Below are 144179 nucleotides of genomic sequence, written 5' to 3'. Positions count from 1 at the left end.
TGTACCTTTACTCAAATATATTGAAATTCGCGAGTCCACGTTATATTTTTGTTAGTTTCATAAATATTGTAATATTTGCATTTTTAAAATACTCAGTCTATTAATCAATAGAATCCCCATGCATCGACCATATATTACAATTTATATATCTAATTAGGGGGAAGATCGTTAATATAAAGGAGAGATAGTTGGAGGGAAAATGACGAAAGGTGGGCCTCACATACGGCAAGCAAACGTCCCTCGTTAACTGGTAGTGGTAACAAAACAAATACAAAGTTTGTGGTAATTGTTCGCAAAAAAAAGATAAAGGTAGTTGTTCGCAAAAGTTGGAACTTTTGCAGTACTTGTTCGCAAAATTTCCTTAATATTTTGGTATCTGGAGCCATGTTTTTCTCTGCCTTGCTTAGTTAGAATCGTCAATAATTTTTACATACTGCTTAAGTTGACGATGCGACAATCACGATGGTGTTGGGCAATTATTTCATATATGCTACTCCCTCCGTTTTATAATGTTAGTCCCATATACTATTTTGGGCGTTTTAAAATGATCTACCCATATTGAATCTATTCCTTTTTTTATTTTATTTTATTTTCCTAATTTGGTCTTATAATTTCTAATCTCATTAGTGGATTGATGACATGGCAGTAATTAAATATTCTGATTGGTCATCAATTCCATTAGTTGATTGATGACATGGCATTTGATTGATATTCCTCACGTTAAACAAGCATTGTAATTCATGCTTTTCAAAGAAAAAAAATCAGAACATTTAATAAGATAGAACTAATTAAACAATTTTTGTGCTAAAATGTAAGATTCCAAATATTATTCATTGTGTTATTTTTTGTGATTGATTCTATATGGGACTAACAAAGTGAAACGATGGGAGTACTATATAATATGTTCTTTTATATGGAGTATGAATGCTATGATGTTCATGTATCACTAATACCTGATGTTTCCGTGTATTTTGGATAATGATGATGCAATTTATGTATTTACATATCTATATAATTTTTTTTTTTTTTTTTGAAATAACATATCTATATAATTCATGCATAAATGAGTATATGTATAAAGTATGTATATACTCTGCAATTCTGGATGCATCGTTTCAATATTTGTATAATATGCTTGCATTTATCTTGCTACATTATTATTGTAGGGAAAATTTATTGAAAACCATCTTATAAAAATCAAATTTTGTTGAAAAGCATCTTATAATTTTTTTTTGTCAAATCACACCTGTTTTTAATTTTTTTTTTTTTTTTTTGTTGAATCCCACCACTTTTCGGATTTTGACTATCAATTGATATTTCCGGCATTGATTAGCATGTGCACCTCACGTGACCTACTTAACCCCACTTTTCTATTATTTTTCCCCCTTTTTCCTTCATTCATTCCCCCTTCGTCATTTACATTTCCGTACAATTATATAAAAGGCTATAAAAACCAAAGTATGATGAAGAGGATTGACGAAGAGGGGAATGAATGGAGGGAAAGGGGGGGAAACAAAATAAAAATAGAGTTAAGTGGGTCACGTGAGGTGCACATTTTAGTCAACGCCGAAAATGTAAGTAATTAGTCGGAACACGAAGAAATGGTGGGACTTAATAAAAAAAAATATTTAAAACAGGTGTGCCTTGACAAAAAAAATTTTAAAACAGGTGTGTTTTGACCAAAAAAAAAAAAAAAAAAAAAAAAAAAAAAAAAAAAAAAAAAAAATTATAAGATGATTTTCAACAAAATTTGGTTTTTATAAGATGATTTTTAATAAATTTCCTTATTGTAGTATGTGCTATTGCCGTAATGAATGTTTTTGGTATGCATTGAATTAATAGTCAAAGTGAAACTCTGAACTCTTATTAGGCTCATTAACTGAAATTTTTTGTTTTATCTCGCATAGTAATTTCATGTGATGTTAAAATTACTTAAACATTAAGTTGGTTTTCTTTGTACGAGATCTTGTGAGAGTGATAGTGATGCTCAATTATTTGCATATTTTATTAATTTTTTGTGATACATCATTGTTTAAGGATTTTACTTTAGTAGTTTGTTATACATTTTGGACCAATCGAATAATGAATTAAATTATATAAATGTCAAGTGTTTTAAAAATTTTATTATTTAGGGAGTAGCCACATCATCTCTATTTATTAAAATTTTATTTAGAAATCACATGTGGAAATTAGACATTTGTTTGTAATTAATCCTCTATGATATAATAAGACTTATCTACACGAATTTTATTATATAGGAGTGATTAATTAGAGTGAAGTATTAAACTTTGTTTCTTAAATGTCCCACAGAAAATTAAGAAATTGATACAATTTAATAGCTTCATCATATGATTATTATATTATATTTATCTAATTGAGTAGAACTTTAGCCCAAAGGCAAGTTTTATGTCACTAGATTTAAGTACTTTTTGTATGATTGACATTGGTAAAGCATGATTTTATTTTACGGTCTATATTGATATTAAGCATTTTTTTTATAAAAAGATTTTGTAGTAGTTTTACCTGGAAATATTTCTGATGTCAAATGTGACATTCCTGAACTAAGGGGTAATAACTATAAGGTGTGGAAAGAAAGAGTGCTACAACAATTAGGATGGATGGATATTGATCAGCTATTAGAAAAGATGAACCACCTGCCATAACGGAGAATAGCACTCAAGATGCAATTTGTCTTTATGAAAAGTAGGAGAGGTCTAACCGTCTCTCCGTTATGTTCATAAAGACTAAAATATGTGCTAGTATTCGTGGTTCTGTCGATAAGCATACTAATGTCAAAGAATTCATTAAGGCCATTGATGAGCAGTTTGCAACTTCTGACAAAGCCCTTGCTAGCACCTTAATCATGCAGTTTTCATCCATGAAGCTCACCGAGACAAATTGCATCATGCGCATGAGGGATATAACAGCTCAGCTTAAGGATTTGGAAGTTACCATGTCTGACTCTTTCCTAGTGCATTTTATTCCGTGCACCCTTCCTAACCAATACGACCCTTTTAAAGTCTCTTACAGCACACATAAAGATAAATGGTCAATTAATGAACTTATGACCATGTGTTCAAGAGGAGGGAAGATTGGCTATGGAAGAGGGTGAAAAGGTGAATCTCACAACTTTTGAAAAGAAGAAAAAGGATCACACTAAGGAAGAGGGAAAGGGAAAGAATCCAGCAAAGTCATCCATTAAGAAGGAGTCCACGTGTTTCTTTTGTAAAAAGAAGGGACACATGAAGAAAGAATGCACCAAGTTTAAGGAATGGCTTAAGAAGAAAAGTAATTTTCTAACATTTGTTTGTATGAATCTAATATGGTTGATATTAATTCTAATACATGGTGGATTGAGTCTGGTACTACAATCCATATTTCAAATACCTTGCAGGGTATGACAAAGCTAAGGAAACTAATGGGCAGTGAACATAACATCTATTCTGGCACAAGATGAGTTCGCATGTGGAAGCAGTTAGGACATGCAACTTAACTCTAAGTAGTGGTTATATTTTGCATTTAGAAAGGACATTTTATTTTCCAAATTACTCTAGAAATTTGATTTCAGTTCTAGAAATTTGATTTCAGTTTCAAGACTTGTACCTTTGGGATTTTCCTTTAATTTTTCAGATTCTGGTTTCAGTTTATCAAGAAATTCTGAAGTTATTGGTTATGGTATTTTGTCTTATGGTTTATGTTGTCTTAAATTTCAAAATGATATAACTTATAGTTCCTTGCATGTTAATATTGGTTTAAAAAGATGTATTATGAATGAAAAATCCTCTATGCTATGGCACCAGAGATCATGACATATCTCCATTGAGAGAGTCAAAAGGTTAGTAAAGGATGGGGTACTTGATACTCTAGACTTTGCTGATTTTGAGACATGTGTTAGTTGCATTAAAAGAAAGCAAACTAACAAATCTAAAAAGGGCGCTAAGAGGAGTTCTGACCTATTAGAAATCATACATACGGATATTTGTTGTCCGGACATGAACGCTAAAGATCCAAAATACTTCATTACCTTTATTGATGATAATTCGCGATACATGTATCTTTACTTACTTCATTCCAAGGATGAAGCTTTGAATGCCTTCAAATTGTTTAAGGCCGAAGTAGAGACACGATGTGGTAAGCACATTAAGATCGTGAGATCAGATAGAGGTGGGGAGTACTATGGTAGATACACTGAGAATGGACAAGCATGTGGTCCGTTTGCAAAATTTCTTCAAGAGCATGGGATTGTTGCCTAATACACCATTCCCGGTTCTCCGGATCAGAATGGTGTAGCATAAAGAAGAAATAGGACCTTAATAGAGATGGTGAGAAGTATGCAAAGCAATGCTACACTTCCATCATCTTTGTGGATTGAAGCTCTTAAGATGGCAGCGTAGATATTAAACCGTGTTCCTTCCAAGGCTGTCTCTAAGACGCCTTTTCAGTTGTTCAAAGGATGGACACCGAGTTTGCGCCATATGCGCATTTGGGGATGCTCGTCTGAAGTAAGAATTTACAACCCACAAGAAAAGAAGCTTAACCCAAGGACTATTAGTGGGCATTTCATTGGATATGCCGAGAAGTCTAAGGGATATAGATTCTATTGTCCATCTCACAACACCAGAATTGTGGAATCGAGAAATGCAAAATTTCTTGAGAATGACTTAGTTAGTGGAAGTGATCAATTTCGGGGCAATGTTCCTGAAAAGGATCACATTGAAGTTTCACCTTCTAATTCAAGTGATAAGATGGTTATTGTTCACGTCCCTCAAGTTCAAACGGACGTAAGACAACCAATAGCCAATGAAGTTCTACAAAATGCTGATAATAATTTAATGGATAATAATACAAATGAGGAACATTTAGATGATCAACACATTGATCGAGTTCCTTTAAAGAGATCCGTTAGAGTGAGAAGATCAACTATTTTTTATGATTTTGAGGTGTATTTACAAGAACCGGATTATAATGTTGAAGCTGACAATGATCCAATTACGTTTTCACAAGCCACAAGTTCAAAGGATTCAGACTTGCGGATAAGTGCCATGAAAGATGAGATGAATGCTATAATGTCTAATAAAGTTTGGGATCTCGTTGAGTTGTCGGATGGTGTAAAAGCCATTGGATGTAAATGGGTCTTCAAGACAAAGAAAGACTCATCAAGCAACATCGAGAGACATAAGGCTAGACTTGTTGCGCAAGGGTGCACTCAAAGAGAAGGAATCGACTACTCGGAGACCTTATCTCCTGTATCGAAAAAGGATTTTCTTCGAGCGATTATGGCATTAGTAGCTCATTTCGATTTTGAGTTACATCAAATGGATGTGAACACAACTTTTCTGAATGGTGACTTAGAGGAAGAGGTTTACATGAGACAACCTTAAGGATTCTTCTCTGAAAAGGGTGAGCATTTGGTTTGTAAGCTTAATAAATCCATATAGACTGAAATAGGCTTCTCGCCAATGGTATATGAAGTTCCATAAAGTGGTAACTTAATTTGGTTTTGAAGAAAATATCATGGATCAATGTATATACCACAAGATTAGTGGGAGTAAGATCTGTTTCCTTGTGTTATATGTGGATGATATTTTGCTAGCAACTAATGATTAAGGATTGTTGCAGGAGGTGAAACAATTTCTTTCAAGTAGTTTTGATATGAAAGATATGGGTGAGGCATCTTATGTCATTGGCATTAAGATACATAGAGATAGATCTGGATGCATTTTGGGTCTGTCTCAAGAGGCCTACATCAGCAAAATACTTGAAAGATTTAATATGAAAATTGTTCACCAAGTTTAGCACCTATTGTAAAGGGTGATCGATTCAGTTTGGACCAATATCCAAGGAGTGACCTTTAGAGGGAACAAATGAGAAATATTCCTTATGCTTCAGTTTTTGGAAGCATTATGTATGCTCAGGTTTGCAGTAGACCTGACATTGCATATGATGTTGGAGTATTGGGAAGATATTAGAGTAACCCAGGTCTTGATCACTAGAAGGCTGAGGGTCACCAAGAGCATCAATGGCAACTATGATGGTCTCGTGGAGGAAGTGACTAGGTCACTCTCCAACATGAAGATCAAGCCACCACAAGAGGGGTGCCTAGCCAAGGAGAGGCAAGAGGTATGGGGACAAGTCTACAATGCTAGACTAAGACCCAGAATGTCACTTCGAGCCCACGTGCTTCGAATGACAAGGTTATTCATTCACTTGGCGCTCATTGGCAAGGTAGTGGAGGATGAGCAAGCTGCTCTCATGCTATTGAGCTCTCTCCACTCGGGCTATATCGCGTTGAAGATGCGGCTAACTGCCAATCGTGACAAAATCAATTTGATAGAGGTTATCAATGAGCTTCAAATGGCCGACCCTTGCGGAAATGATAGACTCAAGCTTGCTCTAAAGTCAAAGAGGAAGGAGTTTAAGAACAAGGCAAGAATGCAATGCTTCTACTGTAGTACGCAGGGCCACTACAAAAAAGAATGTAGCATGTACTTGGAAGATGAGGCAAAGGGAAGAGAAATCTCCACCTCAGGTATCTTCTTTATAAACTACACTTGAATACAAGCAATTCATAAGGTATTAGATACCATTAATGACTCACTATATGTTCCTATTTTAGGAACCAAGTGAGAAGGGCTTGCCAAATGGATGTGGATATACAAGCGGAAGAAGAAGTTAATCTTTCCAGAAGGCTTGTAATCACATAGTTTGTCTTGACAATGAACTTGTTTAAGTTTTGTTATCAACCATACATTGATCTTTTGACATTGGACGTCATGGTTTAGTTTTAATCACGAGATTATTGTTTTAAAAGTCTTGATGTTTATGGTATGACATGTTTATCTAAAAAGTGTGCTTTCATTAGACAAACAAGTTTATAATGTAAATAATACCGCCAATAAAGCTAAGACCATGGAGTCGAATCAAACGTATTTGTGGCATTGTCGTCTTGGCCACATTAACATCAAACGCATCAAGAAACTTGTACAAGAAGGTGTTCTTGACTCATTCGATTTGCAATCGTTTGAGAATTGCGAAGGATGTTTATTAGGCAAGATGATTAAGCAGCCATTCTCCAAATTGGGAGAAAGGGCAAATGACTTGTTGGGCCTAATACACACCGATGTATGTGGACCAATGAGCTCCACCACAAGAAACGGGCATCGATATTTTATCACCTTCACAGACGACTATAGTAGATATGTGTAGGAAATATTTCAAGCATCCCACACTTGAGCCCCACTGTGATCATACACTTAAGCATGGTGGCGTCCAAAGGGAAGGAAGTTAGAGCAAAAGAGTCGCCAATAAGTTTTAGGAACTTTTAAACCGTTCACAGGGTGAAGGTTACACCCCTTCACGATCCATGAGATCGCTAACTCCATAGTGGTCTGGAACCATGACTGGATATTCGAGGATGAAGGTACAAATCCAACCTAAAAGAGATTGAACCTGTCCTAAAAATAGGCCTCTACTTTATTCTTCTCGTATTCATGTGCGCTTTTTGACTAACATACAATAAATATATTAACCCTAAACCTGTTTAATCTATGTTGGTTGAATATTAATGCACAAACAAACCTATTATTGGCGATCACTTGAATTATAATCATATTAACCTAAACAAGATTATTAATTATCTTATTAAGCGTGATTACAAGTACGAATTCCCTTTAAACATGCATAAAAGGCGTGATCAAGCAATAACAATATAAATCAAGCAACAATAATAAATTGACAACAATCATCATCATCATAATAATAATAATAATCTCAATCTCAAAGCAATAATAATATTAGCAAGATCCTAGGCATGATACTAACATGATTAATAACAAACCCTAGCATGTCATTAAACATTAAAGATCGAAGCTTTAGCCCTAACATGATACTAACATGATATAAGAAAGAATAGGAAGCAACCTAAACATGATACTAGAAACATACATGATATTAGAAATATTAGTTAACCCTAAACATGATACTAGGAATCATAAAGACATCCTAACATGATACTAGGAATCAAAATAATCAAAGCATGATTTCTATATCAAAAGAATAACAATTAAATTACTTACTTGGATGCCTCGTATCTCTTTCTAATAAAAAAATACACGCGTTAGTAACTTCAAGGAAAATAATAAACAATCAAAACAATTAAACTAAATAAGTAAAATAGAGATTTGGGACCAAACCCTCAGAAATTATCAACCTTTCACGTCTAGGGCGAAGGCAACTTCGAACTTGGCTAGGCGTGTCTAGAACTAATTTATGTGGAATTTTGTAAAAGGGAAATTTTAGAAAAAGAATAGAGGGAGAATAAGCTTCTAGCTTTAGAGAGAAAGAAGAGATGATAGTTGATGATTAAAAACGGGGAGATACGACCCCTATTTATAGAAAAAATAGTCCGAAAACGATAGAAAAGAGTTCGAGTCCTATTCGGAATAAAATACCTTCTGTCGCGAACGATAGAAGTTAGCGCCAGACGACAGGTATTAGCGCCAGGCGACAGACTTTGTCGTTTGGAGCTGGGACAGTTTTTTGCAGATTTTGTTTTTATCATATCTTCTGATCCAGAAGTCCAAATAAGTCATATAATATGTCGTTGGAAAGCTCTTGAAGTCTAATTTCCAACCCAATTATAATCAGATTAAAATATTTTGTAGATAAAAAGATGTGGCCCAAATAGTGGAAGGGTATCAGTTTTGGATAGTGTTTTGTATTTCTTTCATATCTTTTTCGTTATAGCTCGAAATTAATATTATAATATATAATTGGAAAGATAATTTCAAGATCTATCCAACCATATAATATTTGGATAAAAATTATGAGGCACAAAAATTATATCTGACCATCTTCCATTTCGCACAGAACAAGGACTCTCAAAAAGAGAAGTTTTATTCAATTTCGAATTCTTTGATCTTATATTTTCAAAAATGTATAATTAAGATCTTTTAGAAACTTATAGAAGCTTCTAATAAATACTAATTATTTTAGGAATTAGATTAAACATTTTGACCCACCACATGATCATTGGGTCGTAGGTAAAATCCGGTTTGGGCCCATTTTAGTATTTTGGCCATAACTTCCTCATTATTCATCGGAATTGGGCTTATAATATATCGTTGGAAAGGTCTTTTCAAGCCCCATCCAACTACACCATTATTGGACCCTTATCATGGACCAAACTTTTCACAATAGACTTTTCACACTTTCACTTCATTCGATAATCAAATGACGTGAAAAGTATTCATCACTGGGTTTGGTTTTGGGGAGATACATTTGGGTGTCTACAATATGTCTATGTCTACCTTATGTCACATTAATCTGAATCATTTGAAAAGTTCAAAGAATTTCAAAGTGAAGATGAAAATCAGCTTGGCAAGAAAATCAAAGCCCTTCGATCGGATCGAGGTGGTGAATACTTGAGCAAATGAAATAAAAAGGTATACTTTCATAATTGACACCTCCGGGAACTCCACAATGGAACGGAGTATTCGAAAGGAGAAATCGAACCTTGTTGGACATGGTACAATCAACAATGGGTCCTAGTGATCTTCCTATCTCTTTCTGGGGACACGCACTTCTAACTGCGGCACTAACATTAAACCGCGGTCCATCAAAAGCTGTAGAAAGGACTCCATACGAGCTATGGACGAAGAAACCACCTAGGTTGTCTTTTCTAAAGATATGGGGATGCGAAGCATATGTCAAGAAATTAATTTCTGACATACTTCATCCCAAATCTGACAAGGTTTACTTTGTGGGCTTCCTAAAAGAAACCAAAGGGTATTACTTCTACAATAAATCCGAGAACAAAGTGTTTGTTGCTCGTGATGGTGTCTTTTTTGGAGACGAAACACCTTTCCAAAATGACAAGTGGGAGGAAAATCGAACTCGATGAAGTTCGAGAGGACAAGCAACAAAATCAGATTGACAGTCAAACTGCTTAAACAACATCTGTTGACGCTGGTCAAAATGTGCAAAGTCAAACCGACAATGCAAATGCTCAGTCCGTTACCCTGCGTAGGTCATAGAGGCTGATGTCTCAACTTGATAGATTTCTTGGTATTGTATTAACCAAGAATCAGGACATCCTGGTAATGGATGGAGATGAACCGGCAACCTACAAGCAAGCGATGGCGAGCACCGACTCTGCTAAATGGCAAAAGGCCATGAGATCCGAAATGGATTCCATGTTTGAAAATCAAGCCTGGGACTTGGTTGACTTACCCGAGGGTTACACACCTATCGAATGTAAGTGGATTTTCAAATTGAAAACTGACAAAGATGGAAATGTATTCATTTACAAAGCTAGATTGGTAGCAAAAGGTTACAAGCAAATTCATGGTATTGATTACGATGAAACCTTTTCTCCGGTCGCAATGCTTAAATCCGTTTGGATCCTCCTAGCGATTGCTACACATTACAACTATGAAATATGGCAGATGGACGTCAAAACCGCCTTTCTCAATGGGATTTTGGAAGAAACTGTGTACATGACACAGCCTGAAGGTTTTGTCGACCAAAACAATGCTGGGAAAAAGTGTAAGCTTAAAAGTCCATCTACGGGCTAAAGCAAGCTAGCAAAAGTTGGAATCTGCGATTCGATGAAGCCATCAGTAAGTTTGGTTTTATCAAGAATCCAGATGAATCTTGTGTTTACAAGAAGGTCAGTGGGAGTGACATCGCCTTCCTAGTCTTATAGGTCGATGACATATTGCTCATTGGAAACAACATTCCGATGTTAGAGTCTATAAAGGCCTGGCTTGGAAAATGTTTTTCAATGAAAGACTTGAGAAAGGCTCAGTACATATTAGGCATCAAGATCTATAGGGATAAATCAAAAAGGATGATTGGATTGAGCCAGAGTACTTATATTGATAAGGTACTAGCACGATTTAGAATGGAAGAGGCCAAGAGAGGTCACTTACCCATGTCACATGGCATAACCTTGAGCAAGAAGCAGTGTCCAAAGACACCTGATGAGCAAGAAAGGATGAATGAGATTCCATATGCTTCGCTAATTGGATCGATCATGTATGCCATGATAAAAACTAGGCTAGATGTATCGTACGCCTTGAGTGCTACGAGCCGATACCAATCAGACCCATGAGAGGCGCATTGGACTGCGGCCAAGAATATCCTAAAGTACCTGAAAAGGAACAAGGATAAATTTCTGGTGTATGGTGGCTCAGAAGAATTAGTTGTTAAAGGTTATACCGACGCAAACTTCCAGACAGACAGAGACGATTACAAATCGCAGTCTGGATATGTGTTCTGTATAAATGGAGGATCGTTTAGTTGGAAGAGTGCCAAGTAGAGCACAACTGCAGATTCTACAACTGAAGCTGAATACTTGGCAGCTACTGAAGCGGCTAAGGAGGCTGTTTGGATTCGTAAGTTCATTGGTGAAATTGATGTTCTACCCTCTATCAAGGGTCCAATAGCCCTCTATTATGACAACAATGGAGCTATTAATCAGGCTAGAGAGCCAAGGGAACATTAGAAGGTCAAACATGTAAAGCAGCGATTTCACATGATAAGAGAATGGAAATCAGAGGGTGAAATCAGAATTTGCAAAGTTGGAACGGATGACAATGTAGCCGATCCACTCACTAAACCTTTGCCTCAAGTGAAGCACAACAAGCACGTTGAGGCAATGGGAATCAGGCACGTTGGAGATTGGCTTTGATTTTCCCGTTTAGTGTTTTAATTAATTTTGAACATTTTAATGTAAGACACTAAGATGAACCATTCAGGCTATGGAGTAATTTATTTTCATGCAATTTTATCACCCCGTTTTCTATTTAATTGTGGTTTAGGATTAAATAATGAGTCCATTCGATTATGAGAATATTCAAAATAGGGTATCAAGACTAGTCTTGATAAAGAAACACCTATTAAGTGAACATTGAATATTATAATCGAAAATTATCCCTAATCGAGGTCATTTAAACGATGGACGATTAATGACCGCTTGAGATTAGTGTGTAGTTTGATTTATAGCACCGTTTCTTGTGCTACAAGGACATGATTGTCCTAAATCATTTACATAAGTATTGGTTTAGAACCATACTGGATCGACCTATGAGAATACTTTAAGAGATTTAAAAAATCGTCATAAGTATACTTCTCATTATGGCTATCGGAACCTCTTTCCTCGACCATGAGTATTGTGAGTTCTCTTGTTTGAGTACTAGTACATTTTGATGTTAGTTAAACGTCTACCGTACATGGAGATTATAATGACAACACCTAGGCGGCTTGGTCCTCATATTAAGAGAAGCTACATTACAAGACTAGGAATGTCCCCCTACTAATACTAGGGAACATGTCTTTGTTGTTTACAAGGCCTCTCAAAGAGCGAGACTGTAAAAATGCATGGTCGTGCTCGATAGATTTTAGAAATCAACTGTTTGTTGACAGTCGGACTCGGATTTCGGGAAACACTTCTGGACGTAATAAGGATGACGAATAAATCTTACCTTATAGTTCATGAAGAGATATTAGGTGACATAGGAAAAAGGCTATACAATAAAAGTGCACTTGTCTGGATGGACAAGTGGGAGATTGATAGGAATGGTGTCCTTCGAATAAGTGTATTATTCCGGTAGAGGGTTCGGAGCTATTGAAAAGCTATTTGTTTAGTAAGTTCAAGTGATCGGAATGCCTAGGTGGAGGCCGCTTCCGATCAGTAATATTAATGCATAATTAATATTACAGCTTAATCTTGACTGAACCCTTCGGGTCACACCCAAGAAACTGACGATCCGACACGACGAATTAATTCGGAAGGATTTAATGAGTCACTCGAGTAATTAATATTTAGAAGTCGGAAATCGAGCTTAGAGCATCGAAACCAAGCGTCGTAAGTCGAGTCGAATTAATTAAAGACGAGACGGTAAAATCACTAATTATTCAACAATTTACCGAAATACCCCTTGCATCGGAATGCCCCGAGCAAACCAAAGCCTAGGGGCATTTGGTATAGCTAAGGTGGCTAGCATGCACACCAAGCCGAGCCAAGGCTGGCTGGTGCATGTTAACGCACCAAGGCTAGCATGGCACGCTTATAACAGCAGCTGCTATTGCGCGCCAGCTAGCTAGCAAGGCACGCACATAACAACAGTAGCTATGGCTTGCCAATGTGCTAACTGTGCTTGCGGGGAAGTGCGAGGCAGTGCACACCTCACCCAGCAGCATTGCGCGCATGGCGTGCTAGCATAGCAGCCATGCCACAGCAGCTAGCAGCAGGGCCAGCACGCATGGCGCGCATAGTGCTGCGCCAGCCACGCTAGCAGCAGCCAGCCGCACACCAAGTGCCAGCTAGGGGCTGCTTGGGTGCATGGCTTGTCCTGCCACGTGGCAGCTGCTTGTTGGGGCAAGTGGAGCATGAGGGCCGGTTTTCTCAAGCCTTGGGGATCAAGTTTGGTCCCCCCTCCCCCTTTCCCTTGTGGTCCTTACCTAACCCCTCCTCTAAGTGTGCCACTTGTTGATTAATTAGTTGTTGGCTATTTTCTTTTGTTTTTTATTTAAAAATAAAAGGAGAAAATTGATTTTACCAACTTTCCCACATTGATGGGAGAGTGGATTTCTCACTTGAGTTTCCCTATAAATACCCAACTTGGGATATGGGAAAACTCACTAGATTAAGAGCTCAATTAGGCATTTCCACTTGAGAGAAAACCTATAAGCTCAATAATTACTCGGGTAGTCTTTTTGGTCGGACTTGGCTAACCTCCAAGTATTGGACCGGTCGGGTCAAGTTGTGGGTGGATTTTTGTTGGAGGTCCTTGCCATTTGTGAGGCTCGACTTTTCTCAAGTAAGAGCTCCGTCCGGATGAGCAAAACACGCTACAAGGGTAATTTAGTCTTTTCTCTATTCTTGTTATTTATGCATTTTGTTATATTAATTGTTAGTTTGTTCTTGGGCTCGGGTTTTATTTTCGCGGTGAGTCGGACTCATCGAAACTCAACAATTCTAACAAAGCTTTTTGAATCAAGTGAAAGTCAAATGCATTTAACAAAAGCTAATTAAGTCAAAAGAAAGTCAAATACATTTAAACAAAACTATGTTGAATCAAGTTAAAGTCAAATGCATTTAACAAAAGCTAATTAAGTCAAAAGAAAGTCAAACACATTCAAACAAAGCTAATTGAATCAAATGAAAGTCAAATGCATTTAACAAAAGCTAATTAAGTCAAAAGAAAGTCAAAACACATTCAAACAAATCTTTTTGAATCAAATGAAAGTCGAACACATTTTAACAAAGCTTTTTGAGTCAAATGAAAGTCAAATGCATTCAGCATAGCTAATTGAATCAAATGAAATTCAAACACATTCAAGCAAAGTTTTTTTAAATCAATTGAAAGTCAAATGCATTCGACAAAGCTAATTGAGTCAAATGAAAGTCAAACACATTCAAACAATGCATTATGAATCAAATTAAAGTCAAACTCATTCAAACAAAGCTTTTTGAATCAAATGAATGTCAAATGTATTCAACAAAGCTAGTTGAATCAAATGAAAGTCAAACACATTCAAACAAAGCTTTTTTAAATCAATTGAAAGTCAAATGCATTCAACAAAGCTAGTTGAATCAAATGAAAGTCAAATGCAATAGTTGAATCAAATGAATGTCAAACACATTCAAACAAAGCTTTTTGAATCAAATGAAAATGAAATTCATTCAACAAAGCAAATTGAATTGAATCAAATGAAAGTCAAACCCATTTAAACAAAGGTTTAATTAAATGAAATTCAAACACATTCAAACAAAGCTTTTTAAATCAAATGAAAGTTTAATGCATTCAACTAAGCTAATTAAATTAAATCAAATTCCAACATATTCAAACAAAGATTTTAGAATCAAATAAAAGTCAAACACATTCAAACAAAGCTTTTTGAATCGAATAAAATTCAAATGCATTCAACAAAGCTAGTTAAATCAAATGTAAGTTAAATGCAAAGCTAGTTGAATCAAATGAACATCAAACACATTCAAACAAAGATTTTAGAATCAAATGAAAGTCAAATGCATTCAACAAAGCTAATTGAATCAAATGAAAGTCAAACACATTCAAACAAAGCTTTTTGAATTAAATGAAAGTAAAATGTATTCAACAAATCTAGTTGAATCAAATGAATGTCAAACACTATCAAATATATTTTTATTTATGAATTTTTTGATACGAAAAAAAAATAAAAAGTATTTGAAAAAATATCATAATGTCAACGAATAAAAAAAATTTGGGGGGGGGGGGGGGGAGGGAGGGGTTGGGAGGAATCGAACCCTTCACCATTGTCCTTAGGAAGTTAGTAGTGTGTTGAGAGTTGTGATGTATGTGGACCATTGGGACAGTGCTTTGACCGTGTCATAAAGGCCCAAAAAAATTTATTTATACTTATTCCCCCATGTATTTGGAAATGGGAACACATACTCAAATATATTTTTAATAAGTACGAGTATTTTTGCAAAAGTAATTACATTGTTATTATGGGCTCAAATATATTTTTATTTATTTATTTTTGATACGAAAAAAAATTATTTGAAAAATCATCGAAAAAAAAATTTGGGGGGGGGGGGGGGGTTGGGAGGAATTGAACCCTTGACCATTGTGCTTAGTAAGTGAGTACAGTGTTGAGAGTTGTGAAGTATGTGGACCATTGGGACAGTGCTTCAACCGTGTTATAATGGCCCAAAAAAATTTAGTTATACTTGTTACCAAAGCACATGTATTTGGAAATGGGGACACGTACTCAAATATATTTTTAATACGTACGAGTATATTTTCAAAAGTTATTACATACTTCCTCCGTTCTTTTATTATTGCACCACTTGCCTTTTTAGGAAGTTTCACAAATATTGCACCATTTCCTCTTGAAAAAAATTATTTGTGTTCACACTACAAATACCCAATATACCCTTGCTTTTTCACACTTACTTTTAAGTTTATCAATATTTTACATGGGCAATTTTGTATTTTTATCTTTCTCTTTCTTAATTTTTTCCACTCAAAAATATTTGTACCCAGCCTCTATGGTGCAATAATAAAAAAACGGAGGAAGTATATTTTTACAACGGTATCAAATATATTTTTATTTTTGTATTTTTGAAACGGAAAAAAAATTATTTCAAAAAAATACTTTCCTAACGTTTTCGACTAAGACAACAATGATAAAGCAAAGTTAAATCACACTCTAATTAGATGAATTATATATAGCCCACATATATCAACAAAGAATCAAAATTCATTCATCTCACTTAAACAACCATACCATAAATCAAACTTCATGCATTCCACTTTAAAACAACAAATATAATTGTTGCAACCATAGACAAAACTTAATTTAGCTAATAAGATTGCATAATTCTAAATTAAAACCAAATTACATTTTTAAATATAGTAATAGAACAAAATGTTCAATAAGTATCCACCAAATGATACACATATATACTCATCTCCAAAATGGCTGAAATCCCTAATTCAACCCCTTAAACCACTATACAATCAAGCTTAAACCACTATTCTAACAAGTACGATCAAAGTCAAGTACGATCAAAGTTGCTAGGGGATCGCCGGTAAGCATCCGAATCAATTGAAGATTCAGAGTCACCATAAACATCATCATCGGGGCCAAACTCATCTCCACTATAGGAGCCAGAAGATGAGTGCCTTCCATCGTGATAAGTGTTTTATTTGTCCACTTATCATGGCTTTCTAAACACAATTTTATACTCTTTCCCCTACTTTAATCCCTTTTTCTAACTCCTCTTGTGCTAATTTGCATCTTTTGGCTTCCCCGTTTCTTTTTATGTGTGTGCTCGTGCTTGTAGGTACGATGAAAAATGGGCTAAAAAGCATAAGCATGAAGAAATACTCTTTGGAAGCAAAGGAAAGCAGGAGCGGGCGTGCAGCCTGTTAGGAGCGGGCGCTCCTGCCTGAACTGCCACATTCTGCCTCCTCTGCACTTTTAGGAGCGGGCGTGCACCTAAATAGGAGCGGGCGCTCCTCCCTTTTTTCCTACAAACTGCCTCAAATTGCTGCAGGAGGAGAGGGCGCGCAAGAGACAGGAGAGGGCGCTCCAGCCTTAGGAGCGGGCGCTCCTCTATGTAGGAGCGGGCGCTCCTACATGCATACCCGACTTTTTGGGCGGATTTTACAATGTTATTTCGGGGTGTATAAATACGACCCTTGGCTTCAGTTTTCTAGATCTTCTTTCCCTTTAGTTTTCTTAGGCCCTTAGTTTTTCTCAACCATCATTAATTAGCTTAGATCTTCTCAAACTCAATCATTGTAATAGATTAATTGAAGATTGTTCTCTTGAATTCAACAATTTCTCAACTTTGAAGCATTTTAAGTAATTTCTTTCCTCTATCTCTTACTCTTTAATTTCAGTTTTATTTACTTTAAGTTGTTAAATTCCTCTCTTGATCTTGCTTAATTGTTGTTGCATGTCCAATCTACCTTATTCCTACTACTCCTCTCAACTTGTTAATTTAATGTTTGAATTTGAACTTGTTGTTTTGATGTCCTTCACCATGTTTAGTGAGTAGTTAATTAGCTAGAGGTTGGGTGAATACCCAACCAAGCCATGGGTTGATTGATGTTTGTGCTTGCATGTTCATTTTGGGTTGATGATTGATTGTTAAAGAATTGGTTAATTGCATGTGTAATTGGATGGCCACTTATTGCTCATCTATTCACTTCTATGCTTGCATTGAGAGATGGAGTCTAGTTGTGAGCCTTTTCTTATATGGTTATGCTAAATTCCTCTTGATTATGGTTCCTTGTTTGAATGATGTAGTAGTCTTAGTTGCAACAATTAGGTGAGAAATCTCAATTGCTTGTGCTTTAATGCTTTCTTGGACCGATCGAAAGACAAACCCGAGTTATTAGTCTACTTCTTATCGTTAAGACTTGGTTGGCCTATCTTGTTAGTTGAGTTTGGCTTAGGAATGCTTAGTGTTGTGGCTTCGAAAGAAGGCAACATTGAGTGCCCTCTCTATCACCCAATTTGTGTTCATGCTTGCCTAGTGTTTTGATCCATTGGTTTGGTTGGCGTCGATTCCCATTTCCCCCTAGTGTTTATCTCCATAGTAGTTACCTAATCAAAACCCCCAATTTGTGACCGAACTAGATTGCAACCGTTTCATACTCTCGGTGTACTTACCCATTCCCTGTGGATACGATCCTCTACTTACCCTAGACTTGTCTTAGGTTGGTTTAGGTAGAATTATTGTTTGGTTTTAGGGTGATTGTCCAACGACCGATATATCTCTACCACATCGTCTTCATCCTCATCATCTCCAGCTTCCTCTTCGAAGCCATTTCCATCAACCTCACCCCCCTCCTCATTGTCTTCATCCCCCTTTTCTTCTTCTTCTTCTTCTTCTTCTTCTTCTTCTGCTTCTTCTGGTTCCATCTGCTCCTCCTCCTCCTTCTCTTCTTCTTCTTCTTCAGCTTTGTCAGCATGAGCAATAGGCTCCTCCACTTGAACCACCACAGCAGGCTCCTCCACTTGATTCACCATTGCAGGCTCTTCTACTTGATTGGCCGCAGTAGGCTCCTCCTCATCGCTTATCTCAATAACACATTCCCCGCCTTCAACACCGCCAGCTAGAGTGCCGCTTCCATTACCACCCCCACCCATCACCTGGGATGATTCACCAACAAAACACTGCTTCTTCCTCCCCGGAGCATCATCATCACTATTACTTTCTATTTCGATAACACCTTCATAATTAGCACTTCTGGGCTGTTTGTCTTCCATGGGTCGTTTTCCCTCTTGTTTGTCTTCATCGGGCTTGTCGAAATCACCTAATCGCTTATTTATAAACCAAAGCTCCTTCAACAGAGCATCCACCTTGCGAATTGTCTGATCCCTAATTTCAAGAAGTTCAGCTAATTCGTCTTCAACCCTCGACTTCTTCAGTTCCAAAAATTCACGATTTGACTGAGGAATTGACGATCTTCCATTGTTTCCGGTTATCTTGATATTTCAGAACAAGAAATAAAGCGAAAAACTCTGTTTTTGGCAAACGAAAAGAAAGAAGGCGATTTAGACAGAAAGACAATTGGTACTATGAAATGTATAAGTACACGAACAACAATTGCAACCTTTCAACTTTATGTCTCTTCATATACTCTGCCACTCCCTTTTGCAGAAGTGCACGTTTACCAAAGAACTTCAATTTTATTTTTGAGGAAAACCAAAGAACTTTAATTTTATTTTTGAGAAAACCAAAGCACTTCAATTTTGATTGTCTAATAGCGTTTTTTTTTTTTAGAATAATTTTGTCCAATAGCTAATGCTTGTTAAATATAGTAATATACTACACAGGAACATTCTGAATTTAGAAAAAAGAGGTTTATATACTACGAGTACTTTGTAGTTTGTACTTTGAATATGGTACCGAAAAACAATCGCGCCGCAAACTCAACTACTAGGATACTATTCATTTCTTTTATTTTTTTTTAAAGAAATACCACGAAACAAAATTATTTGCAATAAAGACTGTTGTCGGTTAAAAAACAAAAAAGACACTTAAGGTCTAACCAGTTACAATCGCATGTCAATTTGAGCCGTACGAAAACAAATTAATTTGTTATCTTCCAAATCAAAAAAAGGCTTTTTAAAAAAATCATATCAGATTAATATCAACTTAGGCCGAAACACATCAAATTAAATTTTTTATTTGTTTAATAATTCTGATTGTTTTAAATAAAATGAAAGGCAATTGTTAAAGCCATTGTTTTAAATAAAATCCTTTAAATATTTGCATCAACCATATTAAAATCACAATTCAAGTCAAATCTAAAACCAAAGCGATCAAATCTCACTGAAAAGGCTTTTGAAACCAAAGCGATGAATTCAACTAGTATTTTCAAAAGTAATTACATATATTTTACAACGGGGTTAAATATATTTTTAATATGTATGAGTATTTTTGCAAAAGTAATTACATTGTTATTATAACGGGCTCAAATATATTTTTATTTATTTATTTTTGATACGGCTCAAATTATCAAAAATTATTTATATACTCGTACATATTAAAAATATATTTGAGGTTGTGTCCCCATTTCGAGTTACATGTGTGCATTGGTTAATTATGTTATATTTTTCCGTATGAAATGTTATGTTATTTTTAGTTGATTATGTTATCTTTTTCCGTATGAAATATTATGGATTTTGAAAGATGAAACTTCTGAAGTTGGACCTTCCTGGTACGACATCTTGACATCTAACTCACAGGACGGTTTGTAAAATATAAGATGTTTTTGATAAATTCTTTATACTTTACTATGTATGCAATTTGTTTTGGTTTATTTATTGTTCTTTGTTTCTTGGTTTGTGAGCTATTATATATGACTTTAGCTTGTATCATGATTTATCAGAGTTTGTGACTACGAATGAAACATTTGGCTATTAGTTAGGAATGATTGATGTTCAAGTCTATGATGAGCTATATATTCCTTGGTAATGCTTTGTGTAATGCTAATTAAGGAAAATCGTACAATCTAACTGCAAAGTCTGATATTAAGCAAAGCATACTAAATCCAAATCTACAAGTCTGATGGTTCCATAAGTCTGATGGTATTACATAAACAACCAAAATAAAGTTGCGATAAAGTGGAAGTTACAATATTTAAAATTCGATCCATACATCAACAAACTACTTGAATTTAAGTGCGTCTTTTCTTTGCTCCATCACTTGAAGGACGACCAATGTTCATCTCTTTTGTCCCCTTACGCTTATTCTATAAAAACAAAATTGTACGGAGTTAGTTACATTAAATGTATGGCTTTTACATAACCCATATTTTTTTTCTTATCTTACCTTTTTTGTAAGATCTACTAACGGCACCAAATCCTCAAGCAATTTAACCTTATGCACCTACAATTCAACAATCAATGTTAACGTTAACATAAATATATTGATTAATTTATTAATAATATTAAACTATCATTATAAATTGTTTATTGTTACCTTGACTCTTTTATCCTTGTCTTTGACTGTTGAGTTTCCTGTCAGCTTACACTTGGCAGACCCTTTGGAAGTGTTATCCTTGTCTTTGAATGTTGACTTTCCTGTGAGCTTACACTTGGCAGTCCCTTTGGTAGTGTTATTTTTCTTCACTTGACATTGATCCTTACTACCATATTTCTTCCCTTTGACTACTGACTCATTAGTCACCTTCCCTCTACTGTTCTTATTGTCGAGTTTGATTTTGTTCTTTGTTTTCCCTGTTCCCTCTTTGACTTTGTCACTTCTTTCCGTTGCTGCACTCTTCTTATTGTTGCCTGGTTTCTTGAAACCCATCCCTGCGAGAGTTTTATTTCTAGATCCCTTCGGCCTATCACGAGGTTTTTTGTTTAATATGGGATCTTTCACTGTCACATCACTAGGAGGAAACAAATCTGCAGTTTCCAAATCAAGATCACTTGTATTCTTCTGTGTCTGATTTGTGCTTTGCCTTCTTAAGCCAGATTCATCGGGAAATGACATGGAAATACTCTCTGCTGCTTTCCTAAACCTGCATTGTTCAATTTGAGATCTGACATGCATCATAGCATTTCTGAAAATAGCAGCTTCATCACATAACTCTTCAAAGTCATCCATCAACTTATTGTACCTTTTTACAGCGACAGATTTATTTGGGTCATGGTATGAAACCCCAACTCGAGTATGTTTCCTTAAAATATCCTTGCGCCATCGATTAACAACATATATGTCAGGTATATCAACCACATAATTGTGCTCTAGTATTTGCATCATATGGTTGCACATGATTCCATTTGTTACGAATTTATGGCATTGACAGTCAACCTCTTTGGTCACCTTGTTAAATGTTGCTGTCAAATACCTTCTTCGACTGCTTAAGACTTCTTGACTCTTTCCTTTAGGAACAATCCAAAGACGGTCTTCAACTGCATACTCAATTGTATTTTCATCCAACATTTGATTCTCTTTACAGTTACAGTACATCATTCGAGTACATTCTGTTTGCACCTCTTGAAACTTGTTGTCTGTGTACTTAGTTTGAAAAAACTTCTCAAGAGTGAAACCAGTTACTATCCTCCTTACATATTTTGCACGATTTGCATCAGCAGTTGTCTCGTCTCTCAGACGCTTATCCATGGCCTTCGCATACTTCTTAGGAAATTCAAATAGTTTAGTTTTTTTATTCACATAACCGTCAAAGAAACTGTTTATACTCTCAACCCGCTGAGTTGTCTTCATCCCAGCCCAAAAATAGTCCTTCATGAATGCCGGAACCCACATATGTCGCTCCTCATATAGGCCAGACAACCAATCGTTGTTTTCCAATTTAAATTCAGTTATTAGCGAAGCCCACCTTGTCTTGAACTCACTAACAGCCAAACTTTCATATACTTTCGCCTTCAAAACTCCCTTGAAATCTTTGTACCTGAACATATTCATAGAGCATAAATTATTCCACAAACTAATTTATAATTTAGCTAACAAGTAAGAGGTAAATTATAGTTCATGTAAGTTCAATCATATACAATCATTTAACTCAAATATCTATAGTTTCCTATCTTATGCCAACTATTCAAATAATAGGAAATCATATCTTAACATAAAAATGGACGCACTCAAGACCATTGCCCACATTCATTCATGTAATCAACATAAGCTTATTTACTTAAGACCCTCCCCGGTGAAATTGTACAAATAATTCCATGATTGGCGACAAATTTTTTATACAAATCAATAATCCTAACAAAAAAATAACTTTTACCAATACTTTAGTATCTAGTCAAATCAAATGGTAACTATAGAGTAACATAATATAAATATAAACCTTTGGCATTTCCCCAATTTCTCTTGAATTTTCCTCATAATGTGCCAAATGCACCATCTATGTCGCGTCAAAGGCATGACCTCCTCTAAGGGCTTCCTCATGGCCACAACCTGGTTAGTAAAAATTGCACCCAGAGCTTGGTTGTTCATACATAACAACCACTGTTCAAATATCCATCTAAATGTATCACAATCCTCGTGGGAAACCAATGCACATTCCAACAGTATATTTTATCCATGGTGGTTTACGCCTACAAAATTAACAAATGGTAACTCATACTCATTTGTCAAATAAGTAGCATCGAAGCATACAACATCACCAAATTCTTCATATGCAGCCCGACTATGCACATCAACCCAAATAACATCTTTCAACTGGCCTTCTAGGTCTAAGCGTTCAGAATGAAAAAAATTGTTGTTACCTTCTTGCATTTTTCTAAAATAACTCATCAATGCTGCTGCATCACCCCCAACCATTTTCAACCTTCTTGCCTTGTATACCACATGCGATAAGTCTTTCACAGTAAATTGGAGGTTATCTAGCCCTTTCACTTCAGTCGCAAAGCACCCATGAATTTGTGAAATGGGCACACCTTCTTCGAAAAAGTCTAGCAACCTCCTCTTAACCTTCGGTGTTATGCCCTTTATTCTATACTCCTTAACAAGCTTTGCCTTACGTGGTGTAGGGTTGTGCGTATGTTCCAAATGCACCTTCTTTATCTCCCACTCTCCATCACGATTAAGACTAGCATATACCTTTGTTGGACACTCACATTTTTTAGACTTTCGCTTACATTGTCTTAACTCATCCACACACACGACACCCCCAACTACTCCACCTGAACTAGATACATCCATAGCCTTTGCCCTCTTCTTGGCATCCCTTATTGCTCTCATGTCTGGTCTGCCCCAGCATTCACACCTCTATGTAGTTGTAATACGATCTCTCCCCTCACCTTTTGAATACACACCATGTGCCCTAGTCACCCCAAATCCCTACTGCTCGGCATATTCTTTATAATATGACTCGACATCTTGCCAACTCTTAAAAATCATTCCAACCTTAGGAGGTTCAACAGAATTCACTACACTCACGTCATTACTACCAACAATTGTCTCTAATGTCTCGATTGTGTTGATGGGAGACATAAATTGATCACCATTACGGTCCCCAAAACCATCTTCACTAACAATGTCATGCTCATAATCGTATTCACTTCTTTCTTCCAATGTCTCGTTTGTGTTGATGGGAGACATATATTGATCATAAAGTTGGTCATCATCACAGCCAAGATCAATAATAGTGTGATGAACATCCCCATATTCACTTCTATCATCCATTCTTTAATCAACTCCTTATTACCAATTCATACACCTGCTCGAAATGTTTCAAAGTATTAGACCATCTTTAAAAAAAAAATAGTGCTATTTAGTCTAAGCATAAAGTACATCTTCACAGAGAATAATAAGTCAAAAATTTTAACATTTTATAATTTTAAAAGGATAAGTGAAGGTTTTTTTTTTTAAAAGGATAAGTGAAGTTTAATTTTTTTTTTTAAGGATAAGTGAAGTTTGTGAGAAAGAACATACGGGGAAACCTTATAAGGATTGCAGCACTTGATTAAATAAAAGTAATCGCATTTTACCTGTACTATCAACAAATCAATAATATAAACTTTGCTAATTTAATACTCATTATTTGCATGTTTTCAAGCTAAAATGTCTTTAGATAAGGAGTTTAAATAACCATAAACTTAAATTACAACTAAGGTTCAAAGTAATATAAATTAAGGCAGATTACAATAAAAGATCAAGCATTAAGAATTTAAGATGCTCAAAACAACCAAGAAAACAAGTCTTAGAATCCAAACAAAGCAGCAAAACATATAAACACAAGAGTGATAGAGAAGTAAATGTACAACAATTTACAAATAATATTAAAATTCAACAAATATTTATTTACATCATCTAAATACGATCTCCACCCGAAATTGTTTTCCAAACAGCAAAATATAAAACCAATTTTTCACATATTAAAAACTTCCTTGTTCACACTTTCTCAATTTCATCCATATTAATTTTTTTTTTAAATAGTAGTCCATTTAATTACAATATATAAAAACGGGTAATTTCTGTTTGCATGTACATTTCCTATCCTCTCCGAAAATTATAATATATTTTTTTATTAAAATTATATATATATTTTTTGGTGTTCATTAAAATTATATATATTTAATAATTTGAAAGGATTTAATTCCTTTTGCTTAAACAAATTAACCAATTCTTAGCTATAATAACACCAAATCAATTATATATGTGTACAAATTATTAACAATTAATATTAAAATTCAACAAATTATTAATTTAACTGGAAATTATTTAATTTGGGCTATTACATATACCATTTTTGTGATTATTTTTAATCCCATCTAAATACTATATTTAGTCGAAGTTGTTTTCTATTGAGGATATATATGAGAAAATATTTTGTTAATATCTTTTAAGGCTAGTTAATATCTTTTTGATATCTTTTCCTTATTTTCCTAGTTTCCTAATCCTATCATATTAGGGTTACCTTGTATTTTATATATTGGTGTTGAAGCCATCAATGAGAATCAAGTCATTCACTTCTATTTTCTATCTAATTTAGCATTTTCCCACAATAAAATAAATAACCATTGCCTCACATATTACAAACTTCATCGATCTCAATTTCTCAATACTGTCCGTTTTAATTATAATTGATTACAAAATATTTCAAATAATCATTTAGTATAGGTTTTTTATTCATATCACATGCAATCAAAAATACCTTTTTTAATAATACAAATTTAAACCATAACTTACAGGATGAATTTATACGATTGCACCATTAGTTCGGACCTAAGATGTTGATTTTCCTCACCATCGTTACTTTCTCAATCGCTCACTCAAGTTTTTTGTAATCAAGAAATGTTGCTTGGTTGGGAAGAAATATGAGTCAAAGCCTTATATTTTCATGGTCAATATAATACCACATACCAACAATAAATGCAACTAATGACAAAGCGAAAAAGCAAGTGACGGAGCCGTTAACCATCTCTATCCAAGTTGTATTCTTCAACATGTGACTTGGCTGCTGACTGGACTCCCTCAAATCCAGCAAGCTGACTTGGCTGCAAAGATTGACAAAAAACGTTAATCATGAAGATTAACTAGGTAGCCCTCTATATTATATGACTATGGATGCTTCTTCAGCTTGTTTATCTCTTCTCTCTCTTAGCAATTAACTATAAAAAGTTGTTACTATTAAAAAAAAAAAAAAAAAAAAAAAAAAAAAAACTATAAGAAGTTGTTATTTTCTAAATAAAATTAAGTAACAAGAACCAAAAGTCCAACTTGTCTAGAGGCTTATCTCATTGATTACCTACAATGTAACCTTCACGTGTCATTTCATAATTCATACTCCTACTTGGTTCTCATAACTAGGGGTGAACACCGGTCCAGACCTGGACCGGAACAGGTTTGGACCTAGACCGGATTGGACCGGTTTAAAGGACCGTAATGGACTTATTTCAACTGGTCCGGTTCCGGTCCAGACCTGAAAATTCAGGCTCGGTTCAGGTTTGGACCTATTTTCTTTTCTTTCTTTATAAAGGCCTATTTTGGACCTGTTTTGAACTTGTTTTTGGACCTTTTATTGGACCTATTTTTAGACCTGTTTTATGACCTTCTTTTGCACAAACTATTGACCTTTTTTTTAGTACAAAACATAGTTATCTACTTATTATATACATCAAAACATAGTATAAAACATACTTAACAAGTTACATAAAGTCCAAAATTGATTATATTAGTATGCTTGATCCCTTATCTCCCTTCAATGACACGCTTCAAACGAACGAGTTTACAAAAATAACTTCATTGTCTACATCGCCATATTGCACATCTAAATCAAAACGAAAATAGATTATATTAGATTGTATTAATAAATAAGTAATAAAAAAAAAGTAAAAGTGCTAAATAACATAACTACCTTTCTCGATTTCCTTTAACTCTTTCAAAATTTCCGCCACATAATAATTGGCAATCCCCTTGCTCTTAACCAATCTTGTGAACAAATAAGGGCTTGAACCATCTTAATACAAAGACAACATTACCAAATTTAAGGAATTTAGAAAATGTCAAGGAAATTGAATTCATTATGAGAAACCATCCATTCTGTTAACTAGATATGAACAGCAATCTTAACAAGTTAAATGCATCATATATTCACTAAGATTAAAATGTAGGCATATATTCAGCAAGCTTAAAATGCAGCATATACTCAGCAATCTATATTAATAAGATTAATATGCAGAAGCTGATACAAAAATTAATTTGTAGATATTAATAGGAAAACACAGCACAGTTAATCTGGCTTCCTCCTTACTCACAAGCTAGAAACAGTAAAAACATCCCTATTTCAAAACACAAGTTGTTTCATACATATCACCAACAGAACCTGATAACAAAACTGAGCAATCGATTTTGCAAGAATAGTCATCAACAAGGTAACAAAACATAACCTAATAATAATAACAAAACAGAATTTTACCTTAGGTGTTAGAGAGCTCCGAAATGGATCTAGAGTACAACCTCCCGTACTAAAAGCAGATTCAGACACAACTGTGGACAGTGGGACTACTAGGATATCGCGTGCCATGCACTTAAGAATCAAATAGCAATGACCATTAATACCCCACCAAGTTAATGCATCTAGTTATTCTTCCTCCGACCCTATACGTTCATGTAAGAACCTATCCAACTCGTTCATCACATACCCACTTGTCCCCTCTAATTTTTTTTGCCACTTCTCTAAGATTTTTCATGTACTCATCACCCCCTTCTATACCAAGGCAATATCATCATAAACATCAAAATCAACATCAACATCTATTGGCATTGAATCTCCTTGTTGGCTACTTTGAGAAATAGAAGAAGTGTACATGTTTCTATATTCATCAAATAAAGTGTAAGTGGAATCCTTCACCTCATTGGCAAGCTTCGAACCCTTTTCTTTTCCATGCATATTGATATGTCTATTATGTATAGTGTTTTACCCCCGTCCCTTGATCATAATTAGTAGTGTTTTTGGCTCTTTAGAGCCACTTTTATTACTTTAATTGGTGTTTTCTAGTGTTTTCGTAGTTTTGGTTGAGTTGTAGAAAATTACATCGTTGGAGCTTTTTCCCGAGATTATTGCGATACAACTACGAGCATTTGAAGGCATGACCGATTGCATTTGGACACCGAGTATTCAAGACCCAAAGTGGAGATTCGAATTGGGCCAAGAATGAAGCCCAATCCAAGTCCAGCATATAGCCGGGCCCGATCGGGCGAGCTTTAGCCCGATCAGGCGGATGCCCAGAACGAGAGGGCGAAGAAAAAGGCGGGCCCGATCAAGCAGTGCCTCACCCGATCGGGCGCGTGTTTCTGAGGAGAAGTTTAAGCGTCGTTTAAATTGTTTTAACTTAAGATTTTTGAGCTTAGTATAGATATGCTTTTGTTAAGCGAGTTTAGTATTCTTTTCTCCTTTTCCTTACTCTCTCTTTCTTTCTCTCTCTAACTTTTCTCTCTCTCCTCTTAAACTCTAGTATTATTTTCTTTCTCTACAACTCTTTGTTTAATTCCATCTCTTGTTTTCTTCAACTTTGGTAACAATTTCTTCTCCTTTAATCTTAGTTATTTATTCTCTCTCTTTCATTATGACTTGTTTAATTGCTTTGTTTAGTTTATATTTAATTACGTGTGAGTAATTTTCTTTCTAGGGTTATGGGGATCCATAAATAATATGAAGGGGTAATTTATTATTGTTAATTGTCAATGCTTGATTAATTTCCTATTGATTGATTTAATGCTATGCGGTTAGATTTGGCCAGATTTAATTCGTATGAGTTTAGCAATATTGATTCGAGATTCGAGATAATGAGAATTGATGTTTAGGCTTAGTTTCAATAGGCAGACTAATTTATAAATGGTTAGGTCGAGATTCGAGAGATGAGATTTAATACCGGTAAATTAACTCTGTGATTGTAATATGTAGTGAAAGCCCTTTATGATTTGATTAATTGATGCATTGATGATTGATTGTTATGTTTTACCCTGGAATATTATTTATTGGTGAACCTATGCCCTAGGTCTTTTATCATTTGATTTCTCCCTACTCATATTCTTCGTAGTATAGTTTCTTTAAATAAAAACTTTTGGTTACTTAATAATTTAGATTATAATAATTAATTAGGAATAGAAAGACTTGTTTCCCTGTGGATTCGACCCTACTTCCCTATCTATTATTAGTTATCGGTTTTAGAAATTACTTTTGATTAGGTGATACGACTTTACCTACTTTGTTTTTTGAATAAACCAAAATAACATCAATAAACACTACTACAAATTGGTCTAAGAATGGTTGAAACACTCGATTCATCAAGTCCATAAAAATTGCAGGTGCATTTATTAACCCAAAAAGCATTATTGTAAACTCATATATCAATCTTAGAAAATACTGCCACACCTTTAAGTTGAAACACTCGATTCATCAAGTCCTAAATGCCGTTTTTGGAATGTCCTCTTCCGCAATTCGAAGTTGATGATACCTTGATCTTAGATCAATCTTAGAAAATACTGCCGCACCTTTCAGCTAGTCGAACAAGTCATCTATCCTAGGCAAAGGGTATTTGTTCTTGATGGTTACTTTGTTCAACTCCCTATAATCGATGTATAGCCTCATGCTACTATCTTTCTTCATCACAAATAATACCGGTACTCCCCATGGTGATGCACTTGGACAAATATATCCTTTTTCCAATAGATCTTACAGTTGGTTCTTTAGTTCATTCATCTCCGCATGTGCCATCCTGTATGGTGCCTTAGAGATAGGTGTTGTTCCAGGAACGAAGTCGATGGTAAAGTCTATAATTCTCTTGGGTGACATCCCCGGGATATCTTCTAGAAACACATCTAAAAACTCCTTTACCACCATAATATCCTCAGGTTTAGACGGTTCCTCATATTCCAAGTTTCTTACACTACAGAAATAGATTGGGTTACCCTTCTTCATTAACATTGCCAATTTTAACACAGAAATGATCTTAGTAGGTCTAGGTTTACCATGTCTCCAATGAGTTACGAGCTCTCCCTGAGTCGTTTTCAAATGGATTTTCTATAACTGACATCGTATTTCAGCATTATAGCGACATACCCTATCCATTCCTAAAATTATGTCAAGGTCTCCTAATTCAAATTCAATTAGGTTGGATAAGAATTCCCTTCCCTTAATCTTTATAGGCACATCTTTATAGACCCTAGTACAATGAACTACACCCTCAGTTGGAAGTTCTATAGGAATATCTATGTCATCTATAATTTTTAGATAGTTTGATAGTTTTGGACGTATAGATCTAGAAATGAAAGAGTATGTTGCGCCAGAATCAAACAAAACTTTAACAGGAACTGAGTTTACAGAAAATGTACCTTTGATAACATCTTCCGCCGCCTCGGCCTCTCGTGAACCCGTCACATTAAGCTTTCCTGGCGTTCCACCCTTAACTTGTGTGCTACCTCCATTAGTGTTCTTATTCCCATTCTAAAACTGCGCTCCCTTGTTCATCTGATTTCCGTTGTTACCCTGACCACCTTTTTGTTGATTCTAGTTTTGTCCATTACCCCTAGGTTGATTGTTTCCTTGATTTCCCTTGTTCTTAGAAAAACACTCAAATGTCTTGTGCCCTTGCTTGTTGCACAAGTTACCCTCACAGTCTCTCCCTGGTTGTTGAAACATCTCTTACAATAATATACTCTTTTGTTACGATCTCCAAGTTGGTTCCTATTTCCCTTAGGAAAATTTCGCCCACCTTGGTTCCTATTGTTCTGGAAGTTATTACCTTGGTGGTTGTTAAACTTCTGCCTTTTAAAGTTATTCTGGTTCCCATATGGTCCAGAACTAGTCATAGGCTCCTTCCTTTTCTCCCTAGCTTCCAAGTTGGCCTTTTCAGCTTTCTCCTTCAACACTAATGCATGTAAATATGATGCCCTACCATTTAGCTCATCCAAGTTATCAAACACTTGTCTTGACAACTTCCCTTGGAGAGAAAGAGGTAATCCTCTCTCAAACCTTCTAGCTTTCTATCAGTTAGTAGCCACAGTATTCTCAGCAAATCTAGACAACTCGATAAACTTAGTGTAATACTCAGTCACCGAAATATTCCCCATCTTAAGATCCAAGAACTCATCAGCTTTCTGCTTCTGCAAGAACATAGGGTAAAACTTATCCCTCACTTTCTCCTTGAACACATTCCATCCAAAGTTAGGTAAAGCTCTCACAATTTGTTCATTCTGCTGCCACCATAAATCTGCCTCACCCCTTAGTTAGTAAGCTGCACTACTCACTTTGGACTCATTAGGACATGCTACTGCCACAAACAACTTATCAAACTCTCTCAACCAGTTCTCAAGGACAGTTGGGTCAGGTTCTCCTTGATAGGTAGGAGGTTTGCTTTGGGCTATTTTCTTAAATAACTCTCCAGTAGGGTCTGGATTATTATTGTTCCTCTCAGCTAACTATTGAGCTACAGCAGCTAATTGCCTTATCACTTCATTCAGATCATTGTTATTGTTGCTTTTTCATGCCATTCTAGATATCCTGAATAAGAAATGACTACTATTAGGTAGGTCACAACCCTCTTATAGCTAAGTAATTACTATATATATACTATTTGAATTCAAGCATACAAGTAGCCATTTTGAATCATAGTAGAAGCAACTGCTCAATTCTCCTACTAATAATTCAACACATTGTATTGGTTTTCATGCAACCATTTAAAAGCACACCACAAAATATTTTTGAGTCATTTCCCTTGGTACCATTTACAGAAAACAATAAATAAAAATTTAATGTTTGATAAGCTTATATAAAGAGAAAGGATTGATTGAAAAGAAATCATAATACTTTTATTGAAATATAAAAAAAAAATGTTTGAAACATCCCAATTATAGCTTTGCTACTTATTACTTCACATAACTTTATTAAACTATAACTATGAATAAAGAATAAATCTCAAAACTCTAAAGAAAAGTTAATCTATAATCCTCAAATATTGACATTGTCAATCTTGACTTTGATCTCTCTGTACTGCTTTGGATTATACTCAGGGTCACTTTCATTGTCACCATCATTGCCATCATCATCATCATCTTCATCTTCCTCAAGGTCTTCCTCAGACTCATCGGTTTATAAGTTGACAATCACTGGAGGACTTGGAGGATTTGGATCAAAAATAATTTCACAAGAAGAATCTCCATACTCACTGTCCTGCTCCATAAGTTCACCTTGGTTCTCATAACTCTGCTCATGTTTTGACTCAGACATGGGATCATCATTTTCTGAAGAGTAATAGGGCGCATATTAGTGTGGAATTGGATCACCAAAGTTATGGAATGGAGGAGGTTGAGAAGTATATTGAGGGTTAAGATGGATAAATTCCTTGTGAGCAATGTAATGGTATAAATATCTCCAATCTGCTCCCCACTGACCATTAGAATCCTTATACTTGGTATAGTTAGCTACACCATTAGGCAAGTGGAAATCACAAAATCGACTCTTAATAGCCTCATAAGGTGGATAATTAGGTAAATAGTGAACAATCATGGCTGAGACATAGTGACGCTCCCAATATACATCAGATCTATATGTACAATAAAATCGAATTCTGTGAATATAATCTCAAACATGCTCATAGTCTTTCTTGACTAGAGTACCCATGGAGGAAAATCTACTAGGAAAATCAAACATCCTGCAAGGTATTTCAGGTTATGACTCAATAAAGAAAATTCTTTATTTAATCAAGTATACAGTTCTTTGCAAAAATTTAAGTTTGGTGTTCAATCATACAATTTCTGTCATCACACATAAACATGCTTTCACATAAATACATATTATCATTCAACATGCTTGAATACCTCATATGAATAAAATATGTACATAGGATGACATACAATTCTAGCCTATATGCCCATTCATTCCTGCCCAAATCTCACCACATGATTTAAAAGCGATTAACACATAATTACATATCTTGAATCCTTCGCATACCTGCACACATAATTTAATTTAAGTTCGAAAACATTTTCGAAAATCTTTATTTGAGCAAATAAAAAAAAATTCGGACCTTTTGAAAATAAAAAAAATTTTCTGCTCTCCTATAAAAAAAATAATAATAATAATTCGGACCCCCTCAATTAATTTTTTTTTTTAACTTTATAAAATAATTTCAAACTTGTTAAAATAAGTGCTTGGCCAAGCTTTTAAAAATATAGGTACCTAAAAAAAATATTATGGCTTTTGTGGTACTGGGAAATTTTCGGGCTTGGAGAATGGAATTTCCGCCATTAGTGTTTTTGCACAAACCGACTTCCTCTTTTCTCCCTTCGCTAAGCTAATGGCTAATGGCTAATGGCTAATGGCTAATGCCCTATTTTGTGGGGTCATAAACTGATAATACCCAATTTTGTGGGGTCATGTTACATGTACCGTGAGGAGCGATGTGTAGTGTGAGGTGTGACTACACCACCACTCCAAGTCGTACGGGGGCAGTGTGAAGAGTTTGTTTGTAACGCGCGTGGCGATGCCTGATTTGTGTAACCAAGTAATGTAGTGAGAGACAGATGCATTTTTGTAATACAGCACTATTCTGCCCTCTTTTGATGAATAGGGGTACAAGTCTGATACCTAATCTCGCAAAATCAAGATTCAAAAATCAGGATGTGTACTACTTTTCTTCAAATAAGCCTTCAAACATACGTAGACATGAAAGGGCAATGACAGACATATATTTTTACACAAAATTTAAAAGAATCACAAGATTAGTTCGCTTTTCATTTTTTTAAAAAAAAATATAAAATTAAAAGGGGTATTATTGTATTAATGCCTCAAGTGTACATTGTACGTACATTCACAATACTACGAAGTATATTTTTTTTAGGTACAAATTACTAATCAAAGTAGATCAAATAAATATTGTAGCAAATAATTCTCCATGATTTTTTATAACTGTGACACTGTTATACTAAAATTATTAGTAAATATTACGTGTAGATGCATTTATCAAAAGTATTAGGAATGAGAGAATAAATAGAGTTGAAAAATATGATAATGATAGAATTGAAAAATATGCGGAAACAATATCCTAAAAATTACTCCGTATAAAATTCTTCTAATACTTTCAAATTTTCGAGGAAATTTTCTTAGAAAAATCATATATATATAACAACTTTTTTGTTGAAAAAAAATCTTTTAAAAACTTTTTAGCAACAAAAAACCAGATTGTAATTTTTTTTTTTTGTTTTTTGTTTTTTTTTTCTGTTTTTGTGTTGAGGATAAGAGATCTCTAATCACTCAATTAACTAATGCTTCTAATTACTCGTAACTTTCACTAAATTATTTAATTATTAAGTTTAAGTTAATTTATAAATAAATTAAAAAAAAAAAAACCACCCTCACCACCACCAGCCAGCCACGCACCCCTCTCCTTCTCCTCCCTCCCATGAAAGCAGTCCCCCCCCCCCCACCATCCCCAGCCGCCGTCTAGAATAGGGGTGAAACTAATGCGGTTTAAAACCGAAACAAACAACAAACCAAACCGAATTAGAAATGTGGTGCGATTTTTTTTCGAATATGGTTCGGTGCGGTTTGAGAAATCCCAAAACCAAATTAATATGGTTTGGTTTTGGTTTTAAGATTTGAAAAACCAAAAACCGAAATCCAAACCGAATTATGGCCCTTATCCAAATTATAGCCTAGCCCAATACTAAATTCTACCCTACATATATAAAGCCAAAAAATAATAAACCTTGTGTTTTTTATGTCCGAGAATGTCAACTAATGTGGGAGATGTTGGAGTGAATGACCAATTAGATGGAGCAAAAATAAAAAATGATGAAAAATTTCGGTGTGGTTCGGTTTCTTATGAAAAACCTGAATTTAAAACGGTGTGGTTAGGTTCGGTTTCAATAGTAATATGGTGTGGTGTGGTTTGAAAATTTCAAAACTTAATTAATGTGGTTTGATTTCGATTTGGGCTATAAACCACGCCGCAAATCGAACTTTTACCCCTAGCCTAGAACCCCCCATCCCAGCCGACAAGCCTCCACTGTTGAACTGACCCCATCCCTTTCCCCTTTACCCTCAACCCGACCACCCTCCTACACCCTAACCCAAAAATGAATCCAATGGGGGGAGGAAAGATTGCCTCTTCAACGCTATAACATCCGATGACAATGGAGTTGATGCCAGTGCTGGTACTGGTACCTATTTCGGTGCGGCATCAGTTCGAACATATGCTGATGGCATCCAATGAATTTTCCTCGCTAACTTTATCACCAAAATAATCAACAAAAACTCAATCAATCGTCAATTCTATCAATCAAAAAGCTAATAAAACTCAACAATGCCATCACAACTACAATAAATCAACAATGAAGATTAAGAAAAGGAAAAGGAGGTAACTGAGTATAGGAGAAGAAGAAGATCCAGTGTTGGTGGTTTTTTAAGGTGGAATTCTTGGGTTAGAGTCAGTGGCGAATCCAGGATTTGGAAAATGGGGGTACGAAATGAAATTCGATAAAAAAAATTACAAAATAATATGTGGATTGCAATAATTTTTTCCTAACTAAATTTTGTGTTGATAAATCATATATCATTTTACTTTGTATTAGTATTTGCGTGTACGATACACCCCATCCTCCGACAATAAGTCCTATTATTGAGTAACTAATATGTTTGTGGGTAAAATAATAGATTATCTAAGACACTTGTTATTTGGAACAACATGTCTCTTTGATCGAAGAATACTAATCTAACGTTGCAAAATTTAAAATATCGCCTAAGCGGCTAAGAGACCAGTTTTTTAAATAGGCGGTCTATTTGAAGGTAGGACCAAAAACGTGGGCTGATTCGTTGCTTTGGCTAACTACATAACAGAAACTAAGAGACCACCTATTTGATACAAGCGGTCTCTTTTCTAACCATTTTTTTTTTGGCAGACTGGGGGTACAACTGTACCTCTCTGTACCCCCCTAGATCCGCCACTGGTTAGAGTTTAGGAGGGTGGTCGCGGCGAGGGTAAAGGGGAAAAAGAAGGGGTCGATTCGGCGGTGGAGGCTGGTCGGCAGGGGTGGGGGTTCTAGGCGATGGTTGGGGATGGGGAAGGGGGTTGCTGCTACGGGAGGGAGAGAAAGAGATGGTGGCTGACTGGTGGTGGTGAGGGTGGTTTTTGTTTTTTAAATTTATAAATTAACTTAATTATTAAATAGTTTAGTGAGAATTATAAGTAATTAGAAGAATTAAGGGGAAATTAGTGATTAATTGAGTGATTAGAGATCTCAGGTTGTTCTCAACAAAAAAAAATTTACAATTTGGTTTTTAGTTGCCAAAAAAATTTTATCAGGTTTTTTCCAACAAAAAAGTTGTTATAAATGGTTTTTTTCTGACAAAATTCTCAATTTTCAATGAAGACACAGTGGAGAAGTGAAAAATGTCAAAAGACACATAAAAACTTCAATTGAGAAATCGAACATAGCAAGGGTCTTCGATGGAAAAAGATGATACATTATGCGAATCAAACATGAGCTAAGGGGTCAGTCAAAATTGACATTGGAAATTACTTTAGTACCCCAGACATGGATCAGTCAAAATTGACGTTAGGAAATTACTTCAATACCCCAAATAGGGATCACTCAAAATTAGGGGTGAGCTAAAATTCCGTGTACCTGAAATTGGAGTCGGAATCGGTTAGGACTTGGCGGATCGGAACCGGAATTGGACCCGGTGGTTTTAATTTCGGGTAATAAATTAAGGACTCGGTTCATCAGTTTCAATTCCAATTCTAAACTTTTTGGAAACGGAACTAGTTGGGTACCCGGTTACCAGTATATGCTAAACTAAATACTCCCTTCGTTTTTTTTATTTGCATCACTTGGTGATGCGCGGAGTTTTAGGAGAGTAATATAATATTGTGAGTAGGTGAATAATTTATTATACTAAAAGTTAGATGAGGACCATGAAAGAGAAAAAATGTGAAGGAGATTAGATATTTTTATTATATAAGTGGGGACCATAGAAGAGAGAGAAATGATAAAATAATTTAAGTAGGGTTTAAAGTAAGAGAGAGAAATGATAAAATATAGTATAAAGTTACCAAATAAGGAAGTGATGCATTTAAAAAAAAACACTCATAAAAGAAAAGTGATGCATTTAAAAAAAACGGAGAGAGTAAAAATATGCTTAATGTATCTTTTTAGTAAAATAAAAATGTATTATCAATGCCTAACATAAATACCAATAGATTAATGCATATATAAACATAAGTATTAAACGTAACAAAATGAAAATAACCAAAATAAGTATTATAATTCCCTTAAAAAAAAAAGTATTTGTAGGGAATATTTTAAGCATCCCACACTTGAGCCCCACTGTGATCATAACCTTAAATATGATGGCGTCCAAAGGGAATGAAGGTAGAGCAAAAGAGTCGCCAACAACCAACAAGTTTTAGGAACTTATAAACCGTTCACAAGGTGAATGTTACACCCCTTCACGATCCATGAGATCGCTAACTCCATAATGGTCTGGAACCATGACTGGATATACAGGGATGAAGGTACAAATCCAACTTAAAAGATATTGAACCTGCCCTAAAAATAGGCCTCTACTTTATTCTTCTCATATTCATGTACGCTTTATGACTAACATACAATCAATATATTAATCCTAAGCATGTTTAATCTATGTTGGTTGAATATTAATGCACAAACAAAACTACTATTATTGGCGGTCACTTGAATTAAAATCACATTAGCCTAAATAAAATTATTAATTATCTTATTAAGCGTGATTACAAGTACAAATTCCCTTTAATCCTGCAAGAGAGGGCGTGATTAAGCAATAACAGTAATATTAAGCAACATAATAATATTAACAAATTATATATGAATTATTCGTAAATTGACAAATAACATGAAAATATTCGATGATTAACAAATTATGTAAAACAATTCGCGAATCAACAAATTACGTGAAACAATTTGTTAATTAACAAATAATATGAAAACAATTCGTTAATTAATAAATAACGTTAAAACAATTTGTTAATTTATAAAAAACGTTAAATTTATAAATAAAATAAAGGAAACCGCTGACATCATATTTTTTCTAAATTGTAAACATGTCGTACTGTGGTGCAATATTTTCTCGCCTAAATTGATCGCTGACATCATTTTTTTTTTCATCTCTGATCTTATAGTTTATTGAAAGAGGCAGACTATTCTGGTTTTTGTAACAATAATTACGTATTGTGCGATGTAAGCCAACACCTTATCCAATATCAAACTACAATACTCTGTAACAAACGAAACATATTTTACTCTCTCTATTATAAAAAAATAATCTCATCATCAAATACGATATGCTATTTAATCCATGATTTCCATGGCTCTTCTTCTCTCTCCATTATTGAAATCAATCTATTTTGTTTAGCATCGTATGACTTACCCCTTTCTCTTCCATCTTCTCATTGTGAAAATGGAAACATGATTTATTTTTTATTTTCTATAAATTCATTCTTATTTGTTTTAATATTTTGATGATTTTTTTTTACGGAGTACAAAGTATATTACACATTTTGTAGGTTGTTCATTTAATTTATAGCTTCAAGAAAATTAGTTTTGCCATTTTTATGGGTAAAACTGTCAAAGTGATGGGACGACTTTAACGATGATGATTGTTGTTGAAGGTACGGTGGAACCATGATGACAATCAAAATGTTTTGTATTAGTTACAAGTAAATAAATTGTATTTTTTAGATGATAATGATAATTGTAGATTATAGAGGAGATGAACCTTGGCCTGACCTTGAAATTGGTATCTTTCCCTTTCCTTTTTGTTTTCTTCTTCTTCTTTGCTTATTTTAATTTATCTATTTTTTTATGAATCAACATTTTATGTTGAGATTTACAACTATTTCTCAACTGGGTTTATTGGAATTTTGAAAAGTAGTTATTTACATTGCCTATTTTTTTATACTATAATTGTTTTGTTTTATAAGGAAAAACAATAATGAATGAAATCATTTTAGACATCCTGAGATGGAAAAAGTGGGAAGTAAATGAAATTTGAGATGGGGGACTAGGGGAGGGTAACCATTAGTGTATTGTGTATATGATGTTTTTAAAGCTCTAATATATTTTTAAAGCTCTATCTATTATAGAAATAAACAACATAACGAGTAGTTATACGAGTTGATTTTACGGGTTTAATAAAATATATAATCATTTTTATTTGTAGACATATCAATATTTCATCAATTTTTTGGGGGGAATAATACGAAATAATTTAATACGATTAACATTTGATATGATGATTTACTTTGTAACGAAGATAAGTAATTTTTTTCGGAATAATTGATGGTTGGGTTTGGTTCCTCGCTCAAATTGGAATTTGTTAATTCCAATTTTTTTATAAAGGTTTTATATATTGCATTAGTTGTCGGTTGTGTGTAAAAATCTTAAAATTTTGGAGGATTAAAGTTTGCATCACATTTAAGCTTCTAAGGAGTCTCCAATGAAGGATTACATCTTTACATGGATAGTTTACAATTTAAAGTCGACACTATTTTGGATTGGATTTAATACTTCACAATAATTTTTGTTATTTTTTGTATAAACTTATGATTTTTGTATACTATGATCTTTAAATTGATAGAGTTATGAGAAAGTGAATGTTGGAAAGCTTAATTATATTGATGTGATTCCACGATTATATATTACATGAGTAAGCAATATAATACAACTAGATACATTAGAGTACTTGTTTGGATACATTAGCTAAGAATAGGGGATATCTTTGACTATCAACCTAAAGAGTAAATCAAGGGATTTCTAACTATAAACAATATCAATAAATATGATTTGATCAAATCCTTTACATAAATATTTATTTTTTTATACGAAAATCTTTATATATGTATTTAAAATCTTTCATTTTGGTCCATACTTAATACAATGATAATGCAATTAAATCTATTGTTATTACCGTGCATCTCACGGGGATAATTTAGTTATATATAATTTGACACAACAATCATCATCATCATCATCATAATTTCATTAAAGCATAATAATATTAGCAAGATACTAGGCATGATACTATAAGATTAATAACAAATCCTAGCATGTCACTACACAATAAAGATCAAATCTTTATCCTTAACATGATACTAACATGATAGAAGAAAATAGGAAGCAACCTAAGCATGATACTAGAACGCAATAAATAACATCCTAACATGATACTAGGAATTAATATAATCTAGGCATGCTTCCTTAAAGAAATAAAGCAATAAAATTACTTACTTTGTTGCCTCGTATCTCTTTCTATCAAAACAATATACACGTTAGTAACTTCAAGGAAAATATTAAATAAAACAATTAATTTAAATAATTGAAATAGAGATTTGGGACCAAACCCTCAGAAATTATCAACCTTTCACGTCTAGGGAAAAGGCAACTTCGAGCTTAGCTAGGTGTGTCTAGAACTCGTGAAGGAGGAATGTTGTATTTGAAAAGGCAAGGATAGAAAGAGGGAGAAAGAATAAGCTTCTAGCTTAAGAGAGAGAAGAGGATTCAATTATTGTTGATGATTGTTGGTGATCAAGCTTGTTTATGCTTAAAAAAGGGGTGATATGACCTCTCTTTATAAGGAAAAAAAGAGGGTCGAAGGAATAGAAAAGAATCTGAATTCGAATCGAAATAAAACTCGACGGTCAGCAGTTTTTGCGGATTTTGTTTTTATTATAACTTTTGATCTAGAAATCTAAATAAAACATATAATATGTCGTTGGAAAGCTCTTGAAGTCTACTTTCCAACCCAATTTAAATCAGATTAAAATCGTTTGTAGAATAAAATATATGGCCGAAATAGTGGGGCGGTGTCAGTTTTGGATAGAGTTTGGTATTTCTTTCATATCTTTTTCGTTATAGATCGGAATTAATATTATAATATATCATTGGAAATATAATTTCAAGATCTATCCAACCATATAAGATTTGGATAAAAATTAAGAGGCACGAAAATAATATCTGACTATCTTTGAACGTCTTTCATTTCGAATAGAATTAGGACTTAATAAAGGAAGGTTTTATCCAATTTCAAACTCTTTGATCTTATCTTTTTAAAAAGGATAATTAAGATATTTTAGAAACTTATAGAAGCTTCTAATAAATCCTAATTAGTTTAGGAATGGGATTAAACCTTTGGATCCTCCACATGATCATTGAGCCGTAGGTAAAATACGGTTTGAGCCCAGTTTAGTATTTTGGCCATAACTTCCTCATTATTCATCGGAATTGGGCTTATAATATATCATTGGAAAGCTCTTTTCAAGCCAAATCCAACTACACTATTATTGAACCCTTATCATGGATCAAAATAAGCTGGATTGGATATTTTCCATAAATAGAGTAAGAAAAAGAAATATTTTCGAAAACAGAAAGAAGTATTTTTATTAAAACGACCGCATCACAAGACTTTTCACATTTTCACCTTGTTCTATAATCAAATAACGTGAAAGATATTCATCACTGGGTTTGGTTTTTGGTGTGACACAATCAGGTGTCTACAGTATTATAATTTGTATTACAAGTATATTTTAACAATTACGTATATAAGCGGGTATTTGAAATCGGAACCAATACGGGCAATACCCAATACCTGGTGGTTCCAATTCAATATCCTACATTTTAGGACTCAATTGAACTAATTCCAATACCAGTTTCAAATTTTAGACCGATGCCAACTAATTCCGGGTCTGATTCATAAAATTTTGATCAAGTACTCGGTTTGCTCACCCCTTAAAATTGACATTAGGATATTACTTTACTAACCCCATCACCTTGTTTTTTACGGATATAAAAACAAATATCTACCCTTTTTGTTATTTCATAATTTTATTTGGTGTCGAAAAACTAGGAAGATGGAAACAGAGCGGATGGAGAAGAAGATGAAAAATCCTTTCGTGAAAAAGGGGTTTGATCGAATGGAGAAGAAGCTCAAGACTGAGGCTTATTCTCAGATGATGAACATACAAAGGTTGTTTTTTTAGGGTTTATTTATTAATTCTGCAACTAGTATTAAGCCCTCGCGATGCACAGGTTAATTTTATTGGTTAAATACAAAGCGTATGTTTTTTAATTAATGAATTTTACTATTAAGTATTTAAATTGTTCCTATATTTTTTTAAAAAATATAAAAAAATATGGAGTCTACCTTATGTGTAACCGGACTTTTTGAACATTAAAAAGAGACACTTGTAATTCTATCATATAATAAATGTACAATGTAACATCAAGGAAAGAATACAAATAACTAATTTGACACATGAAAAGCATCATGTTATAATAAGTGGAAATAACAATTTAAAAACGTAACTAAAGTTAGATCAAATAAAAAAATTATTTTGCAAATCTAGTTCAAATTTAAAAAAAACATTATTAAAAACACAATAAACGAAAATTATAGACAAAACCGAAGTAAAAAAAAAATTTAAATTGAGATCTTAAAAATTAAAAGGAAATATATAACAAAATAAAAAAATATTGAAAATAGAACTTTTTTTAAAAAAAAAAAAAAAAACTCATTGTTTAAACATTGTAAACGAAAATTAATTATGCAAATTTATTAAAAATCCATACGAAATTTTGATACACAATTCTTCTTATATAAAAAAAAAACTATTAAACACCGATCACCCAAAAGTTCTAAAACAAATTTCAAAAAAATTGAAAAATATTAAATTCCTACACAAACTTAATAAAAATCAAGATCAGAAAAAAGTGACACATGATAAAACTAAAATAAATTAAAATTAATAGAAAAAAAATTATCTTTAATAAAAACCTAGACCTGTAAATAAAGTTTAGAAAATAAAGAACTGTAAATAAAGTTCAGAAAATATACAGTTCAGAAAAAAAAAATATACCTTTGATTACTCCCTTAAATTCAATATTGCTATTATTTTTTGAAGTTTGTATACATCTTGAAAATAATTTTTTATTAATTACTTGATATAAATTATGGATTTAGGGTGAAAGAGGGAAAAGGCAGAGTTAGGGAAAATAGAGAAAGAGTAAACCATTATTAATTTTTTTGTGTAATTGAATATTTATATAATGAAATTTAGTACCCAAGTGACACAAATGAAAATTGGTATCTTTTTGAGGGATTAAAGAGTTTAGAAGTTTATATTATTATTATTATTATTATTATTATTATTATTATTATTATTATTATTATTATTATTATTATTATTTGGTTTGGTTTCAACTGAAATGTAAAAAAATAAATAAGCAAAATTCAAGAAAATTAGGAAGAGGACAAGTGTCCTTTATTTTAATGGGAGATGATCAAGTTATGTCTACCAGTAAATAAGAATAGAGGAAAATTTTAACAACAAATATATTTATGAAAATAATTCCTTAAAAATCAACAATAATAAAAAAAAAACCCCAAATAATAAAATTATACTGTATAAAATACAAATATATGTTTGATGTAAGATATAAAATTTAGAAAAATATAATTTTTTAAAAAAAATCAAACTCAGAATTAAAAAAATAAAATTATAGAAAATTAAAAAAATATAAAGTGTAATCAAACACCAAATTTATTAACTTTTAAATAAAGGTTTGGATTAGATCTTAAAAAAGAAACACCATAACATTTTTTTTTTTTGAAAAAACATGATAACATTTTTAAACCATAAACTAATACAAAAAACTATATTAAAATGTAAATTAAAAAATAATCTAACTCTATAAAAATAGTCTAGACCTAACTCAAATATAACTAGAGATGGAAATATCCAGTGGATCACTCGTTCACCCACTTCACCTGTCTTATTGGACGGGTGAAAACCCCGGTATAAATGGATGATAGGCGGGTGACGGATTAATGGATGCGGGTGATGGATCGGATTCGGGTGGACAATTTTCACCCATCACCCGACCCGTTAACCGGACCCATCACCCGAATATTTCAAAAAACAATTTTTTTTTTTATTATTTCTGAAATTTGTTTATACTGGGCTATGGGTTTGCGAAGAGTATTATTTGATCTACAAGTAAGACCCACTAATCTCTCTCCTTGTTTAAGATATCTTTCAAATTTTTCAGCCATTCTCCTTCTTCAATTTCATTTTTTTTACACTGCACTTCAATTTCAATTTCATCAATTTCCCCCCTTTTTCTTCCCAAAAGAAAATGCAAAAAGAAAAATACAGAATTTTGGAAATTGAAACCAACCCAATTTAGGTAAGAGAGAGAATGAGAGAAAAAGGGTAGAGAGTCGTTACTCAATTAAGAAGGTAAAGGTTTGTTAGCCATGGTGGCATGAAATTGGTGTGCTCAAAGGTTTTGACTGTTAACCATGGTCAGTCAACATCAAGGCAAACGACACTAAATGTTACCCGATTATCACCTGAACCATCCGCTTCACCCGTGGGTGATGGATGGATGGATTCGGGTGGGTGCTTTAGCAGGTGGTGGATGGATTGGGTGGGGTGGATGGAGGCGGGTGATGAACCACCCGCCCCGAACCCGATCCATTTCCATCTCTAAATATAACCATAATAATACACCATAAAAATTTATTTTAAGGAAAACCATTTAAAATTATAATATTAACATATTTTTTCGAAAAAGCAAAACTAAATTATAGAAATAATTGAAAATTGTAAATAATTAACAAATAGAAAATCTTTAAACATAGAATATAAAAAGATCTAGATGAGATTCTAATGCACAATTCGTTTAAATCATGTAAAAAAGATAAAAAAGAAATTTCTGAAACAACTTTGTAAAGAAAAATATAATATAAAAAACAATTATAAAATTAAAAAGCATTCTTAAAGAAAAATGGAAACATAAAACGAAAATAAAGTTAATTTAAAACAACAAATCTAACTTTGAAAACGTTGAAAAAATTGAAAATTGCTCAGATTTTTAAAAAAGATCCATAATTTAAAAAAGGCAAAATTGGCCTCAACATCACAAATTTTTAACAAGGTGCATGTAGCAGCATGAACTTTGACCAGTAGCTATAACAACACAAACTTCTTCATTAGGTGCACAAAATATCATAAATGAATCCCGATACCAAAAATTTTGCCGAAGACATGGTATCTAATATTTTATTATCATCAAAAATCGCCTGGTATTGCGTGCCTCAATTTGTATGCGAAAAAATTTTATCAAACGAGGTTTTGGAGGTCAATTTAGTCAATTTTGAGATCAAATTTAGCAAATTAAATTACAAAAAAATTGATTTGCGAGCGCTAAAAATGTCTCGGTTAAGGTCTTGGGTCAATTTGGACCTTGAGGACTAAATATGATATAAAAATTTGTAAAAAAGTTAATAAAATCATCGTATTGGATAAACTTTCAGTCCTAGGTTTCATTTATGATATTTTGTGCACCTGATAAAGAAGTTGGTGCTATTACGGCTATTATTCAAAGTTCATGTTGCTATATGCACCTTGTTAAAAGTTCGTGTTGTTGTGGCCAATTTTGCCTTTAAAAAAATTCTAAACAACACTTTGCTTTTACAAAAATCATTAACACAAAAAAAAAAAAAAAAAAAGCATTTTGTACACAAATTGGAGGAAAAAAATTAAAAATTTAAATAATAAAACCTCAATGTGTGTACAGGAAATATAAGTAACGAATAAAATATCTTATATTGAAAATAAATTTAAAAAATCTTTAGACACTGAAAAAAAAATATTTATGCAAATCTTTTGTTACAAAAATAAAATTATTCAAACCTTTTGTTTCAAAACACAAATTATATTGATCTACACAAAAAATTCAGAAGAAAATATAAAGGTTAATTCTTTTAAGAAATAATTAAACATATAATCATCAATTTAAGTTCAAAATATATTGTATACAAAGTTGAGAAAATTTACCTGTACCACCATTATTTCTTGAATTTTATGTACATATTGACATTGATTAATTAATTGGATCTGCTAACGAACGCCCCCGGGGCGTTAGATAAGCATTTAAAATAATACCTAAAGTGGTATTAATTTGGAAAAACATGAAAAAATCACGCGTCGATCGGTGTAATTAATGTTCAATTTAATTTAATCTTTCTACTTTTAGGTAGCTTATCCAACACCTCCGGGGCGTTCGTTAGTTTTTGCCTAATTAATTTACTTGAAATAAATTACAATAAAAATTATAGATTGAGGGTGAAAAAGAGGAATAATAGAGAATAGGAAGAAACAAAGAGGAGAAGGGTGAGGTTCTGATAAGATTAACATTCAACCCAAGTCTTTGCTAATATTCCTTTCTAGATAAAGTTCATGCCAAAAGTAGTAGCTTGTGAATAACACCTAATTCAAAACCATACATGAAACCACCACATAAGATCTAAACATTACCATTTGCACTTCCTCCAAGAAGACTCTTAACATAAGCACATAAGCACTTTTCAAAGCGTCGAGACACTTTAAAAATATCATGAGCTTGTTTGGTTGTGCGGTTGGAATGTTAGCCACTTTAAAAACTTGGGCTTCCGTGACACCTTCTAAATTGAAAGAGAGTAGTTCCTCTAGCACTTGCTCACTCTTTTCAACTAATTTTTGCTCTATTTCATCCGCACGCTGTTCACGATCATCAGTGCGTGCCATCACATTTGCCATAGTGGAAAGATGAACATTCATGTCTTTCATGAATGCTTGTAAGCTAGCCAACTCATTAGAAGTTCCAACATCACCATTTCCTTTCTTATTTCTTTTGGAAGTTTCTTCAGTCATGAGCTTTTTTGAAGGAGGAGAAGTAACAGTCTGAGTGACATTACCACTAGTAGCAACTCCCTCATCATCACTTGAATCGAGTGTAACCTGTGGCGGGGCAACAGTTTGCAAATTGTTGATTGCTTCAACAAAGTCTTCAACTGGTTTTCCAGTTGCATAATCCTTGTCATAAACATTCACGAGTTCATGAAAGTGGGGAAATGAAACTCCATACAAGTTTTTGCTGCTCGGATGTTTCTGAAAAACACAAAAATTCTCAGAATGCTCAAATATACAGATGGACATAATATCACACACACACACACACAGAGTGGAAAGTGGACATAACAACACACATACAGAGAGTGGAACAGAACATTATCTAAATATTAGACTAATCTCAAAAATTGCTAAAAAATTCTTATGGACAGAACAACACACACACACACACACACACACACACACACACACAGTGGAAAGTGGACTGAACAGCACACACACACACAGTGGAAAGTGGACACACACACAGAGAGACACTCTCCTCCTTCTGCATTTTGCAATGGGTTGAAGAAGCATGGACAAAACATCAGTAGTAAATGATGCAACTTAAGCATAGCAGTAGTATATCTCAAAAAAAAAAGAAAAAAAAAGAAAAAAGAAAAAGCATTTCAGTTTTATATGACGCAGCCATCCAGAGTGCTATTTCACATAGAACACAAGATACAAGACATTAGGCTAATAAAACTTAAGAAGAGGCTTAAACAAATGACCTTTAAAAAGTTATCATACCTTGCAAAACTCATCATAAACAGCTCGGTCCACAGAAACCCTTTTTTTGTATCATCCCAAACGAATCCATTTGTATTTAACATAGTAGAAATAGCCCTAAACTTGGCTCCAAGTGTCTTTAGTCGAGAATCAATGTGTGGCATATCCTTCAACCCACAACCGGGAAGAGCCTTACCTATGACCTCTTCTAAGCGAACCATGTAGCCGCTTCTGAATCCATTTTCACACTTCCAGTGAGGATCAACAGCTAGCTCAGACAATGCTTCTACAAGAACTTTATATTCTTCAGCGGTCCAAAATCATTTGTTTTTTCCCCTTGACCTCCACTTGCACTACTTTCATCCATCCTACTAAAACATTTGAACCACATTAACATGCAAAAACATCATTGCATATATGTAAAAATGAAATTAACCAAGAAAATATTCAATACAAGTACATAAAGGAATTTATTATAAGTCCAATACAACATCCATGACTTAATATAATTTAAAAAAAAAAAAGAAATTGAAATAAACATACAAGTCTCAAGTTCAAATAACAAAAACAATTTTTTTAATAAACAAGAATAATATCACAAAGTAAGTCTGCGATGTCTAGCCCTCCAATCATTGAACATATTTTGGGCCATTGTATTTCGAAAATTAGTCTATGAATCGGTTACAACAATGGAAGTTATGTACTCCACATCATCTTCATCACTAGCATCACCATCATCATCATCATCACTATCACTTTCCTCAAACACGTCATCATCATCAAATTCTACAAGCATGTATCTTTTTACCAAGTTATGTAATAAGGAACAAGCAAGCACAATTCGACCATGTGTTTGTAAACTAAACCAAGAAGGACTTCTAAGAATTCCCCATCTTCCCTTGAGTAACCCAAAGCATCTCTCAATCACATTTCTAGCTTTTGCATGCTTTAAGTTGAAATATTCTTCGGCAGTTTGGGGTTGACGGGGGCCATTATTCCATTCTCTAAGATGATAAAGATGCCCTCTATATGGTGCAAGGAATCCTTCTCCATTAGTATATCCTCCGTCACATAGATAATAACAACCTTGACAAATTTTAAAAAAAAATTACTCTCTTACTAAGTTAATTTCAAATAAAGTCTACTACGTCAATCAAATTACCTTTTGGAACTTTCAACCCATTAGGCCTAGAAATAGCATCTCGAAGAATCCGACCATCATGTGCCAATCCCTCCCAACTAGGTAAGACATATAAAAATTCCATTTCGGATGAGCATACTCCTAGTACATTCATAGCAAGGATACCTTTTCTAGTGCGATATTTGGATCGATCTTCACAAGGAATATTAACTAGAATCATTGTACCATCAAGGGCACCTAATGAGTTCTACAAAATAAACAATATCACTTTAAATTATGTAATAGTCTCTCTATTTTATCTCAAATTAAAGTGTTGATTTTTTAATTTACCTTGAAATATTTCCACCTTTCATCGTCGCAATGCTCTTGTATTGGAGTTGGTTTCTTAAGAAGAATACCATGTAACTTTAAGATTGCTAGCAAACAAGCATGAAATTGTCTACTAATTTTTTCACCACTTCTATAAAAATGTGCACCCATCATTCTATTTTTCTTATGGTGAGCTAATGTGTATAAGAAGCCCGCAACCATCTCTTCCAAACATGTGTTTCTTGTTTCATTTAATCCACCAATATCTCTAACCATCTCTAAAAGTACACCAAATGTGTATCGATTTATACGAAGATAGTTCCTACACAAAGTGTCACTTTCTCTAATCATTCTATTCAAGTTGTGCAATCTCATTTTTCTTCTAGTTTTTTTATCTAGCTTAAGATAATGGAAAATGTATATAGTTTTTCTCATTGAGTAACACATCAAATGTAGCAACACAACACAATTAATCATAGTAATTATGAACCAAATAAAGTCCCAATTTCTCTTCCTTTTCAAAGAATTACCAATTCAAGCCATTTTCTGTAGAAAAGAACATCAACAACACCATATCATTGACTAGTTTACATATTATTTATACTCAAGATATATAAAAATCTCAAGCTAAACAAATATATACATATACATGAACATTAGAATATATAAACATCAAATTGGCATTCATTCAAGGAAAAAAAAGAAAGAAGAAGAAAATTCAACAAATCTAAACTGATTTCGTCATTCCCAAAAAAAAAAATATTCATGAAACCCTTCAAAACGAAACAGTGAACAAAACATGAACAACAATTAGGAATAAAGTGTAAATTACCCAACAATTCATGAATAAAACAAAAAAAAAGACATGATTAAGGTAAATAATGAGAAAAACAAGAACAAAAACATGATTATTAGGGTCGCCGGTGGTCGTACCTTGTCGGAAACGCTCGGATATAGTCGTCGGTGTACAAACTCGGATGGTTGTCGTGGTGGCCGGAGCTTCAGTGAGGGGTGACGGCTGCTGAGGATTTTAGGGTTTGAGAGGAGAGAGAGTGATGGGTAATGAATAGGGGAATGGAATGGAAAAGTCGGGGGGGAATGAGTGTGGAAGATATTTGGATAAACACAAAAATAAAAAAGGGTAAAGGGAATGATAGATAGTGACAAACAAACAACAATAAAGAGAATTGGGCCTGTCCATTCCCTTTCCCTTTGATTATAACCCCCAACCAAACGACCCCTAATTTCAACATAATTTTTATATTGAAAGTTACAGGAACCAAGAGACACAAGTGCTTTTTTTTTAGAATTGAACTTTAAACCATTTGAGATAGAAAGAAGATTAATTTTTGTATGTTTTTTGTTAGAGGGGATTGAAATAAAAAACAATATCTTTGAAAAGTTATGATTAATCTAATATATATATATATATAAAGGGGAGTTTTTCCCCGAGTTTTTAGAGAGCCACGTAGGATTTACTTTTCTTAGTGCGCCATGTAGGATTATAAATTTAAGTTGTAGCCAATTAAATAAGAGATTATTAATTTCTTTTACAATTAAATAATTCAAATGACACGTAAGCAAAATTGACGAATGAGATTTTAAAGTTTAAATTAATTATATATAAAATATTATCGTTTGAGATTAAGAATTTTATCTAATATTTTAAAACTAATATCATAACAATTTTAATCGCATAAATATGAAAAATATTTTTTTAAAAATACTAACAAACCGTGCATCGCACGGGCTTCATCTAGTACGTAGTATATATGTGAATGAAAGGTTGTTTATTTAATTTTGTCAAATCAAAAAATAAAAAAAAATATTTTTAAAATAGGAGAAATGGGAAGGAAAAAAAAAAAAACTATCTTTGAAAAGGTATGATTAATACCTAGTATATATGTGAATGAAAGGTAATTGATTTTATTTCTATCAAATAAAAAATAAAAATAAAAATTAATTAGGAAAAACAGGAAGTGGACTAGTGTCCTTCCAACTTCCTTTTTAAAATATTAGTATTGATTACATTTTGATTTTTAAATATTCTGTTTTTAAACCCTAATAATTTCAACTTCAATTTAACTAATTGAGCAGTGAAGATGACAATGATATATACTATGGCGATGATTCTTATTCTTATCATTCTAGCAATGCTCATCATGATGATGATCTTGATGATACCGCCTGGTGTATGTATGTTTATTTGCAAACTACTTTTTCAATTTTTCATTTACAACCCCTTGAATTTCGAATCTTATTTGGGGCCTGAATTATTTGCAGTGGAGATATTCAGATAGATGAAGAAGATTTAAAGGTTGACCCAGAATTTCTATTACAAGGGTGCGTTTTTTCATATCATTTTTATAATTAATTTCAATTTTACGATTATTGAATTTTAAGGGATTTGATTAGGAATAGTTTTGGAAATTATAACTACTGTTGTACAGATAATAGTATAATAATAAGTATATATTGGAGTATCATTGTTTGCAAAATTTATTTGTTGTATACAATTACCATCAAATCAGGGTGATAGTAGTGGCAATTGCGGTAGAACTAGCAACAAGAACTGATAGAGAATATCTATAGAATATTCTCATCTTAGGTTTAGATTTTGTTTTGGTGGTCGTATATCAGAATAAAGTCAACTACTTTTGCACATCTCTTTTGCTATCAAGTTGGCTCCTCTTATTGTTGCAGCACTTGGAATCTTTGTGGAGTATTGATTCTTGCTACCTGGGTTTCTCTTTTGAGATTAATTTCAAGCGGTGGAATTTAATCTTTTCTTGCGCAATTTTATTTGTTTTTATTCAACTGTGATTTCACGTAGTAGTGTAGTGTCTTCTCCCCGATGATGGTTTGATCCCTTAGCTTCTTCTTCTCTGGATCTGCAACTTAGCCCAAGTCTGTGTGCGGCTCTTCTCCTTCTCCTCCGGCCTAGCAGTGCTTATCTCTACTCTATGTAGGTCGTGGCTGTTGCTTCTCATCGTCATCACCGGCACATGTCTACTACTTCTCTTTTGATCATGGGTTACCATACTATCCTTACCGCTCGATGCGTGATTCAGATCCAGTCTGAGCATCCGATTTTCTCCCGCTCTGACTGCGGGGGTGTGATAGAGAATATCCATAGAATATTCTCATCTTAGGTTTAGGATATATTTTGTATAAGATTATCTTTATATCTGTACATATCTTATAGTTACCTAATATGATTAGGTTTCTCATTGTAACCCTATAAATATTGATCAATGGAAATCACTCTGATCAAGGAGTTCACAGTATCTGACAAGAACTATGACAAGATTTCTGGATGCTTATCAATTCGATTTAGGAAGTATGGCCTTCAAAATTTGAGAATCTTTTCCATGTATATCTTATGTGAGCTTTATGATTAGAATTCATGAAGCAGTGATGCACTGTTATTTTTTTATTAAGAGTATTATTATATTTAATTGGCGCATTTCATTTTGTAGCGAGAAGGTTTATCATACAGTTGAATGTGGTGGACTAAGTACACCGGAGATACGTGTTTTCTTGGAAGGGTATTTTTATTTTCTTCTGTTAATTTTCATCCTTTTTTTATTTTTTTTTATTATTATTTTTTTTTTACAAAGATCACTAACAAAACAAAAGCAAACTCTAACTGAAAGACCATAAAAATAAATGACGATCTCGAGCCCAAACAGCGAACCAATGTGTCGGAGTCATCCCCTGATGAGGCACCTTAGCATGGAGACTAATTGAGCGCAATCCGTGTAGATGAGGAGGCGAAGATAATCCTGGCATATAGCCATCTGAAGGGCCCATAAACAAGCTTGCAATTCTGCCTGAAGAGCAGAGATAGCTCGGCAAGCTCGAGCACCACCTGTTAAAACAACATATGACGCAATCTGTCAAAAAATCCGGCCTGTGTCAGGACGATTATCCTGACAAAGCCAAGCCCCGTCACAACACAAACAATGATCGACCGGATCCGAGGCTGTTCCTTGCAGACACAGGATTCTCCCATCCTGGCGAGGAGCTGATGTGGACCTGGAGAAAGACAAAAGATGATGCTGAAAATCCTGGGCCTGAATTGCCCGAGTAGTCCATTCCCGAGCAAAATGTTGTATCAAGCCTGGAGACCACACAACGTGACGGAAAATACACTGATTCTGAGTGAGCCAAATAGCCTAGAGAAAGGAAATGAAAGAAAACAAGCCAACAAAATCCTTGGCCTATCTAAATAACGAGATCGCTGCCAGAACCCAATCAGGAAAGGGAGGAGTACCCTGCGACGTACCATTCAAAGACAGAATAGATGAGCTCTAAAGAGGACGAATGAAAGGATAATCACGAAAAAGATGAGAGATCGTCTCAGAATCGGTACGACAGAAGATACAGACTGGATTAACCGGAAGACCCCTAGAAGATAACGTTGCCAGTAAAGGTAAAGCATCATGGAGTAACTTTCAACCAAACATCTTAAATCGAGGGAGGAGAGGGAGACCCCAAAAACCTTTCCAACATGAATCAGGAGCTGGAGAACTGACAATCGAGACCATTGATTGCCAGACCAGCAGAGAACAGGTTGGATTTGTAGAAAAGCGACCATCCCTCGAAAACTTCCAGTACACAATATCGTCCATGGGACGATGTGGTCTTTCAAGCGCCAGAATACGCTGAGCCGAGTGACTATAAAAAAGACAATGAATCATAGTAGTATCCCACGCGCCGGAGCGCGAAACAATAATGGAAGAAACATGAGTCGGAACTTCCGACTTAGACACCGAAGGCTTAAGAGTCAATCCTCCGGGCACCCAGCCGTCATCAAAGATCCGAACCTGGGAACCGGAACCAACCTTCCAAGCCAAACCTTTCTGCAAAACTGACAGACCTTCCAACAATCCCCGACAACCCTAAGAGGAATGAGAAACCGATGCCGCTCCCAAAGAACGAAGTGAAGGATACTTCGCACTTAAAACTCTGGAAAGAAGCAGGTGGGGGTGCTGATAAATGCGCCACCATTGGCGAGCCAACAAAGCCTGGTTAACAAGAGCCATATTACGGAGACCAGACCTCCCATTCCCTTGGGAAGGTGCAAGAGTGAGGCCGACCTAAAGGCCATACCCCGGGAAAAAGACGACGACGACCTCCACCAGAAGCGAGCCAACATGCTGTCGATTCGGTGACAAATCGAACCCGGAATCTTAAAAAACAGACAAGATATGATTAAAAGAGGCCACCAACACCGAATTATTGATAACCAATTATATCGTTGCCGAAAGATGGAGGGAACCAAACTAAGTAAGGCGATCAAAGACCTTGTCAACCAGGAATTGAAACGCCGTAACCTTGGATCAACCTAAGTCAACTGGCATGCCCAAATAAGAACCGAGAGAAGGTTGCTGCTTAAGAGTCAAGCACCGAGCCAAGTAATCCCTATAATTAGAAGGAGTATTGGGATTAAACTTAACAAAGGACTTCTGAAGATTAATCATTTGGCCTGACATCGCACAAAACTGCTAGACGACCTACAGAAGATGTTCACAAGCTGCAGGAAAATCTAGAAAAACAACAAGGAATCATCCGCAAAGAACAAGTGCGAGATAGAGGGAGCTCCTCTCGAGATACGGATACCTTGAATCTGAGACAAATCTTCAGCCCGTCACATCATGGCAGAGAAAACTTCCATGCAGAGAACGAAAAAATACGACGAGAGAGGATCACCCTGCCGCAAGCCACAACGAGGCTGAAAGGAAGATGACGGACTACCATTCACCAGAACTTGATAAGACACTGTAAAGATACACTGATGAATGATATGAACCCGATATGAATGATATGAACCCGATACGGGGGACAACCAAAGGCCTGAAGAGTACGAGTCAGAAAGGTCCAATAACCACGATCATAGGCCTTGTTCATGTCAAGCTTTAGAGCCGCATAAAACCGTTTACGAGCCTTAGAGGCATTCATAAAAGATAGAACCTCATGTACTAGTAAACTACTATCCGACATCAACCTTCCTGGAACAAAAGCATTTTGGAAATCGGACACCAGAGAAGGCAAAACACGGCGGAGCTAACTCGTAAGACACTTGGCAACACATTTATAGAGAACGTTACACAATCCTACAGGCCTAAACTGAGAGACCGATTCTGGATTGTCTACCTTGGGAAGCAAGACAATGAAAGTACGATTCCAGTCCTTCAACATATAGCCGTGAGCAAAAAAGTATTGGACTGCAAAGACAACAAACGTGCCCACTTCCTGCCAATGAGTTTTGAAAAAAGCCGCCGAAAAACCATCCGCACCTGGAGTCTTATTGTCATCAATGGCAAACATAGCAGCACGAATTTCTTCTGCTGAAAAAGGAAGCATCAACTGCTGCTGCTGAGTAACTGAGAGAGAAGCCAAATGTAACTGATCCCACCACAAATTTAATTGGAATCGAAGAAGGTTGAGCTGGGTTATACAAGTCCTTATAAAATGAAAACAAAATAGACCTAACCCTTGCCTGATCTGAAACCCACCATCCTCCCAGTCCTTCAGATAGTGAATAACATTTTGCCGTCGACGAGATTGAACCAAGGAGAAAAGAATTTTGGAATGAATTTCCCCTTTGGCGTCCTACCGAACCTTAGGACGCTGTCTCCAGTAGTAAAAGGTCGCGTGGACCTCTGCAAGCCACTCCGCTTTGGTGGTGAGAAAGAGACAACGGTCCACCCGACTAAGCATATTAAACTGCTCCTGGTCGATGTCCACAGCTAAAGATTTCCAATTGATCCCCCAGACTTTTTTTATTGGTAGTACATCAAACTAATAACCGATCCTTGAGTAATGCTAGCTTACGGGCTAACGAAAACATCGGAGATCCAGCCACGAACTCAGATAAGGACGAAACAATGATAGAATGATCCTCCGCTGCAGAGAGGCACCAATTCTCAACACGGTACAGTCATCGATGTTGATTCCTATTAACCCAGTCTAATAAAATAACAGCCGCATGATCAGAGAACAAAATAGGCTGATGAGAAATAGATGCGTCCGGATGACTGTCCAACCACTGCGGAGTGGCATAAGCTTTATCCAGTCGTTCGAAAATAGGGTCTGAATCAGTCCTATTATTAGTCCATGTAAACTGAGGGCCAGAATAAGGAATGGCTACTAAACCTGTATCAAGCCGCCATTGTAGGAAATCAAATCTACTAGGAATAGACAAATTGCCTCCAACCTTATCCGTTCAAAATTCAACTTGATTAAAATCTCCTAGTAAAATTGCGTTCGGATAATTTATTAAAAAATCCGAAAGCAAATTCCAAACCTCTAGTCTACGAGAAATATGCGGCGCTCCATACACATATATAATATGTATAAGGGAACCAATCCCGTTGGAGCGAACCAAAAAACAAACTAACCTCCGCTAGTACCTATTGCGTCTATACCACAACAACCCCAAAAGGATAAAGACGCCAACTTCCATAGCTACACCATCTACAGAAAAGTAAGGTTTCCATGAGAAAAAACGCATCTAAGCCATGGGAGTGGACTAACGAAAAAATATAAGGAATTTTAGGGGTGTTCGCCTGTCCTAAACCCCTACAATTCCAAGCACCCACTTTCATCCCAACCTTGGTGACCCGTTCCGGGCGGTCACTGAACCCTCTGAAGAAGAAACTGATGAGTCCGAACTTGAGAACCTCTTACGCTTCTTGTACGGAAGAAAACACGAAAGGCAACCTGCTTCAAGTGAAGGAGAACAGTAAGGAATGGGAATCGGAGGAGACGAGGGTTCCAAAACGCCACTCCCTCTCTTCGTAGGGCATACATTTTTAATCTAGTGACAAACCTTTGCCTTACCCTTACTTAGCAAACCACCAGAGCCACCACCATTAATCTTCCCCTTAGAATTCACTTCAATAACTGTGTGTTCCGAAGAAGCCATATCCGACCCTTGGACTATTGGAATCGGAGGTGAAAACGGAGGAGAACACTCCATCGGAACTGCCTTATCTAACTCTGCTTCCCCGGAAATATCAGACTCCGATGAAGCCATGACCATCGGCGAAGGAAATTCAAAAGCATCAGAAGAAGAATCGGCTATATAGCCAGATTCCTCCGATTGTTCAACTGGGAAAGAACTCGACAGAGAAGGAGTCGGAGAAGATAATTGAATGGCAGAGGAACCCCGGTTACCCGAACCTGCTCCAAAAGGGTCATCAAAGATAGGCCTGTTGGGTCCTAATGGAGGTGGAGAAAAATAAGGTAAATTGGGTGGAATATCCAGAACCAACTGATCCAAAGAGTGAGAAGGAGAAAGGTGACTAGGGTGACGATGAGAAGTCTCGTTCAAAACATTGGGTCGGCCCAATCTAGGAACATAAGCTGACCCGATTAAATTGCCTGAAAGGAAAAGTAATTTCGAATGATATGATTCTTGAATCCAAGGCCCAATTTGGATGGATGAGGTCCACTTGAGAAGTATCCACTGGAGATCTTGCCAGCTGTTGAAATTGACGATAAGGATCCCCACCTCTAAACCCATTACCAGCCAAATATGACCGCCAACCTCGTCTAGGATAATCACATGCTGTAGAATTGTTATGAGACACATCATTATTCCAGCTTCCCATGAATTTCCATGAAGAACTATCAGATGCATGATTCACACGTGGTTGTGCTCTACCTTCTTGGGTGGGTATCTCTAATTGCTCCTTAATAACTCGATTAATTCCCAAATCTCGCCTTAATACTTCATTAGCCGAACTGCGATACGCCGAAGGGGAGGAAGAGGGAAAAAGACCTTAATTAGTGGTGGGAGGAACATGACCCTGATAATCTGAAGAACCGGATCTCACACCCGAAGGAGACCGAGGAAGGCCCATCCCGTCGCTGTCATAGTCCGACGGGTGAGAATCGGCCGAATATTCCGAGGGATCATCCTCATCATGATAACCAAACCATAACTCTGTAGTCCAATTCTTGGGACATGGACGTATGCCTCGTAGAGCATTTGAATATAAATTAGTATCGGTAGGACCAAACAACACATGTAATCCTCTATCATGAAGTCATCGAAAGCGATTTTAATATGATAATTAATAACCTTTTTAGAATTAGTGCATGTTTCGCGACCATGTCCGACAAAAGTACACTTTTTACATAATCTAAACACCCCTTCGTATTTAAAATGAACCCACGTGACTCGATTATCCCTCGTGGGGAAATAACAACCAAGAATTAAAGGTAACGACAAATTGACCAAGATTTTAACACGAGGGTAAGGAACAGGAAACTGACCATTAGACGCATCCTCTATGATTATTTCACCGACATGAGAAAGAACCCCTGTCGCCACTTGAGGTGTTGAAGACCGAATAGGCAGACCTTCAACTTGCACCCACATCTCCGCAAGCTACAAATTCATGTTGAGAGGAACCGAATCACTCTGAAGCCTCTACAACACAACCAAGCTTCCCTTGAAATGTACCCAATCACGGGAATCCAGTTCGTCTGCATCCTCGACCGTACCACAACAGAAAACCACCTCCTGTTCTCCGTAGGGAAACACGTACACCGGAGCTTGTAGGTGCCGGCAACGAGAAACCAAACGCTGAATAAGGGGTATTGAAAACACCCTTTCATCCCAGAAATGTCCTATCACACAACAGTCCCAGTCTATATGAGAATCATCCTGAAGAGGAGGAGGGGAATTGATATCCGCTCCTATGTAGTGAGGGTAAACAAAAGTGACAAAATTGATATACTGAGACATGGATACTAACGAAACTAAATCTAGGAACCTAGAACTTGGTAAACAGAGGAGACACTGAAAACTTTGAAACTGGAAAAGGAAAAAAAAAAGGGTTTCTAAACTAGGAAATTAGAGAGTTTCTCTCACTAGAACTTTTCTCTTTCTAGAGAACTTTTTCACAATTAAAAATGTATTGTTTATCTCATTTGATTTTCACTTTGATGTCGTTTATTTATATTGATTTGGGGTCTTTCGAGTTTTGCAGCTCGGAAATTTCGTTTCCCATTGATCAGGATAAACCCCTTCCAAAGGAGCTATATGATGCTCGTAGGCGTCGAAGGTACGATTTCATTATCATTTTAATCTGTTCGGTAACCATATAACTACTTCCTAGCTGAGCTTGAATGTTATCAATCACTTTAATTTATACTTGTTTTATTTGTGGTGCATTATTGTTCTTGTGACTGCAGAGTCATCGCTGATCCATCTAAAGAAGAGTTTGATTATTCGGTCAAAGGGTGTGCCACGGTTCAGATAGAATTAGTTTATAAAGATTTTCCAGAGCATGTTCAGTGTGAAAATAGCTAAACCTATGACTTCGTTGATGAAGAAAGAATCTAAGTTCATTTGGTGTGATAAGTGTGAGGAAGCATTTCAAGCTTTGAAAAAGAGTTTGACAACGGCACTTGTGTTGACCTTGCCTGATGGAAGTGGTTCTTATGATGTATATAGTGATGCATCTGAGAATGGCCTTGGATGTGTTTTGATGCAACATGGAAAGGTGATTGCATATGCATCAAGACAATTGAAGAAACATGAGGTTAATTACCCTACTCATGATTTAGAACTTGCTGCTGTAGTGTTTGCATTGAAGATATGGAGACACTATTTATATGGAGTGAAATGTAGAATATTCACAAATCATAAGAGTTTGAAATACCTTTTCATACAATCAACCTTGAACATGAGACAACGTAGGTGGATAGAATTCTTCAATGATTATGAATTATATATCCAATACCACGAGGGTAAATCAAATGTAGTTGGAGATGCTTTAATTCGCAAAGCAACTCATGGACTGAATGCTTTGGTTGTGGCAGACGAACTATGTAGAGAAATGAGTAAGTTAAACTCAAGGTAGTGCCACATGGAACGCTGGAAGGGATGCTTAATAATTTGAGTATCAAACCAACGATATTTGATGATATTAAGGATAATCAAGTAGGGGATGTGAAATTAGATCGCGTAAGGGAAAAGATTAAGCAAGGGAAAATGACTGATTTCAAAATCCATAAGTATTAGATTTAAAGGGAGGTGGTGTGTACCACAGAAATGTGAGGAGTTAAAGAAAAAGTTAATGGAAGAGGGACATAATACACCATATTCAATACATCCAGGAGGGGAAAAGGTGTATTGGTGGCCCAAGATGAAGAAAGAGGTAGTATAATTTGTAGCTAAGTGCCTAACTTGTCATAAAGTTAAAATAGAGCATAAGAGACCTCAGGGAACAGTGCAACCACTCGAGATCCCAGCTTGGAAGTGGGATAGCATCTCGATGGATTTTTTCACTAGCTTACCTAAATCTAGGAATGGGAGTGATACCATCTGGATTGTAGTGGATAGACTTACCAAATCAGCAGTGTTTATACCAATGAAGGAGACCTGGAAAATGGAACAACTTGTGAAGGCTTACATTAAGAATGTTGTGAGGCTACATGGAGTTCCTAAGAATATCGTTTCTCATAGGGATTCTAAGTTTCTTTTGAAATTCTGGAAAAGCGTCTAGGAAAACTTTGGTACGACATTGAAGAAGATTACAACATTTCACACTGCAACGGATGGGCAATCTGAGAAAACTATCCAAACCTTAGAGGATATGCTACGATCCTGTGTGTTAGACTATCAAGGTAGATGGGAAGATAGCTTAGACTTGGTAGAATTCTCTTACAATAATAGTTACCATGCAAGCATGGCATGGCACCATTTGAGGCCTTGTATGGACGGAAGTGTAGAAGTCCACTGTGTTGGAGTGACATTAGTGAGACAATAATTCTAGGTCCTCAATTGATAGATGAAACAACAAAGAAAGTGAGAGAAATACAACCTAAGATCCAAGTTGCCCAGGATCGACAGAAGAGTTACGCAGATTTAAAGCGTAGAGAAGAAGCTAGAGTTCCAAATTGGGGATAAAGTTTTGCTTAAAGTATCACCAATGAAAGGAGTTATGAGATTTGGAAAGAAAGGAAAGTTGAGTCCAAAGTACATTGGACCATATGAGATTTTGCAACGAATAGAAAAAGTTGTCTATAGGTTAGCATTACCTATGGACCTTAGCAAAGTGCACGATGTGTTCCATGTTTCTCAATTGAGAAGGTATATTCCGGACAAGTCGCATGTCCTTCAACCTGAGACTATAGAACTAGACCAAAGTCTAACCTATGAAGAAAGACCTATCCTTGACAGTAAAGTACATAGTACACGCAAGAAAGATGTCAAGATAGTAAAGGTTTTGTGGTCAAACCAAGAGACTGGAGAAGCAACTTGGGAAGCCGAGGATGAGATGAGAAAGAAGTACCCTAAATTGTTTGAGGTTAGTTGAGTTATGGGGACGTAACTCGTTTTCTTTAAGGGAGGTAGAATGCGGTAGAATTTTGCGCTTTTTACCTTATTTTCAAACATTTTTGTGCATTATAAGTATATTTTGCACAATTTTATGCAAAGTTTAGAAAGAAAAAGATCAAGGAAGCTTACAAAAAGTACAACAACTATAAGTATTAAGAAAAGTTTTTATTAAGTGGGTAAAAAGTGTGATTTTAAATAAGTTTTGAACAAAGTTTTATGGTTTTCGTGCTCAAGTTTCGAGGACGAAACTTCTTTTAAGGGGGTAGACTATAATACTCCGTATTTTTATTATATTTTTATATATATAAATTAATTGTTTTATTTATTCTATTTATTAAAATGAAATTATTTATTAAAATGAAATTATTTATTTAAATAAATTATAAGTGTGAGTAAATAAAATGGATCATGAATTGAGACTAGGGGTGTTCAAAAAAACCCGACCCGATTGTCCAGACCCGATTTCCCGATGACCCGGCAAATACCCGATGGGAAATTTGGAGAAAAAAACTGTTTTTTCGGGACGGGTACCCGACCCGGGAAAATTGCTTGTTATCCGGGTCGGGACATGGGCCGCATTTTATGATTCGCGGGTACCCGAATTCCCGAATATAAATTAATATCAAAAAAAAAATACTAAGCCCAGCCCACAATCCCCACATGCCCCTTCTCTTTTGAAACAAAATTAGGGTTCCTTCAATTCCTCACAATCGCCGCTCTCTCTCTCCCTCTCTCTTCCTCTCCAAGTTCCTCTCTGTTCCTGCCTCTATCTCTCTCTTCCTTCTTCTTCCTTGAGGTCCCTCTCTGTTCTTCCTACTTCTCTATTCTCAAACCTCTTCTCAACCGTCTTCTCAACCGCTGCTTTGCCCACCTCCGTCTGAGGCTCGCTGCTGCTTTCCCTAACTCCAACTCCATCGTCAGTGGTCACTAATTCAAGAGTTGGTCAACATCTTTGTATACAACCAAGACTTGCAACAGTACCTTGGGAGCAACAAACCTTTGTATATCGTAGAAGCCTTTGTTTAATTCTTTGTTTACAACCAAGACTTGCAACAGTACCTTGAAGCAAATTAATTACAATTTCTAATTATATTTTCTAATAAATTATATTTCTAATATATTATTATTGAAAAAAGCTTTGTGCAATTGGTTATTTTGTATCTTGGTTGTTCGATTGTGTGGCGTTTGGGTAGTAGATTTAATTTTTTTCATTTTTTTACCTTTTGGGAGCAAATTAATTATAATAATTCAAAAATCCGGGTACCCTATGTCCCGACCCGAATAATTCGGGTACCCGGAACCCGGATACCCGAGATATTCGGGCCGGGACATGGGACAAATAAACAAGTACCCGAAACTTCGGGTACCCGGGTTTTCGGGTACCCGAAACTCCGGGTACCCGGATTTGAACACCCCTAATTGAGACAACAAAAGTATTTTTAATTGGGTCAATCCTATTTTTAATTGGCATCCCAGCCGGCCGGCGCCTCCTCCTCCTTCCCTTTCTTTTTTTCGGTTTGTATATATCAATAAAAGAAATAAAAATAAAAATAAAAACTTATTTAATCCTAAAATTAATTCTATTGATTTATTGTTTTAAAGGCATGATTTTTATTATGTTTTGGTGTTAATTTTGGGAATTTTAATGTTGCTAATTTATTGATATAAATTTCAGATTTTTATTTAATCAAAAACCCCAAATTATAAACCCTAGAAATTGGGGATTTTGCATAATTGGTTAGGGATTGAGACTAGCTTGTTGTTCTTGATTAATTCATGGTCTAATCATGTTTTTTTATGTGTTTAAAGCCTTCAATTTAATGCTGGAAATTATTTACGTACACACACTACTTTTTAATTATTGAGTTAGGGTTTGATTACCCATAAAAGGGAAAAAGGTTTTAATGATTTATATATGATTTCCTAGTCTAAAAGTGATATTTTATACTAAATAAGTATGCTGGAATTTTATTTAAGTCATAAAAATTAAGTCTTTTTTAAAGGATTTAATGTACCCACTTAAAAAAAAGGGTTTATGCCTTTTATGTCATTAAAAGGGGTTAATCAATATGGTTTAGATAGTATTATTAGTTGTTGAAAATTTGTGAGAATAGTGAATTAATTATATTTATGTATTTTTAATTGTAGGAAGTTTCGAGCTAGGTGATTTCTAGCAAGTGTGGCTGAGTTTAGGCATTATTCAAGGTATGTACACGAGAATATTTGTGTATGCGTAGTATCATGCTAGGATTGTGAATTGTGATTGAAGTGATGAATTAGTAGCATGTTTGATTGATTATATGCTTGGAATTGATGTTGGTTGAACATGAATTATTATGCAAGCATGTGGATATGATATTTGAAGCATGATACAAGTTTAATATATGTGAATCATGGAAGTATTTTTTATTTTTGAGTATCAAGGAAGCATGAAATTAATAAGCAAGGCTTATGTATGTTTAAAAGAGCTATAATTAGAATTATTAAACATGATTCATGAATTTTATTCTCACCCATTTATTATTGGTGTTGAGTCAGGGAATTTAGTTTATTTATTTACTCACTCAAGTAAGTTGAGATCGAGTTAAGAAAGTTTATTAGTGCATTCTATGCACCAAGGTAGTAACCGTGTAATTTTGTGCACAAAACTAGGCAAGGAACCTTAATTAAAATAAATAGTATGTGCCCACTAATTAATTCAAGAATTAATTGGAAGAATGTATGGATTATTATTATGCTTATTGTAGGGAATATTTCAAGCATCCCACACTTGAGCCCCACTGTGATCATACACTTAAGCATGGTGGCGTTTAAAGGAAAGGAAGCTAGAGTAAAAGAGTTGCCAACAAGTTTTAGGAACTTGTAAACCGTTCACAGGGTGAAGGTTACACCCCTTTACGATCCAGGAGATCGTTAACCCCATAGGTTTGGAACCATGACTGGAAGTTCGGGGATGAAGGTACAAATCCAACCTAAAAGAGATTGAACCTGCCCTAAAAATAGGCCTCTACTTTATTCTTCTCATATTCATGTGCGCTTTCTGACTAACATACAATCAATAGATTAACCCTAAACCTGTTTAATCTATGTTGGTTGAATATTAATGCACAAACAAACCTATTATTGGCGATCACTTGAATTATAATCATAATAGGCCTCTACTTTATTCTTCTCGTATTCATGTGCGCTTTCTAACTAACATACAATCAATAGGTTAACCCTAAACATGTTTAATCTATGTTGGTTGAATATTAATACACAAACAAACCTATTATTGGCGATCACTTGAATTATAATCATATTAGCCTAAACAAGATTATTAATTATCTTATTAAGCGTGATTACAAGTGCAAATTCCCTTTAAACCTACAAGAGAGGGCGTGATCAAGCAATAACAATAATAATATATCAAGCAAAATAATAACAATCATCATCAATAATAATATTCAATCTCAATAAAGCATAATAATATTAGCAAGATCATAGGCATGATACTAACAAGATTAATAACAAATTCTAGCATGTCACTAAACATTAAAGATCAAAGCTTAACCCTAACATGATACTAACATGATAGAAGGAAAGAATAGGAAGCATCATAGAAACATGCATGATATTAGAAATCAATAAAAACATCCTAACATGACACTAGGAATTAAAATAATCAAAGCATGCTTTCTATATCAAAATAACAATTAAAGTAATTAAATTACTTACTTCGATGTCTCGTATCTCTTTCTAATAACAAAATACACACGTTAGTAAGTTCAAGGAAAATAATAAATCAAACAATTAAATTAAATAATTGAAATAGGGATTTGGGACCAAACCCTCAGAAATTATCAACCTTTCACATCTAGGGCGAAGGCAACTTCGAACTTGGCTAGATGTGTCTAGATCTTGTGAATAGAGAATTTTGTAAGAGGGAAAAGTTTAGAAAAAGAAGAGAAAGAGAAAGCTTCTAGCTTTTAGAGATAGAAAGAGATTGATGATTGTGAATGGTAGATTATTGATTATTGATTGTAGATGATTGAAAACAGGGAAATTTGACCCCTATTTCTAGGAAAATAGCACGAGATCAAAAAAAATCATATACGGAATAAAATACCTCCTGTCGCCAACGACAGGAGTCAGCGCCAGACGACAAGCTCGTCGCCAGGCGACGAAAGTCCGCGCCAGGCGACGACTCTGTCGTCTCGCGCTGGTTCAAAAGTACAATGCGCTTTTACACGCGGAATCACCTTTTAAACCGGTTACAAGTAGTTCTGCGTCCAAGCAGATTTAAAATCAGATTTAACATATTTTATTCAAAATATAACATCTTCTTTTTTAAAAAAAAAATAAAAATAATTATCAATCCTAATCTTATTAGAATTAAAGAGAACCTTCTAGATATTCCTAGAAGATCAAAATCTATCCTAATTACTTTAGGAATAATAATTAATAGGCCCTCCTCTAGATCATTGGGCCACATTTAAAATCATTGGGCCTAATTTAATTTAATCCATAACTTCCTCATAATTCATCGGAATTGGGCTTATAATATATCATTGGAAAGCTTTTTTCAAGCTCAATCCAACTACACTATTATTGGACCCTTATCATGGACCAAACCAAATTGGATTGTCTATTTTTATATAAATAGAGTAAGAAAAGAAATATTTTTGAAAACAGAAAAAGAAATATTTTAATAAAAACATCCTCATCACTAGACTTTCCACACTTTCACTTCGTTCGATAATCAAATGACGTGAAAGGTATTCATCACTGGGTTTGGTTTTGGGGAGACACATTTGGGTGTCTACACTTATTCTTGATTGATTGGTTGGAGTCTTCACATGTTAAATTGATAAATCACGTAAAGTGTAAGAGAATACGCACCAAAACTCTCAGAACGTATATACCTTGAGTATGAACATATGGGGGGAGTTATGTGACTTTATATTTGAGCATAGCTTCTACAGGAGTACAGGACGCTGTACTTTCTTTCATTATTATTTATGCGCTGGAATTTTGTCGCCAAGGTGTGACATAGTAGGTGCCAATTGGGGTAGCTCCCTGGTTGGAAGCTTCATTTTTTATGGGCTTTTTTTTTAAGGAAGGAAACCCTTTCGATGCATAATCCAAAGATATTAATTAATAGTTAATATTGTGAGTTATGAGTCAAAGGTAAGTTGATTGTGATTGTATGGCAAGCATGTTTTATTACTATTCTTATTGATAGGATGTTCATGTTAGTGTGGTGCATATGTACTCAGCTTTTGCTAATTCTTACTTTTGTGTTTGTGTTTAGATTTCCTTTAGTTAGCCCTACTATGACCCATTTATATGGTGAGTAGATGGTTGAAATAAAGGGGAAGTGACAGGTACTTGAAGCATGAAGAGCATGATGGGAATGAGTGCCGAGAGTTACTTGTTATGTTTTCCTAGTTTTATGTTCTGGATTATTTTATTACGGACTAACCTTTTTGTGTTATTTAAAGTTGGATTTTTGAAAGGGCCATGTTTAGGATGGTTCCAACTTGTGATTTAATTATTTTTATTTTGTTTTGAGGTTGTGAACTCAAGTTTTATTTTAAAAAGTTGGTTTTTATTTCAGACTTCCGTTGTGTGACTTTGAAAAATAGCCTTAGCCGTTATTACGGTGGCGATAATATTTTGGTTATTTCCTTAAAATAGTTTTAAGTAGAATAAAAAGAGTAATTTAAAATAAGGGAATTTCCGGGGTATTACAGTGAGACACGCCCGTGTCTCTACGAGTGTCATTGCTTCTATGACTTCCATTCCAGCGAGGCACACCCATGTCAAAATTTGACATGCCCATGTCTTGCTGGAAGTTAAAGAAAAATCAATTCTGACTTTAGGCACGGGCATGTCCTGTGTGACACCCTAATGCTTGGACGAATTTGGTCGGTTTTAATCCGACCCTAATGCTTGGACGAATTTGGTCGGTTTTAATCCAATTTCTTTCCTTAATATATCCTATCTTTTGGCTTTATTATAAATACCCTTTAGCATTATAATTTCACTATCTATCATCTTAGAACCCTAGTTTTCTCTCTAAACATTATTTTCATTGTAATTCAAGATTATGCCACTCAAGATTCTTCGTTTATCTCTCGTAATTCAAGATTTGGTATTTGTCTTATTATCTTTAATTCCTTTTATTATTAATTCTTTTTTCTTTAATTCTTGTTATTGTTTTCATTAATATGTGTGAGTAGTTTCTTTATTCTAAGATTCAGCAGAACCCGAATATGGTTAATGCATGAATTATTTCTTTAAATTCTCTAATGATAATTGTAATTGGTATGCTTAATTGGTTGTGCTCATGTCAATACTAGATTAGGGATAATTAGTATTGTTATTAATCCATTGTTTTAATCGCAACGGGCATGGGGGTGTCACATAGGACATGGATCGTAGGAATCGGAAATGGATTGTTAGTGATAAACGAGAAGAATATATAAAGGGAGTCATTGAATTTTTAGACTTTGCGTTTAGAAATGTTAAAGATGGAAAAGTACCATGTCCATGCACAAAGTGCGTAAATCATTTTCATAGGACTAGGGATGAGATGCTTGATCACCTTGTAGTACATCGGATGATGAGAAGTTATGATGTTTTGTACTGTCATGGAGATAAATGTCTACATCAATTCCAGAAAGAAATATGGGTGAAATTCAAGAGCCTTGTGTTGATAATGATGGAGGGGAAAATATGATGGAAATGTTATGTGATATTTTCATATATCCAATGAATCACAATCAATGGATTTTAAGAATAATGAAACAAATGTTACTGCATATAGCAGTAATCCTCGTCCTAATGTGGAGAAGTTTAACAAGTTTCTAATGGATGTTGATAAAGAACTTTATCCGGGCTGTGAAAAATACAATCGATCACTGTCTTTTTTGTTACACCTATACAACATCAAGTGTCGATTCGGTTGGTCTAACAAATCCTTTGATTTGCTTCTTAAATTAGTTAAAGGAGCTCTCCCAAAAAAGCGAGAGTTTACCAGATTCATTACAAGAGTCACAAAAGATAATCGAGGGTTTGGGTCTCACATATGAGAAAATTGATGCATGACCTAATGATTGTACGTTATTTTAAAACGAATATGCAGATGCTGATGAATGTCATCTATGCAATGCTTCAAGATGGAAGGAAGTTGAAAGGAATGTTGATGATGATGTTTCAATCTCACTGAGGAAAAAAAAATCCTATTCCCATGAAAGTTCTGCGATATTTTCCTTTAAAGCCAAGGCTACAAAGGTTATCTATTTCATCTAAATTATCAAATGATATGACATGGCATAAAACAGAACACAAAATTGAAGAAGGTGTTTTAAAACATCCTGCCGTAACTGAATCTTGGAAGAATTTTGATGCACAATTCCCTGAATTTGGTGGTGAACCTCGTAATGTGAGATTAGGGCTTGCAACTGATGGTTTCAATCCCTTTGGTAAAATGGATAGTAGGTATAGTATTTGGCCTGTTATTCTTATACCTTACAACTTACCACCATGGCTATGCATGAAAAGGGAAAACTTCATATTGTCATTACTTATTCCTGGTCCAAGAGCTATAGTAAATGACATTAACGTTTATTTACAACCCCTTAGAGAAGAATTGGTTGATTTATGGGAAAATGGTGTTGCTACATATGATGCCTCAAGCAGCGAAGTTTTTCAGCTACGCGCAGCACTAATGTGGACAATAAATGATTTTCCTGCACTTGGAAATTTGTCTGGCTAGAACATTTATGGAAAATATGGATGTCCTTCTTGTAATATGAATTTTAAAGCTCATCACTTGAAATATGGTGGAAAATTTTGCTTCATGGATCATCATTGATTCTTAGATGATGCAACAAAGTCTAGGCCACCTTCTGGGTCAAAAATCTTGGAGCAACTTAAAAACATCAATTTCATTTTAGGCAAAAAAGGTGATCCACCTGACGGTGTTCCTAAAAAGACATGGCAAAAAATTAGCATTTTTTTTAGACTACCTTATTGGGAGTTTAATCTAGTGCATCATAATGTTGATGTTATGCATGTAGAAAAAATGTATGTGACAATATTGTCTACACATTGTTGAATACTGAAAAAAAAAGTCTAAAGATAATTGAAGGCTAGGCGTGACTTAAAACATCTAAAAATAAGGAAGAAATTATGGCCTCAAAAACGTGGGTCTGGAAAGTGGTTTTTTCCCCCAGCTTGTTTTCATCTGAGCAGAAAGGAAGAAGCACTTTCTTAAAGTGTTAAAGAAGGTAAAATTTCCTGATGGGTATGCATCTAACATAGCTCGTTGTATTCAGAAGAACCACACATTAAGTGGACTTAAAAGTCATGATTGCTATGTACTTATGCAATGTCTTCTTCCAGTTGCTTTGAGAGGAAATATCGATGACAAAGTAGCTTTGGTTTTGATTGAATTGTGTAGTATATTTGGGGTATTATATGGGAAGTCTCTTATTGTTAGTGAGCTGGACATACTTGAGTTAAAGGTGACAAAAATTCTTTGCTCTTTAGAGAAGATATTTCCACCTTCATTTTTCACTATCATGGTGCATTTGGTCATGCATCTTGTACATGAAGCCAAAGTTGCTAGGCTGATGCATTATCGATGGATGTACCCAATTGAAAGGTAATTGTTGTTATTATTTTTAGAAACCTTCTTGTTTCTAGTATACATAATTGTGAAATACATATTATTAATTGTTTTTACTTTTTGTTAGGTACTTGAAAACATTAGTCATATGTACGAAACAAAGCTCGGCCTGAGGGTTCAATTGCGGAAGCATATCTTGCCGATGAATATCTTATCTTTTGTTCAAGGTACTTGAAAGGAGTCGAGGAAACAAATCATAAGAATAACAATGCTGATGGAGAACCTCTAGCTGCTAATGAAATATGGTCGAGCATATTTCATGTTGAAGGAAAGCCGTATGGGAGCGTTCAAGGATTCAAACTAGAGGAAAATATGTGGAAACAAGTACATCGTTATGTACTTTTCAATTGAGAAGATTCAAATCTTGATTCTTTAAAGAAGTAAGTTAAATAGCAAACTAATAATTTGACTATTGAATATTTAGATATCTAATCATATTCAGACTATGCAAGGATCACATTGCTCACATTAACAGAATAACTTGAAGGAGACGGGCATCTCAACTTGAAAAAGAGCAAATGCATAGTAAAGAATTTGGTGACTAGTTACTAGCTTATGTATTCATATTAATTTTTGATATTTTTCCTCAAAAAAAAAAAAATTGATATATATATAGTAAGATATTAATATATTAATTTCTATATATTAAAGTTATTAATTATTTTTCTTATTGAATTCTAAACAGGTTAATAACTCAGAAAATGCTACAGAAGGGCAAATCACAAGTCTTATCCAATCACTTGCATGAGGTCCCAATCCAATTGTAAGGAAATTTCATGCTTTTGATGTGAATAATGGATATCGATTTAGAACCAAAGAGTATGAGAAGGACATGAATACTCAAAATAGTGGAGTTATGGTTGTTGCAAAGACACAAAACTATGCAAGTTCTAGTGACATAAGACCTTTACTAGGAGATGTTGTTTATTATGGTCGTGTTACCGATATTATTGAGCTAGATTATTATGGAGATTTCAAGGTTGTATTGTTTAGGTGTGTTTGGGTGGATGTTGTTCAAGGGAAAGGAGTAAAGCAAGATAAATTGGGTTGCACACTGGTTAAGTTTCAGCATCTAATACATACTGGTTATAAATTAAATGATGAACCATTTGTGTTCCCGTCCCAAGTTCAGCAAGTCATATATATTCAGGATCACATGGAATTCAAGTGGTGTGTTCCAACACCTATAAAACCTAGGGATATCTATAATGTAGGAGATGATGGTTTCCAAGACAATAATGTTGTTTTATGGGAAATGAAACTCGAATGATGGTGTTACATGAAGATATATCTACAGAAATTGATGACCTTCCATCTTTTAAAGGGACTTGTGTAGATGATGACCACATAGAAGACAATGAAGAAGAAGATGGAGATTTGAATGGATGATTTTCCTCCCGTATGTTAAATTTGTCATTTGTGTATTGTATAATGACATAATTTAGTTGCTGCAATGTGTATTTGTTGATGTTCTTCATGTGATGTATGCTTTTCAATGTTTTGCATTATCCAAAAATGATATTTATGTATAAGTATTTTTATTTAGCTTTTAATACCAAGTTAACTTCTATATAAGTTCAATGTTGTGAGTATCTTACAGATTTTAATGGGAAGACAAAAGAAGCCTTGAACTATAACTCTTTAATCTCATGCAGATGCAGAAACTCAAGCAGCTTATGATGAAAAGATGAACACTCCATTGACAAATAGTGGTCCTTCAATAAGAATGGAAGATCAAATGGGAAATGAGACTTTAGAGAGTGAGAATGATGAAGGTAAGTTCTGTTTTAGTAATGTTTAATTTGTTCTCATTTAAAATAATGACCGTGCAAATTAATTGAACTTAACTATTGTCTTTGTTTATAGAATCTAGAACCCATTCCCAGAAACGCAGAGGACCTGTCTTTGTTTACAGAATCTAGAACCCATTCTCAGAAACGCAGAGGACCTGTCTTTGTTTACAGAATCTAGAACCCATTCTCAGAAACGCAGAGGACCTACTTTAATGATACATATTTGGAATCAACCTAAGGAAAAAAGAATAATTCTCCGGTGGAATAAGTGTTGACAGCCAATTGGTGATGAACGTTCTGATCTTGCTCACTTTATTGACACTGTAGTAAGAAATCCTCAATTATGTCCCCTGGCATATTATGATTGGAGACTAGTTCCAGAAGAAGAAGAAGAAGAAGAAAAAAAGAAAAAGAAAAAGAAAGAAAGAAAGAAAGAAAGAAAGAACTGAAGCACTTAATATTGTGAAGGTAATGGTGGTCTTCGTCAATATTATTTGATTACTTTGATGTTTTGCAAAGCGTACGATATGTTAATGCCCCAATTTTGAATGATGTTTCTTTTATGAGCAATATTTTGATTATATTTTTTTACCTGGATTTTCTTTTCAAATAAAATTCAAAGTTCATCATACCTCACCCTTTAGCTAAAATGTATGTGAAACAATCAATGGGAAAGAAGTGGATCAATTTCAAAGGAGAACTCAAACTTGATCACTATGAACCACATCTAGGAAACATTACAAATATCTAAAAGCTAAGCCTGATTTTGTGCCTGAAGACCAATGGCTTTAGTTAGTAACATATTGGAATTCTCCTAAAGGAAAGGTAAAAAAAATAAAAATAAAAATGTGTTTTACAAGTTCTGTCTAGTTCATAAGTTGTATATATTTCCTGTCCATCATGTGATATTCTGAATTCATGTATATATAGAAACGTTCTGAGAAAAAGTGAAAGAGTCGTGAGCTGCAAGTCATGGCACATACTGGTGGATAAAAAAGCTTTGCGTGTAATACTGAGGAAAAGGTATATCTTTGTAATTCTAATGTCATTACTAGTATATAATTATATATTAACTTGGGGTGTATATAAACAAACTAATATATGAGGTTAAATGTTCAGTTAAGACATATGACACATTTTATAGATTCTTGACTTTTTGAATTAGACTTTTAGAGAGGATCATTGTTTGGGCATGGGTATTTGTGTGATGCTTGTTTATATAATTGTCATTTGTGTTGATCATATCATATTAATTATAAATTTTAAATTTGTTTTGGCAAGACTATTGATGAGGTTATACCATCTAGAGCTATGGTATTCTTGGATACTCATAAGGAACGTAAGATTGTACCAACACCAGTGGATGAGAAATCAAAACAAGCTGTGGTAAGCATGCACTATTTTAAATATTTTAAATCTAGAATTAGTATCAAGCTACAATAATTTCCAATTTTGACTCCTAAAACTGCATTTATAATTGTGTAAATTACAACCTAAGATGATTGTGAGTATTTACATCTTTAATGTTCAATAGGAAATGATAAATGAAAAGTTAAATGAGCCCCCAAATGGTGTTGAGGAAACAAATGGAAAGGTTGCATGGGAGGGTGACATATACTCACAAGTGATGAATGTAGTTGTAGGCCCTGAAAAAAAAAAAAAAAAAAAAAAAAAAAAAAAAGGCCAAGTTCGTGGTCTCGGTAGATGTCCAAAAACCTTAGCTTACATTTCATCTAATCAAGATAGGGAACAACTTGAGGATGATCATGACATGTGAAGAAAAAATTCAGTTTTTGGAGTGCAAACTCAAGAGGGTGCAAGAAAAGTTTGAACAGTCACAAAAGAACAATGCTGAATCTCAAGCTCAAATGAAAGAAGAACTTAAAATGTTAAAAGCATTATTGCTAGGTAGAAGAGTTCTCGATGAGAATACTATGTGATCAGGTATATGTTAGATATAATTATCTATATTTTATGCTTCGTATTAACAATTTATATGGTCAGCTTTTTTCAGTTTCCCTTTTCTAAATTAGTTTTTACCCTGTTTGGTTGTAGCATAATAATGAATAATTCTTTATATTAAATGTAGCCGTATATATTCTTTATTGTGTAGTTAAATTTGTGATACGGCACAAATTTATTATGGAATTGTGAAATATCTTCTAATAAAATGAGTTTGCTAATAAAATGAAAACTTAGGTTATTTGTGATTTTTCTTGAAATTTTCCAGATCATTGCGTGAAATAGGTGTCTGCTTTGTTCAAAAAAATAAGTTGATTGATAAAGAAGAATCTGGTGATTTTTCTAAATTAGATTCGATTTTCCACTTTATGTGTTTCAAGTGTTTCATCTAACTATTGTTGTCTTCCCTGTTTAGATACAAAGAATTGCTTAGTAAAGTTTTATCCCTTATTAATCATTTCTTATTATTAAAATAACATCAATTATCCTTAGCAATTGATAATAATTCTTTTTAATTTTTTTTATTGATTTTTGTTTAGAATTATAAAAGATAAATAGGAAAGAGTATTTATGCTTCCAGTAAAAAAAACAAAGCAAAAGCACATAACCATCCTGCACTTGTTCATTTACAGATTTTTGCAGCAGATATTCTGAAAGTCATGATATTAGTTGCTGTTACCATAAGTTTTTATGTAGAGTACATCAATTAGGGGTAGTAGTCTAAAATGTCCTTTGGAACAATTATTACTAGCTTAATCATCACATTGCAAAAACATTATGCTGGAATCTTAGAAAATATTCACAATCCCTTTGTATTTTTTTACCATTACATTTTTATTAATAAAATATAATCTATTTGTTGCTATTCAGGTAATTTTGATTAAGTGGCCTGGGTTAGATTTCTCTACTAGTTGTAATGGTTTAATGGCATTATTTTGAGACTTCGTTGCTTTTTGGAAGTTACTAAGAGCACAATTAGAGCTAGAGGTACATACTAACATCATGTGTAATTGTGTTTATAATTAATGTGTACTTGACGATCAACAGTATGAAAAAATGTAATTTAAGTGTTATTTAGGATATTTTGGATGAAGATGTAAATATTAAATATAAGAAAAATTAGAAAATATAATCCCAACTTTCGTCAATTTTGGTAGAATAATCCCAACTTTAGATTATTCTGAATAATCCGAACTTTGGAGGGTCTTTTTTTTCTTCAATCCCAAACCGGTCAACAAAAGTCAATGACCAGTTGTAATAAGTTATGTGCCACATGTCAAGCTGCAATTGGTCCAAAAAAAAACCCTTAATCCCCTACCTGCCACCGTAACCCCCACCACCTGCCACCGCCAGCTGCGCCAACCCCTCCCTTTCCCTGCCCAAACAGTGCGCTGCTTTCCCCTCAAACCCTCTGTGCCAGTGTTTCGAGTGGTGGTGGTGGCTGGTAAAGGAGTTTCGAGTGGTGGCATCGGCGGAAAAGGAGGGGAGGAAGGTGGGTCGCATCACCGGCGTCAGGGGAGGGGAGAAACTGGCGTTGGTGGATGGGGGGAAACCGGCGCAGGGGAGGGGGAGTAGCAGCAGCCGCCGAAGATAAGGATGTGGGTGGCCGGATTTGGGGTTTGGCTGCTTTTTTTATTATTATTTTGTTTGTTTTTTATATTTTTTTGTTTTGATATTTTTTTTAATCAATTAACGCGTGACACGTGTCACTTTTTAAAAAAAAAACAAGAAACCTATTCAATCGGTAACCGGTATTTGGGATTGAAGAAAAAGAAGACCCCCCAAAGTTTGGATTATTCCGGAATAAATGAAAGTTGGGATTATTCTACCAAAATTGATTAAAGTAGGGATTATTTTTTCTAATTTTTCCTTAAATATATTCAAGTATTTTGAAAATGTTGTCCATTTCTATATAGTTATATCTGAGAAGAAAAATAAAAAAAAAATAACAATTTATTTGTAAATGTACGTAAGGAAATTCATTGGTATATCAAAAAGATCATGGCTATGGGCCCATATAAAATAAGGCTTCTTCCGGCATTTATTTGACCTTTTAGCGGAATAGAAATAAAATCTCGTCAAACGTTTTCCCGACACTGGATCTAGCAGGATTTCATTAAATGCCGCTAAATGTTTTAACGGCATTTATAAATGCCGCTGAAGCACTAATTCAATGTCGCTAAAACTCGCGTCCGTTGTAATGAATTGGTTGATTTTTCTGACCTGGGGTGAGGGGATTACTTTTTAACCTAGATTTTGCTTTAGTAAGAGATTTCAATTTGACCTCATCTCCATTCCTCTACATAATTTCCAACCTCTGATTCCTCTAGCTAAAGGTTGCTTTTAACTCTATTCTATTTTAAAGATGGTTGTGCATATATATGGTGGTTCACCTATGGCCATCTATCTGAGAGGTTAGGGTTAGGCTTTTTTTTTTTGAGGAAAGATAGTAACTCGTATTATTAAATTATATCCAATTCTGCTAAAGTTGTAAGGCTTTGGGGAAAGGAACCCAAAATAACGTTCTCCATTATATTCGATATCCCATCTCGCGGCAAGATGAGCGACCGTATTACAATTACGCTTAACATGGGAAAAAAAATTTTTTTTTTTTTTTTGACGGGAACATGGGAAAAATTACAGGCATCAAACTAGACTATCTTTCCTAATATCATCAAAGATAATGCTAATAGAAGCTCCGCTGTCATCCACCATACTCACAGCTTGAACAACATTTATGGCATCTGATTCCACCCGACCCACACATGATTATAGCCCAATCTTCGCACTAGTTGGAGAGCATATCAGACGACCAACGCTTCAGCACATTTAGGAGAAGAGGCGTGAGTTTTTCTAGTAGCCACAACAAGAAGAGAGCCCTTGTCATCTCTTAGTACCACACCAAGCCCCACCATACATCCACCTGGGGAATGAGAGCATCTGTGTTTGCTTTCACCAAGGGTTAGGCACGGATTGAGCCATGTATGCTTATGTGTTATGCCAACGAGCATATAGGCCTATGTGTTTATGCCAACGAGCCTCATGCATGCTCAAACAAATCGTGCTTAGAACAGGCTAAAAACTAATATCATTGGGCTCGTGTCATTAGAACCCTTTGAAATAGTTCTTATAAAATTGGCAAGTCGTTTAAAAATATGCGGGTTGACACGATGTCAAATTTTGATATCAACGTTCATGCACAATCAACCCATCAACTTTCCCTTGTCGTGGGGCGAGCTTGTGACAAGCTCATTTTGGTTCGGATCTTTTCGGTTCCAACCCGGCCCTTGTCTGGCCCTACATAAAGCCCATTGCTTTGAAAAAAAAAAGCTTGATCTTTAACCTTTATTCCTTTAACAATCAACCAACCAAAAATCCCATGGCAATGACATTATTATCATCTCACTCTCCCCAATATCTCTCTTCATCCCTCTTAAATCCTCTTCTTCTTGTAAAAAATTACTCTTACAATAACAAGCAACTCCAAATTCAACGAAATCCCAGAACTTCCTTCTTCATTACCAGAGCAATGAGAGCTGTTGTTCAGCGCGTCACCTCTGCCAGCGTTGAGGTTTGTCCACTCATTTTCTCTCTCCTCATTCTGTTTTTCTGCTGATTTTTCATTTTTTGACGCTTTTAATTTTCATATTTTTGTGGGTTTTGTGCAGGTTGATGGCAGCATTGTGTCCCAGATTGGCCCTGGCCTTCTTGTCCTCATCGGCGTTCACAACTCCGATTCCGATTCCGACTCCAATTACATGTACATGTTTCAATACATTGACATATTTCATTTTTTGCAGAAATTTGAATTTGTTTTACTGTATTCCATTATACACCCGGGTTTACCTAGAGTACGTTATGTACACCCAAGGCTATTTTAATTTAAATGGATGTAGACTTGGGTGTACAAAATTCGGGTGTGTAATGGACACTAACTCGATTTGATTGTATTTGATGGAGTAGAATTTTAATCTAGGATTAGTTAATCAGTCAATGTGTATTTGTCATGATTTTATAGTGAATGAATATGATGAGTTTATGATATTGTTTTTGGGAGATGAATCTAAGAAATGAAATTTTAACAGATGCAGGAAGGTGTTAAATATGAGATTATTCCCAAATGAAAATACAGGTAAAGCTTGGGATCAAAGTGTAAGACCCACTATCCTCTACATTTATATGTATGTATCAAGTTTTGTTTTGTTTTTAGTTTTTGAAAAATCTTTTTACTTTTGATTTCTTTTTGGAAGGTATTTATAGTTTGTTGATTGTTTTGGTGTGATATTTCAGGTTATGCAGAAAAATTATGAGGTTTTATTAGGTAAGATAGAAGTTTTTTGTTCGAATTTTGAGATTTTGTTTTGTGTTGGAAAACTGAAGTTGTTTTTGTGAATTTGTCAGTGAGTCAATTTACACTCTATGGAACATTGAAGGGTAACAAGCCAGATTTTCATGTGGCTATGCCTCCACAAAGAGCAAAACCATTCTACGAATCTGTGGTGGAGAATTTTCGCAAGAGTTACAACCCTGACTCGATCAAAGGTAGCTTCTTTTTATCCTCTGAGAAATGTGAAACACTTGCTCTTAATGTGATTACCTTATCTGCACTCCATAAGTACAACTTGGTAAAGAACACAGATAGAGTCTTCTAATTTTCGCCTGTTTGAGTGTTTGCCATATCGAAATTTGAATTATGCTGTTATTTATCATTGTTGTGAACTATTTGATAACTTTTATGGTATGTTAACTGAAGGTATTCTACTGATCTACTCTCTAAGTAACACAATTTCTTTTCTTAAATATATTTTACGATAGTTTAAAAAAGGGGGAACGCAAATATAAGTGTACATTTGAAAGAAAAAAAGTATCCTAATGTTTGCATTATACAATTACATTCCCAAACTTGTAGTTTCAGGAGTTTCAGGAAGTATGTTTACCAACTTTTACAATATGTGACTTGAAGGGTTATCAAGTTACCTCTTTTTTAGTTTCAGAACAGGAATTTTGTTAGACTATTTAAGATTCTTTCTGCCTCATTGCTTAAGTGATTTCCATAAAGAAAGTTTCATGCAAAGTTTGAATTGCTTCTAGTGGAGCACTGTAGCTCGGGAAATTAGGAAAGAATTAGTGGTTTAACTTTGACATGATTTGTGTTCTTAATTTCTTATATACAAAGTATACATTTGGAGTATGGTTGCTCTTTATCTCTGAGTCTGACACATTGTATGTACCAATTTGCCACCTTGGGCTATATGTTTGCTTTCTAGAAAAGAGTGTTCTTAGAGTGTACTTTAACTTGCATTGGAAAAGGTGAAGTTACATGTACCCTATAATAACTATGATCTTGAACCAGATAAAACTGAGATATGATCAGATATTTAGATATGTTATATTAGTATATTGCATAGTTATCATTTCACCTGTAGATTTTTTCTTTGTGAAGATGAGCAGTGGCCTGCTGGCCTTATGTTCTCAGCATCACATAATCTCCATAATAATTGTGCTGGCCTTAATAATTGTGGTAATGAGAATGAATTATAGTGTAAATTAGCATAAAAACAACCCATAATCTCCATAGGAACACAATCTAATCCCCCCAAGCATGTGTTTTCTTCATGTTTTTCCATTACCATCCATTACCACTTGCAAGATGGTACTAGATGGAAAAAGAAATTTATGAAGAAAAAGAGAAAAATTTGGGGTGATCTTTAATGGTCATGGGAATGAACATTGATTTTCTTTTTAAATATACATATAGATTCATTCTCATTACCATTGTTTATGACCAGTTACCAAACGAGTCATTAGTGCCTTGGTAATTTTTTTGGGTTCAGTAATGACAAGAGTTTAAGTATAGGGAAAAATTTATAGCTCATTAAGAAACTTACATTGTGAAAACATCTCTAATTTATCTCTTCCTTTGCAAGACTAAAATTATATCCAAGATTCTCCACGAGTTGCCCTCTACATGTAGCTTCGAAATATGCATACCAAATTTTCTCAAGGTCTTATTTCACGACCTTTAATCCCTTGAATTTTTTGAGATAGCTTTGGTATGGTAAATCTGAACCTAATCTTGATGGCTAATGGCTATAGACCTAGAATGAATTTTGATCATGTAAAAGAAAAGTATCAAACTGATCTTGATCATAAGAATGGATTTGTTTGCTAGGGTTTGACAGGCTCATTCGATGGTTGATAGTATGGTAATATGTAATATCTCACTTGCTCTGTTTCATTTACATTACTGCAGATGGCATCTTTGGAGCAATGATGAAGGTAATACTTCTTACTTTGTATTTTGTATATAGTTTGTTATATCTGTGTTTCTGTTGCATACTTCTTCGAAAATTTATCCTTTCCTGCTTGATGTTTAGGTCAATCTGGTTAATGATGGACCAGTAACATTACAACTGGAATCACCACAGACATCTAAGTTAGGCACATCTAAGTAAGGCTTTCCAGTTACTTTAAGTTTATTTATACCATACTGTATCAGTATCTGGGGCTACTATTACATTATTATGTTATGCTGACAAGCTAGCAATGTCATGTAATCATGTTAGGAGTAACAATGACGCGGAAGAACCATAACTCCATTGACCATGGTTATTGGATCAGAAGCTGAACCTGTGTTTTTGAGTGTACCATAAAATTTCTGGAACTGGGAACATAATTTGGTGGAAGACTTGTATTCTTGAAGCTAATGCAGAAGTTGCAAGGCTTGCACTTAAACAGTTTTCAAAGTAGTTTGTTTTACTCGGTACGGGAGAATGATATTGTTGCAACTTAGGAAAATTTAGAGGAAGTAGAGATTGTTACTTGTACTGAATTTCTCCGATTATTGCTCGACTATTCTTTGTGCATTCAGGCACAAGCCATAGGTTGAACGAAAGAAGACCTTATTGCAAATTGCAATAAAAAAAAGGATACACAAGTTCAAGGACTTTTTTACTAGCTTTAATTGCCAGCTATTTTGTATGACCACAATTTTTTATTTTCCCTGAAACCTGCAATGATTATTGACAATTCTTCCTTGATTTATATAAATTGTTACTCCTTCTGTCTCATCATACATGACATAGTCAAATATTGCACACATGTCAATACACTAGTTTGACTTTATTTTTTTTTCATATATAATTATACTCCGTATATCATGAAACTTTATATTAAAACCTATCTAACGACATATTTTATTATTTTATGATAAAATATATTTTTATTATGTTAGTAATAAATTATGGTCAAACCTAACGCATAAATTGTAAAAAAAAGTCTAACGTCTCATATATTGTGGGACGGAGGAAATACAAGAACAAAATTATGCAAATTATATTTTTTTTTTTTTCTGATACGAGCTAAGATGCTACTACAGAATTCTGATGTGCAGCATTTGAGATCATAGTAACAAGTTGTACACTTCGTGCAGTCTTTCTTTCTGCCCAAAATCTCATAATTGGGAAAAGATAATTAGTTTTTGAACTTTTCTAGATTAAAAAGTTTCTGATTTTTTTTTCATACTCTTAATCACTGAACTTTCTTTTCCTGTTATAAAACACCAGAGCCAAAGCAATTCTATACATAAAAATTCTAATTGGTAGATGCCACAAGAAGAAACAATAACTGACCATTAGATATCTCAGCTAAAAACAAGGGAAACCAATGGGTAGTCAAGTTCATTATATACAGTAGCATCATCTACTACGAAAATGTCCGCACATTAAGTGCTACCTAGCTGCAGTCCAGGAATGAAAACTCTTTACAAGCACCTTCCTAAGCTAGCTGATTCGCCATAGGATAGCTAAAATGCTGCAACTTCCAAAATCTAGTTGACATAATCTACATAGAGTGTCACTCTTGGGGACGGAAGCGCAAGTGTTGATTAACTTCATAATCATTCCTTGCATGGCCAGGAGAAAGCATGTTCTACTCAGAACAAAAGAAATGGGCAAACAAACAAGTTATGAGCAGGGAATGCAAGCGTGAGCAAGTTAATGTTTAAAGAGCAGCTGCCTGCAGATACCTTCAAGATTTGTAAAAAAAAGGTGAACTCTGGAAGGATTAGAGAGCTCCTATGACTTAGTAGAAAGTAAACTAGCAGCTGTAAATAGTGCTTCCTTACCAATAGGTAATATTTGCAAGTGCCTAGACATAAATTGTAAAGCATTTCCATGTTAGTTCAAGGTATAGTAACATCATGACAGCTTGGTGAGCAACCATCTACGACTAGCTCTTCAATGGGTGAATACTTCCAAACTCAATTTCTCAAATGAAAAAACAGAAATATTTGAAAGTTGAAAAAGACTTCAAACTCTTGACCAGACTGTAAGGTCTAGGCTATGATAGAGCTAAAATTGTAAAGGCGAAATATTGACCACCTTTCTATCTTTGTTTGTTTCATTATACATCTATATTGATTAATGAACACATAATCAATCAATTAACTTAATCTTTGCTAAGTATACTATCATATAATAGCTAGTTTTAATACTTTAAAATCATTGATTGATCGAATACACTCCTTTACATCTAGTGCCATATCATTTGTCTATTGGCGCATCAAAAGACTCAACTAGACGGTAGTGAGTATTCATGTCAAAAAAGTGCAACAATATTGTTCCATGCTTCAACCTTAAGATCACATATAGTTTATAATTAAGCAAAACCTAAGGTATATTAAAATAGAGAAACATGTACATGGAGAATGTAGACTTCAGAAACTTACTCATCTGTTTCCCTGAGCTTGGTGAAAGCTGAAATGATATTGTTGCAAATGTTTACCAGTGGACTGTGTCTAGCATCATTTTTTGAATCAGATGTTACTTCATGAAGTTGCTCCTTGGGTATTGACATGCAAGCCTACAAAAAATATGTTTAAAGAAAGTAATGGCATGTTATATTATGCTTTCAAGCAAACAAAAGTATATGCAAAATTTATTTGACAGATTTCTAGTCCTTGTTTGGGTAACTACCACCTCATCCCATATAATCCTATTTATCAGTTTATCTTTGGCCAAATATTAATCTAAAAGTACCTTCTTCAATAACTAAAAACAAAAACAAAACAGATATCCAAACAGTTCAACAAAGATAATATGCCTCCATAAAGGATTGGTGGAAGACAGTATAATGACTATAATCACCTGCAGAGCATGAGCTAACATCACTTGAACTGCCTCAGCACCAACTTTCTTAACAATGGCTTTTGTACTGGCGCTATACAAGAAGCAGTTAAAGAATCCAATAACTGCCGTATCATCTTGTGAGTCATCTAACTTCCTCTTGCGAGTAGATGGCTGCAAACCACAGTAAAAACCAATATGTAACAAATTAAAGAGGATAAAACACTAAATGATTTTAGAATCTTTATAACTAAAAACATTTGTCAATGCCAATTACAGCCATGCGTAACCAAATGAAAGGTGGAAAGGATTAAATTCATTGAGCAATAAAGAAAATATTGGTTCAAAGTTGGATACAATGTCTTCACCACCACATGGAAGAAGGTGAAAAAGGATTAGATTCATTGAGCGTTAAGGAGCATTTTGGTCCAACATTGAATGGAATTCTTACACCACCACATGGAAGACCCTTGATAATGTTAATGCAGCTAATTATAACACGGGAAACAAGGAAAAAGTGGCTCAGGTAATTCAGAAAAGACATTAAGTCAAGTATGAAGAGACAATGACGTGTGGAAGCAAGAAGAAACACTCCATGATAGGGACTACTTATACCAATCAGGGGCGTGCTCAAACTTACAAAGAGTCCCAGGCATACAAGGTAAAAAAAAAAAAAATAATAATAATAATAACTGTTAACTGGAAGTCTTTACGAAGATACATTACTATGCACTTTAAATGCTACCAGCATTTTAATTCAGAATTGAGTACTTAGATAAACATATATAATCAAGTATACTGTTGACAAACTAATAGAAAACTTGAGATTATTTTTGCAGCTTGATGCACAAGTCAGATATAGAGCTTACTTTGACATTATACTTATGAATGTATTGTGAAACTATTTCCAGCTTCAATCTAGGATCATCAAAGGCCTGCGGAAGTTTGCAGAACACACAACGATGTCAGACATTACAAACATGGAAAGCTCATCTCCATCATATCTTCATGATGATTTCCTAAACAAAATGGCATGAATAAATCAACTGCACATCTAAACATGAAATGAAAAAACAAAAAAAAAAATGTCATAAAACATTAAACCACCATTTCAAAATAATTCTAAGAGCAAAAACCTAAAATCGAAATATGAGCAATCTGCAGGAGCAGCACCACTGAGTTCAATTGGGAGTAAGAATTTGTACTTCTAGAAACTATACCTGAAGAAATGGAGAAAGCAGGTCTTTGTCATAAAAGAGTTCATCCATTATCAACTCAACCATAGGGGTTCTGCAATCATGCCAGAACATAACTAAGGTTTTAATTTTTATAAAAAATAATACCAGACAGACACCAGAGAATGCAGAGCAAAGGCATGTTAGAAGAAACCAATCGTGCACAAACTACATTCATAGGTTATTCGGTATTGTTTTAATAAAGGAAACGGAAAGAAGGGAAGCAAAAAGAAGGGAAAAGATAGCAAAAGTAAATTAAAAGGAAAATCAACAGTTTAGAATTTTCTTTTTTCAATCACTTCCTTTCTTTTCCTATAAATCTCATATGAATTCTAGAACCAAACATACAGTATTGTTGATGACTTGGGATATGCCTTACTGCAGCAATTGACTTGATACTGGGAACAAATAATGAGCAATACGACAAAGGAACAAATAATGAGCAATACGACAACATTTCATAATAGGATAGGGGATACCTTACACCATCTGCTCTTGTAGTGAGGCTTTGCGCATCTGCTTTCTTCTTTGACAAATCAAGATTTATCATCTGGAAGCAACAACGATCACAGTTTATAAGGGTTGAAATAAAGTTGTCGTGTAACATCTCTCTCATATAATGATGTTACGGCGTATAAGCATACCATTTTAAGAAGTTTCTCTACAGCTTTAAGAGTACTCTTCTCTACCTCTGGTAAAGAAAGAGCTAAAGCTGAATCATTATTGTTATGCATATCATCTGAAGAGCTTTTAGTAGTTCCAGAATTACTGTTTGTTGGAGTCCGAGCAAGGAACAAATTACATAGAACAAAGAAGGTATCCTTTGCCACGTCTTTGTAATTAATTCGCCTTGACCCCTGTCACAAAATCCACTATGAGTGTCCCTTGTGCAAAATGGTTGTTCAAACTAGAGATTAGTTCAGTGGATGAAAAACGGATTCTTTGCTAGCAAAAAAACCATCGTCTTTAAATCAAAAAAACATACCAGAAACTTGTTAAGCAAAGAGTCTTTAAGAGAAATCCAATTCGAGTTCTCTGAGACGAAAAATTAAAACTAGTCAATACACCAAAGAAAAGAAAAAAAAAACTACATACTTTGAAAAGCAAGTAACGTATACAGTTTCGAATTACCTAGAAAGTCATGGTGACGAGGTAAAAAGTCTGCCTCAAAAATAAAGATTAGGTATTGAAACAAATACATCTTCGCCAGGAGCTCTAACTGTACCATAAAATTTATTTATAAAAAAAATATAATGATATTAATAAAGGCAAATGAATTCTGTAGCTGCAAATGATATCACTTGGGTCCTGAAATCCAAAATGATTATAATAGCTAGATTACATTGCTTTCTAGCCCTTAGAGTGAGACAGCATTACCTTTGTTTCTGACGATTCTATTCCTTCAGCATCTTCATTGAGACTTTCCAACAGAAGCTTAAATCCCTGATATACCAATCGAAAATGAGATTCAGATAATCTTTATGCTAAATTATTTTGAGGGGCTTATGACTGAGAAGTGAGGAGAACAACTTGGTTGTTGATGAGGATGTGAAAAACCTTAGCTCCGTTGTGTGAAACAAATAATATACGTAGTATAAGGAAAATAGATAATTTCTCAGATGTTAACAAAACCCAAAATTACATGATAAAGTAATTATGAAAGCATAATCTTCTTCCTCCTTTCCCTCCATTCCCCTCAAATCATCAATAAACAACAGTTACAACTTACAAACCAAATTACCATATAGGCATATAAGGCATGGTACAATGCAGAAACTATGACACATATTGTATTCCTAAAAAAAGTATGCGACATCTAAGAAAATACTCCCTACAAGAGAAACAGTTGCCACATCAAACCAACACCATGTGGATTATAATACCATGGTTTTGAAAGACCCAAAATAATAGATAACCATTCAGGCACTCTCCCCTTTGCTCAATTTACATGTGGACATTTTGGCAAGTCCGATTTTAAAGCATTGCGCTTTGAGGGAGGTGACAACTATTCCAAACATTCCATAAACTAATATCCATGACTATGAGACCATGACCATTAGTTTAAAACAGGAGAAAAGTTATCGAGGCAAAGGATAAGAAAATTACTGCCATTTACAATAGGATAAATAAACACACAAAAAATAGGATAATGTAACTCACAGAAGGACTAATAGGTTCTTTAAATCCTTTACTCGCTACATTCCTGTCACTCGAAGCCATGTCAGAGCCAACAGCAAACGGCAACCAAGCCTATAAACACAATATAAAAGTACAAACCACATTTCAAAACCAAAGCACGGAGTACCAAATTTACTCAAAATTGGAAATCAACAACCCCATAATACCTCTTCAAATACAATTAGCTGAGCAGATTTGCTAGAAGGCGCTTCCTTATCATCCTCATTCGATAAATAAACCCGAGGAAAGTGCTGCACATTACATAATAAGAATTCCCATAATTGTATAACTATACACTCACTTAAATAGTTAAATTAATCAAATTTAGCAAGTAATACCTTCTCTAATTCACAAAGAAGCTGATAACTAGCAACTACAAGTTCCAAAGACTTCGCTTCCCTCATTATCTCGAAAATCGCTTCCATCATTTTACTACAATTATTACCAATAATTAAAATTCACACAACAAAATACAAAATCATCAAATATACATAAATTAACACCAAATTTAATCAGAAAAATTACTTGGTAGGAGGAGTTCCATTTTCAGGAACTATTGAAGCAAAACGAACCGCCTCCAGAAAAGCCAAACCTAGGGTTTCAAATCACCAATTTTCGAAATTCAAACAAAATCCAAAAAAAAAATCGAAAAATTTTAAGAAAAAGGAAACTTACGATCATCATGAACATGAGAAGAATCATGCGCGCAAAATGATTCGAGAATAGCCATGGTATTCTCTTCCAATCCTCTGTTAGTAGTAGTTGCTCTTCTTCTGAATTTCTCCATTTTTGGAGCTTCCGAATTTCTCTCTCCTCTTTCGATGAAATTGGGGATGGAAAATTGGAAACCCTAATTTTGTGGAAACTGCAAAATGTAAGCTTCGTTGGGAAGATGGAGTAGTGGGAGTGTTGTTGTTTGGTTGATGTTCCCGCCAATTTTGTAGATAGATAAAAAAAATAAAAAAATAAAAAAAAAAAAAAGGGGGACTTCCGTTGCCGGGACTTGAACCCGGGTCTCTCGGGTGAGAGCCGAGTATCCTGACCAACTAGACTACAACGGATTTGTTGATTATTGTGGATGTGGAAAAGATTGTACTATCTCCGTTAACTGTTACTCGCAATTTTAGGGTATTATATTTGTGAGATGTAAAATATTCTAAAATTACAACTAAAAGTTAACAGAAATAGTATTCAAAATCAGCCCATTTCTAGTGAAGGTATTCTAATGTTAGACTTACGCCCTCTTCTTTTGGACTTATTTTTACAGTTTTCAATTTAATACTCCCTCCATTTTTTTTATTTTTTTTTATTTGTATCACTTGCAAATGCGCAAAATTTTAGGAGAATGAATTAATAATATGAGTGGATGAATAATTTATTATGGTAAAAGTAATATGGGGGTCATAAAAGTGAAAATATGTGAGAGAGTAGTGGGAACCATGAGAGAGAGAAATGATAAATTAATTTGAGTGGATTTTAAAGTAAGAGAGAGAAATAATAAAATATAATGTAAAGTTACTATATATAGAAGTGATGCAAATAAAAAAATAAAATAAAATAAAAAAAAAAAAAAAAAAAAAAAAAGGAGGAAGTACTACCTAAGAGCATAATCTTTATTTTATTTTTTTCAAATGAAAATGTGAAAGTCTTTTATTTTTAAGGAAACTAGATAATAGTGCATTCACTAATCAAGGGACAACTTATCTATTAGTACATAAGATGATGCAGAGTACTTCTTTAAGATAATGATTTTTAAAAATTTATTCAATACGCAAAGGCACTACTCTAGGGAGATGATGGATAACAAATTTTCAAATGCCTCTTGACATTATGCAACCAATAATAAAATGTTAACTACTACACAAACATCCTCTAACAATGAGTCAAATTCTAAATGGAAAATAAGCCCCATTGTTGAGTTTAGAGACAATTAACTAGCTATCTATCTCCATGTACTTGTCTACTACGAAGTACTTCGTATTGATAATGAGTAGCTAATTATTTTGGAAATTAGCTTGTCTCTTATTAAATTCAATTTGTAATTTTTTTCCACCTAAACAAATACATATCCACCCTCTATGTTATTGGTTGGGTCCAATTTCGTATAACTATTTTAAATACAATATTGGACATATCCAATAACTAGAGAGAAAATCGCACATCAAAAACAAATTAAAAATAAAAAAAAAAAATTGATGGGTATATGTATAAAATCCCATTACATGTGCCCGTAAAAAAAGAAATCCCATTACATGTGTGAACTACAATCTTTCCTCATTTCCCCATGTTTTCTTCCTCTTTTCACATGAATGTTTCCCATTTTTTCCATAGCTTGCGCAAATGCTTTGAAAAACTTCTGTTTATCCTTGGATAGACTTTGTACAATAGGCTTAGTTCTTGGATCTAAGTATAAGGCTTGGTCCGTCATCAAAATTCCCATATTTTTCTCTAGATTTCCATAATATGCATGATCAAATGTATAAGGTGTGGTAACATCAAATGGAACCACAATATCTTCATTTCCACCATGATGTGGGCAATACATTCTCAAAGCTTGCAACAACTTCGGATCAATGTTTGGTTGTGGTTGTTTAGTACCTTTGTAATTGTATATTCGATTGATAATGTACTTGCAATGTGAATACCCTATTGTATGTGCACCTGACATAGACAAATTTTAAAATTGAGGTATCAAAGTAAAGCAATATGAAAATTAAAGGTGGAAAATAGAGATAGATAAATTTACACATTATACAATAGTATTGTGATCTGCCACTAACCTGAAAGAACAACGAGATCCTCCATATTTAGCCCTTTTGAGTTGAATAGCTTCAAGAGCTCATCAACTGTGGCATTAGTTTGAGGAATGTTAGAAGGCACATGAGATGCTTTTGATATCTTTCCATCCCATTTTCCCTTCTTCACTTCATAATAAGGACCTCCTGCCTGTAATCATTCATACAATAATTTAATAACACTTCTTTATTGGCGGAAAAATAGGACATACAATTATTCTTTACCACCTTCAAAACAATTGTCACATGTAGGTATAATCGATCTAAAAACTTATAGTTGATCATGTAAAGCATGTCGACGTTTACATGATCAACTACATATATATACACACACGTATGTGATTAACATATGAGTATAATTATTCATAATATTTACTTAGAATTTTTTCTTCTTATACTTAGAATTAAATCTGAAGATTGTAAAAATTAGGATTTTTTTAAAAATTTAATCATCCAAATTCTAGATTTTTTTGTCAAGAATTTCATTATTTATTGTCTTTGTAAATTGTTCAAACAATATTAATTGACCACTACATATTGTCCATATATTAATTCCCACTATTGGGCTATTGGCTAGTTTAACATCTTGTTTTTTACAAGTCTCCAACTGCAGTGTTCTGTACATAGCTCAAAGCACCACAATTTGACCTTGCAGTTTGTGCAGCTTTTGACTCCCACTAATGAAGTATTATGATTTGCCCCATATAATTTGAGGAAACATACATATTATATGGTCTCATCATGCACTAATTATTTCAATATAATTTGTCCTACTTGCTAAGAAATCTAGAAAGATTTTTCATTGTCACGGGTTAATTTTGGTTTTTTCTTCTAAGAAAAAGGTTGATCTGATTTTGTCGTTTGATTTCGGTTTAAGAGTCTCTTCTCCAGGCTAATACAATAAACCAAATTAGAGTATTTGTTTAATCTTAACTTGAATTTGTTTTCTTGTGCAAAAGTTGGCATGGATATGTTTTGTAATTGTCTTAGGTTGGCTTTGAGTTGCACTATTTTCTTGTCCTTCTCAAGTTGTAACAAATTAAAAATGATGAGTCGTCCTATCATTAACAACTTAAATGAGGTTTACGTGAAGATGAATAGGTGATCTGAAGTCAAAGCTCGTATAATCAATAATTGACCTAGCCTAATCAAATCATATGTATTCAATTAAATTGGAGTGAATTTAAAGACAAAATAGTTGAAAAACATTTTGATTCTTATAGTTATCTTTTCCAAGGTTCAAAATCCATTTTCGATTAGAGAAGGCTACCCATACGAAGAAAAAGTCCAAAATTCGGCTTGAGAGTAATTACTATTATAATTCTCAGTTTTTAAGGATGAATAATTTTGTCAATACACATTTATTTAGTCTTGCTCCTAGAAATTTTTATGTACAAAAATTTGACACATTAGTTTTCAAGTTGGTAAAAGAAATAAGATTAGGACAACTTACCAAATGAACATAATCCCTAGTTGAGATTGTAAGAATGTCTATACAAGATACAACTCCTGGACATTTGCCCTCTACTAGAGCTTTGGCTTTGTTGATACCTTCGAATGCTTCAATAGGTAAATTCTTGTTTTGTGATGCATCTCTTTCGGCTAATTCTTTGCTTCCTGGCTTAGACGATATCAATATTGATGCATCACATCCCTAAACAAAAAAATAGTATGTTACCATAATTTAATCACGTAAAAGGACATAATCTATTTTGATAATTCCTAAGAATGTATTAGAATTAAACACCGAAAAAACATAACATGTTTTAATAATTCTCAACTGTTATAACAAAACTATAGTGGCCGATTGTTCAACTTATATTTATTACTTTTAAATCGAATTATTATATTGTGGTTTGAATTCCCTGATAATAAGATGATTATATTTAACAGAAACACATTTCTTGAAGAGGAGGGGGAGGGGGGGTGAGGGGTGGTTTAGATGATCAAAGGGGTGAGTAAGATTGTCAATTTGTCATGGACCTTTTGGTCTTTCTAAAAGCCTAAAGAATATTCTTACTTTCTACCTTTTAAGGACACCATTGTTTTTATGTTCGGATAAACCCTAGAGTTGCATCACATTACACTTTACTGTGTGCAACAACTAGTCAATTTTCCATTAACAAGAACACATAAATTTCCATCGTTTTCAATAATTATTATTTTCCTTTTTAGTGCAATACACTATACTCATCAGTGTACCATCATCATAAATTCTTAACATGCATTGGTCCTTCCCTCAAACTAACAGAACTAACCCGAAATCATTGGACCATCATCATCATCATGTATTTACTACCTACGCTACAAAATACTATAGACACTTACTCCAATTTGCACAAGAACTAATTAAATTAAGACACTAACAAAGAGAGTGTAAAGGTGAAACAACAAGCGGAAAATGAGTGACTGTTAATTATTTATGGAGTAACAATATTAGGTCCTGTTCTTTTGAGCTTTTGAGTAAGCTAAACAAAGCAGAGCAGAGCATATTTTAGCATAGTATAGTAATCACAACAACTCAAAAGGACAGGGAGGTCAAATCTTATACGGTACAAAAATATTACAAGAGAATGAATTGTTGTGGGTGAGTGAGGGTAATATGGTAAACTTTTCTTGCAATAAATGGAACAAAATAAAAGTTTAAAAACATTAAAGAATTGTACCAAAAAATTAAATAAATAAAAAACATTTAAGAAAGAACTATTAGCAATGGATGGAGTATAATGTATCTTATATTAAATTCAAGAAATCCACCACCATTTTATACATACCGAAATGGTTAATTAAGTAATGAACATATTCACAAAATCATATATGCATTTTTTTTTTTTTTTTTGAGAGCACGTAAACAAATAGCAAATTGTTATAATCAATACTTCACAACATATAGATATGAATTACATACGTGCTTTAAAATAGTTAAAGTGTAAAACCGAATTTGTAATTAAGATTCTAATCAAGGAGCCTAGTGTACTAGTCATTTTTGGGATTAAAAATATAATTAAAGAAGAATAGTTTGGAAAGTATATGATATATTAAAAGTATATTACATTACATTAATTGTTACTATTCATATAACAATTGTATCATAATCATTAAGTAGCCCTCAACCTACATATATCTGTGTTTATAACATAAAATTATAGTTATTAGATAGATAATGTAATGTTGTGCATGAATATAATGTACCTCAACAAAGCAATCATGGAAGAAAAGCCGAACAGTGGCGGAAGCAATAGCGGGAGCAGCTTTAAATTGCTCCGACGTGACGGAAGCCACAAGCTTCTCCACCTCAGAGCACGTCTTGGCGTAGTAATCTATCGATAGCTGCCGGTGGTGGCCGTGAGTGGCGTTTCGAGCGGTTGTGATCACCGGCGGAGGCGGACCGCTCACGATAGAATGTGAGGTGGTTATGGTGGTCAAGAGAATAATAAGGATGGTACATAGTGTAGGGGTAACGTAGGAGGTAAAAGAAGAAGAAGGAGAAGAAGAAGAAAAAAGAGAGGACATGTTTTGTTTAGGAATTAGGATATGGGCAGCTTAAGGACAAAGTGAAAAGTGTATGTCCAGGAGTCATTTTGTGTGCAGAAAGAATATATGGAAAAATATTGTAAGGACCACTTATGAACGAAAATTTTAACTTATGGTGTAGGATGGTCATTTCATGTATAGTCTTGTAAATTTTGACTTATTATATGGATTATTATATAATGAAGTATAATATAATAGTATTTGTAAAATAATACTAAGCTAGTATGTGTAATGTAAATAAAAAGTACGTAGTATATTGAGAGTTAATGTTAAAAAATTTTATAAGAACTAAGATAAAATATCAATTTATTAATTAAACATGGGTATAATTAACGTTAATATTACCCCAATATCTTGCAGAGACTCGATTTGTTAATTTAAGAAAGGATGAGTGGATTAAATAAGATGGAGACTATTTTCAAATTTCAAGTGTATGGCCTTAAATTGCAAGGATTATCTATACCACTTTGATAGTTTGATGGTATATATAAATATATGTGTAAAGGAGCACCTTTCTGTAATCAATTAAACGATTTTCTACCCTTTGTCTCTTCTAAGAAGTTGAAGTTATAGAACTAAAGTTTAATTTACTTCCAACAAAGTAATCACTTTTTGTTTGAAATTATGTAATTCAAAACTAGATAATGTGGATGTTATAAATTTATGGACTTAGAGCCTGTTTTGATTTACTGAATTGAAGTGACTGAATTGAATTGTTTATGAGAGAAGGAAATTAGGAACCTAGCTGAATTGAGTTGAATTGAACTAAACTGAAATTAGGCCCTGTTCTCGTCAGATTATTTTCAGTTCAGTTCAGCTCTAATAAGTTCAGTTCAGCTCAGCTTCTAATTTCCTTCTTTCATAAAATATTCAGTTCACTTCAGCTCTTATAAGTTCAGTTCAGTTCAATTCAGCTCATTTCATTCAATGAAAACAGGCCCTTAAACCAAAGAGAACATACCCTTATTAATAAAAGTACTCGTATTCAATTTATAAATAATACTGTAGTAAGTTGAAGAAAACTGTACAATAAAAATAGAGGTATAAATTTGGTGTACTTGATGGTATTGCGCATTTGCGCAACAGAAAGCAATGTAGTGGGATCCACAGGGCAATCAACTTCAAGCTTCAACACCTACCCGTGAATGCCACAAAAGTAACTAGGTACTATTTTAAAAGATCCTATCAAGCACGTTACTTTTTTTTTTTTTTTTTTTTTTTTGAGGGACTATCAAGTACATGACTTAAATTCTTGCAGTTGCTTTTTTCAAGTTGTTCTGTTATTTTTTAGTTTGCTCGTTAAAGCTTAACCTAACAAAATTTATAAATAATTAGAGGTTATGTATGTACTAAACAATTCATTACTTATTGACATAACTCTTTTTTTTTTTTGGTTTTGGTTTGATTCTATAAATGTTCAATGATCAAAGGTTACCGCAAATTATATTATAGTTGAACCCGGCAAATGACAATACTACAAATTATGTTGTAAGTTCTGTACAAGATACTATATCTATTATATGCATACATAAATACTCACGTCGTGGTATGTTTTTTCTTCTACTATAATCAATTAATTTGTATTTAAACTCATTTAAATTTAAGTGAACTTATTTGAGCAAAGTAATGGCCTAAAAAAAAAAAGTAAACCTTAGGAAAAATTAACATTTGCTACCAGCAAAAGAATCGTGTGTCACATTTTTTTTTTTTTTTATTTATTTTGCTACCATCCAAATCCCTTAAATATATATTTCACTACCAAATGGGTTATGGCGTTACTGTTTTTGTTAGTTGGGTTTAGCCACCGTTCAACCACCTTGCAGCCACCCTTCCACCTCTCCTCAACTACCACCCCTCCCCCTGCCGGCACCGGTGCGACCCCACCCCCTTCCCTTTCCCCCACCTACGCAACCAACCCCCATCCCTTTTCCCGTTCTTAGCTTGCTGCCCCGACCCCCACCCCGAATCGGAAACCACCCCCTTTCCCTTCCCCCCACCAGAAATCAGCCTCTCTCCTTGATCCCCCCACCGAAATCGACCCCCCCTCCCCTTCCCCTACCCTTTCGGCCATCCCTAATCCTAAACCACCAGCCCCAAACCACCGTAAACGAATTTTAGGGTTTCGCTTAGGTGGTTTTGGGGTGGTAATATAGGGCTAAGGATGGCCGAAAAGGGTAGGGGTAGGGGAAGGGGAGGGGGGGTCGATTTTGGTGGAGAGAACGGGGAGGGGGGCCGAATCTGATGGGGGGAAGGGAAAAGAGGTGGTTTCCGGTTTGGGGTGAGGGTCGGGGCAGCAAAAAGGGGAAAAGGGAGGGGAGGTTGGCTGCGTAGGGTGGGGGAAAGGGAGAGGGGTGGGTTCACGCCGGCGCTGGCAGAGGGGAGGGGTAGCAGTGGAGGTGGATGGGCTGGCAATTGAGATGGATGGGTTACTTTTTTTTTTTTTGAATAAACTTAACAAAGTCTTAACGAATTCCGTTAAGTGGTAGTGAAATTTTAATTATGTGATTTTAGGTAGTAGCAAAATAAAATAAAAAATTAAACAGGTAGCAAATGTGACACAAGGTTCTTTCGTTGGTAGTAAATGTCAATTTTTCCTAAACCTTATTACTCAATATAATTTTCAGTCAACTTAAATAGCTCTAATTAATATTTATCATGATTTACCTTTTCCAACCTTATCTAATTGACTAATTAGTACACCACTACTTCTTTTCTTCTTCATAGAGCTTTTAAATTTTTCACGGGTGTTTGTGGAGTAATTGATAGTCAATGATTCTCATCAAAGAAACATAATTAGATTGTCGCTTATTAGATGAGCTAAATTTAATAACTTTCTCATCTTCTATTCACTAGTAGAAAATAGCAATTTCCTACCGGTTTAAAACCCTCCTGTGCCACCGGTTTTGAACCGATGGGCATTTGGGGGTGGCAATATTCGATTGAAAAGCCACCGGTTCAAAACCAGTGACAAAAACAAGTATTGCCACCGGTTAACCGGTGGCAATAACCCTTCCAGCTTTATTTTTTTGTGTGTATTAAATATAAATGCCACCGGTTAACCGGTGGCAATGTACATATAATTTTTTTTTTTTTTGTCTTTTTCAAAAAGAAATATAATTGAACAATTAAATAAAAAAAAAACTAACATCAAAATATAAATCGAACAATATCAATCAATATAATCGAAAATTTACAATATATAATCAAAAAAAAAATTACAATATAAATCAATAAAATCGAACAATTACAACATATAAATCAAAAAAAAAATGCAATATAAATAAAAAAAAATTACAATATAAATAAAAAAAATTACAACATCAAAATCAAAAAAACCCCATACAACATCTAAATCAATATTCTTGCATCTTGATTCTTCGGTTTAAGATCTAAATTAATATACCTGCACCAATTACAACAAAAAAATAAATCGATTAAAATAAATAAGCTGAGAAAAAAATAAAAAAAAACCCAGAACGATCTGCATGTACCCTTAAATCGAATAAAATCAGTTAGAAAAACCCAAAAAAAAAACCCACAAAAATAAAAACAAAAACCCAGAAATTAGTTAAAAACCCAGAAAAAAATAGAAAAAAAAACCAGAATTAAAATCGATTAAAAACTCAGAAAATACCAAAATGGATTAATTAAACCCAGAAAAATCAATTAATTAAACCCAGAAAAATCCAAAAATCGATCAATTAAACCCAGAAAAATCGATTAAAATCCAAAATCGATTAATTAAACCCAAAATTAAATCCAGAAAAATCGATTAAAATCGAATTAAACCCAAAATTAATTCGAAAACCTCGAATAATTTTGGATTAAAATCGAATTAAACCATAACCTCGATTAAATTCGGTGTTGCTCATACATGTGTTCACGGTGTTATTGTTGCGGTGGTGGTCTTCGAATGAAGGAGAAGGAGAAGGAGACGAGAAGGAGAAGAGGGAGAAGGAGATCGAAGGAGAAGAGAGAGAAGGAGATGAGAAAGAGAAGGAGGAGAGGGGAGAGAGGAGAGAGGAGAGAGAAAGAGAGGGGAGAACAGAAGGAGACGGGGAGAGCAGGAGAGAGAAAGAGAGCGGCTGAGAAAGAGTGGAGTGAGTTAGGGTAAGGGGATTATAAAGGGGGGCTTTTTTTTTAATAACAAACCCACCGATTCAAAATCGGCGGGAATAATATTTTCCCCACCGCTTCAAATCAAACCGGTGGCAATACTATATCCCCACAATCCCGCCCATTTTTCCCCTTTTTTCCCACCGGTTTTTAAAAACCGGTGGCCATTGAGGGGTGCCTTTTTGCTTTTTTCTACTAGTGATTATTGTCCTTTAATTTTTGTCTTCATTCTCCCACATCCTCTGGTGAATCAATATTAATGCTCACATAACCCAACTAATTACAAGTATTATTAACAACTCCCTTTGTCCCTTAATTAGATTTCTATTTCTCTCTATTATGTGAGGAATAAATAATGCTAGAAGTAGGAATCTAATTAAGGGACAGAAGGAGTATTACTCCAGTAATTGTTTACTTGGTTTGCTATTATGCTAAACATTGAAGCATAGGCAGAGAATGTTAGGTGAAATAAACAACTACTCCTCGTACTAGTTATTTTAGGCTAAGGGCCTGTTCACATTTCTGAACTGAACTGAACTGAACTGATTGGAGCTGAACTGAACTGAACTGAACTGAATAGAACTTATTGGAGCTGAACTGAACTGAATAAAACTTATTGGAGCTGAACTGAACTGAACTGAACTGAGCTGAAATGAATATTTTATGAGAGAGGGAAATTAGAAGCTGAACTGAACTGATTGGAGCTGAACTGAACTGAACTGAGCTGAACTGATTGGAGCTGAACTGAAATTAAGTAAATGTAAACAGGCCCTACGCATAGACAGAGAATTTTAGGTCAAAACAAGAATAAGAATTTTATTTTGAGATAGTGAAAGTACTACTCCAGCTACTTAATTGAAGCATACTAGCTACAATATGAATTTCAAACATAAACTTTTTTTTTTTTTTTTTTGAGGAAAACATATTTGTTTTTTAAAGTAAGCTTCTTCGACATCTTAAATAGCATACTTCCTCCGTTTCGTAATAATCGTAACATGTTGACTTTTGCACTATTCATATACTTATTTTGACTTTATTTTTTACCTATATATAAAAAAAAAAACATATGTTGCTATGTAAAATATTTTTAGATTAGTATATTTTCATTAGATTAAACTTTTATATTTCTTAATAATATATACGGAGTGACTATAAATATTAATGGTCAAAATTATGCGTTGACATGTGTGCCAGTCAAAATACTGCGAACTTGCAATTATTATAAAACGGATAGAGTAAGTAACTATTTATCACGAAGGTAAGAGAGGAAGTACTTTAAATTTACATCGATTATTTAAGTACTTTAGAACAATCCCTCACTATTCATTTCTTCTTAGCGTCTGTTCTGATTTATTGAACTGAGCTGAACTGAACTGAACTTAACTAAACTGGATATTTTATAAGAGAAGAAAATCAAGAACTAAAGTAAACTAAACTGAAAATAATGTGAAAACAACAAGCCCTTAATTTGTTACTCTTTCTCCCTACCCCCTCCCTTGAAAACGAAAACTCGACATTAATTTTTTTTTTAAAAAAATGTATATGTGGCTGTGTTATTTACTGAGAATTTATGATGTGCATAAATTCTACGAGTAAGGTGTAAGTGTAACCGTGTAAGTTCCCACTTCAAATTGCACATGGTCTCAACTATTGCTTTACTTCATATTTTACGTAACAAGTGGCCAGCTTTTTGCTCACCATTTCTTCCATTTTTTTGTGTCTACTTTTTTCATCAACTTTTAGTCATTTGACCTTTTTTTAATGAAAATAAACCAAAAACAAAAAATTAGAAGAAGAAATTCCAGTTGAGAAAGTTGAGTTTACTTCCCAAACAATAAAGTGGAATCCTACTCGTATTCATAGTCCTAAAAACAACCCTTCATTCGACTTACAAAGCAATTTCACCTGAAATACTTTTTACTCCTTTTTTTAAGTGTTACACTTATTAAATTCGATCGTGATTTAATAAGTGTTACACTTCCTTTTTTTTGGCAAAAAGCTACATAAAATATTATATCTCTCTCCTTTCATGGTCCCCACCCAAACCCACTACTATTTTTTTTTATTATATCTCTCCTCTCACATTCATTACGTTTCAATAAACTATTAACCCTACTATCTTTCTTTTACAATTTTTTAATACTCCAACTACCCCACTTACCTCTTATCTATTTAAGTCAATTAAATTGCCTAAAATTATATGTGCAGGTCAAACTGTAACACTTAAAAAAACACGGAGGGAGTAGCATTTTTAAGGGCCTGTTCTGTTTAGCTTAATTTCAGTTCAGTTCAGTTTAATTAATTTCAATTCACTTCCTAATTTCCTTCTTTCATAAATAATTTAGTTCAGTTCGGTTCCAATCAGTTCATTTCATTTCAGTTGTTTTCGGTAAATCGAAATAGGACCTAAGTTTAATCAAACAATTGTATAACGACTATTGACATCGAATCATTCATTATTATTTCTTATGTTTCCAATTAAAAAAAAAATTGTACTCCCTCTGTTTTTTTTTCTTTAATTTGCATTAGTTTGACTGGCACATTTGGCGGGACGCAACTTTGACCATTAATATCTTTAATTGTTAATTAGTAAAAAAAAACAAATTTATATTATGAAACTAGACTTTATGACGAATCTAATGATATATTATATAATAATATTTATTTATTTTATAGAGGTAAAAAAATTAAGTCAACCATAATATGTAAATAGTGTGAAAATCAAAGTGATGCATTTAAAAAAAACGGAGAGAGTAGTTATTGTATGATTACCTCCTCATCAAAAAGAATGATTTAAGTAGAGGAAAAAAAACAAACATAGAATTGAGTTACAATGGTACAAACTATGAAACTAGGACTTTCATGTTTTTCAGGGTAAATTGCAAATTTTGATAAATAATTGTGAACATTATGTTGAATTGAATGCATCCATGCAAGAAAAGATGTGTGGATAGGAGAGCATGCCTTTTTGAATGAGATAATTTAAAGGCGTAGGACCATCATTCACTTTATATAGCAATATTGTTTTAATAAACCTGTTCAAATAGTAAAAGTAGCCTGAACATACACTATGACTCGAATCTTCTTCCTTAACAAAATACTGTAACAAGTTGTGGTTGCCCTCATTCTCTGACCATTGAGGGTAGCCACCCCCGTCATCCCTTTCCTAGTTTTTATTTATTACTTCCAAAGTTTTAATCTTGTTAGTGGATCAACTCAACTAAAAGATTAAGTTGATGATTGAGGCCTAAAAATATGTTTTATACTCTATCACTCCCCCTCACTTGAGAGGTCATTTGGGCTTGAAATGTGGATGCAACACCGGTCTATCCATACCCGGCGCGAATTAATTCTATTTTGAAGGAGGGGTGGATGAGATTCGAACCCGTGACCTCATTACGTTAGCTCTGATACCATATTAGTAGACCAACTCAACCAAAAACTTAAGTTAATAGTTGAGGCCCAGTAACATGTTTTATATTCTATCAAATCTAAACATGGAATTATGGAAGTAGGCTATGCCAACTTAAGTTGATAGTTGAGACCCATGAATATGTTTTATATTCTATAAAATCTAAACATGGAATTATGAAAGTAGGCTATGCCGGAACATGACTCAGGTAGAGTGTTTTAGGGTTGCTTAGGCCCGTCTCGTAGCTTAGCTCACTGGTTACGTGTCATGTTTTGCCAAGGCAAAATGTTCAATCATGTGGCTCAGTGACGACTCATGCTATCGTACAATATATTGTATTATGCTTGAGTACCTAAGTCAAATTTCGCTTTAATTTAACGTGTTTTACTCTGTTGATTCTTAGATTGTTTGCATCTTGTCTTGTTGAGCTATTTTCACAACAAAAATAAAATAAAAATCATGGCCTATCTAGACTTGAATTCATAACCGTTTACTTTATTCTCTACCAACGTATGATCTCCATCTTTTCTTCCTAAAAGAAGCAAAGATGTAAGTACCAAAGCTAGAAATGAGTTTTAGCAACGGATTTTAAAATGATTTAATTGGCGTAAGGGCCTGTTCTGATTTATACAACTGAGCTGAATTGAATTGAACTGAATTGATTGGAGCTGAACTGAATATTTTATGAAAGAAGAAAATTAGGAACTGAACTGAATTGATTGGAGCTGAACTGAACTGATGAACTGAAAATAAGCTAAAGAAAACAGGCCCTAAGTTGGACAATAAAAAGGCATGATTACGATATTGAAATCAAAGAAAAACAAGGGTATAAATATATAATGTAGAAAAAATCCCGGCTTGTTTCATAAACAACATAATTTATTAATGTTAGATTAAGTTTTACAACTATAATGTACAATATAAACAATTTGAAAAGCATGAGTACAACTTAAAAGTCAAAGAAACACAAGGTTACAATGTAAACAATACCTTTAATTTAGTTTAGACAAGTTAAGTTAAAATAAATTTCATAAGCAACATAATTTAATAATGTTGTGGTAGATTATGTAAAATGTAGACAATTTGAAAAGAAGAGTACAACTTAAACCAAACATAATTTGGCTTAAAGGTCACATGATCAAATTCCACTAGGGCTCTTTGGGGGTGAGGATTTCATTATCCTTCCCTCTCACTTTCCAATGATTTGACTTACACCTAGCTAAGAGAGGTATCGATTCACTAGAAATTGTACAGCTTAAAAATTAAAGAGATACGTACAATGTTAAAAATACCTTGATTTTATTCGGCAAATACAAGTTTATTTGCCAGATAAACGAATTTTTGTTAATCTGGTGACATTTATGTGAATATATTGAAAAAGCGTGGTCATTTATTCAGTACTTTTGGTGAGTTGTCCAATTACTGTTTGCAACTTGCATTTAGGAAATTACACATATACCCCTCAACTAGTACATAAAAAGACGCATGTACCTTTCCACTGGTACTTGAAAAGATGATTATACCCCCAAATAAACAAATTTTGTTTATCTGGGGAATTAACTGGGCACAACTCGAATTTATTTACTACAAATGTGATTTGTCCCACAATAATTGACACACTCAAACTTGACGTGTATGCCACTGCAATTGTTTGGCTTTAAACTTATATAATCAAATATTAAATTAGTATTAAAAATATAAAAGAAATTGACTGTATAAAGCAGCTTCGTATATATTAATACCTGTATAACAACTTATTTCATAATATTTTTAATACGTTAATAAATAGTATGTTCAAAATTAATATAGTTTGTAGTATATATGTATAATTAAATATTGTCAAATATGTCAATTATTTGGAAATACAGTAAGTGGACATTACATTAAAACAAATTTAGATTAGTTTTTTCAAATAAGTTCATAAAATAAAGGAAATTTTTGAAAATAACACCATAAATTTCTCAAAAAATGGACTATTACACTATGTATTTTCAAATTTTTATTATAACACCACATAAAAAACCCAGAAATTGGATTTCACCACCGTTTAACAGATTCTTGGATGAAATCCGTTAAGTGGGGGCCACGCTGCCACATGTCACCGTATTATTGGTTTTAAAAAAGAAAACTTTCAAAAAAAAAGAAAAAAATAAAAACCCCAAAAATACACCCAGCCACCCCATCCCCACCACCGGTACCCCTTCCACGCCAGAACCCCCCCAGACACACCTACAACCACCGAAATCCATCACATCCACGGCCATGGAAACCCAGAGCACTTCCGATAACCACCACCGCATTTTTCAGACTTCCCCGAGAATAAAACAGCAGCTAGCGGTCGAAATCGACTGATTTAGGGTCGAATTCAACCATTCAGGCCCTAAACCGGCCGATTTCAACACACTAGTGGCCGTTTTGATGGCGGACTATGAGTTGTGTGCGATTTTGGTTGGCTAGATTTAGGGAATTGGGGGTTGTGGTTAGCAACCCACAAATCAACAATTGCAGCCTCAATTAAGGGGGGAAGTGGTGGTTTTCGGGGAGGAGGAAGGGGGGTAGGGGTAGTTAGGCTGGTTTCGCCGGTTTTGATGGGGGAAGGGGGTGCCAGCGACTGGGGCAGGTGGTGCCGGTGGTGGAGCTGGCTGGGTTAAGGTTTTTTTTTATTTTTAATTTTTAATTTTTTTATTGAAATTCTTCTTAACCAATAGATTTATGACACGTGTCTGTTAAAGGCCCATTAACGGATTCCATCCAAGAATTCGTTAAACGGTGGTGAAATCCAATTTCTGGGTTTTTATATGGTGTTATATTAAAAATTTGAAAATATATGGTGTTATAATCCATTTTTTGAGATTTTTGTGGTGTTATTTTAAAAAATTTCCTAAAATAAATTCAACAAAATAAGCGGAAGAGGTTATTTCAAGCCCATTTTTGTGACATGATCTCACTTTGTTCACTACTTAAAAGTGAAAAGTATGACCCAACCCAGACTATCTAACCAAGTCCAATGCAATGCACCCAAAATCCCGAACAAAATTATTCATTTAACTTTGCCCAACAAAACTCCCGTAGACTGTAGCTCGTAAATTTGCTCACCACCTGTTCGATGAAATGCTTGATCGAACTCTTCAATAGAAAATCCCTCTCTTAACCTGGATTTAAATTTCAACCTTCTCAAAATTAATCTTTTAATTGTTGCAGAGTTGATTGTACCATCACTACAATGCAACGATTTTGCAAACTTGCATCTTCTTCAATTCATGGTATTGTCAATAAAACATTGTCTTCTTCACTACAAGAAGCTGCGACTGCTACCCCAGGAAACTTTCTGAAATGGGGTTCACTGGGTTTTGTTCGTACATCAAAATTTGCATCTGGGTTTTCTCCATTTGAAGTGAAACCATTGAATTCAATCATGGATGTTGAGCGAGCTAAGTATAAGACCCCTGAGGATCTTGCTACAATTTGGGATGATGTAAATGCTTTTTGACTTTACCTTGTTATTATTTATTTATTTATTTTTTAATTCCCAATTATTTCTTGCCTAATTTGAATATATTTGTTGTTTGGTTTGCTTTTCAATGTTGAAGCCTTAATCCCAATTGAACGGATTAGTAAATGGGTTTGACTAAGTTTTATGCCAGTTGTTACCGCGATCCTTTGCCTTTACCCAGGCTGGGGACTGGCAGTGAGTGGGAAAGAACAATGCTGGAATTGTGTTTATTGAATTGGTATGTTTAGGTTTAAGTTTAGGTAAATTTGTGGGTATAAATTGTTTGATTTTATGTATGTAGAGAAATATTAGTGCTTTGCTGTCAAGTTACCATGCCTTCACATTGCTACTTTTAAGAACCAGAATGATATTACAGTTGACTATTAGCTTAGTCTACTGCAATGAGTGTGTTGATTGTGCATTCACAAAGTTTCGTTGCTATTGAAGGGGAACTGATATTGTGAGTTGTATTGTATATGCCTGAAGATGTATTAGCATCTTACTTAGCTCTGCTCGTGTCATTTGCAGTCTCAGGATATGTTCATAACTATAAATGGGATATAATCCGATTTCTGTCAAGCTTTGGACAAATTGGGCTTTTGAAATAACTTATCTGTGCGCAGTTAATCATAAAAGAGTGTATTTTTTACTTTCATGTCTTTGGGAGTTGGTATGTTTTGTTTCTTTTCTTGCATTACATGCCTTTGTAATATGCGCTTAATGTGGCTTTCCTTCATTTTCAGTTTCACTTAGGAAGAGGTCATATTGGTGCTACAATGAAAGCAAATATGTACAAGTTATTCGAGCAAAGGGCAATTGATTGGTATTCTCTTGTAGTATTGCTCATATAAATTGCTTCCTGTTAGTCTATGAAAATTTCTTATGATGCCTTTTTGTTGTTCTTGCAGTCAATATTTTGTCATTCCCTTGTGGAGAGGAAATGGATACACAACCATGTTTTCTCAAGGTGAGATTCCTTACAGAATAGATAATGAAAAGCTGCACATTTTAAAGCTAATTTACATCGGGACTTTAGAATTTTAGAATGGCTCACTTTGTGAAATAAAAAAATGTATAAATTTCTTGGTCATTACTATATTGGATGTAGATACAAGATAATATGATCAATCTATAACACTATCGAAATAGTCCTAAAATCCCAATAAAAGATCAGTATAACCTCTACCCCCACCTTCTAGGCTCTAGCATCTGCTTGGGTATTACAGCACAAACTTACAAAGCAACTGTCTATACTTCTACATGCCAGTGTGCCACTCTAAAAGAATGTCTGCAATAAGTTCGAATATTGCTGTTTTTGGCAAAAAATCATGCTGAGCTCTTCTTACTGCTCTGAATTGCAATACTCTGTAACTCAGGAGTTTCATAGCCAATTAAAATATAATGCTTGGTATGGTGAAATACTGTAGGTTTCTGCCTCTGATATAATAATACCTATCCACCGATATGACTTCCTGTCTTGCTGTTTGGTTTTTTAAATGTTCCAAAGCCCAAAGCAGCTTAGTGAGTAAAGCTCTATTCTAGATTACTCATTACTATGTTTTCGATGTTCCATCCTAAAGAACACATCATTTCATAAGAATTAATTTTAGCACTTATAGAAGAAAGAAAAAGACTTTGAAATTTTTGTTTTGCTTTTACAGCATGCAAATTTTTTAGATGTTGAATTGGTACGAAGAATGGAAGAGTGGGACCATGGAGGGGTTAAATGAGGGAGAGGGAGACCGAAAATGACTTGGTTGGAAGGAGTTAGAAAGGATATGAAGTGTATGGATTTCATGAGGATGAGACATTGGATCGTAAGGGATGGAGGAGGAAGATTTTTTCAAGGATTACACGGAATAATCACTTTTGGTTCATGTAGCCGACCCCACTTATGAGATTAAGGCTTTGATTGATTGATAAATTGGCTCTAGTTCGTTCATCAGTTTTTAGTGATAGGTATGCTGTTGACCTAGACGAAAATAGTGTCAATAATTCGGCTGAAAAGAATTAATTATGCTGTTGACTTAGACTTCTTTGGACTTTTATGATGAGCTTATTTGTCCCTAAATAACGTCTTTGTTTTTGTTGGAATTTTCTTGTATCGTTATATCACTTGTATGTATACCAGTATAGGAATTTAGTCACACTAGTATTAGGATTTACATTTTTCAACAGTTGGAGATGTCAACATGACAGCTTTACAGATAGCCTACAAATGCTACTGTATTCTGTATGCATGCTATATAGTGCATTGTGTCATGAACAGCATAAAATGGACTGGGTTTAGCCCTTTAGGATTTTATTAGGGTGTAATAAATCCATGCTAAGTGCAACTAGTAAATGTCCTAAGCACATCATACCTGTATTAGGTGATTTTCCTCTTCTTTCCCCACTTTTGTACTTACTTCAATCCATCCTGTAAAAGGTGTAAATTTATGAGGGGGATTACGCTCGAGCCTTTGTAATGGCTCTAAGTCATGAAAAAGAGAGATGTAGAAGTAGAGAGAATGAAGAGGAAGATGGGAAGGTTTGAGGTGAAACTGGAATAGGGCATATAAGGAAGAATGAGAGAAGTTCTATTTGAGGGTTTCTGCGACTACTACCCTAGGCCCCTATGATATAATACTGATTGGAATTGATCATCAATTGGAACCTGAGTACTTGTGTAGGTGCTTTAAGTAGTGCTTTAGAATTCTGATTTCTGATAGTTAATTTTGTGAGAAGTGTCCTGTTAAAAATAAAATAAAAATGTTGTGACAAGTAAGGCCTAGCAAATTACCAGAATTGCCTACTTAGATGATGTAGTCACTTTTTAGTAGGAACGTTGGCTGCTAGCCCATGCCTCGTAGTGTACTTGTAGATAAAAAATTTGCTTGGATAGAATTGTGAGTCTTCTACTTGTATGGTTGTACCTTATCTACAGTTGTTTTATCTATTCTGCTGCTTCTACCTTGCTTATTATTCTTGAGCTGGAGCATTGGGGTATTTTGAACTCCCTTCGTTTCATATTGTTCTTCCTATTTGAAATCTTTTTGTGAGACAAAATTGGCCAAAGTAGGAAGATCAATATGAAATGAAGGGAGTATTATTTAAGCTCATGTTAATCAACTCATATTTTTTTTCTGCCATGTTCAATGTAATTTAAAAATATCTGTCTTTCCTCCAGGCAAAGTTATTAGCAGCAATGTTACTTGGACTTATCTCCATTTGTTGATCCATAAAGAAGTTTAATATATCCATATTCATGCTACTTATGGTGAATTGAAGAATCTGAGTAATGCTGATTAGCAGGGCCGTCTCAAATATTTCAGAGGCCCTGTGCTAATTATAATAGCAAGCCCCTCAAATTGAATTTTTCTTTTCATCTTTTGGAAGATTAATTTGGTAGTGTTTCTTGAAACTTAAAATTTATTTAATTAATCTATAATACTCCACTGTTTATTTGATGTCTGACTTAATTTTAGGCATAAAAGAAAACTTGTATATCGTCATTAATAAATAATATTAGTCCAACTAGGGCTGTTAATGAACCGAGCCTTGATGATTGAGCTCTGCTCAAGCTTGAATGCTCCAAAAAGTGGAGCTCGACTCGTGGCTCGTTATTGGCTTGAGTCGTTATAAGTTCAATATTGAAATTAGGCTCATTTAGGCCCATAAATGCATAATTTACGTCACATAAGTACATAACTCTGTCTTTTCCTGGTTTATTTCCTTTAATCAATGATTAATTGAATTTGGTTAATTAATATAGAAGGAGAGGTAACAATTAAACATTTAACTTAACTTTTAAAAAAAATCTAAAATCAACTACTAAAATTCTATAAAAATGAAAAATCTGAACAAAAAAAATAAAATTACACATAGATTACTGGATCTAGCGTGCCTCATGAGCAATCCACAAGCAATATAAAAGGTTAATTAATCTTAATCTTTTACTTTTCTAGATCAAATTGTTGATTGATATTATTGGTTTTGCAGAAATATAGTGATTTGATGGGAAAATCTTAGGTGCCAATAATTTTACCAGTTATTAATTTGGGGAGAAAATTAATTATTAAACACTTCTCAAATCGTTTGATAGACTGATTAAATGGCAGAGAAGGGTAAGAGTCTTAAAAGGTTTTGTGGAGTTTTTGGGTATAAAATGATAATCAGCGGAAAATTAGCAATAAATGAAATTTTGAAATTTGACAACTTTATGGGAATTAAGTTCTAGGGATCTTTTAAAAAAAAGTTCTAGGAATCTGGTATAATTGTGTTTATTTAGCTTTGATGCGTGTGAATACAAGAAGTCAGAGGAAATGGGATTTTTTCTTTAAACAATTGGGCTTTGAAAATGTAGGGCCCTCAATATTATGGGGCCCTGTGCTAAGGGTCTGTTTGCACAGGCCCTTAGTCGGCCTTGCTGATTAGCAGTATTGCTTCCACTTTGACATGTGATGTAATTTATTTTGTGGAGCGCTCCATGTATCTTCTTAGCAATTACAGTAGCACCAGATACCCTGGTGATAGTATACATAATTGTAGGCTGCAAATAATTTGAGAATAGTTTTAACTTCAGGAACCCTCTTGAAGGAGATGAAGAGATAAGGGAGTGTCTTGGGCTCTCCCAATGATTCATTTATGCTCTTCAGCAGTGGTGCCTGAGCACTTAATATTGCCCATTATAACTGTTGCCTTCCTGCCAACAAGACACATATCTGAGAATTTCTGTTTGTCTAATTCTTGTTGCATACTTGCTACCATTTTTTATTCCCCTTCATACAATGTTTGAACTCTCTAAAGCCAAACTATCTTTTCTTATATAACTTTAGTGTTTAGTGTCCAGGATTCAACATCTGTCAGTGAAATGATTCATTTGACGGACAGTGCTAATGACATGCTTTTCTCAACTTTGGTATGCATGGCTCATGACATATATCTTCAAGTTCTTTTCTATTCTTTGCTTTTAGGTGTAACCTAGAGGCCCAACTGCCCAAACTAGATTGTGACTGAATATACCATCTGGTTCATACACACTACACAGTAATATGTAATAGGCTGTTCATTTTTAGGACTTTGAAGAATCTGGCATTATTGAGTTAAGCAGTCAGGTCAGCATCTTGCGGCCGGCTTGTGGGTTTTATTTGTTCATCTAATCGATAATAGAAAGTTTTCCACTCTTATCTCAGCTCTGTGTTTGACCTTGTATTCAAACTTAATAGATTAAATGTATGCTTGGACACTCGCTCTGTTTATTGCCCTCCCCAAATGAAATGTTGGAATCTTGCTGTAAAGATGTGCGTGTCATTGTTCAAAGTAGCATGAACTAAGACGCAACTAGCAATCAGTCTTTTTCCTTCTGTATGACAATGACAACTTTTGATATTTCCATGTATCAGCTGCAGATTAGTTGACTAATGATGAAATTCTTTAAATTTTGGGCATCTATTGTTCTATCCACTCAAACGTTTCCTGAAAAATTATTTGCAGTGAAGATCCCACACATTATTTTCACTGGACTGGAAGATTATAAAGCTCGAGGAACTCAAGCATCTCCTTATTTTACAGTTACACACTACACAGAATTTGCAGATACCAAAGACTTGGTACTTGTTCGCGGAGACGTAGTATTTACCAGCAAGCTCACTGATGAGGAAGCAAAAGTGCTTTTGGAGACCACTCAATCCTTTTATCTTAATGATGTAAGGTACAAATTAGTGGAACGGTTCAACAAACAGACCCAAGACTTCGAGTTCAAGGATGTGTTACAGGCCTTGAATATGCCTTCAATGTAATTTTTATACTTTTTTCCTCAAAATGATGATAGCTTTATTATATCTGTGGAATTTGGGAAACTATGTAGAATAAAGCTCGAGATGCAGATGAGTTTCTTGCTTCCCGCTCCTATTAAAGTTTTCTGTTACTTGCCTCAGTGTCCAATGCTTGTATTGTAATGCTCCGTGTGTAACTGATACTAATATTGATCACCCAATTGGACCACAACAATAACAACATTGTAACTTTTCCCACCCCAACCTCAACCCCATGTTGGTTGCCTGCTAGCAGAGTACACTTGAACATTATTGATGACTTCTCTTCGCCGCAATCAAGCTTGCTTTACTTGGGTCTTGAGGTTTAAAACGAAAATGAACAAGTTGAAGATACAAGAGTTGTAGCTCAAGAATTTTTTATTTTATTTTTTCAAATGATAGTACAGAGTAGTATAGCATATGTATCGTGCTATAGACATGTTGTTCAGTAATTGATGCAACTATCTTAAAACATTTGTCTAATTTATACAACAAAGTTAATGAAGGGTTAAAAGTTGTTTGAACGGTTGAACCTCATGAGTAAATAACTCCTAGAAATGTATACGTTTAAAATATCATTACTAGGCTAAACTAATCTAAAATTGGTTTCACTTTCATAAAAAATGATCTAAATAAGTAAATATAGGTCTTCATTAAGCGATTACAAATTTGCAATATGTGTTTATTGATGGAGACCGATTTCCTTCTATCACAGGGGAGGGAAGTTGACGAAATCTATAAAAAGAACCACAAAAAATAGTGAAGTAGACGAGATTTGATTTCAAATTTCGAATACCATTTGTAAGACTTAACTAATTAAACTAGTTGACATCCACTATAAAATCTTATAATTAACTACAAAAGTTACAAAATTTTTAACAACTTTTATATGTGGCCAACCATCATGTGGTTATTTCGTTAGTGTTATAGGGATACTTTGTTAGTATTATAAAGGTTACTCGCTCAGTGTTTCAAAAGTTACTCAATCCAGTGCTATATGGGTTACTATGTTATATTTTACAAGCAGCCACATATTGTGACCAGCCACACATAAAATACACCAAATTTTAAAATCTAGCCAAATAAAAGTAGGGCAACACAGAAACATACAATTACTCGCCTCCGCACACCATAAATGTGGAAAACAAAACCATAACCTCCTAGCATTCTACTTGCAAGTGTTATGACATTGTGACTACTACTATTAACTCAACTTCAAATACACCTCCATATCCTATACTCCCAAAACTCCCAATTGTACCGTTTTTCCCACAAAACCCTCCTTCCTCCAACTCCACCCCCATCATCTTCTACACTATTCCACTCTCTCAATAAACACACACCTTCAAATTTTCGCTCCTCTGCAGTTTTCTCTGTAAGTCTCCAAAACCCACACTATATATTTTATAAACTCAATTATTTCATGTTCCATTTTCATCTTCCTCATTTTCTCTCTCCTCTACTTTCCAGGCTTTTCTCTCTCCTCTTCTTCATCAATGGCTGACTCCGCCACCACCACCACCACCTCCGCCACCACTCCCGCCGCCTCCGACGACGCCAAAGACATTGAGAACCTCTACGAGTTTGGCGAGCGTCTCAATGAAGCTAAAGACAAGTCTCAGGTTTCCTCTCCTTTTTCTCTCTCCTCTTTTTTCAATTTCTAGGGTTTGTTCTTTTTTTAGGTTTGTTTTGATGTTTAATTTGATTGTTTTGAGTGCTGAATTTGTTTGTTTTTGTGTGTGAATTGTAGAATGTGAAGGATTATGAGGGGATAATTAAGGCTGCGAAAGGTAGTTCGAAGGCGAAACAATTGGCTGCTCAGCTTATTCCGAGGTTTTTTAAACACTTCCCTGACCTTTCGAGTAGTGCCGTCGATGCTCATCTTGATTTGTGTGAAGAAGAGGACCTCGGGGTTAGTGTTTTCTACTATTTTCAGTGACGGCTTGTGATTGTATATTCGTTCGGAATTGGATTGATAGTAGCGTTGATAGTTTAATTTGAACTAATGATGTGACGACTAAGTTTGGACGGAAGTGTTTTGTTCGAATTCCGTTTTTGTATTTTAGTATGTTTTGGTAATCTTAAGGTTTAATGAAAGTGAAACTAGTAGTTAGAGATAAGATTCTCGTCGTAAAGGTTGGTTATTGACACATGTGAAGTTGCTGCTTGATGTCTCCCTCATCTTTGGGGTCTTTGTTTGCATCAAGTGATGGTTGAAGTTGCTGCTTCGATGAAATGGTTGCTTTAGGTATAAATGCAACTCTTATGGCTTTTGGGATATTATATAATCTGTAAGGATTGGGTGATATTGTGCACATAGCTTGGAAATTGTATATGAAACAAATAATGTATGTTTGCCTTCTTGGCAAATGCACATGACATCATGACCTTTATATCTTCAAAATGTGTTTCTTCTTGCTTCTTGCAATTATTGAGTTGTGAATAAAAGAATAATTGGGACATCATGACCTTTATATCTTCAAAATGTGTTTCTTCTTGCTTCTTGCAATTATTGAGTTGTGAATAAAAGAATAATTGGGAGGAATGGCTGATCATTTGGAGTAGCAAGTCTGCTGATGGATAAAGGGTTGTTACATTATTTAAAGAGTGTGCCTTGCTGAAGGTTATGCTGTTTTGGTTATGAGAGTAGGTGACTCTTTGAGTAGATGAAGTGTTTTGTTTGGAGGCAGTGATTTGAGTTTTGTTATGAACATGTACAATCCTCAAAAAGCACAACCTAATTTGAGGTGCGTGATATATCAATGATGGTGTAGCTTGATATATCAACGAAGGTGTAGCTTATGTGATCTTTTGGTCTTTCTCATGAGACAAAAATTGATGTTACCATATTTCTACATATTGTAGTCAATCCCTCTAGGCTCCATGATGTAATGGTCTTATGGAAGAAATCAAGATGGATACTTTTTTACCTTGTGAGAATTCTACTGGAGGGTAGAGTTGACTTAGAGTGTTACAAGTATTCTTGGTCTTATAGTAGGCCTTTTAAGATTCCTATTCTTCACCAAGCAAAAGTATTCTTTACAAGATTATTTTTAGAAGGCAGGAGTTTCTTGTGTAAGCAAGTGTTAAGAAGAACGAGTTGTTTCAAGATCTTTAGTTACCTCTTACATGTCATGTCATGCCTTAGAGAGTTAGAGCTATTGTCCATTTTTTTTTCCTGTTTTTTTTTTTGTTTTTTTTGTTTTTTTTTTTCCTTCTAATTTTATCCAATCTTCTCAAATGTGAAGTTTTGGATGAGATGCTTTACAACAAGAGTGTTCTCTAGTATCCTTACACCTTTTGTTTATCCACTCAAGCATACCTTACCAATTGAAATTATTTTAACATAATACTGTGTTTATTTTTGACGAATTTATGCTTTTTGCAATGTATCCTTGTGCATGTGTACTTGCTTATGTATGTCTGTAGCTTTGAGATTTTTACCTGCTTCATCAGTTGTGCTTTTCTTTAGGCTCCTTGACTTGGCGGTAGCTATATATACGTGAATTTGACTCATTGTGTCTTATGTTTGCGCCTTGAAATCAGTTAATTTAGGAGCAAGGAAACGAGATACATTTGTTTTATTGTGTGACAATGATAGTGGAGTAAAAGGCATTCTTATTTTATTTTATTAAAAAAGTGTTGTTTAAGCTGCTTCTATTGTCAGTAGAGCTCTGGAGATTTCATCTGCTAGTAGATTTTCACCCCACAGTTTGTTTTACGTGTATTTCAAGATTGATGAGACAAATCACATCTTCCTTTTGTATTACAAAGGTTGTGATAGCCATCATATGTTTTGATTTTATGGCTGTTCTATCTTTGGGCCTTTGTATGACTGAAACACTAACTTCCCTAGTCTCTTTGCAGGTTCGTGTCCAAGCTATAAGGGGTCTTCCTCTTTTCTGCAAGGATACACCAGAATATGTCTCTAAGATCGTGGACATTCTTGCTCAATTGCTCATGGCTGGTAAGATATGTTTGTTTTGCTTTACTTGGTAAACCTTTGGTTACTTTCCAGATTGTAATGTATTATTCCATGACAGAGGAGAACGTGGAAAGGGATGCAGTTCAGAAAGCCCTGATGTCTCTTCTGAGGCAAGATGTAAAAGGTGCGTTACATTAGAATGCACATCATCTATACCTCAAGTAATTTTCAAATGGCCAGCTACAACTCCTATGTCTCTAACCTCTCTTTGATTTTAATTGCATGAAATTTTCTGAGTGATTTAATCTTGGATGGTTAAGATATATCCTGGACACGCTGGATTTGTTCATTTGTTTCATTTTGCAGATAGTATTAAAATAATTAAGTTGTGTCTAGTTTGGCTAATGAGGCTGTGTTAGTCTAGGATCTGTTTACCTTCATTCTATATTATCTTCCAGTCTTCCCTCATGATTAGCTTTTCTTATTTGAAATATTAATGCAATATTATTTCTCTGTTGAAAAACCATCATATTACTATTTGTAACTCGTCAGTGTGGGATGCTAAGCAATAATTACCAACTTCTTAGTCCTTAATTGATGTGTGTACTCTTTGAAAGATACTTATTTGGAATGAGTGGTGTACATTTGTCTAAAGGCACTCATTGTTTCTGAAGGACTGATTCTTTAGTACTTACCTCCGTTTTTTTTAGTTCACACATATTCCTTTTTAGGAAGCCTTTTTTAGTTGACATGTTTCCTTTTTGGGTAAGTTTTTTACATTGCATTTACTAGCTACTCCACTTGCTTTATCATTTTCTCTCCTCTCCTCTCCTAAATATGTGTGCCTAAATTGAACGCATTAACTAAATAGAAACGGAGGAAGTATAAAATAGTTGTAGAGCTAAGGGAGTAAGACGACATTTCAATTAGACAAGTCAATATTAGTTGGTCTTTAATACTAGGAACACCTAGATGCATCTTGCGGGTTTTTTTTTTATAATTATGAGTTAGCGTTTGCCTTATTTTTTTTTTTAAGTTTGAAGTTTTAGTCTTCTTAGCCTCTTATGTGCCGCATGTTGTCCTGACTTGGTATAGATATTCAACTAATAGGGGCTGAAATGCGTCGGACTGTATTTGACGGGCTGTATTAAAGCTTCCAAGTTGGGCTGTATTTGGTGCCTTTACTTCATGTGTTAGAGCTCTTTTTGTAGAGCTTAGGATTTAATATGATTAAATTTTAGCAAAACCAGATTTGTTTTAGGTAAAAGATATTCAACTAATAGGGGCTGAAATGTGTCGGACTGGAAAATTGGAGAAGCAGATCCTACAAAAATGAATTGCATGCTTCTTCCTTTTGGACATTTTTTTTGCCAATAATACATGCTTGATAGGAGATATTGATCTGGTATCACATGAAGGATATCTGAAAAGGCTTTGGTATAGATTCAGTTGGGTTTTGAACATGATTTGTTTAGATCTTGCTGTTCAGCTTCTATGAGAATGTGCTCACATTGGAAATATGAAAGGTGTGAGACTGTCAATAGTTGCATGATCTACCCTTGAAGTTGAAATATAAGACTAGTCTACATAATAAATTGGATGTGAGTCAATTAATTTTAAAGATAGACAGGTGCGAGGTCATTTTATGGTCATCAGTTATGATTGGGCATCTTGCCTTATGGGATTACTTTACCCAAATATTTGCCTGTGGTCTCTAAATGCTAGGTTTCCATTCTCCATGGAGGAAATTTCTGTTTGAATAATTTATGTTTAGGCTTAGGTTTAAGAGAGCGCATTTTGTTGAAGACAAGAGGCATCTAAGTAATGTGGCTGCTAGGGCAAGGTATTTATCTTGTCCGTCAGTTGATAGTTCAAGCCTCTATGCAGTACAATTAGCTATGTTACTCCGACACTTCGCTTTGCCTTGGGTGTCGCGTGTCGACACGACACGACGCGCGACACGACCCTTGACACGGCTCCGGAAAAGTGTCGATCGGAGGTCGGAAAAAGTGTCGATTTCCCAATAATCTTGTTTGTAATTTTAAATTTAGGGTTTAAGTCAATAATCTATCTAAAATTCATGAATTGCTGGACACATATAGACAATCAAAGTATAGGGCTTTTGGTCGCCCAAAAATTCTGATTTCACCGATGTGTTTTCCGGTACATTGTACAAATCGCCGGCGAGTTGTGGTCGCCGACTGTTGGAAGAATGAAAGAATTGTTTGTAAACAAAAAATAAAAGAAAAGACATGCCACTATGCCAGCCTTTGAAATTTTGAAGAGGAGAAAGGAGAGATATTCAGTTTGAACTTTGAAGCATGCATCCGTTTTAATGGAGGAGAGAGAAGAATAGAAAGAGAAGGCAATGAACTTGGAGCTTCAACTTATTTTTTAATTTAAAAAAAAAGGAAAAGAAACAAAAGAAGACTAAAAAGTGTATTGGAAGTTGGAACATGGTCCTCTTTACTATTAGTGGTCCCTATTTACTATTAGGTGTGGAAGACTAAAAAGTTTTTAATATTGTTTATCATGTACAAACTAAAAAGTTTTTAATATATGTGGTATATTTTTCTGTTTTATCTAATTATTTTTTTATCTAAATATTTTTTAATTATCCTTTTTTTTTTAAGTGTCGGAAGAAAATTTTTGGACACTTTCTATATTAGCCGTACCCTAAAAATTAGTCAAGACACTCCTTTGACCATGTCAAAGTGTCGGCCAAAATTTTGGAAGGAAGTGTCGGACCCTCCGACACCTTGTCGGACATGACACTCAAGTACGAGTCGGAGTAACATAGACAATTAGTATACTTCTGTGATGCATGAGTGCATGACTATTGTTGCATATGCTTCCTGGGGTCCAAACCATGTTTTTGATGGTTGGATAGAATTTTTTTTTTTTTTGCAGTTTAAGCTGGGATACTTGGTGGGGACTAGTGAATAGGATTGAAATGAATGATATCAGATTGCATTTGAACTCTGTGTTTTTGAGATGGAGGTAAATTTGGTAAATTTCGCTCACAGCTCAGAACCAGTTTTACTTGCTTACTAGTGTCTATAGAGCTTGAGGGAGCAGTAGTGTAGAGGTGGATAATAAGGGGTTGGCATAATCGCTTAAGAAGACAGGTGTTATACCTTCTTGCTATCCCATTTCATGGCTAATGGGGTTCTCTCTCTAGTCCTCTAAGGTCACTTCAACTTCACTAATAGAAGTGTATATGTGAACCTAAGGTCTTTTAATTTGGCACGACTGATGCTTACTTTAATTCAAAACATATTACTGTGGCAGTAGTTTCAGGAGCAGTAGCAGAACAATGAAAGGTCTTTTTTTTTTTTCCTTGATTTGGAGAAAGTGGCTTTAAACATAGATTTGAAAACAAGGGGCTGAGTCATTGTTTATTGTTAGGTACTGCCTTATTGAAGCTTTAACAGAGCACTATATACTGATCTGTGGAACATATCATTTTTTCTGGAATTTGCAATACTTGAATTTTATATCCAAATATTGGAAATTCTCAGAGATTGTTGATGTACTCCGTAGTATTTAATGAATTTTCTGTTGCAGCATCATTATCTGCGTTGTTTAAGCATATTGAGAGCATAGAAGAGAGTACAGATGAAAATATTCGGGAGAAGGTCTTGGCCTTTATAAGAGACAAGGTACAGTATTCTATTTACCTGTTACTCAATTCTGATCTGCAATATCTAGACAGATCCATTGTTGTGTAGAGTAACAATAGCAGGTTGTCTTCTCTGTTTCAGAACTAATCAAGCTGTATGTGCAGGTTTTTCCTCTCAAAGCTGAACTTCTGAAGCCACAAGAGCAAATGGAAAGACATATAACTGATTTAGTTAAAAAGGTATCATTTATCTGCCAGTATTCACCCATATTGAGTAATAGAAGTATCTGGACTCTGCTGATGACTCCTGGTAGCTGTATAAAACTACTTTTTTTAAAAAATAAAATAAAATATGTTTAATTAGTTTTATGTAATTTTATTGACTAGTTAATATCTTGCAGAGTCTGCGAGACGTAACTGGTGCTGAATTTAAGATGTTCATAGACTTTTTAAAGAGTTTGAACCTATTTGGTGATAAAGCTTCTCCTGAGCGCGTCCAAGAACTCATTGAAATCATAGAAAGCCAAGCTGATCTGGATGCACAATTTGATGTGAGTCTTTATTTGTTTTGGCTATTAATTGCCAATACCTTCGTTTGATACCTCAAGGAGTTATTCTGTGTACGATTATGACTATTGCATTGTTTGTTCATTATACATAGTTTACAAACCGGATGTCTGGCTTAATGTAGTTCTTGGTCTTTGTTCTGGGAAATTCAACAGATATGAATCATTAGTTCATAACATATATATCCCTGTGACTAATCAAACATAAAATATTTTTCCCAATGAAGGAGTAGTAAGATTCCTTGCCTTTTTAGCAATCCAATTAAGCTTGTTTCTAATGAATTATAAATTTGGTTAGTAGAATTATGGTTCTGCATTTTGGATATCCTTTTCTTTTCTTCTGCATGATGAGCAAATAATGCTGCTTCTGGTTTTTCTTTTCTCTGTATATCATATCTTTATCCCTTTTCTCTCTTGGGGCAAGGGAGGGGGGATTGCATGCAAAATTCTGTTTGTAGGGTAGGGTATTCAAAATGAGTTGCCTAATCCAAGTTTGTTGATCTTCTTCCAATTGCAGGTCCTTGATGTAGATCATATTAACAGGCTTATATCATGCCAATACATAGCCATTCCCTTTTTCATGGTAATTATTGTCTTTTGTTTTACTTTAGTCCATTAATTAAATTTCCTCCTTATAATGATTTTTGTGTTTTGCACAGCGGGGTGCTTCGAATAGCAATTTCCTCAATTATGTGAACAAACATATAATTCCAGTTTTTGAAAAGGTAATTATTCATTTCAGCAAGTTATTTTCCAATTGCTAGTAGCACTCAATCTGTGTATAGAAGAAGTGATGCTTTCATCGCTTCTCTGTTCAATTTTTGTTTTACTGGATTTTTCTTCAATTATATGGAATTTTAGCTTAGTAAATAGTCCGAAGTAGAATATAAGAAACTTGGATGGGTATATGTAAAACAGGGGCTTATGACTCATATCAGTAACAACTTAGGCAAAAGGCTGGAGGCAGACTGAGATGAGCGAGATCCATAAGACGGGCTTATCTTAAGGAGGCCTAGGATGAGATTTCTAAATTGTCTATATTCACTGTATTCAGGCTTATCAAGCTAACCTTTTGGGGTGGTGAATAAGCTAAAATTAATCAAGTTGAGCTAAAGCCCAGGATAATTTTTTTCCTCAAGTGTGTTTCTTTCTAAAGTTGGGATCCCACACTCTCACATTCAATTAGAAAATACCCCACTATTACTTATCACATCTACTTTAAATAACATAATATCCTACTATCTCCTTTCACATCAAGTAACAAATGATAACCAAATTACACCTCATCACCGTAAACTATGTGCCATGATATGTGTCAAAACTAATTTGAGACTGAGGGAGTATTAATTTTATGGATTCCTTCATGGTATTAAAAGTCAAGCTTTCAGGGAAAATTCAGTACAGAAATCAAATTGGCTAAATGAAATGGCTCTTTAGCATCTTTCATTAATTTAAACTGGTCAATTGGGTTTTGGATCAAATCTTGAAGTATAGTTTTTATTAAACCTATATTCTGATTCTGTTTTGCTACCTCCCATCTCCTCTCAGCTTCCAGAGGAACGAAAGCTAGATCTGCTCAAAAATCTAGCTGAAAGTTCTCCATATACCACACCACAAGATGCACGGCAGATCCTTCCTTCTATTGTTCAGCTTTTAAAGGTATGTGTTGTATTACCTATTTCATTTGTTTTTGAAATGCAGGATGTGAATTATCTGAATATTTCCAGATAAAGAAAAGGCTAATATTGTGTACATGTGGTTTTAGAGTATTGGCTCTTCTTAAAATTTCTTCTTTTTGAAATTTGTTTCAGAAGTACATGCCTCGAAAGAGGACTGGGGAAGAGATGAACTTCACTTATGTTGAGTGCTTATTGTACACGTTTCATCATTTGGCTTCAAAGGTTATAGTTTGCTCACTATCTGTCTTTCTTGTCCCTCATTATGTATGAGCTTTTGTTGTTTTTCTTACTAAAGTTAGTTTTCTCTTGGTCTATTGCATTCAGGCTCCCAATGCTTCCAACAGCTTATGTGGTTACAAAATTGTAACTGGCCAACCATCAGATAGGATTGGCGAGGACTTCTCAGAATACTATAAAGACTTCACTGAGAGGTAATTGAAATCTATTGCACTTGATATCCCTAGGATGTTTCATTGATAATGGAAATAGTGATTAGTGAAATCAGATTTAGTCAATGTCCAATGGTTTTTAAATAGCAAGGATCAAGAGACTTTTAGCATAAAATTCTTGTTTTGACTAGTCCTGGTAAAGATCCACCATTGAATAGTGGCACAACAATATCCATTGGACTTTTGATGCTACATACTTACGTCAAGGACTTGGGGGGCCAGGTCCCAGCCTGCCTTACCTGGGACTTGTTGCGTGCTGACTTGTCCTGAAACAGCCTTTTGGTGCTTACTTGGGAAGGCTTTGTGTGACTACCTATTTATGCTTAGGCATATCTGGGTCTTGAGAATGATTTCAAGGTATTATGTAGTTAGTCCCTTTGCTCTAAGATGGAACTTTAAAAGTTTCCTTTCAGTTGCACGAATTTAATGACTGGTTTCTTCTTTTAGATGTTAGGAAAATCATAAATGTTGCAAGTAAATCTTAGTTTTGATTTGGGATTGGGTAGAGGGCCATAGGGAGATGTGGATTCACAATTTCTTATTGGCGCTTGCTAAAGTTAACTAAAGAGTTGCAACCCTTCCATTCATTCATCCGAAGCATGTAAAGCCTGTTACTTTTACTTCGTGAATTCTTGCAAGAGGTTATCACTGGTTAATGACATTATAATTTGGTTGTACAGGTTGAGTTGTGTTGAGGAGCTCTCTAGGGCTACCATGAAAAAGCTAACTCAGGGTATGGATGAGCAAAACAAGAGGATGGCATCCGCATCCAATGAAGTTAAAGACAAGATTGTAAGTAAAATTCATTGTCTATGTACTACACTACTGCATCTCAAATTCTCAATGCCACACCTTTTTAAAAATGAGGGGAGGAGAAAGGAGGAGAGGGGGGGGGGGGGGGGGGACTTTAATCCTTCACTTGTAGCAACCTACTTGGTATTTGCTAAGCACTACTAAATGGTGGTAGCAATGTATAAAAATGCTCAAGGTGTGCTGAAGCGATAAGGGTTATGCAGCACCTAGGTCGCGCCTCTTTGAAGTGAGGTGCACTGTATAAACAGTTAAAAATAATGGCAGAAATTTGGTTCAGGTGTGCCTCGGGTGCTCCTAATAAAAAACGCCTCGCCCAAGCAAAAAAAAGCGCTTACCCCCTATTGCCTTGCGCCTCAGCGCCTAGGCGCGCCTTTTCAAACACTAGGTGGTAGTTGTAATGAGCTCCCTGGTGATGCTGATTGAACGTAAATTTATGTAGAAAAACACCTTGTTTAGATTGTTAAGGTGGAGAAGCATTACCAGGGAAAATGTTTTGGGACTTCCCTTGCAAATTATTTGTAAACTAGTTATCAAACTTATCATTACCCCATTTATTACTTTATACCAAAAGTACTGTAAATTTAAAAGATTAAAAGAATTATAAGTTTTTATAAGAATAATTGAGAGGATTACAAGTTCTAGACCCCGATATGGAGTAATATCTGTTTTGATGTTTGATTAAAGTAAATTTTATAGAAGAGATTGTAGAGTACTAGGGTGTGTAATTTTAATCACATTGTATGTGACTAACTGACTCTGTCTTTGATTTTGTGCAGAAAACTGAAAAACAAAATGCTACGACGGGATTGAAAACCTGCAACAACATTCTGGCTATGACTCAGGTATAAAAAAATTAGTACCTTCAAGCCTGCATCCTTCATGAAGTCTCAAAGCAGTTTACCTAACTTGTGCTTTTTCTGATTCAGCCACTGCATAAAAATTCACCTTCATTTATTGGTGACAAGAGGATCAACTTATCATGGAAAGAACCAGTAAAATCAGCTGTCCCTTCAGTTGCTGCTAATGCTGGGTGAGAATTGCATGCCAACTCATAGCTTGTATCTAACTTCTAACCGTCATTGTAACTTCTTCTAGGGTACATGGCCACTCTTAAAAACCGAGCAAGAAATCTTAATTACTAAAATCTAGGTTCAGCTAATAGTTTCTACTATAAATGTACTTGTACAGTGAGCTAACAATATCATTTTAAAAAAATCCCAATTCTCAAACCCTGCTGGTGATGCTGTTCATGCCTATCGAGCACTGATTACTTAGCCTAATAAGACATCTTAATTACTGTAAATAGGTTTACCTAATAAATTGCACGATCAATATACATGTACTCTGGAAGAACAATATCATTTAATAAAAAAATCCCAATTCTTGAATCCTGCTGGTGATGTTGATGTTGATTATGTGTTAAAATTTCAACATATGATAATTTAATTTATCTGTTAAGTATGTATAATTTCTAGTATCTGAATTATATTAACCATCATTCTTGGGAGGTGGGGTGGAGAGGCTGCTCCGGTCAATAGCATTTGCCATTTGCCTGTTAGTAAAGAAATAATTTGTTTGTATGTACAGAGACTATTCGTGATCTCATAGGCATGATATGGGTATTTTCAGAGGCTTCCCTGAAATAAATATATGTCTGAACTTCATAGAACATTATTTGAGATGTGTGTATTATTATTTCTTTGGCTAGATGTAGTAAATTCTTGTACTTTTACAGGGTAAAACGGCCTGCTGGTGCTGCTGTTAATGGCTCCAACAGCAATGCAGCCAAAAAAGGTCGTGGAGCTGGAGGATTTCAGAACCAGCTTGTTAACAGGGCATTAGATGGTATTTCCCACGGAGGGAGAGGAGGTGGTGGTGGTGGTAGAGGGGGCAGGGGAAGAGGAGGCTGGGGTGGACGTGGTAGAGGGAGGGGCTACAGGTAAAATTCCTCGGTTTCAGTTTCTTTTGATAATTGACGTGCAATTGGAAGTGGAAGAATAGTTGGTTGGAACTCGGATAGCTATGTACAAGGAACGCGGCTGTGCCATAGAATGTACCATAACTGCTCTTGACTGGCAAATGACAAAATTTTCATTTAGGGAAGGCGGTTGAGCTGATGTTTAGCATGTACTTTAGTAGGGTTGGGATTTACTTTATCACATTCTTAACTTAAACATTTGTTTAATTTGAGACATTTTTTTGGTCCTTTATATTTTTATCATTCCTCAGGGGGATTGTATTTTCTAGCTGGCCTTTATGAAGTTCCCCGTCTTTGACGTAATTATCCATAGTTTGTGGGATTTTGCTTGTGTTTTGCTCAGTAATAGTTTTGATGTTAGTGCTTAGGGTACGCAGATAGTTTTACAACAGGTACACAGCAAAATCGGATTAAGGCCCTGTTTGGTTTAATGGAAAAGGTTTTCATGGAAAATGATTTTTCCATTTTTTATCCATTTTCCTTTGTTTGGTTTGTTAAGGGGTGGAAAACAAATTTTCAAGGGTGGAAATTTCCATTCTTAATGATGGCAAACATTTTCCTTCCCAAAACAAGGGAAGTCATATTTTCCTCCCTCTTCCTTACCTCCTTTTTTTACTTCCCTCTTATTCATCCTTACATTTCCACTCCTATTTTTTATTTTTCTTGAACTTTTCTTGTATGCAACCAAACAAAGGAAAACTAATTTATAATTTTGTTTTTCCTTAAAAATATGTTTTCCATGAAAACTAATTTTCCACTGAAAATGTTTTCCATTAAACCAAACAGGGCCTAAGTAATTGTATCCGTTTCTGTAATACCTCTAATTAGTGTGATCCTAAGCACTCCTACGCCTTTCGTTTTGGAGTAAAACAAGCTTACCCTATAAAAAACATTGATCTTCCCATAACCCTTCGGGTTACCCATTATTACTTAAGTTTAGAGATAAAAAGTGTTACTAATACACATTATATCTAACAGAAGAAAGTACTCTATGTATGAGTATTTGACTTAGCTGTAGACTTGCACAAAACATCATAAAATCTTGATATAAAACAAAAATTGATACAAAAATTTCCTTTTTCATATACTTGGTGAATATGACAGGCCATAAAAGCAAGTAATCTTTTCTTTCCTTAAATAGGAAACTCTCAATGCTTTAGCAGTAAACATTTACCAATTTCCTCTGTCCTCATTTACTGTTATGTACTTGTATCAACTGAAATTCAACCATATATTATGATCTTCTGCCAAAAGATATGCTCTCTTAATCTCTTTAATATTTACTGTACTTGTTGATTCCAAAACTCTATTTCTCTTTCCTTCACTTTTTCTTCCTCTAAGCTTCTATCTTCTAAGCTTAGCTCTAGTAAAAATGGCAAAAAAATGCCAATGGTGTAAAATTAAGGAAGATTACCATTATTGGCGTGACTTTCCTTCAACAAATCACCAATTTCTTGTGATCATGGCCAACAATTTCCATCAACAACTGGTAATTTTCATGCTATTTACCATTTTATTTAACTCATTATTATTAGCCAAGTTTTTACTTGAGTTTTTTTTTTTTTTTTTTTTATTTTTTTTTTTTTTTATTTATTTTATTTTTTATTTAAAACTTATTATTTTGGTAGAAAATTACTCTAAAGTTTCTAGCATGTTTTACAAGAACATAATTTGTGATTGTGTATAAAGAGAAGTGCAATCACCGAGAATTTACTTTCAAACTATCTTAATATCAACATTTTATAGAATTAGTATAAGGTAAGCATAGAAAGAGTGTTAAACTTGAATATTAATTGTGCATTATCTAGCTTTAAACTTCAAATGGTTAATTTATTATGAACCGAGGAAGTATTAAACTTGTCATATAATTACTCAACTTATCACTAGTGAACATAACTTGTGATTAACGATAAGTATAGTCAGTGAAATCTTAGCTTGTTTGTTAGATTTGTCTTCGGTATGCTTTCAAAATATTACTAATATATAAATTTAGTAGAGGTATTAAACGTGTCATATTGATTGTGCATTAGCAAATGTAACACTACAGCGGGTTCAAGTTTAAAAAAACGAGGAAATATCAAACTTTCCATATAATTACCCAACTTATCACAAGTTTTTGTTTGTTTTGTAGAAAATTCCTCAAAAATTCATAGAATGTTTCAAAGAAAAACTCTCAACATGGTGTACTCTAATCGGACCAAATGAAAGCAAATGGAGAGTGAAGTTTGTTAGTGATTTGATGAAATTCTCTCACGGATGGGAGAAGTTTGTTAGTGATCATGGAATAGAATTCAATGACATTGTGGTGTTCCATTATGCTGGAGATTCATCGTTTATAGTCTCTGTATTCAACGGGGAGAATTGTTGTGAAAGGGAAGGCTCTCACTTCGCGAGTAATACCTCTTCTAGCTCACAGAATATTACTTGTACAAGCTCTTTGCAGTTCAAGAGGGTTGGTGACAACAATGGTTTGGGTACGAGTACTCCTGTTGCTGCTCCTGCTCCTACTCCTGCTCCTGCTCCTGCTCCTGCTGCTGCTGCTGCTCCTGCTACTGCTGCTGCTGCAGCTGTTGGCAGTTCGCAAAAACCCATTGTGGTTGATGAGGACGATGAAGGAACATATAATGACAATGATCAAGATCATGACCATGACCACGAGTCTGAGTATGACACTGCTACTACTATTGATTTAAGTGAGGAAGATTATCAAACTGAGTCTGAGTACCAGCCTGCTGTTTGGAGGCGGAGAACCAGGGCAAGATTATATTACTCTACTACAGGTGACAAGTCTTGTAACACCATCTTTAAGAAATTATGTACTATGTGATTCAAATTGCATGAGTTCTGGTAAAGTTTGAAGGTTTATTTATATACATGTTTTGATAATGCCACATTGATTGTCATGATATACATGTGCTACTTGCATTTCATGATATATGTAGCGCGATTCTTGAGGGGGAAATGTTGAACTGTGTTTGTAGAGCTGTTAGATCTGCATATGGCTCAGTATATGTGCTCCTGTTGGGTCGTTGCTCATGAATGATGTATTTGTTGATTGTTGATCCTTTTTTTTTTTTTTTTTTTTTTTTTTTTTTTTTTTTTTGAAAAGATTGTTGAACAATTTTTAAGATGATAGAATGAAGTAGCAGCAGCAGATGGAGCAATTCAGCAATATATGCTCGAAACACATGACCTGATAGTACAAAAAAGAGTTGGCTTGTTTTGATAGTATTAGTGGCGGAATAATTTTGACCTGATAATACAGACACATGAACATTTTTTAAGATGATCTTTGAGCTGAAAATTTTGGTCTTTGGAACAGGAGTAAAAATGCTCTCTTGGGCTAATGATCTCTTAATTGGATTTTGTTGATCCAATTTGTGAACACGCCGCTGTTCTAAATAGCTGATATAGAGGCATAGAGCAAAGTAAGTGAAATTGTTCACGAACAATTTATTTGTATGTTTTCATAAGAATGGACAATAAATCTTTAAGGCATTTAGCAATCATAGTAGAGCAAACACATGGGAAATTTCCTGTCAGTGTCATAACAATCACTGATTTACGAGCAGACTACAATCCTATTTGGAATAGTATAGCAAAATGTAGTCTGTCTGTGTATCTTAGAGTGATGTTTTGAATTGGAGATACAAATTATAAGACAATCTTTGGTGGGTGATTAAAATCATGAAGGTTGTGGCAGTGTATTCTTGATTATTTGCTGCATAATTAGTCTTTTGAAGCTGATATCGATGCAAAATGTAGTGTAAGGCTCAATCTATTACATACAAGAAATCAGAAAAATGTTATTACCTTGAATCTTTGGCCAAATTTATATCTTTGAAAGAAAATAGGTGACAGACGAAATTTTTTCTTTTCTAACTCCTATGAATTTATCAGCATATTGCTATGCAGAAAAAGCTTCTCGAACCAGAATGTGCTACGTATCTAATCGGAGGGAACCTACAGAAGAAGAAAAGGAAAGAGCTTTAGAAAAGGCTACAAGATTTATGAGCACTAAAAGATATACTGAGAGAGAGAAGAAGATTCCGAGCCCGCCTATGCTTCAGATAACCTTGCGGCCTATACATGTTTACAGGGGATTTATGCTGGTTTGTTTTACCCTTTAGTTCTTTTTAATTAAATTTTTTGTTTAAGCTATTGTGAGTATTTTATTTATTACTCTGTTCCAAAATAATGCAACTCAAACCTTTAGTTAACATGTTAGTTTTACTTGTTTCCCAACCTCAAAAATTATTATCATGGTTCAAATGTGCAACATATGATCTTGTTTCTTATGCCGGGAATCAGATTATTTGGTTTTACACCTGAAAAGTTAGTATAAACAACAGAGATGATAAAATTAATAACACAGAATTTACTTGGTTCGGTCTATGTGAACTACAGTCCTACATCTTAGTGTGGAGAAGATCTGTAAGTTTACCCTTTTGCATCTTACTATCTTAGTGTGTGACTGCAGTTGTGTACAAGAAGTGATGAGGTTAAGTCAATAAGACAAGCTAATGCCCTTTAACTCATTAACGAGTTGCTAATGTTGAAAGGCTTCGGCCATGTTAGAAGGACTATGCCTACATTTGCCCGTTGGGTAATCCATCCACTAATTAGAGAGGTTAAAAAGTATTCTAAATTGTTGAGTGGGATTTCACTACGTTTTTATTTGTATACTAGCGCGTTACTAACCTCAATGAATACAAATATTCTTTGTTACTCTTATTGTATGTAAGTACATAATTCACACGTTTTTGATATGCTATAGTTTAGTAATTTAACAACTTCTATATGTGGATGTGTAAGCAGAGACTCCCAAAGAAATGGGCAATAGAGCATATGGTCCATGGCTCTCAGGACGTGAAGCTGCAGGTCGGAGACCGAAGCTGGATTGTTGGATACAGATTGACTAAGTCTCGTAATACGGTTCTTCACTACTTCAATCCAAACTGGAAAAAATTTGTGCTTGACAATAATTTGGAGGAGCACGATTCATGTGTGTTCGAGCTGATTCAGAAAGGGTGCTTATCCGTCTTTAACGTCTACATATTTCGTGCCATTGATGAAATTGTTCCCTTGACACGGTCAAGTTACAGACCTTAAGCTGATTGAAGTACAATGACAAGGAAGATTGAACTATAAAAACAAGTACTCTGTAGTTACTAGATAGCAAAGCTTGTTTGAACTTTTACTACTAAATTAGATGGTTTAATTTGTATAATTTGGTGCTTAGAACTTAGGCATATCAGGAGGTTTATGAAAAGGCAGCTGTTCGCCAAGCAAAAGAAAAGGCATATCAGGAGGTTTATGAAAAGCTTGATTCCAAGGAGGGAGAAAGGATCATTTATAAGATGGCAAAGAGAAGACAAGAGGCAAGGAAGGATATTGGCATGGTGAAGTGTGTCAAAGATAAGAACCAAATGGTCCTAGTGCAAGAGGAGGGCATCAAGGACAGGTGGAAGGGGTACTTCGATGAATTATTTAATGGAAGTAATGGAGTTGTGATAGGAGATACCTCTATGAGTGATGAAGAAATCAACATGGAGTATGTGCGAAGGATTAGGAGAGTAGAGGTGGAGATTGCACTGAGGAAGATGAAACCTAAGAAGGCGGTTGGCCCTGATGGGGTACCGATAGAGGTGTGGAGGTGTTTGGGTAAGATTGGTATTGATTGGTTAACAAACCTTTTCAACAAGATATGGACGGCTACAAGGATCCCACAAGATTGGAGGAAGAGCACCTTGGTCCCGGTTTATAAAAACAAAGGAGACGCTCAAGATTGTTCTAACTATCGAGGAATTAAGCTTATGAGCCATACTATGAAGTTGTGGGAAAGGGTGATTGAACAAAGGTTGAGGGCATGCACAAGCATTTCAGATAACCAATTTGGTTTTATGCCTGGGAGATCTACTATGGAGGCAATCCATTTGATAAGACAAATGATGGAGTTTTATAGGGTAAAGAAGAAAGATCTTCATATGGTCTTTATTGATTTAGAGAAGGCATATGACAAGGTGCCAAGAGAGATACTTTGGTGGGCAATGTTGAAGAAAGGTATCCCACGAAGGTATGTAGACCTAGTTAAGGATATGTATCGGGATGTGTCAACAAATGTGAGGACATGCGGAGGGTTGACAAAAGATTTCCCTATTACAATCGGATTGCATCAAGGGTCTGCATTAAGCCCTTTTCTTTTTGCAACGGTTCTAGACGAATTAACTAGACCAATTCAAGATGAGGGTCCATGGTGTATGCTGTTCGCAGATGATATCGTTTTGGTGGATGAGACTAAGGATGGGGTTAATGTCAAGTTGGAGCAATGGAGGCAAAGGTTGGAATCTAGAGGGTTTAAGCTAAGTCGGAGTAAGACTGAATATTTGGTATGTCGTTTTGGCACTCAGAGGGGGACAAGCAATGAAGTGGTGAGTTTGGATGGAAAGGATTTGACCATGAGTGAATGTTTTAAGTACCTAGGGTCGATCATCCAGAAGAATGGTGACATTGATCAAGACGTGACCCACAGGATTAAGTCAGGGTGGCTTAAATGGAGAGCGGCCACGGGAGTGCTATGCGACCGCAGCATTCCCTTAAAGTTGAAGGGAAAATTCTACAGGACTGCCATAAGACCAGTGTTGCTCTATGGTACAGAATGTTGGGCTTCTAAGAAAGAGCATATTAAAAAGATGGAGGTTACGGAAATGCGCATGTTAAGGTGGATGTGTGGAAACACTTTAAGAGATAGAATCAGAAATGAGGTTATTCGCAAGAAAGTAGGTGTGGCGGGCATTGTAGATAAATTAAGGGAAAATCGTCTGCGTTGGTTTGGACATGTAAGACGGAGACCCGAGGGTGCACCGGTGCGAAGAGTGGAAGAGTGGGACCATGGAGGGATTAAACGAGGAAGAGGGAGACCAAAGATGACTTGGTTGGAAGGAGTGAGGAAGGATATGAAGTGCATGGATTTACGTGAGGATGAAGTTTTGGATCGTAAGGGATGGAGGAGAAAGATTTATGTTGATGACTACACGGAATAATCAAATTTGGTTCATGTTAGCCGACCCCACTTTTGGGATTAAGGCTTTGATTGATTGATTGATTGATTGGTGCTTAGAACTTAGAAGTTGGCCTAGAAAATATTTGAGTAGGAATTAAGGCAAACCAGCACTTTATTGAATGTATTGATCTTGTTTGTGCATGTATGATATTTAGACTTAGAGCAACACCTTTGTTATTTGATCCTATTAAATTGAGTTTTTATGTTTTGAAAAGTGACTAAAATTTAAGGATTTTTTGACTTTTACCACCAAAAAAAATCAAAAAAATGTTTTTTACCACCAAAACTTCTAAAACTTTTATTTTACCACCAAATAAAAAATTAAAAGTTGTTTTTTTTACCACCTGTCGTAAAAAACCTAACGGAATTTTTTAAATTCTTCGATTTTCGTGTCAAACACATGCTCTTTAGGGGTTTTGGGGGGCACTTTGGTCCTATGGAACCAATTTGAGGTCAGAATTGACAAAAAATGATCAGAAATGCCTCGTTTTGCGTGTTTAAAAAACCTCGATTTGCGTGAACACGCAAAACGAGACATTTCCGATCATTTTTTGTCAATTTTGACCTCAAATTGGAACCATATGACTAAAGTGCCCCCCTAAACTTATGAAAAACATATTTTGCGCACGAAATTCGAAGGAAATTTTTTTAAGCCGTTAGATTTAACGGTAATCTTGCCGTTTGGTAGTAAAAAACAATTTTTAGAAATTTTTTTGGTGGTAAAATAAAAGTTTTAGTGGTAAAAAATAATTTTTTGATTTTTTTTGGTGGTAAAAGTCAAAATTTCCAAAATTTAATTATTTAAATGATTATTCGTAATGATCCTTATATAGATAGAATAAAGCCTTGTTCACTTTACCTTAAAAAAATAATATTCAGTAAAATTAATTCCAGTTCAGTAAAATTAATTTCAATTCAATAAAAATAAGTTCAGTTCAGCAAAAATAATTTCATTTCAGTAAAAATCAGTAAACTTAAAGAAGAAATATAATAAAAAAATCAATAAAAATAATTTCAGTTCAGCAAAAATGATTTCAGTTCAGCAAAAATAAGGTGAAGTGAATGGACCCTAAAGGAAGCATGGGCATTTTACACAAAAACACATTACTCAGCTCCTTCTATCCCGTTGTTTGCTCTTAGGGGTGTAATTTTATATAAAAATTTTTGGTTGGATAGAGTTGACGGGAGTGAAAATTAGTGGGATCAAAGGTAGTGAACGTATGAAAAAAAGTAATGAACCCTCATTATGATTTATAGTACTTCCTTCGTCCCTTAATACAAAGCCTCTTTTTAACATTTATTACTCACATAATAAAGAGAAAAAGGCATTGTATTAAGGGACGGAGGGAGCATGAGGTAAATTCAGAAGGCAATTTAACACCGTGACAATTTGAAGGAGTAGAGACTAGAGAGAGTAGAGAATAATATTGAGGAGCAGGGTTATTACTAATTAGTGTTTTTTTGGCGGTAAAATAAAAATTTTAGAAGTTTTGGTAGTAAAAAACAATCTTTTGATTGTTTTTGGTGGTAAAAGTAAAAAAAAACCTATTTTTTTAAAACATCAAAACTTCGCACCTACTTGGCTAGTGTGATGAGATGTAGGGTCCACTAACTACCTTCTCACTCTATTTTCCTCTTCTTTCTCTCTCGATTTCTTATTCCCCTATATTGTACTCCACTCAAAATTAGAGAAAAATTTCAAATAAAATTACATATTGTTGTATTCCTCAGGGATTGTGTTTCTAGCTGACCCATAACCCATAGGGTTGCCTGATAACGTTATTATCAAATGGACAAAAGTACTTTGTATTTTTTTTTTGGGTGTTTCACATGATTTACCCTTTAAGTTAATTCGGATTCGGAGATTAATTTTGAGTGATTAGTATCTAGTCCCCACTCAATTGTTGTTGCGGGAAATAGAATCTAACCACCCAAAAAGTAGTCTTGTATATAGGGGTGTCCGTTCGGTTTTCGGTTTGGATTTAGTCCAAATCCGATCCAATCCGAAATATAATTCAGTTTTTAATTTTCCCATCCGATCCGAATTTCTCTTCCAATCCAATCCGAATTAAAATTCGGTTATTTGGATCCGATCTGAAAATCCGAATTATAATACATTTTTTTTAGCGTCTAATACGATTATAGAAATAAAGCTTTAATATAGATACATGTCTTCAAAATCATGATTAAAATAAATAGTTCAACATCAAGTCATTAATTAATTAATACAAAGTCTCCCTAATTTGTTTTAGGAAATTTTGACTTTTACCACCAAAAAATTTCCAAAAAATGTTTTTTACCACCAAATCTTCTAAAAGTTTTATTTTACCACCAAATTAAAAAAATTAAAGTTGTTTATTACCACCAAAAGTGAAGTCCGGTGATTGAAAAATGATGTGAGCCCCACTATAACGGCTATTTTTTTTGATTTTTCCTCCATTTGGTCACGATTTTCCGACCTGTATAACTCTTTCTTCGTCCTTTTTTGATCAAATTCACCCAATTCTCCAAAAATCTTCCAATTTCTCCCAATTTGCAACAAATTCATCGCAAAGAACCCTAAAAACAGCGGTACCTCAAAGAAATTGATAGATTGAAGTCTGAATTGAATCAATTTTGGTAAGTTGTTCGTTTCCAAATTCAATCGAGTCTTCAGCGTGATTTGATTCAATTTTGTTGTTTGAATTTTGTTTGTAATTGATGTACGAAGGTTTCTGAACCATAATTTGTTGACATAACTTGTCAATTTAAACAAAGCTTGAGTGTCATAAAATTAGGGTTCATGTTTATTTTGAAATTGGGGTTTTTTGAAATACTGTTTGTATTTAGGAATTAGGTTTACTAATTGCTGATTCCAATTATTTGGTACATGTAATGTAGTTGTTCAGTTTGATTTTGCAGCTCATAATGTCTTCTTTGAGTTATTCTCCTCCAAAAGAGAGAAGATGTCAATGTGGAGTTCCTTTTGCAAAGCTCACTTCTTAGACTAGGGAAAACCTAGGTCGTAAATTCAGAAGCTGCAAATTCTATGATCCAATTACTGAATCAAGGGGATATAAATCATTTGAGTGGATTTATCAACCAGATGGTACTCCTTGGCAAAGAGAGGTGATTAACAACTTGCTCTTGGATAAGAAATTGCTAAAGGGTTCATTGCTAACTAGAATAGAGAAGTTGATGATGCTTCTGGGTAGAGAAGATGCTTGCTAAATGAGATTGACAGCCTGAAGGTCAAATGCAAGGCTTTGAGTTCTGATAGGAAGAAGATGAGCAAAGAGTTTCAAGGGAGGAATGCATCTTCATTGAATCTGTGTATGGTAGCTGCTGTGATTGGTTGTTTTGCTTTAGTGTTAGGTATGTGTATTAGGTTGACAGTTTAGCAACACATATGTAGCATGAGGTGTTATGTTTCAAATGAATGTTTGTATTGCTAATAATGGAGATGTATGGATGTTATGACAATTGAAATGAAATAATACACTTTTGGTGGAAATATTATGGCAAATTAGTACATACTCATAAGATAAACAAATTGATGAAACATGAAACACATGTGATTAATTGTCAAGTCATCCAAAATGCTGACATAATCTAACATAAAGAAGATGTCAAACTTAACAGCAGTGACAGTATGTTTAGGAAGCTCCACAAAACACAAGACTTAATATCCTACACAAATACTTGTTCAATATCTTACACAAAAGCAAATGAAACTCTGTCAACTACTTTGAGTACATTAGTTTGTTGGCAAAATACATCAATTTCTTAATCATGTTGAGTATCCCACTCATCATCCTTGTGCATGAATTGATGCTGATGTAACCCCCTTGAAATTGGTAACTTTGATCTTCTGACTTTCTTGGTTGGAATTGGCTGTGAGGATGAGGTATTTGGCACATTTCCCATCTTTCTCCTGCTCCTTGTCACTGGTTGGCTAGCTGATGCTTTACATACATATTGTTGGGAAGACTGACTTGGTTGGGATGGTGCAGTTGCTTGTACCTGGGCTTGAGCCTTTGCCACTTCTAGAGGAAATTTCTTGTTTCCTATGCTGTTAGGGCCTGCAGTACCACCTAATGCAGCACTCTGCACATCCAAATCATGTAAAGTTAGATAATATACATTTTTACAAGTCATATAAACAGTTCAAAAAGCAAATTACCTTCTTGGCAGCTCTAATTTGACTCTTCCTTCTCTGCTCATTCATCCATGTTGTGTTCAGTGCTGGCCTGCCTCCTAGGGGTGTTGAGTTTTCAACCAGGGTTGGTGCCGGTGCAGGTTCTAGGGAACAAGTTTTGGCATAATGACAAAAACCCCATAATTCTTACTCTAATTCCTCCTTTTTGCCTTTTCACCATCTGCATTTCCACCAGATGTGCCTTCACCCTGTTCTAATCTCCTCTTCTTAGCTTTAGGTCTTCCATGTTGAACTTTAAATGCAGGGGGCAGAGGCTCTCTCATATGCACTTTATCCCAGTGCTTGTCCCAGGCACTGGCTGGAGAGGGGTCTCATAAGCAGCCAAGTATGTCTCCCTGTGGTAGTAAGGGTGCACATACAGCTCTGGATCAACCTTGTTGTCAAGCATAGCAGCAAATCCATGCACACAGGGCAATCCTGTTAAATCCCATCTGTAGCATGAGCAGGACCTTGTTTCAAGATTTACAACACATGTGTCCTCTTTGTACTCCACTTTATAGGTCTCACCCCTACCTGAAATGACCTTGCAAGTCCTAGCATATTTCTCCAACCCATCAAACACTTTTTTCACAAAAGGCACACACAACCCTTCCCACTCTTGTGCTACCATCCACTTATCATTGGTTCTTTTCATCATATATCGTCTAAGCCATTCCATTTGAGTTAGAATTGGCTTATCCCTAGCATCCCTTATCACAGCGTTGAATGTTTCACACAAGTTGTTTAACAACATGTTTGATTTGCAAGTAGGAGAAAATGCATGTCTAGACCAATGTTGGGGGGAATGTTTACTAGGTAGTCATATGCATCTTCAAACAAAAAGTTGATTGATTCCATAGCTACCTCAAAATCAGTCTGACCAAATGCATACTAAATTAAAACACACACACCTACAGACACACAAAACCAATGGAGTACAGAAATATCCACAAAACCAAATGATTACAAAAATAGACACACTTACCACAGTACAAGCCCTTGCAGCATTCCAGAATAACTCTTTGAATAGAGACCCTTGGAATTGAAGTTTGAAGTTAGACCAAATGTGTCTCACACAATACTTGGGCTCAGCTTTAGGCACAACAGACTCAAAAGCTTCTAACAGACCCTACAATCACATCAATTTTAAACTTCCTTTAGTACACAACAGTGATTCAACAAAATACTCAAAAATGGTGAAAAAAAAAGAAAGAAAAACAACATACTTTTTGTCTGTTAGACATAAATGTCAAGCCTTCACCTTTATCTTGACCTCCTATGTTATGCGACAAGTTTTCCAGAAACCAACCCCATGTCTCTTTGCTCTCACATTCAACAGTTGCCCATGCTATGGGAAAGATACTGTTATTCCCATCCTTTGCTACAACAACTAATATTTGACCAGAGTAAGCACTCTTAAGATGGCAACCATCTACCCCTATTATAGTTCTGCATCCAACCACAAAGCCATCTCTTAATGGAGCAAGACACACATACATCCTCAAAAAAAGGGGAGGTTCAGGTGAATCAATCCCATCAACAACAACTACATAGCCAGTCCCAGGATTATGCACAATAAGTGCCTTGCCATAATTCCAAACCATAGCATACTGCTCAGCTGCTGAACCAAATATTATGAGCTTTGCCCTGCTCCTGGCCAACCAAGGCTTAAAGTAACTCACCTTAATCCCAAGGTCAATCAAAACTCTCTCTTGAATTTGTTTTATCTTCTATGTTGGATTGGTCCTAAACTCTTCCAAGTATCTTTCTGCTATAAACTCAGCTGTTACCTTCTTATTCATCTGTGTTCTCATACAAAGATGCTTCAACTTCAGTGTCTTAATCTGCCAAGTTTCTGACTTCATCAATCTTGCAACATAAACCTTAAAAGGACACTTGATAGTCTTCCTGCACACACACTTAGGTAGTCTACTAGTCTTCTTGTTGTATACACAGTTACACCTCTTCTTACAATGAATAGTCAGTCTCTTTGTGTCATTATGAAAAAAATAGTATTCATACCTATTTTCTATTGCATGACTCTCAATGCTTTCCTAAGAACATAAACACTATCGAACCTCTGCCCTCTCAGTAACTGGATGGGCCCGTTGAAGTCAGTTTCACCATTAAACCATGGACCTAAGTCCTCATCCACATCAGAATCACCATTATCACTTTTGAGCTCATCAAAATCCTCTTCATCCTCCTCTTGGACAGTCACATCAATCTCCCTCAAATTCCTGTCAACTTTACCTATAGGAACACTAACCTTCCTAGGAACACCCTCACTCAAGTTCAAACTCCCATTTACTTCACAGGCAAGGACCTCTGTATTCTGTCTCAACCATTCCTCATCATCAACATCATCATAGAAGTCCTCTTCCCCTTCACTCCATTCTATGTCAGGATCACTAAGATCACTGTCAGACAGATCTGATAAATTGAACTCCCCTTCATTATCCTTAAATAACTCCCTATTCACTTCACTTTTCTCTGTCCCTTCTCCTTGCTCCTCATACAGCTTTCCTTTCCCCTTATCTTTTGCAGTTAATCTATTAGGAATAGCAGCACTCAACTCAAGCTTCCCCTTACCTTTACTGCAGAACCTAGGGCTTCTTCTAAGTGGTTGTTTAATAGGGCTCTTCTGTTTTGGGCTGGAGGTATTTGGGTTGGGCTTTAATCTGGGTACAAGTGGATCTCTTTTGTGTTTTTTTCTTCTTCTAGACTTAATGCATTCCCATCTATGAGCTTAAAAGGTGTGTTGGGAATGGCCTGGATAGTTCACTAGTTGTCACAAACACCTCAATAACCCCCTTCTTATTCACTGTTTCTAACAAGCCTTTTATCTCCTCACTATTCACCAAATCCCTCTTACTAGTTGTAAATGTCCTCCCCTTCTGTCTATACCATCACTTAAACTGCTAGGGGGCAGAACATTGACATACACAAAGCCATGGACAACAGATTCCCTTATAAAGTGAACATCAATGTTTGAAACACAAACATTTTTCATCTAATATACCCATCCCCCATCTCAACTTAATAACCTTTTTTTTTTTTTTTTTTTTTTTTTTTTTTTTTTTTTGTTTACCAATTAAAGAGGGAATATAGGCACCACCCAATGTCAATTTAATATGCACTTTGTCCATTCTGTAACAAACACAACAAATAAAGAAGCAAAACCATATCTGAAATCAATCCAAAATTTACACAACATTCAAGAACACCCGATTAATTAACATCAGCAATTAACAATTAAATAATGAAATCATATCCAATTCAACAGACCCAACTACAATTTATAATTAATCAATTCAGCAACAAGCAGACAGTAATACATGACAAAAATGTCACAGATTCACAAAATTAGGGTTTATAATATATTTTCCACAAATCCCCAAATTTAACCTAAAAAATCCAAAACTAAACCCCAATTACACACACTAAGTATAGTAAGATGCTTAAAGTACCTTTCTTTGTCAGATTCTCGAATCTATGTCAGTAAAGTAGGAAAAAGTCGCAAGCTTTAGGTCCCCCAATTGCTGTAAATGACGAACTGAAGCTGAGTTGTTAGGTTGATGTTGTGCCAGGTTTTCCTTTAACACTGACAGGCTAAAGTCGTATCACCCAATCAAAAATAATTCCTAAATCCTCTAAGTAATGCAGATAGGGAAGTAGGGTCGATTCCACAGGGAAACAAATCTTTTTATTCCTAATTAATATAAGCAATCTAAACTATTAAGTAACAAAATAAGATAATCAAAGGGAAACTAAACTACTAAGATTAAAGGATAGAGAAAATCAAGGGTTAAAAGCCTAGGGCATAGGTTCACCAATAAATAACATTTCAGGGTAAAACATAATTATCAATCATTAAGGCATCAATTAATCAGATCATAAAGGGCTTTCGCTACGTATTACAATCACAGAATTAATCTACCGGTATTAAATCTCATCTCTCGAATCTCTACTTAACCATTTATAAATTAACCTGCCTATTGAAACTATTAAGCCTAAATATCAACTCTCATCTCTCGAATCTCGAATTAATATTGCTAAACTCATACATAAAAGACCTGCGCAAATCTAGTTGCATAGCATTAAATCAATCAATAGGAAATTAATTAAGCATTGACAATCAATAACAATAAATTACCCCTTCATATTATTTTTGGATCCCCATAAACCCTAGAAAGAAAATTACTCACGCATAATTAAATCTAAACTAATCAAAGCAATTAAACAAGTCATGATAAAATAAAGAAATAAAATTACTGAAATTAATAGAGAAGAAATCGTTACCAAAGTTAACGGAAATAATGAGTTGAATCGAGAACAAAGTGTAAAGTTGTAGAGAGAGAAAATAATACTAAGAGTTTAATTAAGGGGAGAGAGAGAAAAGTTAGAGAGAGAAAGAGAGAGTTTTCGTCCTCAACTCGCTTAACAAAAGCGTACTTATACTAAGCTAGAAAATCCTAAGTTAAAACAAAGTAAAACGACGCCTAATCTCCCTCCAGAAACACGCGCCCGATCGGGCCCGCCTTTTTCCTTGCCCTCTGATTCTGGGCAGCCGCCCGATCGAGCCAAAGGTTGCCCGATCGGGCTCGGCTTTGCTTGGACTTCGATTGGGCTTCACTTCTTAGCCCATTCCGGATTTCCACTTTGGGGCTTGAATACTCGGTGTCTAATGCTTGGTATCTCATATGTCTAGCCCTTAATCACCGGTTTGATGACTCTAACCGGCCCTGGGCCACGAAAACTGGTCGTGCTCCCCCAATGCTTGTAGTCACTCCATAAAATCTCGGGAAGATGCTCCAAATGTGCAATTCCCTACAAAATTCAACCAAAACTACAAAAACACTAGAAAACACAAATTAGTAATAAAAGTGGCCCAAAAGAGCCAAAAACACTACCAATTATGACCAAGGGACGGGAGTAAAATACTATATAAAATAGACATATCAAACTCCCCCAAGCCAAACCTTTGCTTGTCCCTAAGCAAAGAGCTCATCAATGAATACATAAAACACGCCTCACCCCAATTAATCAAAATCAAGAACAACTAATTCAAGGCAAATCTAACAAACATGCTTCAACATCAACCAATCTCATCCGTCCAATCACTCAATCGCTTTCCATCCCAACCCCTTTAATGTGAACAATGCTCTCCCAACTCACAACACCCGTGTGTTTAAGAAAACATACACTCAACCTAAATAGTCGACTCAGAATATGTCAAGTCATCCTTTGCATTGATAAACGACTAATTTCACATTCACACAACTCTACGCACAAAGGTCGGAAGGTCTTTATGTAATGTAAGGCTAGGGGAAAGGGTAGGAAATATTTGGGAAAATGTAAGAGTAAAGTCATGCTTAAGGGAGCCATATCCTAATAAAACCAAGGTCAAAAATAAATAATGACCAATCATCTCCAACATAACTTAACTCCACCAAAAATTCACCAAACAACTCCAATCATATCAAACAAATCCCAACACTTACAATTTCACTCACAAAAGTATAACAATGTAAAATTGAGTGAATAACAAACTTTATTTTCCAAACTTGAATTTTCCATTGAAACCCATAATCTTATTTCTTTCTTTCTTTTGATCAACCTCCACTTAAAACATTTGAACATTAAACATTTTTTTTTCTTTTTGCTCTTTTTTTTTCTTTCTTAATATCTCACGTTGGAATTTCAACTTTTGAACACTTTTTTCGATTTTTTTTCCAATCAACATATAAGAACAAATAACTCCTCATATCCACCCACATTGTGCAAATAAATAAACACACTACAAACTCCCTCACCTCACTCACTATTAGCTCCCCCAAGCCAAGCTTGGGATTAGTAACCAATGGGGCTTAAATAGGCTTGTAATGTGGCTAAATAAACAATAAAAAGTCAAGGCAACAACATGGGTAGCAAGAAGGGAACATATGTATCTAAAATCATCTGAAGGTCACCTAAAAGAACAAACACCTTCGTCCTCCTCAATGTGCATATTAATGAGTCATACAAACATTACTCAAAGTTAAAAACCAGTACTCAACTTCATTGACATACCAGGAACTAACACACAATTCCTAACTAAGTCAACTAGTCAAGCACTATATTCACAAGTAGTTGGGCAAAATTGATGCATGTTAAGGCATCCGAGCAATTAAACTTCAAATCATGGCTAACCTATCCACAATGCTCATCATCATATACCAAAAATCAAAACAATTTTCAAGTATGGGGCACAGGAAGCATGATTTACAATTCATTGGAACGTATTTTTGGATTTTTGATTTTTTGATTTTTCAATTTTTTTTTATTTTTTCATCTTTTTTTTTCAAAGCAGTAAAACTATACTAGAAAGCAATAAAAAAAGAAAGAAACCATACCTCAATCCAAAACTCCCCCAAGCCAAAATCAAACAATGTCCTCATTGACTCAAGGATTAGCTCGGCGCGGCTAAACGAAATCTGGCTTTTAGAGAGAGAAAAGGTAAAGAAAAGATAAAAAGATAAGATAAATAAAAAGGAGAAAGAAAGAAGAAAAATAGAACGGGAGAAGGGGGGTGGGCCCGATCGGGCGGCCTTTCGCCTAATCGGGCAAATATAGGGACAGAAACTTGCTAACTTCGTGCCCGATCGGGCAGTTCCTCGCCCGATCGGGCGATTTTGTGTCCTCGACGAAGCTCTTTTACGCACCCGGTCGGGCGAAATTTGTCGTATACGCACCTCTTCTCGCGCCCGATCGGTCGGGCGAAATTAAGGCCACAATATTCCTTCCTCTCGCGCCCGATCGGGCTCGACTTCGCCCGGTCGGGCGGATCTCCCGTGGATTGAACTGGGGGTTCCTTACGACTACTTGCAATGGGCACCTCTTTGGCCTTAATTTGCCTTGGTACCTCACTTGACTGAGCTATTGTTACTTGATCAGGTGGAACTCTCATTATAGTTCAGTTTCCGCAGCTTGTTTACTTGTCTCCACTTCCTCATCTTCAAAACCAAGCCCTTCACAGTATAGGCCTCTTTCTATTGCATCCACTTCCTCTTTCCACATGCTAGTTTTCCTGTAGAAAGATGCAACACAAGATACCGCCTCCAAGGGATCTTTAACAAGAGCTTGGGGCTTATTAGAACAATTATCAACCACATCAATACTTAAACATTTCTCCTCTGTCATGGGGCTTTTAGGGGCATTATTCAAATTGAAAATAATTTTATCATCCCCTACTGATAGTGTCAGTTTACTACATTTCACATCTATAATTGCTCCTGCAGTATTAAAGAATGGTCTACCCAAAATAATTAGAGTTTGCAAATCCTCAGCCATATCAAGAACAACTAAATCAACAGGTATATAAAATTTACCTACTCTAACAGGAACATCCTCTAAAACACCTAGGGAGTATTTAAAAGAACGGTCGGCCATTTGCAGAGTAATATTAGTAGCTTTTAATGTACCCATATTTAGCTTGGAACACACAAACGATGGCATGACACTAACACTAGCACCCAAATCACATAATGCATTACCAATCATTAGATTGCCAATATAACAAGGGATGGAAAAACTACCCGGATCTTTCAGTTTAGGTGGAGATTTATTTTGTAGTACGGCACTACATTCTGCAGTAAAAGCGACTGTCTCTACCTCACTAATAGACCTTTTTCTAGTCAATATTTCCTTTATGAATTTAGCATATGCAGGAATTTGTGTAATTAGTTCTGTAAAAGGAACCGTTACCTGCAAATCTTTAATCATCTCCAGAAACTTACCAAACTGCTTATCCAAATATGTTTTTAAATGTCGATTGGGGAATGGAAGTTTGATAACTGGCTTTGGAGCTTTACTGCTCTTATCTGGAGCTGCTACCTTCCCTGGAGTTGTACCCTGCAATGTATTATCAGAAATATTAGTACTGCCCTTGAGCCCTATAGGGCTATTAGCAATATTGTTTGGCTTAACAGAATCAAGATTATCATTTTTCATTGAAACAGGTTCATCATCTCTGGGCATAGGAGGCTCATCATAGTGTGAACCACTTCTCCGAGTAATTGCAAAAGCTTGATCTGTAGGTCTGGTTGGCTGCGATGGTAGGGCTCCCTGTTGATGGGCTTGTAGAGTAGAGAAAATCTGCGCAATTTGATTATCTACGATTTTATTATGGGATATGATTAAATCAATTTGTGCATCTCTACTCTCCATGTGCTTTTGCATACTAGCTAGCATAGCTCTAATTTCTGTCAAAGCAGGGTCAGAAGATGAGGAAGGTTGTTGTGGTTGGTTTTTCTGGCTAGTATTGGGATGGTAATATTTCTGTTGTGGTTGTTGTGGTTCCTGTGATTGTTGTGGTGGTGGCGGGTTTTGAACATTGGTGCTCCGGTAGGAAAGATATGGATGGTTTTGGAAACCAGGATTGTAGGTGTTGGAGTATGGGCCATTCTGCTTATAAGCTTGAAAGGCATTAACTTGCTCCACGGAACTCCTGCAATCTTGTTCCCAATGACCTACAATTCTAAAATTTTCACAGAAAGCATCATTAGAATTATTATTTGTAGACACCTAAAAATGTCTCCCCAAAACCAAACCCGATGATGAACAATCTTTCACCGCCACTATTGGTCGGGTTTAGTATTTAATCCCGAGAGTGCTTAAACTTTAATTAAATCCGTATTTCTGAATAGTCCATGCATCAGTCTTGGTGTTTGGTAAAAGCATAGTTTTAATTTCAGCCCAAACCTTTTATTGTTTTATTATTTATTTTGGCCCAAACCTTTTATTTATTTTCTTATTTTAGCCCGATTTTAATAAATCAGAAAAATGGCCCGAAATTATCAATCGGCACTTAAAATGCTGAATGAAATTAGGGTTAAAAAATGAATTTGGACGGAAAAAAGGGTAAAAACTGTCTCGTGTCACGGCAAGGAATCCCGCGCCACGGGAATCTTTCCCGTCTGACGGCAAAGAATCCCGTGTCACGGGAGACCTGATGTGACACGGGTACAGTATGTGTCCCTTCCGCGTAAACCCTAACGCGTTTTCTTCCCCCGTTTGTTAAAAGTATCCCGCGTCACTCAAAAGAGTACCGTGTCACGGGATTCTCTCCCGTCTGACAGTGGAGTTTACCGTGTCACGGTACACTTTGCCGTGTCACGGGATACTGTTCTAGGGTTTCTGTCATTTTAGGGTTCCGTGTATTCCCTCAGCACATTTTTCCTATAAATAACCCCTCATTTCTGATGTACGGGGCACCAATTAATTCTCTCATTTCTCTTCTATGCTCTAGCCTAAACACTAGCCTACCTTTCTCTCTTTCAAAATACCTTCCTTAAGCACTCCAAGGAGTCCGTACTTTACCCGGGGTTCTGTCCTTAAACCACGGCGTGAAAGGTAGAACTGTTTGAGGGTTTGGCCCCAGATCAATTCTCATTTAGTTTAATTTAATTCCATTTTAATTATTGTTTAATTTTCCTTGAAGTTACTAACGCGTTTATTGTTTTTATAGTAGCAAGCAAACAAAATCAAAGTAAGGAATCATGTTCCTTTTATTTCTATTATTTTTCTAACGATTTTATATTGTTGGATTTATTGCTATATTGCTTCCAATATTAATGTTCATTCTATTATTATTTATTATGATCACCATATTGCATGTTTAAAGGGAATATGTAATTGAAAATCACGCCTAATAAAATAATTTGGACAACCGGTTTAGGTTCCTTTAATCTTGTTATTTAATCAAGTGATCACGATATTTTAGAACTATATGTTGCATTAATATTAAACCAATTTAGCATAATAATAGTTTGGAGCGAATTGAATTTTGTTTGTATGCCTTTGAGATCACAGGAATGCTTTTCACTATAAGAATCGAGTAGAGGCCAATACGGGCGAATGTGACTCCATGACTCACTTCGTACCATCATCCCCGATCCTCTTTTCGTGGTTCCGAACCATATGGAGTTAGTAATCTCATGGATTATGAATGGGGTGTAACCTTCACGGGTCAATCGTTGTTGCCTTCGTTGTCCCTTAATTGTGGTTGCCTTAAATGATCCGTGAACGGTTTACAAGTTCCTTAAAAACTTGTTGGTGGCTCCCTACTTTCCTTGTCCCTAATCGTTGTCCCTAATCGTATATGTCAATTCCCACTTCCTATGAGTGCCAAGCATATTCACACTATGCTTTTACGTAGGCGCACTTCGAACGACGCCTACAATTTGGCGACTCCACTGGGGAGGATTCTTTGTTATTTATCGATTTGAGTGATCGGTATTTAATTGAGATGAGTGGATGAGACTTGAAAGATTCTTGAAAAATATTCCTGTGATTAATTTGGCATTTTTTGCATAAGCAAAGACGTTTTAACGTCGAATTTAGATTTATCCCGTAGGAAAAATTGAACAACTCGATTGCGTATGAAGAAAAACAGGGCACCAGTCAGATTTTCTGACTGCCGTGTCACGGCAGAATCTGCCGTGTCACGGCAGTCCTAAAATCAGTCCG

The 144179-nt window shown here is 34.9% G+C and overlaps 8 protein-coding genes, 1 non-coding gene and 1 pseudogene across 12 annotated transcripts; 5 read left to right on the top strand and 5 right to left on the bottom strand.

The window, feature by feature from the left end:
• Window positions 1-48064: 48064 nt before the first annotated feature.
• LOC145578178 (uncharacterized) lies at window positions 48065-49431 on the bottom strand (annotated as a pseudogene).
• An 11442-nt stretch (window positions 49432-60873) lies between these two features.
• On the top strand, window positions 60874-68496 carry LOC145578177 (uncharacterized). The gene is made up of 2 exons (XM_081635547.1): window positions 60874-61251; window positions 68413-68496. Exons 1-2 carry the CDS (start codon window positions 60874-60876, stop codon window positions 68494-68496), a joined length of 462 nt encoding a protein of 153 aa, XP_081491673.1.
• An 8594-nt stretch (window positions 68497-77090) lies between these two features.
• Window positions 77091-80672, top strand: LOC145579360 (uncharacterized). The gene is made up of 8 exons (XM_081636599.1): window positions 77091-77286; window positions 77384-77475; window positions 77801-77867; window positions 78006-78036; window positions 78117-78257; window positions 79969-79994; window positions 80093-80166; window positions 80282-80672. The coding sequence occupies exons 1-8, from the start codon at window positions 77095-77097 to the stop codon at window positions 80307-80309; spliced, it is 651 nt and encodes a 216-aa protein (XP_081492725.1). The 5' UTR covers window positions 77091-77094; the 3' UTR covers window positions 80310-80672.
• A 657-nt stretch (window positions 80673-81329) lies between these two features.
• On the bottom strand, window positions 81330-87351 carry LOC145579359 (negative regulator of systemic acquired resistance SNI1-like). 2 transcript variants are annotated; one of them, XM_081636598.1, is made up of 16 exons: window positions 86929-87351; window positions 86779-86845; window positions 86592-86685; window positions 86421-86504; window positions 86236-86325; window positions 85453-85518; window positions 85207-85294; window positions 85061-85110; window positions 84720-84932; window positions 84555-84625; window positions 84061-84130; window positions 83710-83775; window positions 82862-83014; window positions 82444-82577; window positions 81742-81863; window positions 81330-81644 (listed from the first exon to the last, which is right to left on the bottom strand). In XM_081636598.1, the coding sequence occupies exons 1-15, from the start codon at window positions 87038-87040 to the stop codon at window positions 81791-81793; spliced, it is 1431 nt and encodes a 476-aa protein (XP_081492724.1). In that variant the 5' UTR covers window positions 87041-87351; the 3' UTR covers window positions 81330-81644; window positions 81742-81790. The 2 variants fall into 2 exon arrangements, with proteins under 2 accessions (XP_081492724.1, XP_081492722.1); XM_081636596.1 differs by lacking the exon at window positions 81330-81644 and having other exon boundaries at window positions 81709-81863.
• On the bottom strand, window positions 87242-87314 carry TRNAE-CUC (transfer RNA glutamic acid (anticodon CUC)). The gene has a single exon. It is a non-coding gene; the product is annotated as a tRNA-Glu (tRNA).
• Window positions 87352-88241: 890 nt separating the features above from the next.
• Window positions 88242-92627, bottom strand: LOC145579358 (peroxidase 19-like). Of its 2 annotated transcripts, XM_081636595.1 has the most exons (5): window positions 92241-92627; window positions 90590-90702; window positions 90502-90550; window positions 89034-89199; window positions 88242-88914 (listed from the first exon to the last, which is right to left on the bottom strand). In XM_081636595.1, exons 1-5 carry the CDS (start codon window positions 92559-92561, stop codon window positions 88502-88504), a joined length of 1062 nt encoding a protein of 353 aa, XP_081492721.1. In that variant the 5' UTR covers window positions 92562-92627; the 3' UTR covers window positions 88242-88501. The 2 variants fall into 2 exon arrangements, with proteins under 2 accessions (XP_081492721.1, XP_081492720.1); XM_081636594.1 differs by having other exon boundaries at window positions 90502-90702.
• A 10459-nt stretch (window positions 92628-103086) lies between these two features.
• On the top strand, window positions 103087-109644 carry LOC145579357 (uncharacterized). Its single transcript, XM_081636593.1, has 4 exons — window positions 103087-103585; window positions 104347-104426; window positions 104512-104570; window positions 109079-109644. The coding sequence occupies exons 1-4, from the start codon at window positions 103334-103336 to the stop codon at window positions 109381-109383; spliced, it is 696 nt and encodes a 231-aa protein (XP_081492719.1). The 5' UTR covers window positions 103087-103333; the 3' UTR covers window positions 109384-109644.
• Window positions 109645-110583: 939 nt separating this feature from the next.
• Window positions 110584-122733, top strand: LOC145579355 (apoptosis inhibitor 5-like protein API5). 2 transcript variants are annotated; one of them, XM_081636591.1, is made up of 17 exons: window positions 110584-110773; window positions 110869-111020; window positions 111149-111310; window positions 113266-113365; window positions 113442-113507; window positions 116891-116985; window positions 117111-117185; window positions 117347-117496; window positions 118029-118094; window positions 118171-118236; window positions 119060-119170; window positions 119323-119412; window positions 119515-119621; window positions 120320-120431; window positions 121229-121294; window positions 121379-121482; window positions 122188-122733. In XM_081636591.1, the coding sequence occupies exons 2-17, from the start codon at window positions 110895-110897 to the stop codon at window positions 122393-122395; spliced, it is 1704 nt and encodes a 567-aa protein (XP_081492717.1). In that variant the 5' UTR covers window positions 110584-110773; window positions 110869-110894; the 3' UTR covers window positions 122396-122733. The 2 variants fall into 2 exon arrangements, with proteins under 2 accessions (XP_081492717.1, XP_081492718.1); XM_081636592.1 differs by having other exon boundaries at window positions 110584-111020.
• Window positions 122734-123802: 1069 nt separating this feature from the next.
• On the top strand, window positions 123803-127542 carry LOC145578176 (B3 domain-containing protein REM16-like). Its single transcript, XM_081635546.1, has 4 exons — window positions 123803-123919; window positions 124562-125210; window positions 126346-126542; window positions 127249-127542. The coding sequence occupies exons 1-4, from the start codon at window positions 123803-123805 to the stop codon at window positions 127540-127542; spliced, it is 1257 nt and encodes a 418-aa protein (XP_081491672.1).
• Window positions 127543-133950: 6408 nt separating this feature from the next.
• LOC145578175 (uncharacterized) lies at window positions 133951-134424 on the bottom strand. Its single transcript, XM_081635545.1, has one exon. It carries the CDS (start codon window positions 134422-134424, stop codon window positions 133951-133953), a length of 474 nt encoding a protein of 157 aa, XP_081491671.1.
• Between the last annotated feature and the right edge of the window lie 9755 nt (window positions 134425-144179).

Source organism: Chenopodium album, chromosome 14 (assembly GCF_948465745.1).
Source record: "Chenopodium album chromosome 14, dcCheAlbu1.1, whole genome shotgun sequence".
Lineage (NCBI taxonomy): Eukaryota > Viridiplantae > Streptophyta > Magnoliopsida > Caryophyllales > Amaranthaceae > Chenopodium > Chenopodium album.
The sequence above is the reverse complement of the archived record's forward strand: the minus strand, read 5'-3'. Positions and strand labels throughout refer to the sequence as shown.

Bases quoted from the DNA above. Each gene is read 5' to 3' on its own strand.
- LOC145579355 (XM_081636591.1), top strand. From the start codon at position 110,895: ATGGCTGACTCCGCCACCACCACCACCACCTCCGCCACCACTCCCGCC. The intron at 111,021-111,148 runs GTTTCCTCTCCT...TGTGAATTGTAG, and splicing joins AAGCTAAAGACAAGTCTCAG to AATGTGAAGGATTATGAGGG. The intron at 116,986-117,110 runs GTACAGTATTCT...CTGTATGTGCAG, and splicing joins TGGCCTTTATAAGAGACAAG to GTTTTTCCTCTCAAAGCTGA.
- LOC145579357 (XM_081636593.1), top strand. From the start codon at position 103,334: ATGCAACGATTTTGCAAACTTGCATCTTCTTCAATTCATGGTATTGTC. The intron at 103,586-104,346 runs GTAAATGCTTTT...CTTCATTTTCAG, and splicing joins TTGCTACAATTTGGGATGAT to TTTCACTTAGGAAGAGGTCA. The intron at 104,571-109,078 runs GTGAGATTCCTT...AATTATTTGCAG, and splicing joins CACAACCATGTTTTCTCAAG to TGAAGATCCCACACATTATT.
- LOC145579358 (XM_081636594.1), bottom strand. From the start codon at position 92,561: ATGTCCTCTCTTTTTTCTTCTTCTTCTCCTTCTTCTTCTTTTACCTCC. The intron at 90,703-92,240 runs GTACATTATATT...TTTTTTGTTTAG, and splicing joins TCCATGATTGCTTTGTTGAG to GGATGTGATGCATCAATATT. The intron at 89,200-90,501 runs GTAAGTTGTCCT...GAATGATTACAG, and splicing joins CTAGGGATTATGTTCATTTG to GCAGGAGGTCCTTATTATGA.
- LOC145579359 (XM_081636598.1), bottom strand. From the start codon at position 87,040: ATGGAGAAATTCAGAAGAAGAGCAACTACTACTAACAGAGGATTGGAA. The intron at 85,519-86,235 runs GTGAGTTACATT...TTGGTATATCAG, and splicing joins AAGAACCTATTAGTCCTTCT to GGATTTAAGCTTCTGTTGGA. The intron at 85,111-85,206 runs GTAATTCGAAAC...TTTTCGTCTCAG, and splicing joins TCGTCACCATGACTTTCTAG to AGAACTCGAATTGGATTTCT.
- LOC145579360 (XM_081636599.1), top strand. From the start codon at position 77,095: ATGGCAATGACATTATTATCATCTCACTCTCCCCAATATCTCTCTTCA. The intron at 77,476-77,800 runs GTACATGTTTCA...AAATTTTAACAG, and splicing joins GATTCCGACTCCAATTACAT to ATGCAGGAAGGTGTTAAATA. The intron at 80,167-80,281 runs GTAAGGCTTTCC...TAATCATGTTAG, and splicing joins TCTAAGTTAGGCACATCTAA to GAGTAACAATGACGCGGAAG.
- LOC145578177 (XM_081635547.1), top strand. From the start codon at position 60,874: ATGAAAGGAGTTATGAGATTTGGAAAGAAAGGAAAGTTGAGTCCAAAG. The intron at 61,252-68,412 runs GTTAGTTGAGTT...ACGAATATGCAG, and splicing joins AGTACCCTAAATTGTTTGAG to ATGCTGATGAATGTCATCTA.
- LOC145578175 (XM_081635545.1), bottom strand. From the start codon at position 134,424: ATGTTGTTAAACAACTTGTGTGAAACATTCAACGCTGTGATAAGGGAT.
- LOC145578176 (XM_081635546.1), top strand. From the start codon at position 123,803: ATGGCAAAAAAATGCCAATGGTGTAAAATTAAGGAAGATTACCATTAT. The intron at 125,211-126,345 runs GTGACAAGTCTT...ATTGCTATGCAG, and splicing joins ATTATATTACTCTACTACAG to AAAAAGCTTCTCGAACCAGA. The intron at 126,543-127,248 runs GTTTGTTTTACC...ATGTGTAAGCAG, and splicing joins TTTACAGGGGATTTATGCTG to AGACTCCCAAAGAAATGGGC.